This window comes from Oncorhynchus mykiss, chromosome 9, assembly GCF_013265735.2.
Source record: "Oncorhynchus mykiss isolate Arlee chromosome 9, USDA_OmykA_1.1, whole genome shotgun sequence".
Lineage (NCBI taxonomy): Eukaryota > Metazoa > Chordata > Actinopteri > Salmoniformes > Salmonidae > Oncorhynchus > Oncorhynchus mykiss.
In genome coordinates this window covers 28,338,918-28,483,096 of record NC_048573.1, presented here as the reverse complement: position 1 = coordinate 28,483,096, position 144,179 = coordinate 28,338,918, and the positions used below count along the sequence as shown (strand labels likewise).

General features: G+C 43.7%; 4 protein-coding genes across 15 annotated transcripts in view; 2 read left to right on the top strand and 2 right to left on the bottom strand.

The window, feature by feature from the left end:
* Window positions 1–34,835, bottom strand: part of LOC110531876 (actin-binding LIM protein 2) — a 100,115-nt gene extending 65,280 nt beyond the window's left edge. For 2 of the 9 annotated variants that reach the window (XM_036987770.1, XM_036987769.1), the window contains exon 1: window positions 1,309–1,942. In XM_036987770.1, coding sequence (XP_036843665.1) covers window positions 1,309–1,324 — 16 coding nt within the window. In that variant the 5' untranslated portion in view covers window positions 1,325–1,942. Of the gene's footprint in view, window positions 1–1,308; window positions 1,945–34,468 lie in introns of those variants that run through there. The other 7 variants (XM_036987768.1, XM_036987767.1, XM_036987766.1 and 4 more) reach the window with 7 other exon arrangements.
* A 4,640-nt stretch (window positions 34,836–39,475) lies between these two features.
* LOC110531875 (rRNA N6-adenosine-methyltransferase ZCCHC4) lies at window positions 39,476–46,556 on the top strand. Its single transcript, XM_021615352.2, has 12 exons — window positions 39,476–39,673; window positions 39,902–40,020; window positions 41,576–41,658; window positions 41,999–42,277; window positions 42,505–42,585; window positions 44,596–44,668; window positions 44,759–45,010; window positions 45,133–45,254; window positions 45,515–45,590; window positions 45,725–45,776; window positions 45,898–46,048; window positions 46,303–46,556. Exons 1-12 carry the CDS (start codon window positions 39,586–39,588, stop codon window positions 46,376–46,378), a joined length of 1,452 nt encoding a protein of 483 aa, XP_021471027.2. The 5' UTR covers window positions 39,476–39,585; the 3' UTR covers window positions 46,379–46,556.
* Window positions 46,557–51,090: 4,534 nt separating this feature from the next.
* LOC110531873 (cGMP-specific 3',5'-cyclic phosphodiesterase) lies at window positions 51,091–140,958 on the top strand. 4 transcript variants are annotated; one of them, XM_036987765.1, is made up of 23 exons: window positions 51,091–51,315; window positions 78,335–78,884; window positions 84,922–85,095; window positions 93,033–93,122; window positions 94,940–95,011; window positions 95,104–95,193; window positions 96,438–96,524; window positions 96,652–96,789; window positions 111,280–111,347; window positions 123,446–123,554; window positions 123,650–123,734; window positions 124,911–125,086; window positions 125,814–125,873; window positions 128,853–128,999; window positions 129,975–130,100; window positions 134,027–134,121; window positions 134,337–134,424; window positions 135,660–135,760; window positions 136,148–136,225; window positions 137,183–137,246; window positions 138,560–138,634; window positions 138,906–138,989; window positions 139,131–140,958. In XM_036987765.1, the coding sequence occupies exons 1-23, from the start codon at window positions 51,311–51,313 to the stop codon at window positions 139,248–139,250; spliced, it is 2,682 nt and encodes an 893-aa protein (XP_036843660.1). In that variant the 5' UTR covers window positions 51,091–51,310; the 3' UTR covers window positions 139,251–140,958. The 4 variants fall into 4 exon arrangements, with proteins under 4 accessions (XP_036843660.1, XP_036843658.1, XP_036843657.1 ...); XM_036987763.1 differs by lacking the exon at window positions 51,091–51,315 and adding an exon at window positions 74,464–74,741 and having other exon boundaries at window positions 125,814–125,864; XM_036987762.1 differs by lacking the exon at window positions 51,091–51,315 and adding an exon at window positions 74,464–74,741.
* Window positions 140,959–142,639: 1,681 nt separating this feature from the next.
* The window catches only part of LOC110531872 (mitotic spindle assembly checkpoint protein MAD2A), an 8,652-nt gene continuing 7,112 nt past the window's right edge, over window positions 142,640–144,179 (bottom strand). Inside the window, exon 5 of the mRNA XM_021615349.2 lies at window positions 142,640–143,203. Coding sequence (XP_021471024.1) covers window positions 143,031–143,203 — 173 coding nt within the window. The 3' untranslated portion in view covers window positions 142,640–143,030. The remainder of the gene's footprint in view (window positions 143,204–144,179) is intronic.

The following is a 144,179-nucleotide window of genomic DNA, read 5'->3' as shown; positions in this document are numbered from 1 at the left end:
GGCTGTGGATTGACTGCATCGTTTGAACGGGATGTTGGCATATCGGCAGTTAATTTGAACAATTTATGGAATCATTCCTCTAAAACTGTCTGGCTAGATAGCTAACAAACATACAGAGCAGATCAATTCAAAATATTTGAACACAGCACTGGCAAACCCTGGTTGACCAACTCCCTGACCTTGATGCCATCATAAGGTTCATGTCCATTCTAGTATTGTAATTCCTAATTCTATGGGGGCTACCTCCAGGGGCTGCGGGGGGGGGGGGGGGGGGGGGGGTACGCCAGTGGGTGTCGCTCTGCCTGTTGACAGCTAGCCATCCCCACAAGAACAGCTTTCAAAGCCGAGCATCATCACATTGTGATCTTACAAACTGTCCACACCTCCCCGTCCACACAGACACACTACCGCTATGGCCAACCGTCCATTCATAACCAAGACATAGCTGCCCCTCTAAAGATGGCTGCGTCTCAAACTTAACAAGGCAGCTAAGGACATGACATTGCAGTCCGGAGAAAACGCTTTGAGTCTATAGGCTGAGGCATTTGTTGGGACTCCCACTTTGTCGCTGCATATTATCAGAAAATAGGGGAAAGGGCTGTGGGATGTTCCTTCATCTGTTCCAGATCACACTGTGTAATGCTGCTATAACACATGTACACAGACACACACGTGCACGCATACACACACATGTGCACACACAGATACACACACACACACACACACCAAAAACATATCTCCTGTCATAACAAAATATCTCATTTGTTTTCCAATTTGAGCCAGATCGGCCCCTTGTCATTGGTTTCATGCCTGAACGGTCAGCCAGACAGGCATCTTGTGTCACAGTCAGGCTGGTGCCCAAAAGCACAGTGCTCCCTGCCAGGGACTTCAGGGAGTGTTGTCGCATATCATTCTGGCACATTATTAGTCATAGCCTACACTGAGAGAGAGTGTTGTTGTTTGTTTCTGGTATTAATATCTGGCTAATGTCAATTTAATTAGGATTACATAATACACAAAGGTCCTGTTTTGTTTTCATTTTATGACAATTGTCTAATCATAATAAATGATGGAATAAATCCCATTTGTCCCTTAAAGTAGTCCAAAGAGATAAGGTAGGCTATGTCTTATTGGGCAGAATACTGCATACCTTTTCTGTACAACATTGCCTTTCAAGTCGACGCACACTGCGCTGAGGGCTACGGTCTACAGTGGCCATCGAGAAGCGTCTATGTCCCATAACCGACCCGTGCTCCCGACAAAGTAAACACACGTTCGGTAGGAGAAAACGAACCTGCGCTATATTACCTTTTTCTTCTGGCATTGTCGCGCTGTCAGTGTCCCTTTTTCAACTGTCAAACCCTTTTACAAAACGAAGAGCGGTGTTTCTTATCCTAATATCCAAGTTCTTCCTGCCGTTGCGCGGTGTTGTAGTACATCCTCCAAAACGTCTTGTTTTCTAACGCGCGGGGTCCGGTGCGGCACGCTCGAAAAGGAGCGAGAAAGCTGCGGTCAACAGTCGGTTATCTTTGGGATGAGCGGCAGCAGGTCATACGATTCCCGAAAGCATCTCTCGGGTACGAGGGCTGAGTTCTTGTTGAGCTATTGCAGCTATCTAATATAAATAGAATCTTCTAGAAGTTCCAGTCCTAATAAAAAAAATGACACCGCCTCTCGGGAATCTCTCACAGGGCGTTTACCGCACCAGCCCACTGGAAGCATAGAGATGCGTGAGTGCTTATGGAATATGGATGCGCCTTCTTGTGCGGTGGACTGAGGTGTCTTCCAGTTGATCATAAAAACGGCATAAAACGTGGAGTAATTTAATTCAACTCATCTCATTTGCAATAACCTTGATAAAAACGGAAGTGTTATATCATACGTTCTCTTGAGCAAGTGCACAATGAATGTCAGACAGTGCCTCTGTAAAGGGCAGGGAGCACTTGCTAGTGGTGCTTTTTTCCCCCTCTCCAAGTGATCTCAATAATGAATGTGTCTTCAGTAGCAGTAAACTCCACACGGATCTCAGTGCACAGGAATTGGGATAAAAGGGTCAGGAGTGGAGAGGGCCACACATTTTATTAGGCTACTGGTAACCTATTTAATTATAAACACCATTATTATCATCACCATCATCTCAAGTTATGTAATGTTAGCTCATTATAGTAGCATAACTGTAACAGACAGTAGATTCCAGTACTACTATGTACTGGAATCAGACAGTAGATTCCAGACTTTCACAGACGTAGCCTGTTCATTTCTTTTGGGGAATGACGTTGCCTGGAAACCTGGATCATGGGTTGTGTTGACGGTATCCATCATCAATGCAACCTATCACTGCTCAAGCAGCATAGGCTATATATTTGCCAAGCGGACACAGTGAGAATAGCCTACTATCAAACATAACTTCTGACAGCATTGACGGTCATAAGCATTTGAATAGACTTCACCATTTGAAACTCAAGCTTCTTTGAGACTTCGGCGAGTATACAACAAGCTCTCACAGTCTCACGTCAGAAATGAGACATTCATCCATGTCTCTCAAACGTCCAGCAGAAATACAAATCATGAAACTCATGTCAATTTGGTGAACGCATATGTTCTGTGAAAATCAGGAAATCGTGTAGAAAGGTATCATAGCTATATAATAATGACAAAGTATAGATTTTGCTTAGATGTGCTAAATCTAAACATTGTACCAAATTATTGATCTCCGTTTCTCCTTCAAGTACCATGTCGCAATGTGCCGTGTCTGTAGGAAACAGAAATATTAAAGACAGGAGGAGATAGGAATTCCATTGGGCAATGAATGGAGAAACGCCCCATCCAACTAAGCTAATCGTCACGCAATCCGATTCTAGTGGAGTTTCCCACCTCCTCAAAATTATATTTGTGTGAAAGCAACGTCACTCTGCTCTCGCTCTGGGCAGAGACGCCGATTATAGCTCGGTGGCATTTGGAACTCTGTGAGATAGACTCCTAAATTAATACTGCAGTTCGTTTGGGTGATTTTACAGCTAGCTAGCTACTTCACATGCTAATATTGACGTTGGTATTATTGTGTATACTTATGTTTCGTAGCTAGCTACCTAGCTAGCCAGCCAGCAAGGCAGCTAGCCAGCCCAGGGAGAGAGAGAACATTGTATTGTGGGTTGTGTAGTAGACTTGAGCTGCAACAGATTCCCCAAAATGATTTTCACATCTTTGTTAATCCCCCAGATATATATGTTTGTACATACTGTATATATAAAATTTATATTTAAAAAAATATATATTTTCCTTTATTATTTTCCCCTTCTCCCGTAATTGGAGTAAACTAATGGAGAACAACACTTAGGCTTCTACTTCCAAAGTAGAAATCTGCAGAGCTGGGATGGTTGTATCCCCCATATATATAAATAACATTCAATTGGTTGCAAGAATTTTATAACCATGTGCCATAACCATGTGCCAATTTTATAACCATGTGCCAACTATTTTGCAATCTATATGGCACAGCTGTCAATTGTTTGGTCCTTTAATGAAGCTGGTATACTTCTTTATTTTCACAATTTTCTTTAACCAATTTTGGTCTTTAATGCAGGGTTGACAGACAAGTTCCTTACTTTCTCCCCCTTCCACTTGCCTCTTCCATTTTTGTGGTAATGCTGAAATTAGTTGGTTGTAATTTTGGGTAGAGCAGACATTTCCATATATTTTTGTTAGCTGCATCTGTGACATAACTCCACCAGTCCTATTTATGATATAATTTACAAAGATTTCTTCTCCTGTTTTTCTTTCTTTCTCTGTCTCTCTTTTTCCCTTCCTGTCATTCTCTCTCTCTCTCTCTCTCTCTCTCTCTCTCTCTCTCTCTCTCTCTCTCTCTCTCTCTCTCTCTCTCTCTCTCTCTCTCTCTCTCTCTCTCTCTCTCTCTCTCTCTCTCTCTCTCTCTCTCTCTCTCTCTCTCTCTCTCTCTCTCTCTCTCTCTCTCTCTCTCTCTCTCTCTCTCTCTCTCTCTCTCTCTCTCTCTCTCTCTCTCTCTCTCTCTCTCTCTCTCTCTCTCTCTCTCTCTCTCTCTCTCTCTCTCTCTCTCGCTCTCTCTCTCTCATGAATGATGTCAAACAGTGCTTTGTCCCTATTGAGGGATGAGCTTCCCAAGGACTGGACTGGGACAAAATGGAGGACACTACAATCTACCACCTCTGTCTTGGTATAACTTTCAACCCCCAAACCTTGCACATTCCTTTCTCCTGACATCTAACTGCATTTATTGAGTGTTTGCCTGTTAAGCATTGTAACTAGAGTTGCAGGCAGCTATTAATCAAACTGGAATTGAGATCAATAAACTTGAAGAGGATGACTAGAGCCATCTGCTATCGGAAATCCAACTACATCGCAACACTAGAGTGTAAGACGTAAACAACAACATTCACACAACACAGCTTTGCACAGGCATAAAATGTGACACATTTGGTTGTCCTCATTCCACACATGTGCCTGCAACATGTAGACAACAGGGAAGCAATTCTATAGTCATTGTGCGCATGACATACAAATACTTCACCATGGAGAGGAGATAATCAAGAGTTAACAACAACAAACAGAGGATTATTATTCATCCATCCAACCCTGTCCGTCCGTCCGTCCACCCGCCTGCCCGCGTGTACTCAAACAGGAGGGTTCACCGAATGCTAATGATGATGTTATTGGATCATATCCATCTAGCAGGCCTCTCTACAACAATGGGTACTTCCACAGCTCCATCCATGTAGCCTCATTAGGCTGGAGACCACTGATGATCATAACATATTTCCCGACTCAAGGACCTTAAAGGCCCAGGGTTTAACATTCCAGTAGCACAAAAAAACAGCAACATTGAATAATGTAAATTGTATATGTAAAGTAGTTGTGTAGGGGAAATCGTTAGTAATGTAATGAATCATATGCTATGCAGCACCATTCATCTCTCTCGTTCTCTCTCCCTCTCCCTCACTCACTGTTGCACTGAGACGGCTGTAGGAGAGCATAACAGAGTGGAGGCGGAATAGAAGGAAGAGAGGAGGGAAGCGTAGCTATGTGAGATTGAGATTCCGTCTACAAAGACATTGTGTTTCTTATATTGTACAATTCCACGGAAATGCAACAATGTTGGCTCGAAACCAACATCGTTTCTGTTTCGATTTGCAAATCTTCCAATAACCCGGGTCTTCCTTTCCTGTGGCGGTCCTCATGAGAGCCAGTTTCATCATAGCGCTTGATGGTTTTTGCGACTGCACTTGAAGAAACTTTCGAAGTTCTTGAAATGTTCCGTGTTGACTGACCTTCATGTCTTAAAGTTATGATGGACTGTTGTTTCTCTTTGCTTATATGAGCTGATCTTGCCATAATATGGACTTGGTATTTTACCAAATAGGCCTATCTTCTGTAAACCATCCCTACCTTGTCACAACACGACTGATTGGCTGAAACGCATTAAGAAGGAAAGAAATTCCACAAATGAACTTTTAACAAGGCCCACCTGTTAATTGAAATGCAAGCTGGTTGAGAGAATGCCAAGAGTGTGCAAAGCTGTCATCAAGGCAAAGGGTTGCTACTTCGAAGAATCTCAAATATAACATTTTTTAGATTTCTTTAACACTTTTTTGGTTACTACATGATTCCATGTGTGTTATTTCATAGTTTTGATGTCTTCACTATTATTCTACAATGTAGAAAATAGTAAAAATAAAGAAAAACCCTTGAATGAGTAGATGTGTCCAATCTTTTGACTGGTACTCTAAATATTAGATTGAGCAGTGTCGGCATTGACTAAAATACAGTAGAATAGAATACAGTTATATGAGATGAGTAAAGCAGTATGTCAACATTATTTTAACATTATTAAAGTGACTAGTGTTCCCTTATTAGAGTGGCCAGTGATTCCAAGTCTATGAATATAGGGCAGCAGCCTCTAAGGTGCAGGGTTAGAAGTCGGCTAGTGATGGCTTTTTAACAGTCTGATGGCCTTGAGATAGAAGCTGTTTTTCAGTCTCTCGGCCCCAGCTTTGATGCACCTGTACTGACCTCGCCTTCTGGATGATAGTGAGATGAACAGGCCGTGGCTCGGGTGGTTGATGTCCTTGATGATCTTTTTGGCCTTCCTGTGACATCGGGTGGTGTAGGTGTCCTGGAGGGCAGGTAGTTTGCCCCCGGTGATGCGTTGGGCAGACGGCACCACCCTCTGGAGAGCCCTGCGGTTGCAGGCGGTGCAGTTGCCCTACCAGCCAGTGATACAGCCCGACAGGATGCTCTCAATTGTGCATCTGTAAAAGTTTGTGAGGATTTTATGGGCAAAGCCAAATTTCTTCAGCCTCCTGAGGTTGAAGAGGCTCTGTTGCACCTTCTTCACCACACTGTCTGTGTGGGTAGACCATTTCAGATTGTCAGTGATGTGTACGCTGAGGAACTTGAGGCTTTCCACCTTCTCCACTCTGGTCCCGTCGATGTGGATGGGGGCGTGCTCTCTCTGCTGTTTCCTGAAGTCTACAATCAGCTCCTTTGTTTTGTTCACATTGAGCGAGAGGTTATTTTCCTGGCACCACTCTCCCAGGGCCCTCACTTCCTCCCTGTAGACTGTCTCGTCGTTGTTGGTAATCAGGCTTACTACTGTATTGTAGTCTGCAAACCTGATGATTGAGTTTGAGGCGTGTGTGGCCACGCTGTCAAGGGTGAACAGGGAGCACAGGAGGGGGCTGAGCACGCACCCTTGTGGGGCCACCATGTTGAGGATCAGTGAGATGGACGTGTTGTTTCCTACCTTCACCCCCTGGGAGCGGCCCGTGAGAAAGTCCAGGACCCAGTTGGGCGGGGCTCAGACTCAGGGCCCTGAGTTTAATGACGAGTTTGGATGGTACTAATGCAGGAATGCATGGAAACCACAGTGTCCAACGTGATGGACCCGACCAGTTATCATAACAAGCCCACTTCAAAAGGATCCAGGCAGTGATGTATGCCCATATAACTCATGGAGATCCTGGGATTGAGGGATACTGGGATGGGGAACGGGTTATGGATGAGTACCGAGCCCACAGGGGTGATTCAATCCACACACGTAATGTGAGCTCTAGTGCTCGAGAGAGAGAGAGTGTGTGTGTGTGTGTGTGTGTGTGTGTGTGAACCAGGGATGGGGATATGCAATGCACCACCAACCCCACTCAAATCCTAACCCCTCTCCTATGCCCTCTGGTCATACAGAACTGAACCAAATACCAGCAGGGAGAGGAGAGAGGGATGGGCAGAGGAGAGAAGAGAGGGATGAGGGGGTGAAGAGGGCACCTTGAGCTAAGAAGGACCCTGGTATTAAAGACGTTCACCTGAAACAGATGCTGGAGAGCGGGGAGGGGTGAGTGATTGGGTGAGTAGGTGAGTGGAAGAATCTGGGTCGAGAGTCTAGCATCTTACCTTGTGATAGCCAGAGGTAGGCTTCAAAAAGGATGGCCAAAGTACTACTTAACTTAAAAACTCTTCTATATCTCAGGGCGGTCTTTCAGGACTCCGTAGCCTACTCCCTCCTCAATGCACAGCTTGTGAGGAGAGAAAAGGAGAAAGGGGGCTAGTTTGTTATTGTGAGCGGGTGTGTTAAAACCGCACGCACACATGAAATGGGCAGAAAAATGAGTAACTCCCTGAGAGAAACGGGTTGCTAAGAGAAGTTGACATTGCCAGCAAGGGATTCAAAAGGACATAATAACTCCATAATTATTTCCCCGTGGCAACGGGAGTTCAGTTAAACTGTATCAGAATATCAAACTGTCTCAATTACCCACTATGGTTGTTCATAAAGGCCAATGTTATTCATGACTATTTACTAAATGATTGGAGAGAAGGAAGAGAGAGAGAGAGCAAGAAAGCGATGATGAATATAGCTGATGATGTAGCGCTTTCTTATATTCATTTATCCATTTTCTAGACTGCAAACATCTGAAAGGGCCAGTACTCTGTGCGTGGGAAAGTACAGTATAGCATACGGTTTATTACAGTTCGCACACACACACACACACACACACACACACACACACACACACACACACACACACACACACATTATAGTGTTGGGTGCTTCTGAAGCCCAGTAAGAGTGTGGAGTCCAAATCAATAAGCTGGAGAGCCAATAGGAATAATTAATATCCAAGGCCAAACTCCATTCCCACTGTGTAGAGACTCAAGCCCACACATACAAACTACAGGTCAGGTTGGTAGAGTAACATTGTGGATGCAGTAGTGGAGGAATGACCATCAACAGAAACTTGTTGTGCGTGTGTGTTTGCCCGCTTGCCTAAACTAATGCTCCACGGTGGTGGGAGAAGGAGGATAAATGAGGCTGGGGCGGGGGTTGCCATGGGTGATGGGGATGGAGGGATAGAGCGTGCCAGAGGAGGAGGAGTGCAGACAGTTCTGTACACAGTGAGCAAGAGAATGTTCTGGACTGACTCTGAGCTTTTCTCCCTCTCTATTTTTTCTCTATCCCTGTTCCTATATTTCCAAGTTGGCATTTACACTCTAGAACTATGGACCAGGGAATTTTAACAGATTCACTTTGAGACAGTTAGGGCCAACATTGTGCAGTCTTGTTCTTTAATATTTGAAAGGGGGGTTGTTAGGCAGTTGTAAGATCTAAAATACAGGTCTTACATATGACCTCAGTGTGACGCTGTGACCTGTGACGCAAAGAACACCACCTGGCGACAGGGAAATGGGCAGTACCAAAAGAGTTTCAAATGAGTCCACGTTCCACTGAGAGGTGCGAGAAGAGTCCAAACACTGACGGAGAGACACTCTCGGGCTTAGGGAGGAGAAGAAGAGGAGGAGAGGAAGAGGAGGATGAGTCAGACACTGCCTTCCCTGTACATTCAGCAGGCCATCCACCATCTTGACCCACTTTGCCACTCCGAATACGCCAGAGAGAGCGTGTGGGTGTGTGCTACTGTACAAGGGGAACATGGGGAAACCCTGCAGTGAACCTACACCATCGAAATACATAACCTAAATCTGCCATAAGGAGATACACAACAACAAAAAATGATAAAAGAGGAGACTTCACAGCCTGGAAACACATATATATATATATACACACACACACACACACACACACACACACACTCTCTCTCTCTCTCTCTCTCTCTGCTAAGTCAACCCCCCAACACGACACTGTTGCTAGCCTGATGTAAAGGATTAACTGAGCGGCAGCAGAGCTTCACCATCTAGTCATCTATTAGCCACTGCACCCCACTGCCAGCTAATGGCAACCTGATCTCCCATAGTCTCCCAGTCATAGCACAGAATCACAAAGTCATTTCAAAGCACAAGCTCTGTTGACCCACTTTTGGGCTATATTTTTTTACTTCTGTACTAATACAAGGATCCGACTGTGATTTGGATATGTTAATCCGGTTAATTTGTTCATTCAGAGGGGACTAGGAATGTTCTGGAACAAAGGGTTCAGTTTGGGTTGTTGCTGACACAGCAGATCGGTGCAATAAGCTAGCTTGGACCTAACTCATCAATAGTCAAACACTGTTGGGTGAGAGGCTGAGGCTGCCAGGCTGTGTAGAAAACAGCACCCTATTCCCTACATATTCCACAACTTTTAAGTGTGCCATTTGGGACATAGCCCCTGTTCTGCTGTAGGGGTTTGATCTCCCTCCTCAAGAGATAGAGACACGAGAAGGAACACCTCAGTCAGATGGGAGTATCTGGCTGGCTGGCTGTCGCTCTCTCTCTCTCTCTCTCTCTCTACTGAACAAAAAGATAAACGCAACATGTAAAGTGTTGGTCCCATGTTTCATGAGCTGAAATAAAAGATCCCCAACATTTTCCATACGCACAAATTTGGTGCGCAAATTTGTTTACATCCCTGTTAGTGAGCATTTCTCGATTGCCAAGATAATCTATCCACCTGACAGGTGTGGCATATCAAGAAGCCGATTTAAACAGCATGATCATTACACCGGTGCACCTTGTGCTGAGGACAATAAAAGGCCACTCTAAAATGTGATTTTTTTTCAAACAACACAATGTCACAAGTTTTGAGGGAGCGTGCAATTGGCATGCTGACTGCAGGAATGTCCACCAGAGCCATTGCCAGATCATTTAATGTTCATTTCTCTAACATAAGCCGAGAAATGGGCAGTATGTCCAACTGGCCCCTTAACCGCAGACAACGTGTAACCACGCCTGCCCAGGACCTCCACATCTGTCTACTTCACCTGCGGGATCGTCTGAGGGGAGGTGGGTCAGGGTGCTTAGGGGTATTTCTATCTGTAATAAAGCCCCTTTTGTGGGGGAAAATGCGGATGCCCTCCCAGGCCCACCCAATTGCTGCATGTTACATTTTTATCAGCATTCTAGTCTAACTCTCTACAGTAAGTTGAGATCCCGACTGAGTTCACCTATGTCGCTTATGCATGGAACCGGCCCTGGCCACACAAAACACGAACACGCACATGCACAAACACACATACACAAAAATGCATTGATGAATAATTCAGAAAACCTCATTGATTTTCAGTCTCTGTCTCTGTGGTAACCTGAGCAAGGTCTAAAGAGCAAAATTTGCTGTCCAGTCAAGTGACTATCCACACTGATGGACTTCTATCTCAAACAACATGTCCTCATTACCGCTTAACCTTTTACTGCAGTGGGCTAAATCAGAGTCAAACAAATACACATTGAAAAGTATACACCCCACACACGTGGTTATGGGCTTAAAAAAGAAGACGCCTGTACCATGTCAGATATAGTTGAAAACGTATTCGATTTTGAGTTTGCATCTTTATATATTACACTTTCCAAGATTGTGCAAAGCTGTCACCAAGGCAAAGGGTGACTACTTTGAAGAATCTAAAATCTTTTTGTTGACTACATGATTCCATATGTGTTATTTCATAGTTTTGATGTCTTTGCTATTATTCTACAATGTAGAAAATAGTTTGGTTTTTTTTAAATATGAAAAACCCTAAAATGAGTAGGTGTGTCTAAACTTTTGACTGGTACTGTACATCACAGAAGGCGGAAATATAACAAAACTGTTTGACAAAGAAACATCAGTCTCGGTGGCTTTTTTTGAAACAATGTTCTCTCTCTCTCTCTCTCTCTCTCTCTCTCTCTCTCTCTCTCAACATTAAAGACTTGAGGAAGTTGGAATAGCTTATTGCAATATCAAGACTAATGGGTTATTATTATCTCTCGGTCCGTTTCTGTTGTTGCTGTACTTGACCTTGGTAAAACCCGTAACATGTACAATTCAAATTACAGGGCCCACTAAGATCATTTAGTCAAGATTAAATTAAATAACTGACATCACTTATAATGTTCTCTTTGAAGTTAGAACACAAAGTCCTGAACACAGTATTGATGTCCCAAATGTGAATGTGTTGTCTTGGTGAAGAGACCTTCACGGTTGAAAAGCTATGTGTTTCAGTATGTGAACTGAAGGCATTAACTTCACTTTTGGGAGGAGCGATATTGGGTAGTGAGGTTTTTGTTTGGTTCTTAATAATGCCTTGGAACAGATTGTTCAAGCACCACATAACATTTTGGCTGTGTATTGCCTGTTTTTGGAGTGCACATTTCAATTTGAAGGAATTGCTTGTTGTCATGAACATAATAAAACACTTGGGAACAGTAATACTGATTTATTTTACTTTCTCCATATAATTCATGCTTTACCTAGCTGTGCTAACTTTTATATGCAGCCTACCTATTGCAGAAAAATGTATTTCCTGCCAAAGGCAAAGTGTTCATCTATGAAAGAAACTATTGAAGTCTGGAAGAAATTATAGGCTATATCACACAGGTGATGTAAGGGATTCTTTGGAAAATTGGACAGACAGCTACTGTGAAATACACACATGTAGACGCCTAGACGGCTACGCTAGACACAGGATGGAGCTGCTTTGATAAAGGCAAAAATAAAGGATCAACCTATTTCTCTGGCACGATTTGTGTCTGCCTATGTCTGGTTCATAAAACACACAGGGTGTGAGAATGGGTTAGATATATCAGGGTTGAATGAATTTTTTGGAGTTATTTATAATGCTCTCTGAAGAACCTGAGTCTCGAATGGTGTGTACGTGTTTACTCATGTGTGTGTGCATATTAGCCAATCCTAATGAAATCTGTCTGAAGATGTTCTGTTCTGAGCCGTTACCAAACCCTCTCTCCACTTCTAGACACTTACTTAATGGGTACACTTAAATTGTTGTTTTTCATTACAATAGCTTCTATCCCAGGGGTACGACCTTGAGATATAAAGAAGAAATTGCCTGTAGCACTAGGATATCAAAAGGCCATCCAGAGACCATTTTCGCCATGAAACACTGTATTGTCTTCAATTACCTGATGATTATTGCAGATATCCCCCTTGTGACACACACACAGCCTCGAATTGAAAGCTGAAAGAACATGATCAAATGCCCTCGTAAAGTTGACTTTTGTTACAGTAACTGCAGAGGTATGAGGATATATTATAGTAAGTTCCCTCTGGAGAAAGGAACGACAGAAATAGTATATTTTCTATGATTGCCCATATATCTGTGATGTGATTCAGGAAACTCGGTGTGAAATCAAAAATGACTCAGAATGAACTGTCTAGACACCCAAGACCTTGAAATGTGAAATTGGACCGGAGAGAACATTGCGCCACTACTGTGCAGTACATTGAGTACAGCACAATCACATCAGAAGGTTATCCACCACGATGGCTCTTGCTTTTCAATCAACCAATCAAATGTATTTATAAAGCTCTTTTTACATCAGATGTCACAAAGTGCTATACAGAAACCCAGCCTAGAACCCCAATCAGCAAGCAATGCAGATGTAGAAGCTTTTTTTGAAAAAGCTATTAAAACCTTCCCCAACCAGAAACTGTGGATTGATGGCAGCATTCGCGCAAAACTGAAAGCACGAACCACTGCTTTTAATCAGGGCAAGGTGACCCGAAACATGACCGAATACAAACAGTGTAGCTATTCCCTCCGCAAGGCAATCAAACGAGCTCAGCGTCAGTATAGAGACAAAGTAGAGTCGCAATTCAACGGCTCAGACACGAGAGGTATGTGGCAGGGTCTACAGTCAATCACCGACTACAAAAAGAAAACCAACCCCGTCGCGAACCACGTTGTCTTGCTCACAGACTTTCTAAACAACTTCTTTGCTCGCTTTGAGGACAATACAGCGCCACTGACACGGCCTGCAGGCTCTCCTTCACTGCAGCCAACGTGAGTAAAACATTTAAACGCTTTAACCCTTGCAAGGCCGCCGGCCCAGACGGCATCCCTAGCCACGTCCTCAGAGCATGCGCAGACCAGCTGGCTGGTGTGTTTACGGACATATTCAATCAATCCTTATCCCAGTCTGCTGTTCCCACATGCTTCAAGAGGCCCACCATTGTTCCTGTTCCCAAGAAAGCTAGAGCTCACTTCTGTCATCATGAAGTGCTTTGAGAGACTAGTCAAGGACCATGTCACCTCCACCCTACCTGACACCCTAGAGCCACTCCAATTTGCTTACCGCCCCAATAGGTCCACAGACAACGCAAACGCAATCACACTGCACACTGCCCTAACACATCTGAACTAGAGGTCGACCGATTAATCGGAATGGCCGATTAATTAGGGCAGATTTCAAGTTTTCATAACAATTGGAAATCGGTATTTTTGGGCGCCGATTTGCCGATTTAATTCATTTTAATATTTTACCTTTATTTAACTAGGCAAGTAAGTTATGAACATTCTTATTTTCAATGACGGCCTAGTTAACTGCCTTGTTCAGGGGCAGAACGACAGATTTTCACCTTGTCAGCTCGGGGCATCCAATCTTGCAACCTTATAGTTAACTAGTCCAACGCAATAACGACCTGCCTCGCTCTCATTGCACTCCACAAGGAGATTGCCTGTTACAAAAATGTAGTAAGCCAAGGTAAGTTGCTAGCTAGCATTAAACTTATCTTATAAAAAACAATCAATCATAATCACTAGTTAACTACACATGGTTGATGATATTACTAGATATTATCTAGCGTGTCCTGCGTTGCATATTATCTGACTGAGCATACAAGCATACAAGTATCTAAGTATCTGACTGAGCGGTGGTAGGCAGAAGCAGGCGCGGAAACATTAATTCAAACAGCACTTTCGAGCGTTTTGCCAGCCGCTCTTTGTTGTGTGTCAAGCATTGCGCTGTTTATGATTTCAAGCCTATCAACTCCAGAGATGAGGCTCGTGTAACCGAAGTGAAATGGCTAGCTAGTTAGCGCACGCTAATTGTCATTGTGTTGCTGGTTCGAGCCCAGGGAGGAGCGAGGAGAGGCACGGAAGCTATACTGTTACACTGGCAATACTAAATTGCCCATAAAAACATCCAATAGTCAAAGGTTAATGAAATACAAATGGTATAGAGGGAAATAGTCCTATAATTCCTATAATAACTACAACCTAAAACTTCTTACCTGGGAATATTGAAGACTCATGTTAAAAGGAACCACCAGCTTTCATATGTTCTCATGTTCTGAGCAAGGAACTGAAACGTTAGCTTTCTTACATAGCACATATTGTACTTTTACTTTCTTCTCCAACACTTTGTTTTTGCATTATTTAAACCAAATTGAACATGTTTCATTATTTACTTGAGGCTAAATTTATTTTATTGATGTATTATATTAAGTTAAAATAAGTGTTCATTCAGTATTGTTGTAATTGTAATTATTACAAATAAATAAAAATTTTACAAATCGGCGGATTAATCGGTATCTGCTTTTTTGGTCCTCCCATAATTGGTATTGGTATCGGCGTTGAAAAAATCATATTCGGTCGACCTCTAATCTGAACAAGAGGCAAACCTATGTAAGAATGCTGTTCATCGACTACAGCTCAGCATTTAACCCTGGGTCTCGACCACGCCCTGTGCAACCCTGTGCAACTGGGTCCTGGACTTCCGTGGGCCATGTGTAACGGATGTGAAACGGCTAGCTAGTTAGCGGTGGTGCGCGCTAAATAGCGTTTCAATCGGTGACGTCACTTGCTCTGAGACCTTGAAGTAGTGGTTCCCCTTGCTCTGCAAGGGCCGCGGCTTTTGTGGAGTGATGGGTAATGATGCTTCGTGGGTGACTGTTGTTGATGTGTGCAGAGGGTCCCTGGTTCGCGCCCGGGTATGGGCGAGGGGATGGTCTAAAGTTATACTGTTACACATGCACGCCTCCAACTCAATCATCAAGTTTGCAGACGACACTACAGTGTTAGGCTCGATTACCAACAACAACGAGACGGCCTACAGGGAGGAGGTGAGGGCCCTCGGAGAGTGGTGTAAGTAAAATAACCTCACACTCAATGTCAACAAAACAAAGGAGATGATCGTGGACTTCAGGAAACAGCAGAGAGAGCACCCCCCTATCCACATCAACGGGACAGTAGTGGAGAAGGTAGAAAGTTTTAAGTTCCTCTGCGTACACATCACGGACAAACTGAAATGGTCCACCCACACAGACAGCGTGGTGAAGAAGGCGCAGCAGAGCCTCTTCAACCTCAGGAGGCTGAGGAAATTCGGCTTGTCACCTAAAACACTCACAAACTTTTACAGATGGACAATTGAGAGCATCCTGTCGGGCTGTATCAACTTCTCCGCCCACAACCGTAAGGCTCTCCAGAGGGTAGTGAGGTCTGCACAACGCATCACCGGGGGCAAACTACCTTCCCTCCAGGACAACTACACCACCCGATGTCACAAGAAGGCCAAAAAGATCATCAAGGACAACAACCATCCGAGCCACTGCCTGTTCACCCTGCTGCCTGTTCACCTCGCTATCATCCAGAAGATGAGGTCAGTACAGGTGCATCAAAGCTGGGACCAAGAGACTGAAAAACAGCTTCTATCACAAGGCCATCAGACTGTTAAACAGCCACCACTAACATTGAATGACTGCTGCCAACATACTGACTCAAATCTCTAGCCACTTTAATAATTAAAAATTGGATGTAATAAATGTATCACTAGCCACTTTAAACAATGCTTTATATATGTTTACATCCCCTACATTACTTATCTCATATGTATATACTGTACTCTATATCATCTACTGCGTCTTGCCTATGCCGTTCGGCCATCGCTCATCCATATATTTTTATGTACATATTCTTATTAATTCCTTTACACTTGTGTGTATAAGGTAGCTGTTGTGAAATTGTTAGATTACTTGTTAGATATTACTGCATGGTCGGAACTAGAAGCACAAGCATTTCGCTATACTCGAATTAACATCTGCTAACCATGTGTATGTGACAAATAACATTTGATTTCATTTGATTTGTGGACAATTTATGTTGTTCTGTATTGCATAGAGCACTATTACTCAACTCAATATCATCATACACAAAGACCCATGGGTGGTCACACACACATACACAAACTCACACACGCATGCACACACACACATGCACGTACACACATCAGACATGAGTGTAACATGGTTTGGCAGGACAGCTATGGAGAGCTTTCCTCAAGGGAAAGCTGAATGAAAAGAGCTCTGTTTTGCATGTTAAGCTGAGATAACTCGGCTCATTTGGGAGGATTTGCCTTGGATGAAAAAGACAAAGACGGTGCTTAGCCAAAACAGAAACACACACACACACACACACAGACATGGTACAACTTTTTCACATGCAAAGTCTGAAGTTTAACAGAGTGCAGTGAAGCAAGATGCAGTTGTTTAGTTATAAACCTGCTAAAGGATAGGCCTCTATCAGCCTCCTGAGGGAAATCCAAGTACCTAAAGACAGGTGGTCCACAAATATCCCTGGCACAATGGGTGTGTTTGCCATGTGTGGGATTGCGCATGTGTTCATTTCTGTGCTGGAATGTTGTGCATGTGTGCTTTCATTTATGCGTGTGTGTATGTCTGTATAGTGCCAGCCGGTAGTGATGGGAGAAAAAACATCTATACAGTTACATATGACAATATTATATACACGCAAAAAAAAGTGTTTTTCATCCTACAGCTTGTTCTACATCTTCTTTTTAAATAGTGAGCCAACATGTTTTCAGCACTTTTATTTCCATGGCTGATCAAAACAAATTGTCTCATGCTCTCGTCTCTCTGCAGGAGATATACAGTGCATTCTGAAAGTATTCAGGCCCCTTGACTTTTTCCACATTTTGTTACGTTACAGCCTTATTCTAAAATGGATTACATATTTTTTTTAATCAATCCATACACAATAACCCATAATGACAAAGCAAAAACAATTTTTTAGACATTTTTGCAAATTTATAAAAAATAAAAAATTACATTTACATTTATATATTCAGACCCTTACTCAGTACTTTGTTGAAGCAGCTTTGGCAGCGATTACAACCTCAAATCTTCTTGGGTATGATGCTACAAGCTTTGCACACCTGTATTTGTGAGTTTCTCACATTCTTTTCTGCAGATCCTATCAAGCTCTGTCAGGTTGGATGGGGAGCATTGATGCACAGCTATTTTCGGGTCTCTCCAGTGATGTTCGATCAGGTTCAAGTCTGGGCTCTGGCTGGGCCACTCAAGGACATTCAGAGATGTTTTTATTTTATTTTTATTTCTCCCTTTTCTCCCCAATCTACCCCTTTTTCTCCCCAACAGTCTTGTCTCATCGCGGAGGAAAAGGTCGAGAGCCATGCATCCTCCGAAACACAGCACTGCCAAGCCACACTGCTTCTTGACACACTGCTCGCTTAACCCGGAAGCCAGTGTCACCAATGTGTAGGAGGAAACACAGTCCAGCTGGCAACCAAAGTCAGCTTGCAGGTGCCCGGCCCGCCACAAGGAGTTGCTAGAGCGCGATGGGACATGAAAATCCTGGCCGGCCAAACCCTCCCCTAACCTGAACGACACTGGGAAAATTGTGCGCCGCCTCATGTGTCTCCCTGTCACAGCCGGTGGTGACACAGCCTAGGATCAAACCCGGGTCTGTGGTGCGATGCAGTGCCCTAGATCGCTGCTCCACTCAGGGAGCGCAGACATTCAGAGGCTTGTGAAGCCACTCATCCGTTTTCTTGGCTGTGTGCTTAGGGTCGTTGTCCTGTTGGAAGGTGGACCTTCGCCCCCAGTCTGAGATTCTGAGCGCTCTGGAGCAGGTTTTCATCAAGGATCTCTCTGTACTTTGCTTCGTTCATCGTTCCCTCAATCCTGAGTAGTCTCCCAATCCCTGCCGCTGAAAAACATCCCCATTTCCTACAGACGTGACACTTGTAATTTCTCATTTAATCCATTTTCGAATAATGCTGTAACGTAACAGAATGTGGAAAAGGTCAACGGGTCTGAAGATTTGGAATATCAAATCGCAATAAAATCACAGTATCGAATCGCAATACATATAGAATTGTAAGAATCGTGAGAATTGCAATACATAACGTATCAGCACCTAAGTATGATGATAATATCGTATCGTGAGGTCCCAGGCAATTCCCAGGCCTACCAGCCAGCAGTAGGGTGACCAAATTTTAAATACCCAAATGCGGGACAACTCAAAGATTTTGTGTGACATTCGTGGGACAGTGTAGCCTACATGAACAAAACACACCCACAAATCTCCCTCCAGCTGAGTAATTGAAGCGCACATTGCCTACTACTATTTAACGAGAGACCCATGTTTGTCTGGTTGGTCTCAAAACACTTTTAAAACGTGATTGTGGGAAGAAGTAGCACCAAATGTGTTGAATGCGCAACTAATAGAGCCTCAAGTTCATCTAAATCACCTTATATATTTCAGTCTAATACGGCTATTTACATACTTTTGTTGCTCTTCCTTAGAAGCACACTTTTTGTAAGTACAGTAGTAACCACAGTTTCATACTGTACTGTCTTTGTTGTAACTGTCATCTCCAAGTTTAGCTGGAATTTAACCTGAAAGGATTTGACGAATGTGATTAGTTGATGATATGACATTGCCCCACATCTCGTCTTGCGCTGCGCAGAATATCGGCTCTCAACAAGCTATTAACATCACCAGTATAGCATTCTTTTGATATAATATCTTGCCATAAGCGGAACGTGATTGCAAAAGAGACACTGAAATATGGGACAAATTAGTGTAAATTAGTGATGTTTTAATTTGTTGATAAAATGGACATGATTGATGGATTGGTTGGTTGCTGGACAAATGGCCAAAACACGAGACTGTCGCGCACAATCCGGGACATGTGGTCACCTTAGCCAGCAGGTGGGAGAAAGTTGAATCCTGGGGGGGGGGAGGGGATCAGTGACTACGTCTACGCCTCTATGTCTAGCAGCAATGCATGTTGAGTACCCAGGTAGAGCTGCAGCATCTGGCCCAGCTTCATGAAGAAAAAACACCCGCTTAAACTGCTTTGCTAACTTAGATAAAGCAACAATGCCCTTTTACCGTTCATCACCAGCCCAGTGTAGTGCATGACTGAGGACATTTAAAGGTGAGCACGAGGTGATAGCTCGTGTCTGTTATACAGCAGTGAGGCTAGCAGTTAAATGCATGCCTGACAGTAATAAACTCAACCGGCCACCCAACCACAGCCTAAATGTCACCACTCAGCATGTTTCACTACGGAAGACTCGTTTAAAGGAAAACTCCACTCCAAAACGATATTTTGGTATTGTCATGTCAGCAGTCAAGTTTTCAAGATATTGGACTTCCAAGAAACAAATCATCACATTGCATTTTGCATCATAATGATGATGTGGTTGGTGACACTGCTTCTTGGAAGTCCAATAACTTGAAAACTTGACTGCTGACATTGGACTAACAGTGGACTAATGGATTCCTCCGTTGGTATTTTAAGATCCCCATTAGCTATTGAGAAAGCAGGGGCTACTCTTCCTGGGGTCCACACAAAACATGAAACATGACATAATAGAGCACATTAATAGACAAGAACAGCTTAAAGACAGAACTACCCTGAACAAAAATATAAACGCAACATGTAGCAATTTCAAAGATTTTATTAAGTTGCAATTTATATGACGAAATCAGTCAATTGAAATAAATTCATTAGGCCCTAATCTATGGATTTCACATGACTGGGAATACAGATATGCATCTGTTGATCACAGATACCTTTAAAAAAAAATGGGCCTCACAATCTCATCACAGTATTTCTGTGCATTCAAATTTCCACCAATACAATGCAATTGTGTTGGTTGTCCGTAGCTTATGCCTGCCCATACCATAAGCCCACCGCCACCATGGGGCACTCTGTTCACAAGGTTGACATCAGCAAACCGCTCGCCCACACAACGCCATTCACGTGGTCTGCGGTTGTGAGGCCGCTTGGACGTACTGCCAAATTCCCGAAAATTACGTTGGAGCCAGCTTACGGTAGAGAAATGAGACAATCAATTGTCTGGCGACAGCTCTGGTGGACATTCCTGCAATCAGCATGCCAATTGCACGCTCCCTCAAAACTTGAGACATCTGTGGCATTGTGTTGTGTGACAAAACTGCACATTTTAGATTGGCCTTTTATTCTCCCCAGCACAAGGTGCGCGTGTGTAATGATCATGCTTCTTGATATGCCACACCTGTCAGGTGGATGGATTATCTTGGCAAAGGAGAAATGCTCACTAACAGGGGTGTAAACAAATTTCTGATATTTCTTTGAGAAATAAGCTTTTTGTGCGTATGGAACATTTTGGGGATCTTTTATTTCAGCTCATGAAACATGGGACCAACACTTTAAATCACAACCCTGATACAGTTTGATGAGGAAAAACGGTGTCAGAAAAGGAGCTTTTAGAGATATATTTTGAAAGGTATATAATTTAGATGAATCGAATGAATTAATGTTTAATAAATCTAAATATATATTATAAAGTATTTAATGTCTTTGGCAGTACACTCACACGATGATGTTGGATTGGCTGTATTTCCATAGTGGCAATGGTAACACTAATGATCTTTCACTGAAATCAACTAAACTCCAATGGACATCAATGGTACAACAAGAAAAAATAAATGACATACAGCATATTCCATGCAAATAATATCACAAAGAAATCCATTGAAACTGCTAAAACCCCCTTTTACAAATGACAGGCCTCGCCCAGCCAATCAGCGGCAGATATTTGATGGATGGGGTCATCTAGAAGGCACATGCCATTCCGTCTATCCATTAAAGCCTCCACTAAGACAGTTGGCAGAGGAAATGTCACAGGGCCATGCCACATTGCAGGCTTAATTGCCGGTGTGTGTGAAAGCCCGGGCTCAGGCTTAACACCAGTGAGATCACTATTGATCTAGTCTCTACCAACCGCTGTAGTCTCCTGACCAGCCCAATTCTATTTGCGTGTGTGTGTGTGTGTGTGTGTGCGTGTGCTTGTGTGTGTGCGTGTGTGCGTGCGTGTGTGTGTGCGTGTACCTGCCTACGCTCATGAATGCCCATGGGAGACACATAGTCCACGCACACGTGGACACAGGCAACACACACACTGTACACAACACACATGTGTAAACACTTCATCATCACTGACAAAGAGGCACACACAGTTCTACACTGATCCCCTGCAGCACATGCTTCTAAATGCATGACACTTGCACATTTGCACTCATGTACCATGACCGTAGACACATTTTCTCTCTCTATCTACTGGCTGGCGGAGGAAGCCTGAGCCAGAGAGCCTAAGTGGAAACACAACAACCACCAATCATCCCACACTTCAGAGTCCAGGCATATTATTGTATTGTCAAGTGTCTTTATATCAATGATCATCCTGTGTTATTTTTTACTGTGTGTACACTAGTCTAAAGTGGTATTTCAAGGGTATTTTGAGTAAATCAGAGTAGCATTTAGAAGAAGAAAAAATGACTATGTCCTAGGGGCCTCTCAGGGGTGCACATTTTGGCTTTGCCCTATAGCACTACACAGCTGCTGATTTGAAGAATCAACTCAACATCAAGCTTTGATTATTTGAATCAGCTGTGTGGTGCTAGGTCAAAAAAAAACCTCAAACGTGCACCACTGAGAGGCCCCAGGACTGAGTTTTGGAAACCCTGCTCTATGTAAACATGACTAGTTACTTTGGGCCTAGATTACTACTGTATAACAAAAGATGGGCCTGACTTTTCCCCTTGACTTTGACCCTGCTGGGCCTACACAGCCCTGGCACACTGATCCATCCAGACACAGTCAGAGAGTGTGATTTGGCCACAGCCCCAGTTCACAGGGCCATGTTAGGAGGATAGGGACTCTCTAGTGACTCCAGTAGCTCCAGATTGATTCTTCAACATGGCTGCCGATGACGCAGCCCTCGTTCCAACACGATGAGTTCATACTGTCCCTGAATAACTGCTTGACTGACGTACACTAGGCTAGCATAGCATATTGTAATGAACTGATTAAGAGTCCAATAACCAACTTGGGTCTATTGTGGGGAAAATGTCATAGGATCAAAGAGGATAGAAGCCATTGACCCCTGTACAAACTGCCTAGAGCCTTAGCTTGGTAAAGGGGATATTGATCAGCTTGCCTCTTCCTCGACCAATGGCGGAAACAGATTGAATTATCCTAGCGATTCACAGGCCGTTCATCCCAGTTGGTCATTGATAATCACTCCCTGAGGACGGCGAGGCTAGCTAGCGGTCAACGCTAACTGTAAATGATCCTAAAGCATCGCCATCCGTTACAGAAGAAATTGATGTCTGCTAACCACGAGAACTCTGAAAGCCGGCAAACACAGTCAGTAAAGAGCTACTCAGCTGTTTCAATGGGTTCCTGTGTGGCTCAGGTGGTAGCGCCTGTCGCTTGCAATGCCAGAGTTGTCGGATAAAAACATCTTATCTCCAAAACAACAACAAAAAATCTGGAAATTACAAATAAACTACCATATTTTCCAATTAACGGACATACAATAACTTAATTTCAGTACATTGATGGGAATGTACTGCTTTCTATACGTGTTAAAAGTAAATAAACAAAAATTGAAAAGGGACAAAAAGTTTTGTTATGAGGTTTTCCTCTGACAGCGACGAGATACTACAGTGAAAGCTTCCCTCAACATATGATATCAACCAACGTCTATAATTCAAATACCACAGAGCAATCTGTCCCGCAGCAGATCCAGCACATCATCACGAGCAGCCAGCCAAGTAGAATGACCGAACCCATTGTGGAAGCCAGCCGTGACCACGTAGTTTGAACACTTTCCCATTTCCCACTCCAATTCAAACCGTTCCATCAACAGCCGTCTCTAACATTCACCCATCATTCCACTAACATACAGGTCCCATGAAAATGAATTGGGCAGAGAAGACAGATAGTTTGACCTGTCCAAGACGGAATATGTCACTTTGTTATTTTCTGTCCCCAGTACACCTCTCGGGGTGAGTTTACAAGACAGTGTTGATGAGAACAGAGGACCTCTACATATTCCTGCCTCATTTCACAGACAAACTCCAACCCTCTTCTCGTCAGCTGTGCAAACAGGAGAGCCCTTACTGTGCCCAGTATTGGTCTACCACATTAAAGCTGTTTGCCTGTGTTGCTTGTGTCATGCCTCTGCTCTGTCTCAGTAGTGAGAGGCAGCTCGGACAGCTTCTACGTTCTTGATTTCATCAAATCGATTATGATTTGGATCCCATAGGCCAGGGATGGGTAACTTTGATGGGGGTGGGGGCCACAAAAAAATCTAAAGTCATCATGAGGGGTCGCAGTGGCTCGGGGGTCTGCGTACCTACCAGATGAGACTGGTGGGAGGAGCTATGAAAGGCTGGAATGAGTTTTAGAGTTCATTTCTTGCAATTCTACACATTATGCCATTGGTGGAGAGAAATGTTAGCAATCCTTAATATGATTTCTGAGTGAGAGTGACTAACAAAATCAAATCGGGGCCCCCGGTCGGTAATTTCGACCATGACTGGTACAAGTTTGATAGCTGGCCGCTAGACTAACTGACCAATCGGAAAAATGTTAGTTGACATGGGCTAATCGAATGACTGTCAGTGACCAGCCTAACGTATAAGGCGTTTCTTTCTTTCTTGTCCTGACGAGAGAGAGAAAAATAAACTGTCGGGGGAGGTTATCTTCTGCACTGTTCGACTCATCCAGTAAATGTGGAGTTAAGATGGAGTGTTGCCTTCTTAAAGCATGTAACCGCAGCCCAATATAGCAGCTTGAGTATGGGTGAGTGGGTGTGTCGAAAGCCGTGGGTATATGGAAAGCGAATGAGCTAATTGGGCAGATGTGTTGCCACTCAAGACCGTTTTTCGTGGCTGATTGGGCTGCACGATGAGTCAATAAGCCGGTGACCAGTGCACCGGTGTTGTATCGACGTGCTTGTGCTGTGGGGGAGTTCTTCGTGGGCTATACTCAGCCTTGTCTCAGGATGGTAGGTTGGTGGTTGGAGATATCCCTCTAGTGGTGTGGGGGCTGTGCTTTGGCAAAGTGGGTGGGGTTATATCCTGCCTGTTTGGCCCTGTCCCGGGGTATCGTCGGACAGGGCCACAGTGTCCCCCGACCCCTCCTGTCTCAGCCTCCAGTATTTATGCTGCAGTAGTTTATGTGTCGGGGGGCTAGGGTCCGTCTGTTATATCTGGAATATTTCTCCTGTCTTCTCTTTCTTTCTTTCTTTCTTTCTCTCTTGGAGGACCTGAGCCTTAGGACCATGCCTCAGGACTATGACATGACGTTGGCCTGGGGATAGGTTTATGACAGTCATAGATACCTCTTCCCCCCCCCCCTTTTTCCTCTCTCTACACTACTGATGTTACATTTGCAAACCCCTTGGTTAACATAGAGATTCTGGGAACATCAGAAGGTGGGGGGAAATTAACTATATTCTGGTAATCCGACCAATTGAACATATGCGGTGGTACTTAATGAATATGATGTCAGTTCGGTTGTCATCTGAGACATTCTCCTCAATGATAAGATGACATAAACTCTACAGTGGAAAGTCTACACATCAGAGTTATCGGATTCGCATGGAATTGTTGTTTAATTTAAATGTTTGAAAATAAATTATTCGTGATGGGATGAAATGTGATTTTAGCTTCTAAAATGTGAGATTTGGGTTTAGGGCTCTGCTCAATCAGTGGCCCGCCCCTGTGAAGGGACATGGGTTATAAAACTTTTCAAACACACCTCTCCCTTCCTATATAAAGCCTTGACGACAATATAACCTCCTGTTCCGAGGATGTGAGGACAACTAAGAAAACATACATGTCAGAATGGTTCAGATAATAACTACAGAACGAAGCCAACATCAGCGTGAGCTTTGGTTGCGAATGGTATGAACTTTGAACTATTATTCACTACAGAAGTGATACCTCCTAGCCGTTGAGTTAGCAACAGCAGCTGCAAACGAGGGTTAGGAAGGAACAGACAGAGTATCCCGTCTATCACACAACGACATTACTACAACGTAGACATTCTTCAAAGGACAAAGGACTCGGTTTGGCAACACGACCTTCCATCTACCACCAACCTACTGAAGCGCAGCTCAGAGTAAATATTTATTGCATTTTCCTTTTCCAAATGGGCGGTAATTTAGAATGCATAAGATACTGTATTTATGATAGCACAGCTTCTATAAATAACAGCTCTATAAATATTATTTTGTGGTGCCCCGACTCTCTAGTTAATTACATTTACATGATTAGCTCAATCAGGTAATATTAATTACAGAGAAATGATTTTATAGAATAGCATGTCATATCACTTAATCCGGCATAGCCAAAGACACGACAACTACCTGGCCTAATGACTCCTTGCTGTCACCAGTCCACCTGGTCATGCTGCTGCTCCAGTTTCAACTGTTCTGCCTGCGGCTATGGAACCCTGACCTGTTCACCAGACGTGCAACCTGTCCCAGACCTGCTGTTTTCAACTCTCTAGAGACAGCAGGAGTGGTAGAGATACTCTCAATGATCGGTTATGAAAAGCCAACTGACATTTACTCCTGAGGTGCTGACCTGTTGCACCCTCTACAACCACTGTGATTATTATTATTTGACCATGCTGGTCATTTATGAACATTTGAACATCTTGGCCATGTTCTGTTATAATCTCCACCCTGGCACAGCCAGAAGAGGACTGGCCACCCCTCATAGCCTGGTTCCTCTCTAGGTTTCTTCCTAGGTTCTGGCCTTTCTAGGGAGTTTTTCCTAGTCACTGTGTTTCTACACCTGCATTGCTTGCTGTTTGGGGTTTTATCCTGGGTTTCTGTACAGCACTTTGTGACATCAGCTGATGTAAGAAGGGCTTTATAAATACATTTGATTGATTGATTGAGATGTCACCTTGATACATACAAAAATACAATCTACTGCTCAATGGGGAGGGCATGAACGGCAACAAGACAAGGACACATGGGAAGTAGCTACCTAGTAGCCAATATCAGGGTGACAGTCACAGTAAGCACATGTATACAATGCATGAAGCAAAAATACACCCATCAAAAACAAAAACCTATGACCTTCTGAGTGTGGTCAGAGAAACTGCTGATGCACAACCACATTTAGAAATTGCTATTGTGTGTGTTTTTTCGCGTTATTTGTAACTTATTTTGTACATAATGTTTCTGCCACCGTCTCTTATGACCGAAAAGAGCTTCTGGATATCAGGACAGCGATTACTCACATCTCACTGGACAAAGATGTTTTTGTTAATGAGTCGGACACGAAGGATGTACTTTAGACACCCGATAAGGTCCAAATTCCCATCATTTCCACAAGAAAGAGACAGAGATATCAGGGACGTAGGTCGGGGTGCCTTGTAAGGATCCGAGTGGGTAATCTGCCTCTACCATCAGTCCTATTAGCCAATGTACAATCATTGAATAACAAAATAGACGAGCTACGATCTCAAATATCCTACCAAATGGACATTAAAAACGGTAATATCTTGTGTTTCACAGAGTCGTGGCTGAACGACAACACGGATAACATACAGCTGGCAGGGTTTACACTGCATCGGCAAGATAGAGCAGCTGCCTCCGGTAAGACAAGGGGTGGCTGCCTATGTATATTTGTAAACAATAATAAGGAAGACTCAAGGTTTTGCTCGCCTGAGGTAGCCTAGTGGTTAGAGCGGTGGGCCAGTAACTGAAAGGTTGATAGATCGAATCCCCGAGCTGACAAGGTAAAATCTGTCATTCTGAACAAGGCAGTTAACCTTCTGTTCCTACGTGGTCATTGTAAATAAGAATTTGTTCTTAACTGACTTGCCTAGTTAAATAAAGGTACAAAAATGATAACCTATCGACCACACAATTTACCAAGAGCGTTCTGTAGCTGTCTATTTACCACCACAAACCGATGTTGGCACTAAGACCGCACTCAGTGAGCTGCATAAGGCCATAAACAAACAGGAAAACGCTCATACAGAGGCGGCGCTCCTAGTGGCTGCAAGGAAATTTAAATCTGTTTTACCTCATTTCTACCAGCATGTTAAATTTGCAACCAGAGGGAAAAAACTCTTTACTCCACACAAAGAGACACATACAAAGCCCTCCCTCGCCCTCTATTTGGCAAATCAGACCATAATTCTATCCTCCAGATTCCTGCTTACAAGCAAAAACTAAAGCAGGAAGCACCAGTGACTCAGTCAATAAAGAAGTGGTCAGCTGACGCAGATGCTAAACTACAGGACTGTTTTGCTAGCACAGACTGGAATATGTTCCAGGATTCTTCTCATGGCATTGAGGAATACACCACATTTATTTATTTTTTATTTGACCTTTATTTAAACAGGTAGGCCAGTTGAGAACAAATTCTCATTTACAACTGTGACCTGGCCAAGATAAAGCAAAGCAGTGCGATTAAAAACAACACAGAGTTACATATGGGATAAACAAACGTACAGTCAATAACACAATAGAAAAATATATGTACAGTGTGTGCAAATGTAGTAAGATTAGGGAGGTAAGGCAATAAATAGGCCATAGAGGCTAAATAATTACAATTTAGCATTAACACTGGAGTGATAGATGTGCAGAAGATGATGTGCAAGTAGAGATACTGGGGTGCAAAAGAGGAAACATTAAAAATAACAATATGGGGATGAGGTAGTTGGGTGTGATATTTACAGATGGGCTGTGTACAGGTACAGAGATCGGTGAGCTGCTCTGACAGCTTTCCAATCTTTGGGGATCTCAGATGATACGAAAGAGAGGTTGAACAGGTTGCAACAATTTCGGCTGATAATTTTAGAAAGAGAGAGTCCAGACTGTCCAGCCCAGCTGATTTGTAGGGATCCAGATTTTGCACATCAGCTGTCTGGATTTGGGTGAAGGAGAAGCGGGGGGTGGGAGGTTTGAGCAAGTTTCTGCGGGGGATGCAGAGCTGTTGGCCGGGGTAGGGGTAGCCAGGTGGAAAGCATGGCCAGCCGTAGAAAATGCTTATTGAAATTATCGAAGATTTATTGGCGGTGACAGTGTTTCCTAGCATCAGTGCAGTGGGCAGCTGAGATGAGGTGCTCTTATTCTCCATGGACTTTACAGTGTCCCAAAACTTTTGGTAATTAGTGCTACAGGATGCAAATTTCTGTTTGAAAAAGATACCACTTTTAAAGAGCAAATCAAATCAAATTTTATTTGTCACATACACGGTTGGCAGATGTTGGTACATGGTTAGCAGATGTTAATGCGAGTGTAGCGAAATGCTTGTGCTTCTAGTTCCGACAATGCAGTAATAACCAACAAGTAATCTAGCTAACAATTCCAAAACTACTACCTTATAGACAGACACAAGTGTAAGGGGATAAATAACAGGTACATAAAGATATATAAATGAGTGATGGTACAGAGCGGCATGGGCAAGATACAGTAGATGGTATTGAGTGCAGTATATACATATGAGATGAGTATGTAAACAAAGTGGCATAGTTAAAGTGGCTAGTGATACATGTATTACATAAAGATGCAGTAGATGATATAGAGTACAGTATATACATATACATATGAGATGAATAATGTAGGGTATGTAAACATTATATTAGGTAGCATTGTTTAAAGTGGCTAGTGATATATTTTACATCATTTCCCATCAATTCCCATTATTAAAGTGGCTGGAGTTGAGTCAGTGTGTTGGCAGCAGCCACTCAATGTTAGTGGTGGCTGTTTAACAGTCTGATGGCCTTGAGATAGAAGCTGTTTTTCAGTCTCTCGGTCCCAGCTTTGATGCACCTGTACTGACCTCGCCTTCTGGATGATAGCAGGATGAACAGGCAGTGGCTCAGGTGGTTGTTGTCCTTGATGATCTTTATGGCCTTCCTGTGACATTGGGTGGTGTAGGTGTCCTGGAGGGCAGGTAGTTTGCCCCCGGTGATGCGTTGTGAAGACCTCACTACCCTCTGGAGAGCCTTACGGTTGTGGGCGGAGCAGTTGCCGTACCAGGCGGTGATACAGCCCGACAGGATGCTTTCGATTGTGCATCTGTAGAAGTTTCTGAGTGCTTTTGGTGACAAGCCAAATTTCTTCAGCCTCCTGAGGTTGAAGAGGCGCCGCTGTGTGGGTGGACCAATTCAGTTTGTCTGTGATGTGTACGCCGAGGAACTTAAAACTTACTATCCTCTCCACTACTGTTCCATCGATGTGGATAGGGGGGTGTTCCCTCTGCTGTTTCCTGAAGTCCACAATCATCTCCTTAGTTTTGTTGACGTTGAGTGTGAGGTTATTTTCCTGACACCACACTCCGAGGGCCCTCAACAAGGCATCCTCTACTGACGGGATGAGGTCAAAATCCTTCCAGGACACCCGGGCCAGGTCGATAAGAAAGGCTTGCTCACTGAAGTGTTTTAGGGAGCGTTTGACAGTGATGAGGGGTGGTCGTTTGACTGCGGACCCATTACGGATGCAGACAATCAGGCAGGGATTGCTGAGATCCTAGTTGATTCACATATCAATTCACATATGTTGTCCAGGGCACAGCTGGGGCTGAGGGTGGTCTATAACAAGCGGCAATGGTGAGAGGCTTATTTCTGGAAAGGTGGATTTTTAAAAGTAGAAGCTCGAAATGTTTGAGCACGGACCTGGATAGTATGAAAGAAATCTGCAGGCTAACTCCGCCCCCAGTGACATCAGCCAGTGGCTTCATCAATAATTGAAATAAGTGTATCGATGACGTCATCCCCATAGTGACCGTACCTACATACCCCAACCAGAAGCCATGGATTAAAGGCAACATCCGCACTGAGCTAAAGAGTGGAGCTGCCGTTTTCAAGGAGAGGGACTCTAACCCGGACATTTATAAGAAATACCGCTATGCCCTCCGATGAACCATCAAACAGGCAAAGCATCAATACAGGACTAAGAATGAATCGTACTACACTGGCCTCAACGCTCGTCTTATGTGGCAGGGCTTGCAAACTGTTACAGACTACAAAAGGAAGCACAGCCGAGAGCTGCCCAGTGAAACGAGCCTACCAGACAAGCTAAATTACTTCTATGCTCGCTTCGAGGCAAGCAACACTGAAGCATGCATGAGAGCATCAGCTGTTCCGGACGACTGTGTGATCATGCTCTCTGTATCTGATGTGAGTAAGACCTTTAAACAGGTCAATATTCACAAGGCCGCAGAGCCATACGGATTACCAGGACATGTACCCGACCACCTGGCAAGTGTCTTCACTGACATTTTCAACCTGTCTGTAATGCCAACATGTTTCAAGCAGACCACCATAGTCCCTGTGCCCAAGAACACTAAGGTAACCTGCCTAAATCACTACAGACCCGTAGCACTCATATCTGTAGCCATGAAGTGCTTTGAAAGGCTGATCATGGCTCACATCAACACTATTATCCCAGAAACCCTAGATCCACTCCAAATTGCATACCGCCCCAACAGATCCACAGATAATGCAATCTCTATTACATTCCACACTGCCCTTTCCCACCTGGACAAAAGGAAAACCTACATGAGAATGCTATTCATTGACTACAGCTCAGCGTTCAACACCATAGTGCCCTCAAAGCTCATCACTAAGCTAAGGACCATGGGACTAAACACTTCCCTTTTCAACTGAATCCTGGACTATCTGATGGGCCGCCCCAGGTGGTAAGGGTAGGTAACAACACATCTGCCACGCTGAACTTCAACACGGGGGACCCGTGCTCAGTCCCCTCCTGTACTCCCTGTTCACCCATGACAGCATGGCCAGGCATGACTCCAATAACATCATTAAGTTTGGCGACGACAGTGGTAGGCCTGATCACTGACAACGATGAGACAGCCAATAGGGAGGAGGTCAGAGACCAGGCCGTGTGGTGCCAGGGTAACAACCTCTCCCTCAACGTGATCAAGGCAAAGGAGATGATTGTGGACTACAGGAAAAGGAAGACCGAGCATGCCCCTATTATCATCGATGGGGCTGTATTGGAGCAGATTGAGAGCTTCAAGTTCCTTGGTGTCCACATCACCAACAAACTATCCAAACAGACCAAGATATTAGTGAAGAGGGCATGACAAACGCCTATTCTCCATCAGGAGTCTGAAAAGATTTGTCATGTGTCCTCAGATCCTCAAAAACTTATACACCTGCACAATCAAGAGCATCCTGACTGGTGCATCACTGCCTGATATGGCAACAACTGCTCGGCCTCCAACTGCAAGGCACTACAGAGGGCAGTGCGCATGGCCCAGTACATCACTGGGGCCAAGCTTCCTGACATCCAGAACGTCTATACCAGGCGGTGTCAGTGGAAGGACCTAATAATTGTCAAAGACTCCAGCCACCATAGTCATAGACTGTTCTTTCTGCTACCACACGGCAAGCTGTACAGGAGCTCCAAGTCTAAGTCCAAAAGGCTTCTTAACAGCTTCTACCCCCAAGCCATAAGACTCCTGAACAGCTAATCAAATGGCTACCCAAACTATTTGCAATGCCCCCCCCCCCTTTTTACGCTGCTTCTGCTCTCTGCTTATCATCTAAGCATAGTCACTTTAACCCTAACTACCTGTACATATACATACTACCTCGATTATCTCGACTAACCTTGCTACTGTTATTTTACTGCTGCTCTTTAATTATTTGTTATTTTTATTTCATTTTTTACTTTTCTCTTTTTACTTAACACTTATTTTTCTTAAAACTGCATTGTTGGTTAAGGGCTTGTAAGTAAACATTTCACTGTAAGGTCCGCCTACACCTGCTGTATTTGGCGCATGTGTCACAGTCATTATAAGGACCGGACCAAGGTGCAGCGTGGTATGCGTACATTCTTATTTATGAATGTACGCTGAACAAACTAATAAAATAACAAAATGAAACGTGAAGCTATACAAACGAGTGCTGACAGGCAACTGCACATAGACAAGATCCCACACCAGAAAGTTGGAAACAGGGCCCCCCCCCAAAGGTGCAGGCTGCCGGCCGCAAACCAGAAACTATAGGGGAGGTTCCGGGTGGGCATCTACCCTCGGTGCCGGCTCTGGTTCTGGACGCAGTCCCCCCTGCTTACGCTGATCCCTCCGCTTTTGTGGCACCGGACCGTGGATCATCGCCGGAGACCCGAGATTGGGGACCGTCGCTGGAGGTTCCGGAATGTGGACCGTCGCTGGAGGTTCCGGACTGTGGACCGTTGGTGGAGGTTCCGGACTGTGGATCGTCGTTGGAGGCTCCGGACTGTGGACCGTCGTTGGAGGTTCCAGACTTGAAACTGTCGCCGGAAGCTCTGGACTGGGAACTGTTGCCGGAAGCTCTGGACTGGGAACTGTCGCAGGAAGCTCTGGACTGGGAACTGTCGCAGGAAGCTCTGGACTGGGAACTGTCGCAGGAAGCTCTGGACTGGGAACTGTCGCAGGAAGCTCTGGACTGGGAACTGTCGCAGGAAGCTCTGGACTGGGAACTGTCGCCGGAAGCTCTGGACTGGGAACTGTCGCCGGAAGCTCTGGACTGGGAACTGTCGCCGGAAGCTCTGGACTGGGAACTGTCGCCGGAACCTCTGGACTGTGGAGGCGCACTGGAGGCCTAATGCGTGGGACTGGTACTGGTGGTACCGGGCTGATGACACACACCTCAGGGTGAGTGCGGGGAGGAAGCACAGGACGTACTGGACTGTGGAGGCGCACTGGAGGTCTGATGCGTGGTGCCGGCACTGGTGGTACCGGGCTGGGGACACGCACCTCAGGGCGAGTGCGAGGAGCAGGAACAGGACATACTGGACTGTGGAGGTACACTGGAGGCCTGGTGCGTGGGACCGGTACAGGTGGCACCGGGCTGATGACACGCACCTCAGGGCGAGTGCGAGGAGAAGGCACAGGACTTACTGAACTGTGGAGACGCACTGGAGGTCTGATGCGTGGGACCGGTACAGGTGGCACCGGCTGATGACACGCACTTCTGTCACGTTCGTTATAAGGATTGGATCAAGGCGCAGCGTGGAATGCGTACATTCTTATTTATTAAAAGAATGTACGCTGAACAAACTAACAAAATAACAAAACGAAACGTGAATCTATACAAACGAGTGCTGACAGGCAACTGCACATAGACAAGATCCCACACCAGAAAGTGGGAAACAGGGCTGCCTAAATATGATCCCCAATCAGAGACAACGATAAACAGCTGTCTCTGATTGGGAACCATATAAGGCCAACATAGACATACAAAAACCCCTAGACATACAACAACCCTAGACATAAAAAACCTCAGACATACAACACTAGAGTACCCACCCTAGTCACACCCTGACCTAATCAAAATACATAGAAAACAGAGATATCTAAGGTCAGGGCGTGACAGCATGTGACAAATAAAAATGTATTTGATTTGATGTTGTATTCGACTATTATAGGCAACTTAGTTCGGAACATTTTCTTCATAAAAATAATGTCATTTTTTTTGCGGGGGGAGAGTATCCACGGGCCTACAAAAGGGGGGCACCATAGGGGGTGAACTGAATGCGGTAAGAAGACACAGTAAGTCTTCTTGACTTGATGGTGTTCATAACAATGATGTTCTTTATTCAACTGTTCAGCTACTGTACTGTGCTTTTTGTCATGCCCATAATCATTCAAATGTGGTAATGTAACATTACACAGGATGGACACATAGCAGACTTGAAACACTGATGTCCTCACGTGAGACCAACGTATCAGCCTGTAGCTCCAGACAATGTAGCTATGATGACCCTGTCGATGTGGGGAGACTGCATTGCAACATAACGCCAAGGCAATGATGCCTGGAAGTAGACGCCTAAGTGGGCGTTTCTACACCACATACTGTAAGCCATAAAAATGGTGTTTCACAGTGGGAGAGCTATAGCTCAATTAGGACCGTTGTCTTAGATTGGTATTTGCAGCGTGCTTTACATGTCAGTGTAAACATTGTCAACGGATATTATATGACTATCATTATGCATGTCTTGATTAAGTAACTGCTTTGCTGTGTAATAGCTGATAGTGCCATAGGATGATGACAATGGCAGCATTCAAACGGGTAATTGTCATAGAATTGCTATCATCAAAGCATGACTCCTATAAACTACAGTCTGGTATAGGCTAGAATAAGGCTTTACCTGTGCTCATGGTAATCGCAGGATGTTTCTTCACAATCCGATGTACAGTGGCTATTGCCTCATTCAACTACACACCTCTGGTCAGGAGTGTAGACTGCACATCGATGATGCCTCCCTGCAGAAGATGCTGAATAAGTCGAATCCCCTATGTCCCTTCAGAGATGTATCCTGTAGTACAATGTCGAAGCTATGAAATGTTCTGCCGCTGTCTATTAGCGCTGATACTGGCATATGGCAATATCGTATTATGCGGCACAGTAATTGTTTTACTCCCTTTCCGACAGCACGGGTTGGGTGTGGGCGTACGGTCGCGCTTGACGCTTGCGTCGCTGCTTCAGCAGGAGCATCACTCGAACCAGACGATCAATAGCGCCTCAACAGCTCCACTGGGCTCCCCACGAACAAGGGCGTCTGGGAAATTGCGTTTATACCAATAGAAACCAGATTTCAAGTGACTTCGATTTCCGAGTGGTACCACCGCGACGCAGTGTAAACAAAACGTGTTGGAATGCACTGTGCGATAGAGCAGAAGCACTGCAACAACGGCGGTGTATATTCTTCCCGAAGTGGATCTTTTATCAGTCGTAGAAAAAGGGAGACAAAACGGTCATTTATCAGCCAATGTTTTGGACACAATGCTGTAGCCTGGAGTGATGTCTAGTTCTTCAGAGAAAAGTACATTCTCCTAATATTATTGTTGGCCTTTCTTAGGCCTATCTATAGGCATATTATGTTAGGCCTATTATATTAGCATATAGACATTTTACAAAGGCCTACATCACTTTTCATTTCCAACATTCAAGTGATTGAAATGCACAAAATCCATGACTGATAATCAATACAATTATTCATTGAGTTATTATACACAATAATTGGAATTCATTATAACCTCATAAACAACCACTTTTCATTTGAAATCTATCTGAAATCAATACATTTTAAAACACTGTGTATAGAGTACAATACTGAACAGTACAGTAGGCCTGCAGTAGCCTAAAGTGTTATTCAAGGTCTAAGGATTTTTACTTTCCTATGCTTCTTGTATGGCCTGATGGGCAAAGAGCAGGCTTTACTGCAATGCTGCTATGTCGTTTCGTCCAGATGAAAACAAGCACAATATACAATGTTGCAACTAAGTTAACATTTTTAGATGAAACATTGGTTACATTGTTCATCATAACCTCATAAACTCTGCGGAAAAATAAACTAGTAGATAAGATAATTAGTAAAAATCCAAATAACTTCACAGATCCTCATTGTAAAGGGTTTAAACACTGTTTCCTATGCTTGTTCAATGAACCATGAAAAATGAATGAACATGCACCTGTGGAACGGTTGTTAAGACACTAACAGCTTACAGACGGTATGCAATTAAGGTCACAGTTATGAAAACTTAGGACACTAAAGAGGCCTTTCTACTGACTCTGAAAACACCAAAAGAAAGATTCCCAGGGTCCCTGCTCATCTGTGTGAATGTGCCTTAGGCATGCTGCAAGGAGGCATGAGGACTGCAGTTGTGGCCAGGGCCATAAATTGCCATGTCTGTACTGTGAGACGCCTAAGACCGTGCTACAGGGAAACAGGACAGACCACGCGTAACAACACCTGCACAGGATCGGTACGTCCAAAAATCACACCTGTGGGACAGGTACAGGATGGCAACAACAACTACCCGAGTTACACCAGGAATGCACAATCCCTCCATCAGTGCTCAGACTGTCCGCAATAGGCTGAGAGAGGACTGGACTGAGGGCTTGTAGGCCTGTTGTAAGGCAGGTCCTCACCAGACATCACAGGCAACAATGTCGCCTATGGGCACAAACCCACCGTCGCTGGACCAGACAGGACTGGCAAAAAGTGCTCTTCACTGACGAGTCGCGGTTTTGTCTCACCAGGGGTCTGATTTGTGTTTATCGTCGAAGGAATGAGCATTACACCGAGGCCTGTATTCTGGAGCGGGATCGTTTTGGAGGTGGAGGGTCCATCATGGTCTGGGGTGGTGTGTCACAGCATCATCGGACTGGGGTTGTTGTCATTGCAGGCAATCTCAACGCTGTGCGTTACAGGGAAGACATCCTCCTCCCTCATATGGTACCCTTCCTGCAGGCTCATCCTGGCATGACCCTCCAGCATGACAATGCCACCAGCCATACTGCTCTTTCTGTGCGTGAGTAACACCTCACAGCAAGAACTGACAAATCTGGTGTAGTCCACGAGGAGGAGCTGCACTGCAGTACTTAATGCAGCTGGTGGCCACACCAGATACTGACTGTTACTTTTGATTTTGACCCCCCCCCCCCCCCCCCCCCCCCTTTGTTCAGGTACACATTATTCAATTTCTGTTAGTCACATGTTCGTGGAACTTGTTCAGTTTATGTCTCAGTTGTTGAATCTTGTTGTGTTCATACAAATATTTACACATGTCAAGTTTGCTGAAAATAAACAGAATGAGAGGACATTTCTTTTTTTTGCTGAATTTATTTCTACTTTAGGGTGGCAACAATGTAACGCGATATGGAGGTGGGTGACTAGCGAAGACGGTGGACGGTGGTTGGAAGAGCGCGCTTGTTTGAAATGGAAAAGCGTTGTGGTAGCTTTCGATTAAAAAGTGCATCAAGACGAAGCAACTGCTTTATAAGTGAGAGGCACTGTCGAGCGTTACATCCAGAGGGGATCGTGCTGATTGTACGGAGATTGTGACAGACGGTTAAATGGAATCCCTTGAGAAGGCAAGAACAAGATGTATGTCAGGAGAAGTGCAGTATTATCATAAAGAGACGTATACCTGGAATACGGAGGAGGAATGGAAAAGGAGAGGCAGAGGAGGTCTAAGAGAGAGATGGAGGAAGAGGGTGAGCTTGAGTCGGTTAAAAATGGCGGGGAAAAGGAAGGTGGGTTGTTAAAGAAGAATGGTAGAAAGTGTAAGCCGAGTGAGGTGACGACAGGAGGAGAAATGGAAGCGAATGAGGTCGACGTATTTGAGGTGGTAGGCATGGTGACGTTCTCAGAGCCTGAGGCTTGCACAGAGGGTCAGGATAAAGATGAGTCTGTGACAATAGAATGATGTTTTTGGAAAAAGTGGACCCTTGCCTTTTGGCTGATCCATTTGTGGTTTCAGGGTGGGTGAAAACAGAGTGGACGCTGTGGAATCAGTTAGGGTAACCAGAAGTGGTCTCGTAATAATTGTATGTGTTTCTGCTGGTCAGAGGGAGAAGGTGCTCCGCGTTAAACGAATGGGGGGCAAGAAATGTGAATTGTTTTGCTTTCAAGAAAAGGGTGCCATTGAAAGGCGTTAGGATGACCATCCGATGTCAGAACGGTTCAGATAATAACTACAGAACTAAGCCAACCTCAGCGTGAGCTTTGGTTGCGAATGGTATGAACTTTGAACTCTTATTCACTACAGAAGTGATACCTCCTAGCCGTTGAGTTAGCAACAGCAGCTGCAATTGGGTTTTCCCAAATAAAATTTGATTTGATTTGCAAATGTGGGCTAGGAGATGACACAACGTTACTACAACGTATGCAATTTACCACCAGAAACATTATTCCGAGGACAGGAAGATCTCTGTTGGCCAACACGACCAGCATCTACGACCAACCTACCGAAGCGCAGCTCAGAGTAAATATTTATTGCATTTTCCTTTTCCAAATGGGCAGTAATTTAGAATGCATAAGATTCTGTATTTACGATAGAGTGGCTGTCTACGGCCCGATAGAAACATCGCTTCTCCCTTTGTTCTTCAGTCTTCCCGCTCTTTCACTCAAACCCAGCCCCCTTTTCTTTGGGTAACCAGCTGTCATATCTGTTCCGTCCGCTAGGGACGTTTTCCTTTATGACGTAATTTGTAATCAATGTATGGTTCATTCTGTGTATATGTAATTCTGTGTGATTAGTTAGGTATTTAGTAAATACATAATTAAACCCAATTTTGTATTGCTGATTCAAATTGTTAGCCAGGGTTCGTGAAGATAACCAAGAATTGACAACTTTCAGATGAGACTGAAATAAGGTGACGATTAATATTGACTGCTATTGATATAAAATATTACTAGGTCTTTAAGAGTTTATTCGGATGATAACAGCTCTATAAGTATTATTTCGTGGTGCCCCGACTTTCTAGTTAATTACATTTACATGATTAGCTCAATCAGATAATATTACAGAGAAATGATTTTATAGAATAGCATGTCATATCACTTAATCCGGCATAGCCAAAGACACGACACTGTACTAGCTCTTTGTGCCGAATACATTACATTGTTACAGGTGTCAAGCTTATGGGCAGCAGTGTGTAGGAGGGAGGTTCCTAGGTGTGAGAAGTGTGCAGAAGGGCATGAGACAAAATAATGTGTATCATTGGGGAAAGTAGTGGTATGTGTTAATTATAGGGGTGCCCATGGGCTGGAGATCAGAAATGTCCCGTGCGTGAGAGACAGGTTGAGGTATCCAGGGTCAGAGTAGTGCAGAAGTTGTCGTATGCTGAGGCGGTGAAGAAAGTAGAGGAAGATGGGTCAAGGGGAGGGATCCTGAGAGGAGTGGTGTGCGTAGTATATCTGTACCAGTACAGAAGGATACGCCAACAAGTGATATATGTTTCAGTAAGATTGGATTTTTAGCATTTATAGCATTGGTTATCAACTGTACTGCAGGAATGTCATGTAAATAGCAGAAAATAGAGGTTGTGGTGGCAGCTGCAGAGAGGTATTTCGGTGTGCGACACTTGACATCAGAAGAGTTACAGGGTGTGTTAAGTGGTGGTGTCCCATCCTTTCAGGTTGTTGGTCTAAGGTAAGACTAAATAGATTTAAATAGTGGAGTAGGGGGTGATTTTTTTTGTGATTGTCGTGTTAGGTAGTAGGGTATTTGTTTATTGATTTTTCAAGCGAAGTATAAGGGAGTATTACTCCAGTCTAGTAGGTGGCGGTAATGCTACATTTTTTGGATACCAACCGCCGTAAAACCTCCTCGAAGAAGAAAAAAACTACGTAACGTGGTATGGAGGGGCGTTGCCTTGAGTGACGTCGATTATTCGCGACTGACAGCATGGCAGGAGAGACATGCGTATAATATTTTGATCAAGCAAATATATTTGGTTACGCTACTTTTTACGAACATGCAACTAAAAGAATCAGATGAAGACGGCTTTGGAATAGAGATCGTCCTTCAACAGGGAGACAGAAAAGCACCATCCTGTGTGCATGGTAAGTACCCAAATGTCGGAATGATTGCAAAGTTAGCTAGCTAGCTAGCGTCTACTTAGCTAGGTTTGGGAAAAGGGCCATATGAATTTATTAAATAACGTTAGATACTATCTAGCTAACTACAGTCCAAAGCTAGCTATATAAGTTGTGTTTTACCATTGACATCTGAAAAAGGAATTATTCGGTGAAGTATGCATACTGTAATACAGATGTTCTTGCCCCATGCAGGTCCAACTTTGTTGTTTGAGAAGGTCTGCAAAGGAGAGGAGAAAGGCCGGAGGTTTTATGCCTGCTCAGCGTGCAGAGACCGAAAAGAATGCAATTTCTTTCAGTGGGAAGATGATAAGGTAACCGAGTTAACTAGCTAGCTTTTTAAAATCTTATTTACTGGCAAATATAGTTGGGTTACACATACACTGCATTCGGAAAGTATTCAGACACAAAGTTAAGTATTTTTATTTTAACAAATGTATTACATTTAAAACGGAAACCTCTCATTTACATAAGTATTCAGACCTTTTGCTATGAGACTCGAAATTGAGCTCGGGTGCATCCTATTTCCATTGATCATCCTTGATGTTTCTACAACTTGTTTGGAGTCTACCTGTGTTAAATCCAATTGATTGGATATTATTTGGAAAGAAAGCTACCGGTCTTTATAAGGTCCCACTGTTGACAGTGCATGTCAGAGCAAAAACCAAGCCATGAGGTCGTAGGGATCAGACAGGATTGTGTCGAGGCACATATCTGGGAAAAGGACAAAAAAAATGTCTGCAGCGTTGAAGGTAACCAAGAACACAGTGGCCTCCATTATTCTTAAATGGAAGAAGTTTAAAACCACCAAGAACTCTGTGCAGCAACGCGCCCCATCCAACTAACAGCTTGAGAGGATATGCAAAGAAGAATGGGAGAAACTCTCCAAAATACAGCTGTGCCAAGCTTGTAGCATCATAGCCAAGAAGACGCAAAGCTGTAATCGCTGCCAACGGTGATTAACCAAGTACTGAATAAAGGTTCTGATTACTTCTGTAAATAAAATTTTGCAAATGTGTATATATATTTGCAAAATTGTCAATCTGTTTTTGCTTTGTGACTATGAGCTATTGTGTGTTGATTGATTGGGGAGGACAATTGAATACATTTTATTATAGGGCTGTAATGTAACAAAACGTGGAAAGTCGGGGCGGTCTGAATTCTTTCCGAATGCACTGTATATGTAGTGGCTTAGCTACCTCGTCAAAAGTTCCTGGTGGCCACTCTGGCACAGGTGGGATTGGAAATGTTCAGAGACTGCAGCAAAACAAACCACTTTCCAGCATTGATCTTTAGTTCAGTCGACTCTTCTGGCCATTTTATTAGCACCAAATGTAGCAAGAATTCCATAGTCAGATGTCATTACAGTAGGTGCATGTCATAGAGTTTGACGGTGTAAATGGTAAACTGACACAGTCCTTTTTAAAAATGTAAACGTTATATTTTTTGACTATATACTCTAAACCTGTTCGGTGACCCCTGACCCAACATATGGTACAAATTTATGTAGAATATACAAAGACAGACAAACAACACTATACAATCACATATGTAGGCCAAAATGGCTCCTACAATAGCCTACAAGTGCATTTTTTTTATGGTACCTTAATTGATTCCTTTAACTTATTGGAAGTCCTCGGTTGAGTTCTTCACCGACGACATTGCAGACACATGCCAGATCTTACAAAGCCTAAAACCTGCTAACCACATGATGTGTGCCATCTGATGCCCAACTGCACAGTCGGTGGTGTGGCATGCAACCAACCATTGGTTGACCGCAATGCAATACCTGTGCTTCTGGTCGTGCAGATGGCTAGCTACACTCTCCTATTTTTCACCAAGTGTGTGACTTGAGCGTCTGTGTTGTAGGTGTCTGAGGCCAGGCTTTTGGCCAGAGAGGAGGAGAACCGGTCAAAGATGCCTCCTTTTACCCATCAGGAGTACTGCTCCAGGTAAATGGCCTACACTTGACCTGTAAGGGGACTCTATCCACGGACCCATTCCATTCCACGTTAGAATGGAACAGAATAGGTGTGTGGATAGCAGCTCCATTGTAAGTACCTATTTTTTTAAATTAAGATGCCAGAAAGATCATTGAGATCTCTTGAGATGCGTCTCGTTTTCACGTGAAATTTAAAACAAATACTTAGTAACAAGAATAAGATGGCAACTACTGTCTAATAATTACATTAACAGCATTAAAAGTTGTTGTACAACTACTAATAGATCAACAACTAATAAAAAAATACTGCTACAACTACTATTAAAATGTTTTTCTTCTTTCCAATCCAGGTTCAGAAAGTTCCTTGCCCTCCCCCTAGGAAGGAGGTTCTGCCAGGACTGTCAGCTCCTCCTCCTACCAGGGGAATGGGAAATCCACGCTTCTCACAAGATGTCGCAGGCTGATGACATCACAGAGGCCCGGCTGAGCAGGCCCAGTCTAATGCTCAAACCGCTGGAGAACAAGAAGAGTAACGCCCAGTACCTGTTTGCCGACCGCAGCTGTCACTTCCTGTTGGATACTCTGGCCAAACTGGGCTACAGGAAGGTGCTCTGTGTCGGAACACCCAGGTGAGGGGTTTGATTTAATTTAGACTGTTTGCCTGTCGCTTTGATTAAACAAGGATTGTGTAAATTCTAGTTTTTTTGCCCGTTTGGTTCACACGGTACCTCCCCGTTTCACTCCATTCCAGAGTGTTTTCTTGAACATGGCCTGTTTATTTTAGATTAGATTCAAGTGCTTTGTTATTCTCAGGGTTTTATGTATGATTGATTGTTTAATTCACTGTTTCTTCCAGACTCCATGAGCTGATCAAGCTAAGAAATCAGGAGGGCAAGAGTGACCCCATGAAGAGTCTGCTACTGGACATTGACTTCAGGTCAGTTTTATTGTATTGGATCACACAATGCATAGATACTATTTTACAGCGATGAGCATTTACGATGAGTGACCAAAACAGGCATCGAAAGAATTTAGAGCTGAGCACACACTTTAAATGGTACATGAATGCGCTTATTGCTTTTTGAGGGACGCTTATTGACGTTTATGGATTGCGATGGGAGTGTTGACGTCCCGTATCTCCATATGACTAGCCCACGCCTGTCCCTCCGGTGGCCTTAGGAAGCGGAACACAGGGTAGAGGGGCTCCGTGAACTGAGGACTGCTGAAGACTCCTGCAGCGCCTTCATCGTATCGGCGTCCTAAAATGCCAGGTTGCCCTTCTCGTAGTTGGCCCACCCTACCTGGCACAGCTCGCCCGCTGGTGGAGCACGCCACGCGGGCCTGTCATTTTGCCAGGCGGAGAGACGCTCATCCCGAAGCGCCACGCACCACGAGTTCCTGTTCCGCCCCCAGCTTGGCACCTTTGTCCCGCCCCTTTCTGTCCAGGCAGCTGTAGGCCACGCCCACAGCCCAGGTGGAGCAGCAGCGGGCGTTGGCCCGTTGTCGTGGCAGCAGAGTCGAGTGCGTAGCAGGCGTGGTCGAACTGGGGGGGGTGCTCTGGAGGGGACGGGGTGGGCCAGAGAAGCACATGCCTCGTCCCTCTCCTGTAACTGTCATTGGCTATGGCAGGTCTGCCTATGAATGGTCACAGGGGAGGAGACCGAGACGATGAGGGGATTCGATGGATCTGTCCTGGGTGCCCCGGTAGGTGTGTTTTGCACCGGGTGACAGTTAATTGCATTAGTTTTGGAACCGGGTGACCTCCCGGGCGTGAGTCATGTGCCCCAGTCAAAGCCCACGGCGAAGTCTGCTCAAAACAAAAGGGACGTCATTTAAGCATGTGGAGTAATGAGTAGGGTTCTGTTTTCACGTGCAAAAGTGATAAAGCATTTATATCTGCCCTCCCAATGAAAACTAGTTTGAGAATGTAGAAGTTAGATTTTTATGGGAAAGAGACGTGTGTTTCCGGATGGAGCACCGTGCTACCTTGTTGACAACCTAACCGAGCAGCGCAGATTACTGTTTTGATTTGAGACGGGTGCTCCTCTCTCGTCTCTTTTCCTGTAGTACTTCTTGATATTCTACAGGGGGAGCCATGGCACCACTGAGAGAGAAAAATCTGGACCAGGGGACACCACCCAGTCTCTGACCATCGGTTATTGGGTCGTTCTTTGCCGTGGCTTAGAAAAGACGTACACACTTGTCAGTTAGTGATCACATGCATTGAAGACGCGCCCGCAAAATCTATTTGCTACCGTTGTGCACCGACGATCCCCCTTCATTCAATATGTGCTTGTGTCTTAAATCCAAATAATTTCTAACAATGTGTTGGCAGTGTGATTTGTATTATGAAGGTGAACTCCTCTGGCTTTAGGAGGCTGGTATCTGCGTTCTCCAGGTTTTCATTATCATCCAAAAATACAGGTCATTCCACAAAATCGTAAAACAACTAGCAGGATGGCAGAACTGTTTTTTTGCATAATTTAGCTGCTCTTGAATGAATGCTTTCTTGGCTCGCCGTTCACAAATGAGTGGTGTCATTAATTAGTATATAGGCCTATCGTGCAGCGTTCTGTGCCCTATAATTCCGTTGGCATAATCATAATGTGCAGTATGTTTCCGAGATGCTCATTCTCTTCCTGTTTCTGATCCGTTCTGTTAGTCTGCAAGGAATGTGTCCGGTTGAACAAGGGAAAGGGCGCGTTGACAAGCTAAAGCGTGTGTGTGTGTGCTGCTGTTAAGTGCCCTTCAGTGATTATCTTGCTGAGATTGTAAAGTTATATTTACACCCATACACTTCTGTTGACTTTCTCTGACCTACAGGAGGAGGCTACCTACAGTAGTGGTCCCACCTTGAACCAATGTCACACAACCATTGACTTGCTATAGGTGTCACAATAAAACATTGTAAAGCAAATGTAACCTGTAATGTTTTTGTGTCTTCCAGATATGCCCAGTTTTATGGCACGGATGAGTTCTGCCACTACAACATGTTCAATCATCACTTTTTTGGAGGCGAGGTAAAAGTTTCAACTGTATGTTTTGTCTTAGAGCCTTTGGATAAATCCATAAAAATAAAACAAGTTTTGAAATCTGTGTTTTTTACACAGGCGGCAAGTGGGGTCCTCCGAGCCTTCCTCGGCGAGGAAGATGGGGAGAAGGTGATCATGGTGTCCGACCCTCCGTTCGGGGGCCTGGTGAAGCCTCTGGCCCACAGTTTCTCTCAGATCGCAGAGACCTGGCGGGAACTGCAGACCTCCGAGGGCGGTGTTGTGGAGATGCCCATAGTGTGGATCTTCCCTTACTTCTTTGAGCCACGCATCCTTGAGTGTTTCCCCTCTTTCACCATGCTAGACTACCAGGTAACCCACCTTTTTATTTTTTATAGACGTCAGATGCATTCACAAATGTACCTATTTGCATGACTAGAGAATACTGAGGGGTCATAACATACATTTATGTGGTGCTTTCCTCAAACTCCTAGGTGGACTATGACAACCATCCCCTCTACAAACATGGGAAAACGGGTAGAAAACAGTCCCCAGTCCGCCTGTTCACCAACCTGGCACCACGAGACGTCGTCCTCCCTAGGGAGGAGGGTTACAGGTACAGTATACACACACACACCAACCTGACCTCGCGAGACATTGTCCTCCCTAATATACAACCCACCTCTCCCTATCGCACGCGAGCCAAAAAATATTATTATTACAGTAAGATGCTATCCTAAATGGAAGATGGAAAATATTAGTTAACAGCTCATTGGTCAGATGAGAGATTTAATTGGAGTGGGAAAGTATTGGAGGAATTCTTCAGAGGCACGATTATGTTAGATTCATCCGTCTGTCTCTTCGCTTCTCTTTTAGATTCTGCAAAGTCTGTGCGAGATATGTGTGGTCTGGGAACAAGCATTGTACTAAATGCAACCTGTGCCCTTCAAAGGTATGCATTTCCCTGTCGCAGGCCGGGAAAAGTAAGGTTGCACAGTTTTAACTTGATGAAATGGTTAGCTCTCAGGTGTCACTTTTCACAACCGATCAGGCTTTTCGTCATTTTTGTCTCCTTTATTCTTCCAGGACGGGAGAGTGTGGAAGCATTGCTCAGAGTGTCAGAAGTGCGTGAAGCCATGTGAGTATCCCATAGACTGTCATTTTAACAGGCGCTCTTATCCAGAGTGACTTACAGTTGTTCATATTTTGGTTGGAGTGATGGTCTGATTGGTACCTCTGCCCTCTCATCACCTCCCCAGCCTGGCGCCACTGCCAATCCTGTGCCCGCTGTGCCCTCCCAGACCACCCCTGTGGGAATAGCCCAGGTCTGGAAGGCTGTTTCAACTGTGGCAGCCTGAAGCACAAGCGCAGAGCCTGCCCCCTCAAAGACAAACGGAGGACCGATAACAAGTGAGTTTGACTACCCGTGTCATATACCCAGACACAACCCTTAAACACACAGAGACGAGCACAGGGCTGACGCAACTTGTTTCCCAAGACACTTATCTGTAGTGCCTGTGCTACCCATATCGACACAGTGTTGATGCAGTCTAAACGACTAGTGTTCGTACGGATTGTTTGCTTGCCTGACGTGTGAGTGTCAACTCTCTCTCTCTCTCTCTCTCCCTCTCTCTCTTTCTCTGTCTCTCTCTGTCTCTGTGTAGATCCAAGGCCATGAATTCCAAGAGGACGTCTGGGGCCCAGCGCAGAGCCAACAAGTTGAAGAAGACGACAGAATAAGTCCCATGATCCCACTCTCATAATCAGACAGCAAGGGAGATGTGTGTGTGTGTGTAGCAGATGTGAAGTTGCTATTGAGAGCTAGTCGTCTTTCATGTGTGGTTTCTGTACTGTAGACAAGTCTTTTTTTTTTAAAAATTGTACGTGATGTTTTTGCATAATAAAAGCATCGACTCTAGATGGAATCGCATGTTATTTCACAGAATTCTCGATTTCCTGGTTTATGCGACTGTCTAATTCCGCCATAGTGCTCGTATGAACATGTCTATACGATGAACAAAATACGTAGTTGAATGCTCTGTGCACGTTTACTAGTCTTGAGATGATTGCTGGATGTTTCCGCAAGTAGGTATCTGCCATTGTGTCAATATAACCGATTGGATTTATGTGTGAAACTAGAACGGCGCCTTTAGGACATCTTATGTCACAAAATAGGTGACATGACCTTTTTTTAGTTCTGTGCTCCAGATGGAGGGATAAAAACGGCTCCCCCCGCTGCCCCGTGGGCAGACGATACGGACGTTAGGAAAAGGGATTCCTTTATCTGTTCCATGCGGCTCTGGACTAAGACATTTTACATTTTTAAAGATTCATGTCCTTCCAAGAAAAAGGAACGCAGGCAATAAACAGACGATGGAGGCGCTTTCAGAGCCCTCCGGAATAGTTGTGGCATCTCGGTGCATTTAGAGTGTTTGGTTACTGAAAAACAGTGTAGAAGATGAGATGTGAATGCTGCCTTGGAACAAAAGCTACTGCAGAGATTTCATTCAAGGCCAATTGGTGACGAGATGCATTGTAATTAGAAATGCACATTCGTATGAACTGGAGTGACGCATAAATAGATTTTCATTGTGTTCCTTTGTAAAGCCACATGGGGGCAGAATGACTTCCTGTAGTGGTCATGGACACCATCCACCCTGTGGATTTTCAGTTTATTTACTTCCACCACAGGAGGTTGCCGGCACCTTTAATTGGGGAGAACGGGCTCGTGTTAATCACTGGACTGGAATGGTATCATTTGTGGTTTCCATGTGTTTGATTCCATTCGCTTCGTACCGGACATTATTACGAGCCCCCCACCCCCCTCCCAGTAGCCTCTTGTGGCTTCCGCCTAACCTTATCCGAACGTCTCATTGATGTGTTTTCAGTGAATGCAGTGTGAGTAGGAGTGGACATAAAGACCTTACTCAGACCCTGATCGGAAGTGACACTGAGCATACATGCACACACACACACACACACCGGCCACTGCATGGGGACAAGGGAGCAATAGAACACACACAGCCAGATTCATACATATATTCATGGGGAAGATGGAACGAAGAGAGATTCACAGTGAGCCATAACACACAGGGAAGTGAGCGACCGCCCCAACACACACACACACACAGCCCAATGTTCTTCCTCGGTGGTAGAGAGGTCTCTTCAGGACAACCTTGCTTCAGTGAGCTGAGCAGAGATCAATTCTCAAATTGCTCTAAGTTCCTGTGCAGTGGATACAGTGTCACTTTGGGCTGCTCCATACATCCAGTTTTACTGGTCTGTGTCAATCATTTCCTGGCCAATTATCCACATCAAATGAACGAGACTGAAGTTGTGTCAGGCACACTTCCTCGGAGACCGAAAAGGGAGACCGTGACTGGAAAGAGCGAGAGAAGGAAGAAAGTGAATGGCCAGCAGACCATTTGAAGCTGAACAGGGCTGACTTGCGTTTCAAATGGTAAACAGATCTATATCTGATGTCTGCCTCTATGAGTTGGAAATGAGTCTATGGGTGAGAGAGAAAAAAAACTAATTTGATCTGTGATTAACTGTGGTTGAATAGACTGTCTCTTCTCCCAACGAATTCAATAAATCTGTTTAATCTTTTCTCTTTTTTCCCTCCCACATCAAACCACTACTGGGACCGGTTAGAGGAGGGATGAGAAGGAGGAGGAGTAGAAAGAGAAGTGGATCAGAATAGAGATGAAAGAACAGGATGCGTGGGGACACACACACACACACAGACTGCCCGGTCTGTCCCCCCGTATCTCCTCTCAGTTGTCATAATGTCCACTTAATTATCTGGTATTTCAGAAACTGTTATGGTCCCTGTGGATATGAATCGTGTTTTGGTCCAGGATCTTATTGTAACTGGACGACGTCCTTGCCAGGCCACACAAAGCCCTTGTGTGAGTCCTTTGTAACACCTCGGGCGAATTCGGTTTTAATTCAACTGATGCGACGTGTTTCTCGTTCTCTACCTGTCGTTGTGGTACTCTGCTGGCATTTCTTCCTATTTTTGATTCCAAGCACCCTTCCATTTGTTGCCTCGAGAATAAGAGTCGAGCGCGTTATTTCCCTTCACCTGTTTTGGCGCTAGCACCAGGGTGTTTCCCTCATGTGGTCTTGAACATCTCGGGGCCGTAATACTGCCCGGCAAAATGAGATGGTGGTACTTCCAAAATTACAAAAACCCATCCGTCAATTCACTTCGGTCGCAAGATGTTAGGCCCCGTTGATTGACACATGGACCACCATGTTCATGTGAAGTTCATGTAGCCATCATTTATTGAATGGCTACACACTGAGTGGAGCTAACGATCACGGCTGCGCCAACTGTGAAAATGGCAAACAACAGCTGTTGTAGAGAGAATGTTGCCCATTCGGGCTCCTAATGTTGACAGTTGCCTGCCTCTGGCCTGAAATTGACAGCAACCAATATAGCCATGTGGGCCGAAATGGTTGTGGTGATGGGGGGGGGGGGGGGTTCTGTGCTGTGACAGAATGGCAGAAGGAGTCTAGTAAGGACAAGGAGTGTGTGTGCAGCGACTGGGTACATTCCCAGAATATTTCTACATTCAAGCCTGGCTCTGTCTCAGGTGTACAAGCCTGTTATTGTGTGTTAACAGCCGTTGGGTGACTCTGTGTGTGCGTGTGTCTGCGCGTGTGTGTTTCCGCGAGTTGCATGTGCACGTGCGTGTCATGCACCTTCTTATCCCAAAGCAAACTCATCAGCAAGCCTCCAAAGTCTAAATTCATAATCTCTTATCGAAATCTACACTAACACAATCTACCTGCCTTATTTCTATAACCTGTATCAGCCTTCCTTATTGCATCGCTGGTCTCTACCACTGATATGAACAATGTTCTGAACAGACTTATGTGATAGTGGGATCCCTTGCCTCACAGACGGGTCCAGAGGTGTGTAGTGAAATGTCACGTGTGGAAAAAATTGGCCCACAGGAAATGGTGTCCCTCTCCTTTGGCCCTTAGCATGCGGGTTAAACCCTGAACTGGACACTGTACGGTCAGCTTCTGTGATTGGCCTTGAAGGCACACAGGCAGGAAGTTTATCACGAGCTCTAAGGACACCAAACAGGACGTTAGAGCGGGGGGGGGGGGGAAATAGCCGCAGGTAAAATATGATCTAAAAACCAGATAGGCCTACATCTGAGTTGTCATCCTTTTCACGACCTATAAAGACACTAAGATAATCACTAGAGAGTACAAAAATGAAGTAGAAAAAAAAGATTTGGAGGACATTACATGACGCACATCTGAAGGAACCAGATTTAAGCAAAGAAATGTAGCATTTGGCGTAGGAATAGGATGTCTCTTTGAACCCCCCCGTAACCTTTGAAGCAGAGGACCAACCACCCAGCGGGTCTGTTGGGATCTCCTTTCATCCAGTGGGAACAAAGCTTAACGCATCCTCACGCCATGGCAGGTGACACACACATCTTAGACCTTTCATGCACCGGCACTCATGCCACACACACACACACACTCCTGTGAGGTTGTACGCACACGCATACTCAGTGATGGGAATGATCAATTAGAAACAGCCAAACCCTCAGACTACATTCAACTGCTCACACATCCCATACACACACACACACACACACCGTTGCATCATGTCTCACCCCAGACACTGTGATTTCCCTGTTTTCAACTTCTGAAACTCCTTGTTACATGGGAAGTGTAGAGGAGAGGAGTGGAGAGGGAATATCTCTGTCCCAGCAGGTCAATTCCAGTAGCAACCAGGACTTAAACATGGAGTTTAGTTAGTGGGAGTGGTGGACCTGAGATTGGGCCTGTATGTTTGAAGAGCATGTGTCTTCTGAGAGTTGCTGGGAGATAGGGAGATATACAATAAAAGAAGCGATGGAGATAGGGAGATATACAATAAAATAAGCGATGGAGATAGGGAGATATACAATAAAAGGAGCGATGGAGATAGGGAGATATACAATAAAAGGAGCGATGGAGATAGGGAGATATACAATAAAAGGAGCGATGGAGATAGGGAGATATACAATAAAAGGAGCGATGGAGATAGGGAGATATACAATAAAAGGAGCGATGGAGATAGGGAGATATACAATAAAAGGAGCGATGGAGATAGGGAGATATACAATAAAAGGAGCGATGGAGATAGGGAGATATACAATAAAAGGAGCGATGGAGAAGAGAGAAGGGGAAAGAAATAGAAAGTTGGTGAGAGAGAAAGAGAGGGTTAGAGGAGATGAAAAGAGCGAGAGAAAGATAAGGGGAGAGAGAGACCACGTTACAACAAGAGGTCCCAGCTCACTATCCCTGCAGGGCTGCACAGTAGGGAGGAAGGGGGGGGTAAGGGAGGAGGATGCGAGAGGTGGAGGGGTGGAAGAAGGGGTTGTAGCGGTGGGGGCCGGCGACTTCTCCGCCTTGGCAGAGAGGGAGCAATTATGAATCCCTCTCTCCATCCCCTCGATTCCTCCATCCCCTCTAGTCCCAAAAAAGGATATAAATAAACAGCCAGTCCTCCCAGAGCCCTCGCCAGAAAGGGGAAAAGTTTTACACGAGAGGAGAGGAGGAACGGAGAAGAGAGGAAACCCCTTGTCTCTGGTGTCAGAGTGTGTGTTCGGTGGTAGCAGCCGTGGTCAGAAGAGAGAGGGAACACATTCCTCCACCATGGGGTGAGTACTGCAGCGATAGAGGGGACGCTGTGTCGTCCCGACTGTAACCACCATTTGCCTGTGAGTTTATCATCTTTCCCATCGCTGTGACTGGGAGAGTATGTGCGTGTGTGTGTTTACGAGTGCTTATCCCAGCAGCTCGGATGAGTTATGGGCGCACTTCATAGGGTTAAGGGTAACTGAGAAACTGAGAAACACACTGTGCTCTCACACACAACCAGAAATCACTTCTGGCATTTAGGTGTGTGTGTGTGTGTGTGTGTGTGTGTGTGTGTGTGTGTGTGTGTGTGTGCCAGAGGAGGCTGGTGGGAGGAGCTATAGGAGGACGGGCTCATTGTAATAGCTGGAATGGAATCAAGGGAATGGTACGAAACACATGGAAACAACTTGTTTGTCATTCCATTCATTCCTGCCATTACAATGAGCCCGTCCTCCTAGAGCTCCTCCCACCAGCCTCCTCTGGTGTGTGTGCATGCCTTCATGCGTGTGTGTGCGAGTGGATGTGTGTGTGTGCTAAGACAGCATTACTCTAAGTGCATGGCATCGGAGCAGACCTGTGACTATAATTGACTGTGCATAATGGAACAACCTCACGACGTAATTCTTTCTGAGTGAAACTTTTACACAAGAAACGGCAGGCAGACGGAAAAACAACTTAAGTGGCCCCGCTGTCTCGGAGCGGGGGCATTTACGTCCTTATGATTTATATTCACTCACAGTCCTAGACTTTTCCAACATGTAGGCTTGTTTTTCCTCAGTTCGCCTCCAGACTACATTTATTGTCCTTCGTTTAGCGTTAGCGACGGTCGTGGCGTGGGTCTTTGTAACCTTGCTGCGTATGTCTCGTCTCTTGTCTTTCGCTTTTCGACAGCTCCCAGCTCATGCTTCAATTCGCCAGAGGCGTGGGGTCTCTTTTACGCGTTGCCCTATGTGCGTCCATGGTGATGTAAATACAATTTTAATAAACACGTCACAGTAAACATCGCCAGTGGCTCCCAGGAACACAGCTGTTCGCGGAGTGAAGCCAATCTTTCGTGGGAGTCGGTGTCTGTGTCAGACCCTGGGAGGGAGAGATTCCTCTAAAAACATCTGTATTGAGCCAAAAATACAAACCGTTGTGCAGCATCACCTCTGACCTCTAACCTTTTAGAGTGGACTATCCTGATTTGTCCAAACCCTGTGATGACTGGAGTCTGTATGGAGGAAGCTTAGGGCTTCCCTGCTGGTCAGTTTCCTTGTTAAACTCTAGAGACAGCATGCTTCTCTCTCCTTCTTTCTCTCTCCCGTTCTCTCTCTCTCTCTCTCTCTCGGTCCACCAACTGTCTCTTCTCTGTTTGTCACCCATATTTACAAGGTTATTAAACACAAAAGGCATATCCTTCCCTACTAACTATGGGCCTATCCCTCTGTTCTTAACTAACCACAGTGCTTCATCAGAGGGCATCAGCACTCTGCACATGTTGTTCTAGTTCTGCCTAAGACTGGACTCGGGGGAGAATTCTTTGCATTGTTCTATTTACAGGCGAAGTATCCCTGCAGTCCTGCTGGCTTATCTGTGACGTCAGGACGGTGGATAGGAGAGGCTTCCGTCACAGTAGATTACTGTACCTGATGCCGGGGATGAGTTTGTTGTTTGCTCTGACGATAGATGGCTTCTTCTTCACAGCTTTTTGGTCCGTTCTGGTCTGTTGCTCATTCTGCCCTGAAAAGCTAACAATCTGGTTTTGTTGGTCTGGTTGTGGAAATGTCTCTGGGGCATTTCTTTTGGATTTGTGCGTCCCTTGCTGGTGGTTTTGGTGCGGGTGTCTGTCGGTATCTTGATTGGTGTGGAGTGCTCTTTTATCTTCTGAAAGGGCTGAGTATGTTGATGGACAAAGTGTGTCGATGTAACTGAGCAAGTATTATAATAATTTGGTGGGTGCTTATATTTGTCCTGTGTTTCACACGCATGTGTGATTTGGACACGTGTTGTTTTTTCCCCACCCTGAGACACTCTCGGAGAGTGGGGTCACAGCCAGGGTCTGCCATTATCAGTGGCGACCGTGCAGCAATTAGGGTTAAGTGCCTTGCTCAAGGGCACATAGGCAGATTTTTCACCTTGTCGGCTCAGGGATTCAAACTAGCAACCTTTCAGGATATTGGCCCAGCACTCTAAATGTTAGGCTACCTGTGGCCAACACTGACTGTGTGTACATGTATGTAACGCTGGAGCAGTGTCTCTTGACAGATGGGGTGTTTCTGACTAGAGAATTTTGATTGGTCAAATTGAAGAGATAATGGTCAACATTTAATAACATTCCATCAGACTGCAGTCTTTGTCTTGCACTCTGCTCTCAAGTGGTGACACACCAGAATTGCCTGTTAACGGTGTCTTTTGCAATAAGATCTCATGGTTTGACAGCGTCTGACTTGAGTATTCCCAACCTGGTCTCAGAGCATATTGTATTATTCTGTATGTAAATCCAAGATACTCCATTTAGTATGATATGTTATGTTTCGTATGGTATGTATTCATTTGTGGATGTGCATCATCCATTTAGTATGATATATTACTCATTTCAATTCGTAGGATATATTACGAATGACAATTCAGATAACATGTTACAATTTGCAATTTGTATGATATGTTACGCATTTGTTGTAGCTAACGTTGGCTAGGTGGCTAATTGTAGCTAGACTAGGGGATAAGGTTAAGGTTAGGGGTTAGGTTAAAGGGTTTAACATTGAGTTAAGTTTAGGCATTCATTTCGATTGGTAAGTTAAGTGTTAAGGTTTGGTTTTTGAAGTAGTCAACTAGGTGGGACTTCCTATGGGTTAAGGAAGGATCACGTTATTCCATCCAGGTCAGGGTTCCCCAAATGGTGGTTTAATTTGTAATCTGAGCAAACTAATTAGAAATGTCATTTTTGTTTGTATTATTTATAACTTTCATTGTTGGACATAAAAGACTGTAAAAAAAAAACACCAGGAAATCAGCTCCAAGTGATTTTTCTGTTCCCACATAATATAAAGACACGTGGTAGAAGAAGTAGTAGTCTAAGAAGAAAATTGACTACTTCAAAATGGAGACGGCCTCAATGGAGCTGCCCGTGCGCTCACAGACGCCACAGCGGGACAAATACAACGCTGCGATCTCTATACATTCCCATGCTACATTCACAGCCTCAACCCACCTTTCAAATCCAAGATACACAAACGCGCTGGTGTGTCGCCTCTGTTTTCTAAATACGGATTTGCTCAAAAGAAAAGCACTAGAAGGGTCCCATCCGTTTTATTAATTAGCGAAGTCAGCGGCTTCATTTGGATTAGGCCTGCAGGCCCTGCTTGGAAGTTATTACTTCATAATGCGATCATGTAAGCAACAGCCCATATGCTTCTCATCACAGGGGAATGGCATTCGTCCAGAGGGGAAAAGAGAAGGCAAAGTTGAAAAATGCATATCTGATCTACAGTATGTCCCTCGGGAGACTGTTACATGTCTCACACACACACACACACACATATACACGCGCACGCTCACACGCACACTCTCCCTTTCTCTCTGCTAATGGAGGGAGACCTCAGTGACGTGGTGGCGGCTGATATTTTTTTTTTGGGGGGGGGGGGGGGGGGGTTGAGGTTTCATGAGTCACTTTTTCCCTCAGGGGGTAGCAGAGCAGTGCCAAGTTCCCATTGTGTCCGTCCGTCCCAAATATCAATTTCGCGACATGAGTTAAAAATAGCCAAGAAACGAGACGAGTAGAAGTGGCATGGCCAAACAAGAGAAGAGGATGTAGATGTAGAAAAGGCCACTGCTGCTTAGTTTAGGTTGAATATGTAAGGTAGCATGGAATGGGGGCAAACGTTTCACACCCTCACACCTAAGGGGCTGGGGAGGTTTGACAGGGGGCCCCAGAAAAGAGGAAAAACATGACTCCAAGCTTTCAGGCTCTAAAAAAGTACTTCAGATTTGACTCGAGGGTAACGTGATCGAGTGCTACTGAAGTATAGCTCAAACACTTACACTGACCAGGCCATGTGTTTCCTATGAGGTTCTGAGCTACGATAGCGTGTCGCTGACGCTTGCCCTGTCAGACTGAAACTAAATCTAGGACACGTTTCCGCTCCCCCGAGGTGAGTGTCTCGCTCTCGCACGCCTCAGCATTTATGCGAGGAAATTGAATTCAATAAATCTCTCTCGAGTGTGTGAGATTAAACAAAAAGGATGAAGGAGGAAGATGGAATATTTGATACCTAAATATGGCCATATCCATCTCTAGCACTCTCCTGAGTCATGCGCTCCGTTTCGTCCCCTGTCCTGGGCTAAGACATGTGTGGGATGGAGGTTGCTGCTGGGAAGACGGGTCATTATGTGTCTGCGTCTGGTCTACGAGATCAGTGATTCCCAACTCCAGTCCTCCAGTACCCCCCAACAGTACACATTTGTATTGTATCCCCAGACAAGCACACCTGCGGGGGTACTGGAGGACCGAAGTTGGGAATCACTGTATTAAATGTATTTAATACCACTGTGTTAAATGACATGACAGGGGGGGGGGGGTCCAAAGATTTTTAGGGCAATGATGGCTTCCTAAAGTGATATTTGATTTCAACCTGAATTTAAGCCAAGCAAAATGTTATACACGGAAACTCACCTGTGGAGAAATATTATTTGATATAAACATTAGAGGGCAAAATTGGTAACATAAATGTATTGCTGCTCAACACCGTAGGTAGGCTACTATATTTTGAAAGAAACCTTGTTTAGATGAACGTGTCTCACCCTGGCCAAGAGGGGCTGTGACTAAACTCAATTCGGTACCATAGATCCGACTGCACCACTCTAAATTTACACCAAGAGCATAGGGAGCTCTAAATAGCATTTGTACCATAGGCTACACAGGTTATTTTAGTTAGGGATTGAGTGGAATAACATGGAAGGAGTGTCAGAGGCAGGTCACTCTTCGGTATGTTTGATTTCCCTCCAATTGTCAGTATCCATAAATTAACCAGTTAGCGGTGCACGAAAATGGAGGGAGGATGTAAAACAAAGCCAGTTACACAATCAAATGAGACAAACAAAAAAACGGTTTCCGTGCAGGTGGAGGGAAAGCATGACGGCTAACTAACTCCGGGCATCGTCTATCAAATCATACTTCTCTTAACAAAACCGAGGCATCCAAAAAAGAGCTCTGCCACAGCTTCAGTCAAACGTAGCGTCCCTCTACCCAGCATCTTATCCCCTGGGCGGCCGCACCTCAGACAAGGAAAACAACGGTCATAAAAACAGGGTGGCAATCACATTTCTCAATTTGTCACGGTGTTAACAAGCACTCAACTAGGAGCACATACAGTGGGGAGAACAAGTATTTGATACACTGCCGATTTTGCAGGTTTTCCTACTTACAAAGCATGTAGAGGTCTGTAATTTTTATCATAGGTACACTTCAACTGTGAGAGACGGAATCTAAAACAAACATCCAGAAAATCACATTGTATGATTTTTAAGTAATTAATTTGCATTTTATTGCATGACATATAATATTTGATCACAGACCAACCAGTAAGAATTCCCCACTGTATGTTAAAGCATGCACAGTAATCAAGGGCATTCATCACGCCTGTGACAAGTGGACGAATCCCTAAAACCAAAGCATTACAAACTGAACAATGTTTACCAGCCTCTCTCTAGAACCAAACATTAACCATGGGTTTATTAACAATGTGGCAGCATCATTAATATCTATTAGAAAGAGCCGAGCCGAACCACCCAGGGGATGCTGGTGCTCTCTCTCTTTCCTTCTCTCTCCCTCTCTGTATCACCCTGTGTCTCAATTCAATTTCAATTTAAGGGGCTTTATTGGCATGGGAAACATATGTTTACATTGCCAAGGCAAGTGAAATAAACAATTTAAAAAATGAGCAGGAAACATTACACACAAATTTCCAAAAGAATAAAGGCATTTCAAATGTCATCATGTCATTATGTCTCTCTCTCTCCCCGTCCTCTGTATATCGCTCTCTCTCACTCTCTCTGTCTCACCCCTTCTTTCTCGCTCGCTCACTCTCTCTTTCTCTCTCATCTCCCTCTTCCCTGTCTCTCTGCCTCCCTCTTTGTCTCTCTGTCTCCCTCTTTGTCTCTTCTGCACAATCTCCCTCTCTACCTTTTCTGTATGTGTTTGTGCCTGCTAGACGACTGTGCCAACCAAGCATCCTGGGCATCTGGCTATACCCAGACAGACCTCCCTGGGCGCTGATGGATGCCCAAGAGCCTGCTCATCTCCAACACTCAGCCTGGCAGGCTGGCGCCTAATGCCACACATTCATCACCCACCACTGCCAGCCCCCAGAGCAACAGAGCTCTCTAGCCCCACAGCTCCACACACAGCTCAGACACAGCAGTGGGCTAATTCATTTAGGGTGTAGCTGGATCTGCCTGCCTGCTGCTTGCTGCCACTGCACCAGACACCAAGGCCTCTCTGTTGGAATTAATGGAGTTTTCATTTAATACATTTTTTTTTATCATCTAATAGAATGTGTCAAAATGGGAGGAATGAGGTGTGGGGGAATGAGTGTGATGGGTTGTTCTGCCTCACACACTGTGCTGGGAGAATTTCAGGAAGTGGCAGTTTACCCTCACAATAGTATTGTTGGAGCCATATTGAAAATGGTCATGTTGATGAAAATAACGTTGTGGAAACACATTATTTGAAAAAAAAATTATGAACACCACTTGGTTCAAATATAAACATTTCTCCCTCTCTGTCATCACACGTGGCTGTTTCTCTTCCTACATCAAAATAAGAAACTGTTTTCCAGTTCAGCAAAGTTGACGTCAATTTGTCTTGTTGTTGCGTTACCTATCGACAGTGTTGATGTGATTTTGTCTTGTTGTTGTGCATGGAACTCCAACTAATGACAGTGTGTATCTCAGTAAAAACACCCCAGCATTAGGTCACTGATTACTTATGGAAAGCTCTGTCAAAGGTGGCTTTTACCGACTGAAGTTCAGAACCACTCGCAGGGAATTAACAGGTTATTAGTCTGTTTAGACACTTATTACCTGATAACACTGTAATCTGGCAGTGCCTTGGGATAGGGTGACAGGAGAATGGGATAGGAACATATTATTATTATTACTACCTCAGTGAACAACAGAGAGTTCTAGCAATATGTTCCCTGAACTATTGTAACTCAAAGTGGAAATTGATATTAGTTTGTGTGTTATTATTCCCCATAATCTTGAGTTACTTGAAGTATTTGAAGAATTGACATGGTTTATCGGGAGTGGTTGACTGTGGTCCTTGATGGCCGTGGCAGGTATCTACTGGTTGTAATGCAAGTCTTTAATCAGTGACTTGCTGATTAAGGCAAGTGATGGCTCTCGATGACATCAACTGGCATCAATTACCTACCAGGGAGAAAAGCTCATCAGTTGCACACTCGTTAAGCCCCACCGGATCCCCACAGTGGCATTTAGAAGAGCAATTAGGAGAGCCCCGTCCCCATAAACCACATTAAGTTAGATAATCCAAGGACTTCTATCAAAGTAGGACAGGGCATGACAAACCTGTAGCCCTGTGCTATGTTGACTAGAGAGTGACATTTACATTAGTGTAGGGAGTCGGGAGTGCATGCGTGCATACTTGCATGTTAAGGACAGGTTAGACCAAGATTAACGTTGGCCGTGCACAGTAGATCCTCTGCTGGGTGTCAACAGAGATACTGTATGTAATGATGAGATGGTCTTGTCTCCGCCTAAACAATGGGAGTCGTCAGCTTATCGGTCTGATTGTCGGTCTGCTTATTGCTGTATCCACCCGTGGACAGATTTTGACAGAGGTTGACCCTCTCGTCTACACATTGTTTGCAGGGCCTTTCCTATAACGTCATCATCCAATCCCTGTAGTATCTCCCCCAGAGGTCTGTAACTAGCAGCAGATATACCCATCCGTTGTTCGCCATCTGTGGCTCCATGCCTATATGAGAAATACACAACGATGACAAACGGGGGCATCATCGTGTTGCTGATACGCCTCCAGGAGGCTCTTCCTGAACCAACAAGGGGAAGGCAGGAAATACTCAAAACCGCCACCTCTCGCCCCCAGTTGCCAAGCAACAACGATCCTCCCACGATATCTGAAATTGTATAAGGAGCCTCGTCGTTACCAAATATGGATCATTAAAAGACCATTTAGGGTCTGATGTGTTTAGGCTTTTTTTCACATCTGGTATTCCAAAACGGAGAATATTATTACAAACAATAAGGAGTAAACATTGCGTTTGAACTTAGGATGTACTTAAAAGTTAGAGCACTCTTTTGTAAACGTGATAGAAATATTTGCAGTACCTATTGATAGGATATTCTTTTAATATGATAACGATATTATCACACGATGAATGGAGGTGTTTTGAAAATGTAAAAACAAACTTACTGCAGGTGAAATCCATTGAACCTACTCTAGTTTAGAGCCTGCCTGTTTTTCATTAACCTAAGCTGAACTGACTATCTGTGAGCTGCTGGCGTTTTAGGAATGTACACGTGTTCCTCTCGGGATAGGCGTATCTTTACTTATAGTCTTATGTCCATAAGCAATGACACCATCCCTCTCTCTCTGTGTGTGTGTGTGTACGGTGGGACTTTGGTGTACAATCCTTTCCCAAGGTTTGTAAACACCTTTCAAGAAAGTGAGGGGCGTGGGACATAATTGTTGCACACACAGCACCAGGGGTGGAAAAAGTACTCAATTGTCGTACTTGAATAAAAGTACAAAGTAAATGCTACAACATCAACTTCTTTATTAAGCAAACCAGACGGCACAATTTGTATTTCATTTGTATTTATTTACGGACAGCCCGGGACACACTCCAACACTCAGACATTATTTACAAACACAGCATTTGTGTTTAGTGAGTCCGCCAGATCAGAGGCAGTCGGGATGACGACATGTTATAATGATAGGTGTGTGAATTGGACCATATTGCTGTCCTGCCTGCACATTCGAAATGTAACAAGTACTTTAGGTTGTCGGGGGAAAATGTACGGGAGTAAAAAGTACATATTGTCTTTAGGAATATAGTGAAGTAAATGTAGAAGTTGTCAGAAATAGAAATAGTAAAGTACAGATAGTAAAGTACAAATAGTAAAGTACTCTAAAAAAAAAAAACGCCTTACAGTACCTTCAGAAAATATTCACTCTCCATGACTTTCTCCACGTTTTGTTGTGTTACAGCCTGAATTTCAAATGGATTTCCATGTACATGTTGTGTTGCAGGCCTACACACAATACCCCATCACTTCAAAGTGAAATTATGCTTTTTGAAATGTGCACAAATCAATACAAATAAATCACCTGAAATGTCTTTCGTCAATAAGCATTCGTCCACTTTGTTATGGCAAGAGCCTAAATAAGTTCAGGCGTACAAATGTCCTTAATAAGTTGGATGGACTCACTCTGTGTGCAATAATAGTGTTTAACATTGTTTTTGTAGGACTACCTCATCTCTGTACCCCACACATACAATTATCTGTAAAGTCCCTCGGTCGAGCAGTGAATTTCAAACACAGATTCAACCACAAAGACCAGGGAGGTTTTCCAATGCCTCCCAGAGGGACACCTATTGGTAAAAAAAAGCAGAGTGAATATCCCTTTGAGCATGGTGAAGTTATTGATTAGACATTGGATGGTGTATCAATACACCCAGTCACTAAAATGATACAGGCGCCCTTCCAAAACTCAGTTGCCGGAGAAGAAGGAAACGGCTCAGGGATTTCACCATGAGGTGACTTTAAAACAGTTACCAATGGCTGTGATGGGAGAAAACTGAGGATGGATAAACAACATTGTATTCCACAATACTAACCTAAATGACAGAGTGAAAAGAAGGAAGCCAAAAACAGAATAAATATATTCCAAAACGTGCATACTGTTTGCAAAAAGGCACTTAAGTAAAACTGCTGAAAATGTGGCAAAGAAAATAACTTTATGTCCTGAATACAACGCGTTATGTTTCGGGCAAATCCAACACAACATATCAAGCACGGTGGTGGCTGCATCATGTTATGGGTATGTTTCTCATCGGCAAGGACTAGGGAGTTTTTTGGGGGATAAAAATAAACAAAAATAAACAGAATAGAGCTAAGCACAGGCAAAATCCTGAAGGAAAACCTTGTTCTGTCTGCCTCCAACAGACACTGGGAGACCAATTCACCTTTCAGCGTGACAATAACCTAAAACACAAGGCCAAATATACACTGGAGTTGTTTACCAAGATGACATTGAATGTTCCTGAGTGGCCTAATTACAGTTTTGACTTAAAGTGGCTTGAAAATCTATGGCAAGACTTGCAAATGGCTGTCTAGCAATGATCAACAACCAACTTGACAGAGCTTGAATCATTTTTAAAAGAATCATGTGCAAATATTGTACAATCCAGTTGTGCAAAGCTCTTAGAGACTTACACATAAAGATATACAGCTGTAATCACTGCAAAAGGTGATTTTGACTCAGGGGTGTGAATACTTATGTAAATTAGATATTTCTCTATTTCATTTTCAATAAATTTGTAAATATTTCTAAAAACATGTTTTCACTTTGTCATTATGGGGTATTGTGTGTAGGTGGGTGAGACAAAAAAAATGTGTAATCCGTTTTGAATTCAGGCTGTAACACAAGACATGTGCAATAAGGGGTATGAATACTTTCTGGAGGCACAGTAAGTGGTACTTCAAAGTATTTATACTTAGTTGCTTTACACCACTGCACAGCACCGTGAGATGGATGGTAAACACAGAAATTCTGCCTCCGATTGTTGGGAAGAAGACCTTGGTTGTATTCATTAGTGCACCTGTTGCAAAACATTTCACAACAGAAAATAAGAAAAGTGCTTGTTTCAATCTGCTATCTTCTGTTTGATGCCTAGTGAATTTGACCCTCAATGCTAACTCACTGTTTCTTAACAGAAGAGCAACATGTGACTCGAACAAAGCTTGGTGATAAAGAGGCTTCTGAGATTAGGAAATCGTTATGCCTAACAAACCGGTCGATCTAGCCTAGCATACATCTCAAATGACCCTATTCCCTAAAATATGGTGCACTACTTTTGTCCAGAGCCAGAACCACATACTAGAAAGACATACAGTATGGCCCTACTACTTTTGGCCAGAGCGCTGTACGTCTGCCTAGTATGTGGCACTGGCCAACATTAATGAACTGTACGATTTGAGACAGGATTGATTTGCAGATAATAAGTGTGTGAATCAGGTTACTACCATAGAGCCTCAAAGAGCAATCTGGTCTCAGGGCAATTCCTAGGATTTGGTATGTAAACGCTCTTACAGTGCCTTGCGAAAGTATTCGGCCCCCTTGAACTTTGCGACCTTTTGCCACATTTCAGGCTTCAAACATAAAGATATAAAACTGTATTTTTTTGTGAAGAATCAACAACAAGTGGGACACAATCATGAAGTGGAACGACATTTATTGGATATTTCAAACTTTTTTAACAAATCAAAAACTGAAAAATTTGGCGTGCAAAATTATTCAGCCCCTTTACTTTCAGTGCAGCAAACTCTCTCCAGAAGTTCAGTGAGGATCTCTGAATGATCCAATGTTGACCTAAATGACTAATGATGATAAATACAATCCACCTGTGTGTAATCAAGTCTCCGTGTAAATGCACCTGCACTGTGATTTGGATTTGGATACAAAAAAAATTCCCAAGCTTTAAACATCCCAAGGAGCACTGTGCAAGCGATAATATTGAAATGGAAGGAGTATCAGACCACTGCAAATCTACCAAGACCTGGCCGTCCCTCTAAACTTTCAGCTCATACAAGGAGAAGACTGATCAGAGATGCAGCCAAGAGTCCCATGATCACTCTGGATGAACTGCAGAGATCTACAGCTGAGGTGGGAGACTCTGTCCATAGGACAACAATCAGTCGTATATTGCACAAATCTGGCCTTTATGGAAGAGTGGCAAGAAGAAAGCCATTTCTTAAAGATATCCATAAAAAGTGTCGTTTAAAGTTTGCCACAAGCCACCTGGGAGACACACCAAACATGTGGAAGAAGGTGCTCTGGTCAGATGAAACCAAAATTTAACTTTTTGGCAACAATGCAAAACGTTATGTTTGGCGTAAAAGCAACACAGCTGAACACACCATCCCCACTGTCAAACATGGTGGTGGCAGCATTATGGTTTGGGCCTGCTTTTCTTCAGCAGGGACAGGGAAGATGGTTAAAATTGATGGGAAGATGGATGGAGCCAAATACAGGACCATTCTGGACGAAAACCTGATGGAGTCTGCAAAAGACCTGAGACTGGGACGGAGATTTGTCTTCCAACAAGACAATGATCCAAAACATAAAGAAAAATCTACAATGGAATGGTTAAAAAATAAACATATCCAGGTGTTAGAATGGCCAAGTCAAAGTCCAGACCTGAATCCAATCGAGAATCTGTGGAAAGAACTGAAAACTGCTGTTCCCAAATGCTCTCCATCCAACCTCACTGAGCTCGAGCTGTTTTGCAAGGAGGAATGGGAAAAAATGTCAGTCTCTCGATGTGCAAAACTGATAGAGACATACCCCAAGCGACTTACAGCTGTAATCGCAGCAAAAGGTGGCGCTACAAAGTATTAACTTAAGGGGGCTGAATAATTTTGCACGCCCAATTTTTCAGTTTTTGATTTGTTAAAAAAGTTTGAAATATCCAATAAATTTCGTTCCACTTCATGATTGTGTCTCACTTGTTGATTCTTCACAAAAAAATACAGTTTTATATCTTTATGTTTGAAGCCTGAAATGTGGCAAAAGGTCGCAAAGTTCAAGGGGGCTGAATACTTTCGCAAGGCACTGTACCTCCATTTAGTATGCTATAGAAGTTAGGTTACATTATGAATGGAATAGTGGTTGTACAGTATCGAATTAAAGGAAATATAGTATTATACATATTACCCAGTTGTACAATAGCATAGGAATTGGATGGTATAACTTATCATGCCCCTTGGAGGACATATAGTATTATACGTCTTTCTCGGATACCATGTTCCTTATTGCGTTGTAAAAAAATATATTGAGAATTACGGTGAGAATTTACAAGGGTGGTTACGAGAACTAACGGAAAATGTTAGGATAGTTTACGTAAATGGTTAGGATGACTTTTAAACGACAGAGGTTGGCAGAATGTACATAGCAGGTTAGTTGAATTGGGTTAAGGTTAACATCAGGGTTAGGGGAAGTTCTCACCGACACGACTCTTTGTATTGTTAGACGGTCCACTGTACAAGTCCAATCTCCCTACTTTCGTTTCTGTCTGAAGAAACGAGTTCATTAATATGTATAATTTGTCTTGGAGGTGCTCAGTAATACATTGAGTATGGACTCACGCATAGGTTGCCCTTCTGGTGAGCAATGTGTTGTGAGGCGCTGTGTGTAATAACGTTACCCCCGGGCCATGCAAAGATAATGTTTGGTTATCTAACTCAGCGATTCTCAACTGGTTCAGACTGGAGTGGGTCGCGAGTGTCTTATAAGAAAAAAATAATACAAAAAATACATGTATTTATATATATATTTATTTATTTTCAATGAAAAACACTCCATTCTGAACTTAAACGACTAAAAGCACGTAGAAAGTGTTTAGAAATAATAAGAAACCTATATATATATATATATATGTATATATATAATTTTTAAATATATTTTTTAAATTAAGTTAACCTCGGAACTGTTTAACTTCAATTAAAGTATTTTCAAATTAGAGTTATTAGTAGCGCTATTTCGCGGATTTGTTTGATTTTGTGGTCTAAAACCAGTGAGTTTAACGTTCTTCATCAAGCACGTGGGCAAAATACAATTATTAACAAGGAGAATGTGGGACTGTTGTTCCTTGTCGTATAATTGGTAGATTTACTATCCGTATAGTTTTCCAGATTGCATTTTGGGAACAATAAAAAAAATACGATATAAATATTGGGGAACCTGATCAATTTGGGTTCCGAGGTAAAAAATAAGTTGAGAACTACTGATCCAATTTAATTAGTGAGTTTCCGATCAGATTTTTTCCACAGTGTTGCTTTCGCACCAAGCAAGCACCTTTTCCACACACATGCACACGCTCATGCTTGAACGCACTCACATGCACATGCGCACACACTGTATATGCACACACACATGCATGCAAGCGTGCGCGCGCACACACACACACACACACACACACATACATTAAATAAATGTTTAGGGGTAGGTTAACAACAGATCAGCCCATTCTGATATGTTATTCCTTTTTTCTTTCTGTCTGGGAAATTGTATAGGCTGGAGGCAGATTCATGACCATTACCATAAGATCAGTCTTTTTTTGCCTGAAAAGTTAGTTTGAAAACATTCATCATTGTATGTATGTGTATGCCTGTGTGCGTGTGTGTGTCTGTGTGTGTACGTGTGTGTGTGTGTATGTACGTGTGTGTGTGTGTGTGTGTGTGTGTGTGTGTGTGTGTGTACATGTGTGTACATGTGTGTACATGTGTGTGTTTGTGCGTGCACACATGCATGTGTGTGTGTGAGTGTGTGAGTGTAATGTGTCCAATGAGTAGTGTGAGTGATTTGGAGATCATGCATCAAGAGGCTCTGTAATCAATCAACACATTCACTAATCAACACAGACAAGGACAGAGATTACTTTCCATGACATTCACACTAAGATTAGTGGTCCCTGAGCCATATATATATATATATAGCATACAAAGCTTTGGAAGCTATCCTTCATGTTGGCACTAATTGCTCCATGACAATGACATTCTAATTTGCATTCTGTCTTGGAACATGTTGGAGCCAAGATGACATTCTAATTTGCATTCTGCCTTGGAACATGTTGGAGCCAAGATGACATTCTAATTTGCATTCTGCCTTGGAACATGTTGGAGCCAAGATGGCGCCCGTTAAATTTTTTAAGCTCCAACTGGGTTCCCTGGCTTGTCCACTATGGCTGTCTGTGAACTCTAATAGCCCATTCCTCCTCAACAGAACCTAGGTCGCAAAGACGACTGATGGGACACTCGGGTCCACTTCTTTTTCCATTATGCTTCACCGAGTCCCCACGAGTCACACAAATCCATCCATTATGTTGACACATGTCCCCATAAACCACTTTAGATTGTATTAACCAAGGAACCGTCCTATCAAAACAGGAACGGGAATAAATGTATTTCTTCTCATGGGGATCATCTAACAAAATGCAGAGTTCAGACAGAGGTAACTATGATGCTGTATTTGATGCAGTATTACAGCATGATGCAGTATTACAGCATGATGCAGTATTACAGCATGATGCAGTTTAATGCAGTATGATGTAGTATGTGCAGTTCCCATCCTGACAGACACCTAGTTAAGTTTGCTGATGACACTGCCTTGATCAGCCTGTTGCACGATGACGAGGAACACCATTGCCCGGTCCTAAATGACTTTTTAGAGGGGTGTGATGGATCACACTTGGTCCTCAATACCAACAAGACCAAAGAGATGTGCATAGGCTTTAGGAAGCAAACAACACCTACCTCTGCAACATCTATCAGAGGTCAGAACATAGAGGAATACAAATATCTGAGTGTCCTCTTGGACAATAAACTTCGGTTGAGTAAATTAACAGACCTGATCTACAAAAAGAGTCAACAGAGACTGTACTTTCTCAAAAACCTGGTATCGTTTAATGTTGACTGTACTATACAGACTCTGTTTTACAAATCTTTTATTGAGAGTATTTTAACTTTTTGTATTGTTTGTTGGTTTGGCAATGCCACTGTCAGTCAGAAAATATGCTGAGAATACAATTTCTGTATTTTTTATTATTTTTGAAACAAGTCATATTTTTTCATTTCACTTCACCAATTTGGACTATTTTGTGTATGTCTATTATATAAAATTCAAATAAAAATCTATTTAAAATACAGGTTGTAATGCAACAAAATAGGAAAAACGCCAAGGGGGATGAATACTTTTGCAAGGCACTGTATGATGCAGTATTACAGTATGCAGTATTACAGTGTGATGCAGTATATGATGCAGTGTTACAGTATGATGCAGTATATGATGCAGTATTACAGCATGATGCAGTATATGAGGCAGTATTACAGTAAGATGCAGTATTACAGTATAATGATGCAGTATATGATGCAGGTATTACAGTATGATGCAGTATATGAGGCAGTATTACAGTAAGATGCAGTATTACAGTATAATGATGCAGTATTACAGTATGATTCAGTATTACAGTATAATGCAGTATTACAGTGTGTGCAGTATTACAGTATGATGAAGTATTACAGTGTGATGCAGTATATGAGGCAGTATTACAGTAAGATGCAGTATTACAGTATAATGATGCAGTATTACAGTATGATGCAGTATTACAGTGTGATGCAGTATTACAGTAAGATGCAGGATTACAGTATAATGATGCAGTATTACAGTATGATGCAGTATATGAGGCAGTATAACAGTAAGATGCAGTATTACAGTATAATGATGCAGTATTACAGTATGATACAGTATTACAATAAGATGTAGTATTACAGTATAATGATGCAGTATTACAGTATGATGCAGTATTACAGTAAGATGCAGTATTACAGTGTGATGCAGTATATGATGCAGTATTATAGTGCGATGCAGTATGTGAGGCAGTATTACAGTGCGATGCAGTATACGAGGCAGTATTACAGTAAGGTGCAGTATTTCAGTGTGATGCAGAATGAGACGTAGATATGTGGAATTATTACTCTATCTACCAAAAGATGCAGATACTGTAGATCCCAGATGGGTAGGTCCACTGTGAGTTTAGATCTCTCCTTTAGAATGATGGAAACTTTAATATATCAGGCTGGTAATTGGGATGTCTGACAAGCACCCTTTGATGTTGAGATGGATGAACATACATGGGAAACAGAGCGCATTGAGTGCATTCCCAGACATGGTCTGTTTCAAAGCCAAATTCCTCTGGTTTACAGATAATAGGGAAAGGCAATTGTTAGTGCACATACTATATTTATGGTGGAAGGGAAGGCATAGAAATACACGTAATTGATGCAGAAATACATGTTTTATGTCATTAAAATAGCATGTGCTGTATAGGCATAGGCATATTCTCTCAGGCGAGGCTGTCAGAACTGTAGCTGGACTGGTTATTCCAACGTTACAGGATAACTAAAACTGCTCAAAATGTCACGAATGAGTAACATGATATCCCTTCATCCTGATTGAGTAGTTCATTAAATGTTTTTAAACCACCTGTTTGCTGCTGGAGTTTCTCTCACCAAACCCATTAGGGGGTATTCAAGGTAACATCAGTACTGTTGCAGCTAAAACACAGGGAACATTGGCAATGTACAGCTTATTCAAGTGATCTTGTTTCTTCAGTTTCAGTTTAATTTCCAGTTTCTTGTCAGTGACTGACTACGTGTGTTAAAAAAGCATCTGCTGCGTATGATGATGATGATGATGATGATGATGATCGCAAAAACTTGAATCAGTTTTGAGCAGCGGGTGCTACACATTAGCAGTGGATGGCTTCCCTCGTTACGGTGTAAAACGCCTGTAACCTTGCAGTACAGCTCTATACACAGTAAAGGCAATCCATTACTGCCGACTGCCTGCATCTACTACACATGTGTGATATTACTTGACGCTGGGAAAGGGTTGGGGAAGCCCTGTGCCAGATGACTCAAACATAAATGTGAAAATGTAAATGCAGTCGGTTTCACTCGTAAGCGTCAGTCATTCTGAAGCGCCGTGACAACACTGCTATGGGAGAAGTGCTACGTGCAGAGATGGGGGGGGGGGGGGGGGGGGGGGGGGAAGATACGTGAAAATGTGTCTTGTTACAATAACAAGATACTCTAAAGACCAATGTATCAAGCTAAAATGCAAGATACTAATGCAAGTGCACACCTTCACCACGACAACATTTTCAGTAACGGTAACAAAAAACATTGACTGTGATATGTGGTTGATAATCTATCGTAGTTGAATGCACTGACTATAAGTACCTCTGGATAAATGACCAAATGTAAATCCCCCCTTTCACCTCACACTGCTGTCTGATGGCACTATGGTGTGGTGAGTGTCTGCTAAATTACCCAAATGTAAATGTAAAAATGAACAATTGCAAAGCACACTGTGTCACACCCTGATCTGTTTCACCTGTCTTTGTGATTGTCTCCACCCCCCTCCAGGTGTCACCCATCTTCCCTATTACCCTCAGTGTATTTATACCTGTGTTCTCTCTTTGTCTGTTGCCAGTTCGTTTTCTTTGTCAGGTCAACCAGCGTTTTTGTGTCTCAGCTCCTGCTTTTCCCAGTCTCTCTTTTTCTCACCCTCCTGGTTTTGACCCTTGCCTGTCTTGACTTGGAGCCGCCTGCCTGACCACTCTGACTGCTCCTGAGCCTGTTTGCCGACCTGTACCTTTGCCCCACCTCTGGATATTTGACTGCCTACCCTGACCCTGAGTCTGCCTGCCATCCGGTGCCATTGCCCCACCTCTGGTTTACTGACCCCTGCCTTGACCTGTCTATTGCCTGCCCCTGTTGGAGTTAATTCGACGTTGTCTGCATCTGGGTCTTACCTTCACACCTGATACACTGGGTGTTATTATTGGCCTCGTTTCTGGGCGGAGCTCATTAGAATAATACCCAATGTGCTTTGCAAGTGTTAATTTTCATATGTACATTTTAGTCTTTTAGCAAACACTCTTATCAGTGCCATCAGTCTTATGATACCACTGCAGGGTGAAAGGGGACACACATTTTGAAAAGCTAGAAAAAATTATATTAAAAAGTATTTTGTATTTTGAAAATACAAATTACACGTCTAAGTATTTTTTTAACCAAGGACATTGGATCGTAGTTCAGGCCAGTGTAACACAAATGACAAAATACTTAAAGGTATTTCAAATGTAATTCAATACGTATTTCAAATACAAGTAGCAGAAATCTCTGGCTACATGTTATTACAGCTGCAGGTGCACTGACAAATCCAGCACATTGAGTTTTTCTGCTTAGAATCGGCATAATCTGCATAATACTCATCAAGTGTGTTTATGTGTGTGACGCTTAAAGGCCATGTATTCAAATGAATCTTGTCAAATGCCTCTCGCTCATAATTTTGCCCCCAGGGAGGTGTTGCAGCGATTATAAAATCACTCAAGAAAAACTTGCTCTGTCAGAAAGACGATGAAAGGTTCACTGGCCCCTATGGCTTCTCCCTGGTTTGTTTGTCGAAGCAGGACACACACACAGGCATGCTCACACACTTGCATGCACTCACAACCATCCACCTACTCATTCACTCACATGTAAACACACACACACACACACACACACACACACACACACACACACACACACACACACACGAATGCACACAGGCGTCAGGCTCGCAAGCACAAACACACACACACCTCAAACTGATCAGACAATAGTGGTAATAGAATGACCATAATAACTATTTTTCAATTCAAACTCTTTGGAAAATGAGGGTCAACTTCCTTCTCCCTGGTTCTTTGTGAAAAACGAGATCCATTTTAGCCCCTCTAATGTCAACAAAACGATGGTTGTTGCTACGTACGGCTATATTTCCGGTCCCCTTTTGTACATTTGAACACTAGTAGGACCAATATACCTTTATCAGGGCTCTAAAGCAATACTAGTTGTGCCCCCTCCACCCCATGGATTTAAAATGCCCCCTTTAAGCAGGTCATCCTCAAGCCGGTCCTGATGTCAAGGCTCAGGAGAGGAAGAAGAGGACAGAAACGAACCATGACTGATATTGCTCTGCAAATGGAAATGTGCTCTTTCTGAGTGAGTGGGCTTCCAGCGGCTCAGGAAATGACTTTCTTTTGTCTGGAACAACTTAGTGATCCCCCAGCCTTCCACTGTAAACACACGGTTCCATGCAATAGAGGACAGTTGTATAACATCGGGAACCGGGTTCTCTGAGAACATTGAAACAGAACAGGCCCCTAAGCTGCTTCGGACAGACAGACAGAGGTAGTAGGTCATCTCGTTCAGTTAGGAGTTCGTCCCAGAGACCAACCCTCCCCCGGGACTGTGAACTTAAACCTATTTTTCTCTCGTCCAATTTGATTTACCAGTGACCGTGTGCTCCGGGCTGACGTTCTACAGAGACGGTTCTGTGTTTTGTCAAATATGGAGAGGAAGCATGGAAAGTAGCCATTACAGCCCAGACCCATGCTTCTTCGCTACTCTGCCTGCCTGCACATATTTCAGCACACAAACTGGCCTGCTTAGAGAGAGGTGTTCTAATCTAAGCTATTCTATGGGGCATTTCGAAGCAGATACTTCTCACATTGTTCATCTTGTGTTAGTAGAGTATGTCAGAGGGGTAGACCTGATATGTACTGTACCTGCGATATCTGAAGGGCCATGAAATTGCACAGGACAAAACATCACACTTAGCTTACATTGAGTACATGATAAGTACTCCTAATATACGAAGGATAAGAATAACGGTGTGAGTGCTCTACGGCACACATTAAAGCCGTTCTCCAGACAACACAGTTAGTCTGATCATCTCTGTGTTCTTTTCCTACCATCTGTCTGTACCAATAATGACAAAGCACCAGTAACAGCAGAATAATCACCCATAATAACATCTTTATAGTGCAGTGAGTGAACACGGAGTTACATTGAGTCTCCATTTAGAACAAGAGAATATAGGCCTTCTACCCCATGGTCTTTTCCCATTATGAGCCACAGCCATAAAGTAGCGTCCCTCCATGTTTCAGAATAACTCATGTTTACTTAATGGCTCCACTGGAAAAGCCTGCAGGGCAAAGTCCACCGGAGAGGAGCTAAGAATGGGTCGAGATGAGGTAGAGAGATCCCACAGGCTCTGTGTGTGTCTGTGTGTGTGTGTTGGTGTATGTGTGTGTGTGTGCACTCGAGTGAGTGTGTGTGAGAGAGAGGGAGGGGGGAGTAGTGCATAGTGTGTGTATAAACTGTGTATGTATTAGATTATGCTGGTGCAAGCTACTGCCCACTGTGGTTAAGAAGTAGGATTGTTTCCCTATGATAGCAGTGTGTGTGTGGTGCACTGCACTCAGCATGGCTTCCATGATAGGAATGTACAGTATATGGAAAGTTTTACTGCAGCGGGGTTATCTCTCAGAGTACAACTGAAGGCCACGTTTACAATAGGGAGCTGGCTGTTTAAGCTAGAGCGGAGAATTATATGGTGGAGAGGGGAGTGTTGTTTGACTTGTGAGTGAAGGCCGAGTCATCACACCCAACCTCTCTCTGTCTGCTGAGTGACTACACCTGGACAGTGTTCCTGTGAAGGACATACACGCACTTGCGAGCGTGTACACACACACAAGCACGCACGCACGCACACACACAACCAATACACTTCCAGAATGACTCCTATGCTTTCAAGGTCCCCAGACTGGTCTCATAGACATCGTAAACGTAAATCCAGGACACTCAAATTAGTATGAAATGTTACATGAGACAAAAGGAGAGTGGTTGGACTGAGTTCCTTAAAAGCCCCACAGTTTGGGAACCACTGCCCTAGCCTAGCTAACGTTAGCGTTAGCCACCTAGCCACCCCTAGCTAACATTAGCCACAACAAATTGGAATTCGTAACATATCATACATTCTGCAAATTAGAAACATATTGTACATTTTGCAACTTCGCAACATGTTTTACGTTTTGCAAATTTGTTACATTGTATGAATTGCAATTTGTAACGTATCATACGAATTGTCATTTGTAACATGTCATATGCAATGGATGATGGGCATCCACAAATGAATACATACCATACGAAATGTAACGTATTATACTAAATGCTCTGGGACCACTTTGCAGCAGAATGACAGACAGGGAGATTTAGAGAGAGACCTGACAAGTCTAGACCAGCTCGGTTTTGAAACACACACTGCTGGAACATCTGGAAGAGAGCCTGGGGTGGCCCTGTGTGTGTGTGTGTGTGTGTGTGTGTGTGTGTGTGTGTGTGTGTGTGTGTGTGTGTGTGTGTGTGTGTGCGCGTGTGCGTATGTGTGTGTATGCATGCGTGCGCGTGTGTGTATGTACGTGTGTCCTGGGCATATATGTGTTAATTTTGGGGAAGGGTCCCACTATCAGATCCCCCTATCAGATAGACTGGATGCCTAATGTTCTGGGCTGTCCAGATTCTCTAGTAGGAGGCCAGGGAGCTCCCATATGCCTGGGGAGCGGGTCCTGTGCTCCCAGGGGTAAAAGAGATGCCATCTGCTGGGTAAGGTAACACCACAGTATCAGCATGGTCCCACTGGCTGGACACCAGAGAGACAGAGGATCTAAAGGGCCTGCGACAATGAATAGTATATATTGGAGGCCATTACTATTTGTCAATTCAGTGTAGGCCTCGGAAATGGTCTGGGGAGTTCAATGGAGCATGTTCAGCGATTGATTGTATTGAGACGGCACACTCGGTGGTTCGTATTCATAAAGCATCTTAGAGTAGGAGTGCTGATCTAGGAACAATTTGGCTTTTTAGGTAATAATGCATTGTATTATATGGATGGGAGGGGACCTGATCTTAGATCAGCATTCCCAATCTGGGATATTTATTTTATTAATAAGGGCTAGCAACTTTAAATACAGATTTTTGTTGTTGTTGAGGAGAACCAGTGGGTCATCCCTCCTTGCAAAAGGCTTCCTTGTAGTTGCTATTGATTGTTTTGCCCTTGTATCAGCATTCACCAACACCCACTCAAATATATGAGGCAAGTAAGGTCATTTGAGTGTAAGGAAGGAGCCATAGCTCATGCTGTATGTTAAATAGTTCCATGTATTCATGAGAATATGCACATGGTGAAAATGTCAATCTATTTGGTTGACAGTTAGCCTTAAAATATGTTCAGCTGACTTATCGAGGGCACATTTGAACCATCTTCCATTAATTAACTTAGTTCACTGATGTGAAAATCTCTGCCATCCTGGATATGTACACATATTATTGTAGGTTGTGCCCTTTGATGTAAACCCATATCTACTTTTCTGTCAAATAAACATACAAACAAATCACAAGATAACATCGCTTTTCCATTTTGGAATTTAGAATCCGTTATTGGAGGGAGGGGGGGGCATGTTGCTGAGGCGATGTTGCTGCGCAAAGGCAATGAGACTCTTGCAGAAGTCTACCCACAGGCGCTCACAATGTAGGAAGCGCTCGCTTGAAAACAGATTACCACCACACACACTGCTTGCCAGTGACTGATATTATTTGCTTCCATTTTCGGAGTGTTGATGGTAATCTGATTAATTTGAGGAATTTTGGCTCTGAGCATGGAGGGCTGCTATCTCCCCGAATACGAAAGGATGGAAGCGTGGCTTGACGACCACTTGGAGTTCGCTCACTCCTACTTTGTCAGGAAGGCTACAAGGTAAGCGCGGGGTGAGATTTAAGTCGTAACTGATTAATTGCATTTCCGAAACAAGGATAGCTAATTTTCTGATACATCCTCGCTGTCTATTATATTTGAATCAATCTGAGCGATAATTAATGTGTTCCTGAGTTGAAACAACCTGAGTTGTTTCAACGTAAAACGACATGCTACTAACGTTACTGACTTGTATTATTGCCCCGGACCATCGGCACTACACTCAGTAACCATTCACCAAAATAGCAAGAGAATTGAGAGCATAAGTGTAATCATTAACCTTTATTCGGGCGATTCCATTCCACGCTGTTCCAAAAAGCGCAGTGAATTAAAAGTTAAACACGTTTGGTTGTGTTACCACACAACTTCTGGCATAGATTCTATTGACATTATTAGTTGTTTTGGTTTTATTCTAACATAAAGGTGTTATGGCATGTTTTGACATATCGCAGTGGCTCGTATGCAGTTTGTGTTACTGTTTAGATAAGACATTATAGGCTGGATACATTTGCCTAGATTGCAATCAGAACCTAAAATGACAATTAGTTCATGTTTAGACATACAGTCAGTAAACAGTCATTATTTACAGTATTTTATCTCACAGCAGCACACTATAAATTCCTGGGTGAGGTGCCAGTTGTAGCAAGCCAGCAGCCTTACTGTCATTAAGGGCATATTCTGTCCATATAGTGAGGCTGGCACCTTGGCATCACAACTATCAGTCCTAGTTTCGTTTCGAGTTTCAAGTTTTATGGTCACTTGCACAAGTACAGTGAAATGCCTTCCTTGAAACCTCCAAACCCAACGGTGCAGTGATCAATATCAATGTGGCACAACAACAAAAATAATACACGGAAGAACAAAAACACAATAAATAAACATACAAAATAAGAAGAACACGAGAAAGTACGAAGCTTTATACGGTGTCAGTTCCAATACCGTACAATGCGCGGGGATACTGGAGTGGAAGAGGTAGATATGTTTAGAGGTAAGGTGACTAGGCATCAGGATATATGACAAACAGAGTAGCAGCAGCATAAATGACGATTGTATGTGAGTGTGTGTAGAGTCAGTATACATGTTTGTGCAGGTTATGTGTGTGTTGGAGTGTCAGTGTGCGTGAGTGTGTAGAGTCCAGTGAGTGTGCATAGAGACAGAGCAACAACAACAAAAAGGAGTACAAGGGTCAACTCGGATAGTTTGTGTAGTCATTCTTTTAGCTATTTAGAAGTCTTATGGTTTGGGGGATAGAGCCTATTGGCACCTGTACCACCTGCCGTGCGGAAAGCAGAGAGAACAGTCTATGGCTTGCGTGGCTGGAGTCTTCAACGGTTTTCCGGGTCTCCATTTCACACCGCCTGATAATAAGGTCCTGGAAGGCAGGGAGCTCGGCCCCAGTGATGTACTGGGCTGTCCGTACCACCTTCTGTAGAGCCATCTGATCGAGGGCGGTGCCGTTGCCATACCAAGTAGTGATGCAACCGGTCAAGATGCTCTCAATGGTGCAGCTGTAGAACTTTCTGAGGATTTGAGGGCCCATGCCAAACTTTTTCAACCTCCTCAGGGGGAAGAGGTGCTGTTGTGCCTTCTTCACAACCATGCGTGTATGAGCGGACCATTTTAAGTCCTTAGTGATTTGGACACCAAGGAACTTGAAGCTCTTGACCCACTCCACTGCAGCCCCGTTGATGTGGATAGGGGCATGCTCGCCCCCTTGTTTCCTGTAGTCCATGATCAGGTCCTTGGTCTTACTGAAGTTGAGGCAGAAGTTGTTGTCTCGGCACTACACTGCCAGGTCACTGAACTCATCCCTGTAGGCTGTCTCATCGTCGTCTGTGATCAGGCCTACCACCGGCCTGTCTTGATGATGGTGTTGGAGTCGTGCGTGGCCACGCAGTCGTGGTTGAACAGGGAGTACAGGAGGGGACTAAGCACACACCCCTGTGAGGCCGCCGTGTTGATGGTCAGCGTGGCGGAGGTGATGTTGCCTACCATCACCAAAATGGGTTGGGACTTCCACTGCACTTGTGTCAGCACATCATTTGTTGTTGATGAAGAGGCAAATCCCTCCCCCTCTCGATTTCCCTGACTCTACTGTCCTGTCCACTCGGTGACTGGAGAATCCATCGAGTTGGATAGCCCCAAGGGGTATCTTGTCCGAAAGCCATGTTTCAGAAAAGCAGAGTTATGAGAGTCCCGTTTGTAGCAAATCCACGATCAGAGGTCATCCATCTTATTATCAAGTGATTGGCCAATAGAATGGAGGGAAGAGGTGGCAGGTTTTCCCTACGGCTTAATCTCGCCAGGATTCCCCCTCTCCTGCCTCTTGGAAACCCTGAAATTTGGGTCGGAATTACATAAAGAGCCCAGGGCAGATGAGTCAAAGTTAAAATCGGAATTGGGGTAAGTAACTGCTGATCTGATGTTCAAAAGTTCTTGTTGGCTATAAGACATGATAGTGGATACCTTCCGTGCAAATAAAGTGAAGACTTCTTCAGGGATACTTATTTGCATTTGTCTATCCAGAAGAAGTGTTTGCCTGTCCAGGTTTGCATAATTTACATTTCAGTCAAATAATCCTTATCTCATTGGATACCATCCCGTTTTCCACAGGCCCATGGAAAGGTCAGACATATTTCTCTTAGAGAAGTAACGGGAGATATGCATTTTCTTGTGTGTATCCACAGTAACCGCGTTATGTGAAACATTATTTGATTGACACGTCAAAATATATCCGTTTGCACATATCATCAGATCGGATGTTTAGGTCTGAAAATCAGTTCTCTAAGAGCTCCTAAGGACACATTAGGGCTGCTCTATGGGGGATTCTCACTAGGGGGTCACACACACACACACAGACGTACACACAGGTTGCTGTCTCTTATGCTTGGCGAGATAACATTCCGCTTCCATCGGCTTGCGATTTCATAGTGCGGTTAGGGCTCAGTTTTATGTGTCTGGCAGGCAGCCTAATCTACAGGCACATTTCATGGCAAATCCGTTTTTACAGCCGCTGGGGTTTCGGAAGGTTTCAGTAGGGCTGTTCAGCCAAAGTAAGTCTTTGACAAAATAAAAAAGGTTGGGATTTGAACCTAGGACCTTGTGGTTAACAGTGTTTTTTAATGCTGGCACTGTGCATATCAGTCATGCTTTACAAATGTGCACTGCCGAACAGAATTAGTCTGTGAGTTACTGTGTGAGGGGGAACGTGTGTGTGTGTGTGCGCGTGGTGTGTGCATACGCGTGTGCCCCTGGGATTGCGGTAGAAAGTTGTTCAAATGTCTAACATTGTTGATGAATGTCTTGTAAGTCTGGTAAGGCATATCTCATGATGTGTTGTAATGCATGTCCTGTGTGTCCTGTCTATTGTCTATTAGGAGATGGAGAAATCTGGTAGAACCTCTTCGCACTACCTCCACATGTAAAGCTTGTCAAATACACACATTCCTCAGATTGTTTATATTTTCCTCTAATTCCTCACATTCCTCAGATTGTTTATATTTTCCTCTAATGTCCTATAATGTCATATTGACCTGTTGTATGGTTATTGTTTTTATAATGTCGTATAATGTCCCCTGTGTTGTGTGTTGGTACAGGGAGATGGTGAATGCCTGGTTTGCTGAGCGAGTCCACTCCATCCAGCCCTCCTCATCATCCTCCTCCTCGTCATCCTCCAAAGAAACCCTTACACCACAGAGACCCACCCAGCCCTCAGACAGTCCCTGCCTAGCCTTCTCCCTGCCGCCTTCCCTGGGCCTGAACGACGGGCGCTCTCCTTCCCCGTCCCCCAGCCCCGCTCCCAGCACCCCCACCCGCAAGATCTCTGCATCTGAGTTTGACAGGCCACTGAGGCCCATCGTGGTCAAGGACGCGGAAGGCTCACTAACCTTCCTCTGTGACGCCGAACCCGACCGAGGCGACATCCGGACGCCCATGCCCTTCAGAACCCAGCAGGGAGGGGTCGGGCTTGGCATCCCTGCAGGGATGATGGACGAGGTGGGCAGTGCCCGGGGGTTGGACCGCTGTGCCAGACTGTTGGAGTTGGTGAAGGATGTGTCGAGTCACTTGGACGTGACGGCTCTGTGCCACAAGATCTTTCTGCACATCAACGAGCTGATTGCTGCCGACCGCTACTCCCTCTTCCTGGTAGGTAGGGGCACGATGGGAAAGAAGGACTGGGCACGGGTTAGCCTATGAGAGAAAGAAGGATTGGGCACGGGTTAGCCTATGAGAGAAAGAAGGATTGGGCACGGTTAGCCTATGAGAGAAAGAAGGATTGGGGACAGGTTAGCCTATGAGAGAAAGAAGGATTGGGCACGGGTTAGCCTATGAGAGAAAGAAGGATTGGGCACGGGCTAGCCTATGAGAGAAAGAAGGATTGGGCACGGGTTAGCCTATGAGAGAAAGAAGGATTGGGCACGGGTTAGCCTATGAGAGAAAGAAGGATTGGGCACGGGTTAGTCTATGTCATGAAACAAATTTAGTATGAGATGATGAAGGATTAGTTTTTCAATTAAATGGTGCTGAATTAAACTGTTGGAATAGTTGGCTCCCAAGTGTCCTTCCTGCTCTCTCTTATTATGAAAAATGATTATTATTAGAATGCCATTTTTCATATTATAGATTCCCCCCCCCCCCCACACCAGATACAAAACATACACATACGAACAACAACTTACAAACAGCACACAAACCACGACTACATCTCCTCTGCCCAGACCCGCAGGCTCACACCTCCATCCCTAGTGCCTGCATTATTGTTTGGCACATTGTGTCAAATTGTAAAAATAAATCAATCTCGGCCGCCGGTGTTATTTCAATAATACATCATTCGATTTTTCCATTGTGTTAATGATGGCCGATTGATTGATTTCCAAGTTTTTAGTACACGTTTTTTTCAAGATGAGAAGAGGCCCATTTGGCTGGATGATTATCTCACAACAATCCGATATGCCATGTCTTGAAATGTGCAGACAGACAGATTAAAAGTAAGTTTACATTGTAATACTTTTGAACAGCCAACTTTCTAGCTCTGCCCATGGGCTGAGACTTCACAGCAGTCCCAGAAAGCATGAATTATTGAGTCCTTGTTAGTTTTTACACTTAAGACATGACTCTGTCGTTGTGCTGTAGAATTTGGGAATTTTGTCTCTTGTATGATACATTCTATACATTTGTTTATGCTGGATTAAGCATACATTTTAGAAAGCTGTCATTTCATTAGTTATGCTCCAACATTCCCTCCATCTTGTGCCAACTTCAGTTATTTTTAAGTCTTTGGTTCCAATAGTTTATATTTTTTTCTAAAAGAGTTGGAGATGCTCTCTTTAAGGTTTTGTATATCTTCCCTCTCATGTAAACATCCTTTTCTGACTCAAATAAGATTCCCTCAAGGTGGCTCTGGTTTCTAATCAAATTTCGTGATATGTAACTTTTAAGTAGCATATACTTGAAAATATTTACATCGGTCAGTCCAAAATGGCTTTTTAATTATATTTCTGGAAATACAGTGCCTTGCGAAAGTATTCGGCCCCCTTGAACTTTGCGACCTTTTGCCACATTTCAGGCTTCAAACATAAAGATATAAAACTGTATTTTTTTGTGAAGAATCAACAACAAGTGGGACACAATCATGAAGTGTAACGACATTTATTGGATATTTCAAACTTTTTTAACAAATCAAAAACTGAAAAATTGGGCGTGCAAAATTATTCAGCCCCCTTAAGTTAATACTTTGTAGCGCCACCTTTTGCTGCGATTACAGCTGTAAGTCGCTTGGGGTATGTCTCTATCAGTTTTGCACATCGAGAGACTGAATTTTTTTCCCATTCCTCCTTGCAAAACAGCTCGAACTCAGTGAGGTTGGATGGAGAGCATTTGTGAACAGCAGTTTTCAGTTATTTCCACAGATTCTCGATTGGATTCAGGTCTGGACTTTGACTTGGCCATTCTAACACCTGGATATGTTTATTTTTGAACCATTCCATTGTAGATTTTGGTAAGTAAAGAAATAAAACAACAGTAAAAAGACAGGCTATATACAGTAGCGAGGCTATAAAAGTAGCAAGGCTACATACAGGTTAGTCAGGCAGATTGAGGTAGTATGTACATGTAGATATAGTTAAAGTGACTATGCATATATGATGAACAGAGAGTAGCAGTAGCGTAAAAGAGGGGTTGGCGGGTGGTGGGAGGCGGGAGGCGGGACACAATGCAAATAGTCCGGGTAGCCATTTGATGACCTGTTCAGGACGCTTATGGCTTCGGGGTAAAAACTGTTGAGAAGCCTTTTTGTCCTAGACTTGGCACTCCGGTACCGCTTGCCATGCGATAGTAGAGAGAACAGTCAATGCCTGGGGTGGCTGGGGTCTTTGACAATTTTTAGGGCCTTCCTCTGACACCGCCTGGTGTAGAGGTCCTGGATGGCAGGCAGCTTAGCCCCAGTGATGTACTGGGCCGTACGCACTACCCTATGTAGTGCCTTGCGGTCAGAGGCCGAGCAATTGCCGTACCAAGCAGTGATGCAACCAGTATTCTCAATATTCTCGTATCATCTGTAGAATCTTTTGAGGATCTAAGGACCCATGCCAAATCTTTTTAGTTTCCTGAGGGGGAATAGGCTTTGTCGTGCTCTCTTCACTACTGTCTTGGTGTATTTGGACCATTCTAGTTTGTTGTTGATGTGGACACCAAGGAACTTGAAGCTCTCAACCTGCTCTACTACAGCCCCGTCGATGAGAATGGGGGTGTGCTCGGTCTTCCTTTTCCTGTAGTCCACAATCATCTCCTTAGTCTTGGTTACGTTGAGGGATAGGTTGTTATTATGGCACCACACGGCCAGGTCTCTGACCTCCTCCCTATAGGCTGTCTCGTCGTTGTCTGTTCTCAGGCCTACCACTGTTGTGTCATCTGCAAACTTAATGATGGTGTTGGAGTTGTGCCTGGTCATGCAGTCGTGGGTGAACAGGGAGTACAGGAGGGGACTGAGCACGCACCCCTGTGGAGCTCCAGTGTTGAGGATCAGCATGGCAGATGTGTTGCTACCTACCCTCAACACCTGGGGGCGGCCCGTCAGGAAGTCCAGGATCCAGTTGCAGAGGGAGGTGTTTAGTCCCAGGATCCTTAGCGTAGTGATGAGCTTTGAGGGTACTATGGTGTGGAACGCTGAGCTATAGTCAATTAATAGCATTCTCACATAAGTGTTCCTTTTGTCCAAGTGGGAAAGGGCAGTGTGGAGTGCAATAGAGATTGCATCATTTGTGGATCTGTTTGGGCGGTATGAAAATTGGAGTGGGTCTAGGGTTTCTGAGATAATGGTGTTGATGTGAGACATCACCAACCTTTCAAATCACTTCATGGCTACAGACGTGAGTGCTACGGGTCTGTAGTCATTTAGGCAGGTTGCCTTTGTGTCCTTGGGCACAGGCACTATGGTGGTCTGCTTGAAACATGTTGGTATTACAGACTCAATCAGGGAAATGTTGAAAATGTCAGTGAAGACATCTGCCAGTTGGTCGAGCACATGCCTGGAACACACGTCCTGGTAATCCGTCTGGCCCCGTAGACTTGTGTATGTTGACCTGTTTAAAGGTCTTACTCACGTCGGCTACGGAGAGCATGATCACACAGTCGTCCGGAACAGCTGATGCTCTCATGCATGCCTCAGTGTTGCTGGCCTCGAAGCGAGCATAGAAGTGATTTAGATCGTCTGGTAGGCTTGTGTCACTGGGCAGTTCCTGGCTGTTCTTCCCTTTGTAGTCTGTAATAGTTTGCAAGCCCTGCCACATAAGACGAGCGTCGGAGCCAGTGTAGTATAATTCAATCTTAGCCCTGTGTTGACGCTTTGCCTTTTTGATGGTTCGTCGCAGGGCATAGCAGGATTTCTTGTAAGCTTCCGGGTTAGAGTCCCGCACCTTGAAAGTGGCAGCTCAACTTCTGGTTGGGGTATGTACGTACAGTCACTGTGGGGATGACGTCCTCGATGCACTTATTGATAAAGCCAGTGACTGATGGCCCAACATCCGTGCCCGACCTCACTAATGCTCTTGTGGCTGAATGGAAGCAAGTCCCCGCAGCAAGGTTCCCACATCTAGTGGAAATCCTTCCCAGAATAGTGGAGGCTGTTATAGCAGGGGGGCCAACTTCATATGCCCATGAATTTAGAATGAGATATCAACAAGCAGGTGTCCACATACTTTGGTCATGTAGTGTATTTCCTGTTACCAAGTCATTTACGGTTTCTATGCCTTTAGTTTTCCTTGTGGATCAACTTATCTGTGAATTCTGAAACGCTATCCAAGGATTGTTCCATAGGGTTGTGTTTTTAGGGAGTGATATTGGTTCTTGTAGAATATGTTTCATTTTCTTCCATAATGTTATAGTTTTATTAACTATGAAGTTGTTAATGTTCTTAGCTTTATCCTTTGAACATAGACATGTAAAAAGATTCTGGGGATGAGCATGTGCATCTTCAATATGTACCCATTGTTCGTCTAACTATGTTGCAAGTAAAAGCCTTGGGTAGCGTGTTGCAGTTTAGGCTCCCCAGGGGAGGAAGGGGAGGACCATCCTCCTCAGTGAATTTCATAAAAATCTAAATTGTAAAACATTTAAAAGTTATAATTTTTAGATAAAACAATACTAAATCTAATCACGTGACTAAATAATTGATTAAAACACTATTTTGCAAAGAAGGTCTACAGTAGCCTCAACAGCACTCTGTAGGGCAGCACCATGGTGTAGCAGGAGGACAGCTAGTTTCCGTCCTCCTCTGGGTTCATTGACTTCAATACAAAACCCTAGGAGGCTCATGGTTCTCACCCCCTTCCATAGACACACAGTAATTAAGACAACATCGGGAGGACGTCCTCCAGCCTATCAGAGCTCTTGCAGCATGAACTGACATGTTGTCCACCCAATCAAAGGATCAAGAGAGTGAAATACAATAGTTGAACAGTTTTGAACAAGTTAATTCCTTCCAAAATGAAGGAGAAGTAAGAGAAGCAGTTTCACTTACTTAGCTAGCAAATACACCTAGGTAGTTTAGCCTACTGAAACACCCTGCTCAAACAGAGGGATGCTATGTTAACTAGCTGGATATGACTTTCCAACAAGGTATGCTTTTGGTATTACTAATTTATTGCCACCGGGGCCACGCCGGTGTAACTGCTTACTGACTATACACTGTAACAATACTACATGATTGTAGCAGGTTTACTAACACGTTTGTTTTATTAGCTATGCTGACTATGACGTTACTTTAGCTAATATGGTGACAACGATGTAGGCTGTGTGTAGCGGTTTGGCATGAAAATGTTTTTTCACCTGGTCACATACAGCTGATGTGTTGTGCATTGAAGTCCACAAGCGAAGGGAAGAGGTGAGAGGAGGAGAGATGCGAGAACGGATACAACGTGGCTGCTATGAAAGGGAACAGTGTTTACGCGTGATCAGGGGTGTATTCATTCTGCCAATTCTGTTGAAAAACGTTTCTTAAACGGAACAAAACGGGGAATTAACACACCTGAATTTGTCCAATAGAAGCTCTTGTTTGCAACTGTTGTACTAATGATTACACCCTATGTCAGCTAGATGCAGGCAAGAGTGTAAAAGGCAGTATTAAATGCCACTGTCTGTCCATGTGTCACTGTCTGTCACCTCATATTTTCCTCTCAACCTGTGTGCACCTAAGTTGTAAACTTTCATTCATACGCTAGGTTTAGGCAACCTCATGATGGGTATAGGGAACATTTTGTAGCCTAAACCTATCGCTGTTACATTGAACTGGGTGAATAGAATATGAATGACAGCCATCCAATATGCTGTAATAGAAATAAAACTCACCCTCCCTCATCTTTAACGGCACTTACCGCCACTGGCGTGTTGAAACAATTTCAAGTCGGGAAGGTTAAAACCGCCCTCAGACTTAGGAAGATGTAGCTTCCCTTTTTCCCTTTTTATTCTATGAATTTGATTTGCTGAATATCTTTGAATTCCTGTCTAATCCTTATCTAATTATACAACCGTATCAGGTAGAAATGGTAACATTTCCATGCAAATTAACAGTAAAGTATCATATCAAATCATGGATGTAGTGTAAACTGTGGAGCATTTTGCACAGTTTCTTCCTGTAGAATCTCGATAGGTATGACCTCACTTCTGTTCCTTGTTTTGTGAATCCCAGGTGGGCGAGGACAGCTCCAACAGGAAGTTCCTGGTGAGCAGGCTGTTTGATGTGGCCGAGGGCTCCACACTGGAGGAGGTGTCCAATAGCTGCATCCGCCTGGAGTGGAACAAGGGAATTGTGGGTCACGTGGCGGCCACGGGCCAGCCCCTCAACATCAAGAATGCTTACGAGGTGAGACTTTTTTTTATTTTTTTATTTAACCTTTATTTAACTAGGCAAGTCAGTTAAGAACAAATTCTTATTTTACAATGACGGCCTACCCCGGCCAAACCCTCCCCTAACCCGGACTACTCTGGGCCAATTGAGCGCCGCCCTATGGGTCTCCCGATCATGGCCAGTTGTGATACAGCCCGGGATTGAACCAGGGTCTGTAGTGACGCTTCAAGCACTGATATGCAGGAGACGGAGCCTTTCTTTCCTCGTTTTTTGGTAGTCTCAATCTCCTTTTTATTTTCCTTCTTGGGTCAGGCTTTAATTTACTGTACGATTTCAGCTGGTACTTACTAAAACATTATGCGTTTAAAAGCGGTAATTTATGGAGCCTGTTTCAATGAATCAAGAAACCCAAAGGTAGTTTTCACAGTAGGTAATTGAATGATTATTACAACATATTCCCGTGTACATTCTAAGTACTACCTAGGTAATGCAGTAGCGAACTGTAAAATAAAGGGTAATGCTCTTTTGACCTCCTTTTTTTGCAGCCTCCCTTGTTTCTCTGCTGCTTGTCAGGTAATATGGACACCCGGTGGGATCATGATGATGAATATAATGAGGATGTTGGGTGTGTGTGTTTTGAATCAGGCCACTGTTTGTGGCGGGGAGTATGTGTCTTTGCTGTCGGAGTGCAGGACCTGAGAGTGACTGGCCAAGCATAAACCACAGAGCGGGAGGGAGAGAGGGAGGGAGGGAGAGAGGGAAGAGGGAGGAGAGGGAGGGGTAGAGAGGGAGGGGGGGAGAGGGAGGGAGGGAGGGAGAGAGAATTTAAAAAGATCAAAAACGATCACGTGGGTCAAAAAGTACATCACTGGATTGAAGGACACACATTCAACCCCTCTCACACACACGCTTAAAGTGAAATACTCACAAAAATCAGTGCGAGTTGACCTTTTACGTAAGGGCCCAGACATGCCTCACTCATGACACGTCGTCCCTTGACAGTTTGAATATATCGATCCTGTTGGGTATTGTTTTACAAGACGTATCACTTTCTTGCTGCAATCAATAATCAAACCGTCTTGACCTTTCAACCTGTCATTACCAAGGCAGTCTAAGATGGTCTGTCATGAGTATATACAGTATAGTAAAGGTAGTAACGCTGTAATGATCTGTAATGATTAAAGGTCGTAGTATCAGTCTTGGCCCAGTTACAATGTCATGGCCCCTGGAGACCATGCCGGATTTTAACCTTTGACCCACATAGTGATGTCACTGCACAGGGCCTAAAACAGGGCTCAGCTTTCCTTGTTGTCTCTCAGCCATGGAAATTACACGGTTGTGCTGAGTGTGTGTATAGTGTGCGTGCGTGCATGTGTGTGTCCTTCAGCTGCAAGTGGCCACTGTTCTACTCCATTTTTACCTTGCTGTCACATATACATTAAGAGCAGGATTGTAGACATACAGTATGCGTTTGACTACATACATGGTGCGTGTATCTACTCACACCGCAGCAGGACCAGAGGTCTTCCTGACCTGATCCCCCTCTCTAGGACAGTGGTTTCCAACCTTTTTTAACCCCTTTAAGTACCCCCTGTAAATAGGCCAAGTACCCCCAGGGGTCCTAGTGCCCCTGGTTGGGAACGACTGCTCTAGGAGATGTAAACTTATCGGTGTTCTCCCAGTAGGGTCCCAGCTCTGTCAATTGGTGGAGAGGGAGATGAAAGCCAGAGTCTGTAAGGAGGACAGGATGTGTAATGTGAAGAGCTCACACACACACACACACACACACACACACACACACACACGCACACACACACACTCAGTCAGACCCCCTGTGGAGGAAGTATGTCTTTGAAAGAGAATGCAGATGTTTGAGAGAGAAGAAGAGTGTTCTTTCTTCTTTGTGTACATGTCCATGTCTACTCACATGCAATTTCATGTGACATCACTCTACCTTACCCCTGATTAGCTAGCTGCTACGCAATCATCTGGTTGCCGGCCAACAGTGTTCAGACTGACGACGATGACTTTATTGGTGATATTTATAGCACTTAATTTTGATGAAGTGGCCGGGTGTTTTCCTAAACAAGCCTACAGGGACCTAGACTGGAGGAGAGGGAGGGAGAGAGAAGAAGAGATAAATTAGAAGAGACAGAGCGAGGAAGAGACAAAGACAGCGAGAGAGAGAGAGCCCGTGGCTTCTTGTCGACGCACCTGTGTCCAATTAGTTTGTTAATCCGGCACCTGTGTCCAATTAGTTTGTTAATCCGGTATGGACAGAGGAGAGGAGGTGTGTGTGTGTGTGTGTGTGTGTGTGTGTGTGTGTGTGTGTGTGTGTGTGTGTGTGTGTGCATCCATGTTTGTGTGTGTGTGTCTGTTAGCAAAACAAGCCACCAGCTGGGTCCATAGAACCTGATACGGGACCTGCGTTATGCTTTCAGGAAGTGCATCTGCGTCACTCTGCATGGAGGTAGCTCCTACCTAGGGAATTCCTAGCTCTCTGATTGGCTCGTTAAGCCCCAGTTTGGGCAGTTGGGACGGCATTCAAATTGGTGGTGAAACCTGGGCACTCTGTGGGGAGAGTGGTTGGCAACCGCACAGGCCAGACCCATATGTGGAATTTACAGGGAGGTTTTCTTATCAATACCCCTACAGTGTTGTCTCTAGAACAGTGGTCACTTTTACACTGAAATAATATATGGTCCCATGTTTCATGAGCTGAAATAAAATATATGCATAAAAAGCTTATTTCTCTAAAATGTTGTGCCCAAATTTGTTTGCATCCCTGTTAGTGAGCATTTCTTATTTTCCAAGATAATCCATCCACCTGACTGGTGTGGTATATCAAGAAGCTGATTAAACATTATGATAATTACACAGGTGCACCTTGTGCTGGGGACAATAAAAGGCCACTCTAAAATGTGCAGATTTGTCACACAACATAATGCCACAGATGTCTCAAGTTTTGAGGGAGTGTACAATTGGCATGCTGACTGCAGGAATGTCCACCAGAGCTGTTGACAGAGAATTGAATGTTAATTTCTCACCCACAGACCATGTGTATGGCATCATGTGGGCGAGCGGTTTGCTGATGTCAACATTGGGAACAGAGTGACTCATAGTGGTGGTGGGGTTATGGTATGGGCAGGCATAAGCTACGGACAATGAACACAATTGCATTTTATCGATGGCAATTTGAATGCACAGAGATCCTGAGGCCCATTGTCGTGCCATTCACCCACCACCATCACCTCATGTTTCAACATGATAATGCTGTACACATTTCCTGGAAGCTGAAAATATCTCAATACTCACTAGACAGCTCAACCTTTGAACATATTTGGAATGCTCTGGATTGACGTGTAGGCCAGCGTGTTCCGGTTCCCGCCAATATCCAGCAACATCGCACAGCCATTGAAGAGGAGTGGGGACTACATTCCCCAGGCCATAATCAACAGCCTGATCATCACTATGAAAAGGAGATGTGTCGCGCTGCATGAGGCAAATGGTGGTCACAGACACGGACTGGTTTTCTGATCCACTCCACTGCCTTTTATTTTAGATATCTGCGACCAGTCATATGAAATCCATAGAATAGGGCCTAAGGAATGTATTTCAATTGGCTGATTTCCTTATATGAACTGTATCTCAATCAAATCTTTGAAATTGTTGCGTAATGCATTTATAGTTTTGTTCAGTATATTTCAACGATTTCTGTGACCAACGTAAGTTATACACTAATGACCGACGTAGGTAATATTGACTCCGAGATAGAACTATTCAAAAAATCATAGCCACAATCATAGCAAAAACAAAACTTTTCTCTTGTTAAAATATCATCAGTTATATAAATTACTTTAGAATTCAAATAACCAAGGCAGATTATTATTTTCAGGAAAAGTCTGCCTCCAAAGATTTGGTCTGGCTCAAGCCATTATATTCTCAATCTCTCTAATCTCATAGAGATTTTGGCCTGCAATCAAAAGGTGTCTCAGAGTACGAGTGCTGATCTAAGTTACTGTATATTATCATATTCCTTTTTATTTAAATGGCAAAAAAAATGATCCTATATCGGCACTCCTAGTTTGAGACTCTTGAAGACCTAGGTCTGAAATTCTAGTTGATTAGGAGTTCCTCTGTTTAAAGGCGTGTCCAGTGTTAGAGGAAAAGAAATGACTCATTTGGGAAAGAGAGAGCAGTTGATTTGGTCCTTGTTTATGTGGGTTGGAGGTTAGAATGGAATTTATATGGGAATTGGAAAGTGGGTGTTTTATGAAATCAGTATAATGTTCATTGTTTCGTCATAAAATGTATCAGTGCGTGTATTAGGCATCTGAGGTGTGCTCGTACATGTGCACACACCATCTAGAAAGAAAGGTCACGGTGTGGGTGGTCGCAGAGCCACAAGGAGAGGGTACTTCAGGACATCCATCCACTCTGGATGCATCCCAAATGACTCCCTATTCCTTATATGAAATCCTACTTTTGACCGTAGCCCTATGGGCCCTGTGTAAAATGAGTGCACTATATAGGGAGTAGGGTGTCATGTGGGACTCAGCCTCTGTCTCACCAAATAGGGATCCAGAACAGTGGTCTGGTCATTCTCACAGTAAAGGGAAAATGTGGTGGTTATTCCTTTAAGTCTAGTCAATTGTCTAGAATGTCCATGTGTTTCTAGGCCCATACTCACAAAGGGGAAATTCAGACCTGAGTTACGCGCGCGTAAATGGAACATTATTCAATTTTTATGCACTTTTCTCTCTATGCGTATTCTGACCTTGGGGGAAATGCCGGTGCCAGCAAGGTACACGTTTTAGAGTGGCGATCAAAGAAATGGAGGTGTGTCTACAGATACGCCATATTCTGACCTAATAATTCCACCACCTTTACACACGAGGAAACCATGAATAAGGTTGAGCAAACCTACCGGTTCCAAGTGAAAAAAAAGCATCTCATTAATTGTTTTCTGATAGACATAAGAGCATTCTCCGTGAAATTTGATTTATAAATTGATATGATAAGAGATTTTTTTTAAATTATGTTACAGCCTGAATTTAAAATGGTTTAAATTGAGATTTGTTGTCACTGGCCTACACACAATAGCTCATAATGTCAAAGTGAAATTATGTTTTTCTAAATTTTAACAAATTAATTTAAAAATAAGTTTTCAACCCCTTTGTTATGGCAAGCCTACATTAGTTCGGTAGTAAAAATGTGCTTAACAAGTCACGTAATAAGTTGCATAGACTCTGTATGAAATAATAGTGTTTAGCAGGATTTTTGAATGACTACCTCATCTCTGTAACCCACAGATATACAATTATTTGTAAACACAGATTTAACCACAAAGACCAGGAAGGTTTTACAATGCCTAGCAAAGAAGGGCACCTATTGGTAGATGGGTAAAAAAAAAGCACACATTGAATATCCCTTTGAGCATGGTGAAGTTATTCATTACACTTTGGATGGTGCATCAATACACCCAGTCACTACAAAAATACAGGCGTCCTAACTAACTCAGTTGCTGGAGAAGAAGGGAACCACTCAGAGATTTCACCATGAGGCAAATGGTGACTTTAAAACAGTTACAGAGTTTGACATATACATATATTCCAAACTATGCATTCTGTTTGCAACAAGGCCCTAAAGTAACATTGCACAAAATGTGGCAAGTGACACATTTTTTTGTCCTGAATACAAAGTGTTATGTTTGGGGCAAATCCAATACCACACATTACTGAGTACCACGCTCCATATTTTCAAACATAATGGTGGCTGCATCATGTTATGGGTATGATTGTAATCCTTAATGACTGGAGAGTTTTCAGGATAAAAAATAAAGGAATGGAGCTTAGCACAGGCAAAATCCTAGAGGAAAACCTGGGAAATGAATTCACCTTTCCGCAGGACAATAACCTAAATCACAAGGCCAATTCTACACTGGAGTTGCTTACCAAGAAGATAGTGAATGTTCCTGAGTGTCCAAGTTACAGTTTTTATATAAATCTACTTGAAAATCTATGGCAATATCTGAAAATGGTTGCTAGCAATGATCAACAACCCATTTGACTGAGCTTGAAGAATTTTGAGAAGAATAATGGGCAAATGTTGTACAATTCAGGTGTAGAAAGCTCTTAGAGACTTACCAAGAAAGACTCATGGCTGTAATCGCTTCCAAAGGTTCTACAAAGTATTGACTTAGAGTTGTGAATACTTATGTAAATGAGATATTTCTATATATAATTTTCAATAAATTAGCAAACATTTCTAAAAAAATATATGTTTTAACTTTGCCATTATGGGGTATTGTGTGTAGATGGTCTTTTTTTAAATCTGTTCTGAATTCAGGCTGTAACACAACAAAATGTGGAATAAGTCAAGAGGTATGAATACGTTCTGAAGGGACTGTAGGTATAATGTCGGCTAAATTACAATTGTTTCAGATCTATTTTACCTTATGATCGAGGAGATGAATGTGAAACCAGTCATATGGCAGGAAACGGAAACGTATATCAACATGACTGTTAGGGCTGTTTATGCCCCTTTCCCACAGTGAAGTAGTGTGCCGCTATGCCGAATTGTAATCGTATGACCTTATAACTTGAAGGGATAAAATATGGAGACACAAGCCAAATTGGATGACAAAGGCAAAGGGCCACTCCAAATGTAACCTTTGTGTTCTCTAGGATGTTTTAATCGTGTGCCCCAACTTTTCCTGTTTCTTTCAATTTGTAGGCTATAGCCTATGTTAATAAATATTGTTAGCCACTATCGATAGCAACTGTAAGTCACAACATGGTATATTTAACTGCCAATTCAGTGTTCATTCCCTTCCCTGCATTGGTATTATTCCATTCCATTGTTTGATTTAGCCGACCTTTATTTATGTCCTCTGTAAACGCTGTTACATCATTTTGGTTGTGGCTGAGGGTCAAGTAATTGTGGAGGGTGTTTAATGAAGACCAAATACAAATTGTAGTAAAAAATAAGAAGAAATTGGGACATGCAGGGTTATTAAATCATGATGGAGCTTATTATGGAGCTTATTATGGAGCTTATTATGGAGCATATTATGGAGCTTATTATGGAGCTTATTATGGAGCTTATTATGGAGCATATTATGGAGCATATTATGGAGCTTATTATGGAGCTTATTATGGAGCTCAGACCGTTACTTAGAACTTGCTATCACACAGTTCCGTGATCAGTGAGGGCCCTGAGCAAGGCAGTTAACCCACTGTTCTCCGGGCGCCGAACTGTCCCCCCTGCACCTTTCTGATTCAGAGGGGTTGGGTTAAATGCGGAAGACACATTTCAGTCGAAGGCATTCAGTTGTACAACTGACTAGGTATCCCCCCTTTCCGATTACGGTATACGTATTATATCATACTACGCTATACTATTCTCCATATTCTCATTTATATTGTAGGCTAAACTACTTCCAACGCTTACATTGATGAACTTTAATGTGGCAACTTTCAGAATGAATCAAAACACCTTTTTTTTCATTCATGCGTAGAGGCTCTCTTTTTCCATGATGTAGGATTCATGATTATTCCCCTAATCACAAAATCATGTCTACAATCAGAGGTTTAAAATCTACCCATGGGTTCTGAGACGGAGACAGATAGGCAAATGCTTTCATGGCTATCTTTCTATATTCCGAACGCATTCTCTATAGTCTACATTCAAGTCTTGTGCTGATCAAATTCAAATTAAGGGTACACCACATTTGCTTTAGAGAAATAAAACAGAAAAAAATGAGTTGAACAAAAAACCGCCCCGAAGTGTCTCAGGGCTGATCTAGGATCGGTTTGACCATTTAAATCATAATGAATAAGAGCGGGGGACCTGATCCTAGGTCAGCGCTCCTACTTACGAGATGCTTTGTGATTACATGTCTGGTCATGTTGAATGAGATTGTAATTCATACTGTTTGTATCTCATCACAGGACCCCAGGTTCAATGCAGAGGTGGATCAGATTACAGGCTACAAGACCCAGAGCATCCTGTGTCTGCCCATCAAGAACCATAGAGAAGAGGTGAGACACAATTGACTGTGAAAGTAGCCGCCCCTTTACGCTTTACTTCCGGGTCATGCCCTGTGCGGTTTTGAATGGGCTTCAAGGGAGACTATGTGAATACTTCAGAAAGTACTCACACCCCCTTGACTTATTCTACTTGTTTTTTATGTTACAGCCTGAATTTAAAACGGTTTATATTGAGATTTGTTGTCACCGGCCGACACACAATAGAGCTCATAATGTCAAGGTGAAATTGTTTTAACAAATTAATTAAAAAATTAAAACTTGAAATGTCTTGCGTCAATACGTTTTCAACCCCTTTTGTTGTGTGTGTCAAGGCTAAATTAGTTCAGGAGTGAAAATGTGCTTAACAAGTCACATAATAAGTTGCATGGACTCACGCTGTGTGCAGTAATAGTGTTTAACATTATTTTGAATGACTTTCTCATCTCTGTACCTCACATATTATCTGTAAGGTCCCTCAGTCGAGCAGTGAATTTCAAACACATTCAACCACAAAGACCAGGGAAGTTTTCCAATGACTAGCAATGAAGGACACCTATTGGTAGCTGATATTGAATATCCCTTTGAGCACAGTGAAGTTATTAAATATACTTTGGATGGTGTATAAATACACCCAGTCACTGCAAAGATACAGGCGTCCTTCCTAACTCAGTTGTGAGAGGAAGGAAACCGCTGAGGGATTTCACCATGAGGCCAATGGTGACTTTAAAACATTTAAAGAGTTTAATGGCTGTGATAGGAGAAAACTGAGGATGGATCAACAACATTTTAGTTTCTCCACAATACTAACCGAAAAAAGAAGGAAGCCCGTACAGAATAAAAATATTCCAATACATGCATCGTTTTTGCAACATGGCCCTTAAAGTAATACTGCAAAAAATGTGTCAAAGCAATTACATTTTTGTTCTGAATACCTAGTGTTATGTTTGGAGCAAATACAATCACATTACTGAGTACCACTCTCGATATTTTCAAGCATAGTGGTGGCTGCATCATGTTATGGGTATGCTTGAAATTGTTAAGGACTGGGGAGTTTTTCAGGATAAAAAATGTACTGAATGGAGCTTAGCACAGGCAAAATCCTAGAGGAAAACTGATTCAGTCTTTCCACCATACATTGGGAGATTAATTCACCATTCAGTAGGACAATAACCTATAACACACAGCCAAATCTACACTGGAGTTGCTTACCAAGAAGACAGTGAATGTTCATGAGTGGCTGAATTACAGTTGTGACTTAAGTCTATGTTAAAATGTATGGCAAGTCCTGAAAATGGTTGTCTAGCTAGCACTGATCAATGACCAATTTGACTGAGCTTGAAGAATTTTGAAATTAATAATGGGAAAGTGTTGCACAATCCAGGTGTGAAAAGCTCTTAGAGTCTTACCCAGAAAGACACACAGCTGTAATCGCTGTCAAAGGTGATTCTAACATTGACTCAGTGTTATTTTATATATATATTGTTTTACAAATGTTAGAATTTTTCTTCCACTTTGACATTGCAGAGTATGTTGTGTAAATCATTGGCAAATATTGACAATTTAATCCATTTTAATCCCACTTGTAACACAACAGAATGTGGAAAAAGTCAAGGGTTGTGAATGCTTTCTGAAGGCACTTTACATCAGAGTTTACAATTGAGCAATTGAGGTCAGATAGAAATCATTTCATTTTTTTGCTCCTGTTCATCTTTCTGTTTTCTACTCTTTGTAGTTGTGGCTCTGCGTTTTGATGGATGCTCGCTCACCTTGCGTGTGTTTGATCTACTTCTCTCCTCTCTATTCCCCCTCTCTTCTCTTTGGTCTGCCAGGTGGTAGGAGTGGCTCAGGCCATCAACAAGAAGTGTGGAGAGAACGGTACTTTCACTGAACAGGATGAAAAGGTACTGGGGAGAAAGACACTGGTGTTCAAAGCTCTCTTTCTCTGTAAATGCCATGCTCTGAATCAAGCTCATAGTCTTGATTTCCCTGACAGGACTTCTCTGCCTACCTGGCCTTCTCCGGGATCGTCCTACACAACGCCCAGCTCTACGAGACGTCCCAGCTGGAAAACCGACGCAATCAGGTATGTTGCTGTGAGTGGATTCTTATGTTCTCAAAGTGTGTGTGTGTGTGTGTGAGTGTGTTTGTGTATGTGTGTGTACGTGCGTGCATATGTAACAACCTCTCACAGTCTCACTGCAGAATAAGACATTCTCCAAACGTCAAATTTCAAAGTGTTTTTGTTGCTCCTGCTGCTCTGTATCGTTCCTTTTTGCCAAACGTCAAATTTAGAAGTTAAATGTTATGTTTAGGCACTCAATCCGAAAGGTTAAGGTAAGGTTTAAGGTTTGGGATAGGGTTAAAACATTAACTTTAGGCACTCAATCCAAAAGGATAAGGGTTAAAGTTTGGGATAGTGTAATAATAATACAAATAAAAACACTGTGCCCATGACTGGGATTGAATACGCAACTTTCTGATCCTGAGATAATACCCAACCATCGCCCCTGTTTACAACACCCTAGCAAAACCCAAGTCTACTTCATGGTAATAGTGCTCACTATTTCCGCTAGTGGAAGCTAGCAAAACCCAAGCCTAGTTCATGGTAATAGTGCTCACAATTTCCCCTAGTGGAAGCTAGCAAAACCCAAGCCTAGTTAATGGTAATAGTGCTCACTATTGCCCCTAGTGGAAGCTAGCAAAACCCAAGTCTACTTCATGGTAATAGTGCTCACTATTGCCCCTTCTGGAAGCTAGCAAAATTCAAGCCTACTTCATGGTAATAGTGTTCACTATTGCCCCTATTGGAAGCTAGCAAAACCCAAGCCTACATCATGGTAATAGTGCTCACTATTGCCCCTAGTGGAAGCTAGCAAAACCAATGTCTACTTCATGGTAATAGTGCTCCCTATTGCCCCTAGTGGAAGCTAGCAAAACCCAAGTCTACTTCATGGTAATAGTGCTCAGTATTTCCCCTAGTGAAAGCTAGCAAAACCCAAGCCTACTTCATGGTAATAGTGCTCACTATTTCCCCTAGTGGAAGCTAGCAAAACCCAAGTCTACTTCATGGTAATAGTGCTCACTATTGCCCCTATTGGAAGCTAGCAAAACCCAAGCCTACTTCATGGTAATAGTGCTCACTATTGCCCCTATTGGAAGCTAGCAAAACCCAAGCCTACTTCATGGTAATAGTGCTCACGATTGCCCCTAGTGGAAGCTAGCAAAACCCAAGCCTACTTCATGGTAATAGTGCTCTCTATTGCCCCTAGTGGAAGCTAGCAAAACCCAAGCCTACTTCATGGTAATAGTGCTCTCTATTGCCCCTAGTGGAAGGTTTTGACGGCATTTCTCAACGTCCTCAGGAGATGGATAGACATGCAATTTCTGGAACAATCTCCCTGGCATATGCGAAAGGTGTGTGTGGGTGTGTTACCATGCTTTCTTGTGAGTGTGTGTTCGTGTGTTTGTGTATAAGTATGTGGGTGAGTGTTCATGCTGTCATATGTTTGTGTGTGTTAGTGGTTTACTCTGTCTCCCCCAGGTGCTGTTGGACCTGGCCAGTCTGATCTTGGAGGAGCAGCAGTCTCTCGAGGTGTTACTGAGGAAGATAGCAGGCACCATCCTCTCCTTTATGCAGGCCCAGGGCTGCACTGTCTTCATAGCTGATGGAGACTCTATGGTGGGTTCACACGTGCACACACACACACTCACTCACACACTCACTCACTCACTCACTCACTCACTCACTCACTCACTCACTCACTCACTCACTCACTCACATACATGCTTGCCAGGGCAGTACACAGAACTTTCAGGGGGCAGGTGCGCAAAATGTAAAAAAATAATTAATATCTCGAAATTCATAACATAACTGATTGCTTCTGTAGCTAAGATTGGACCATTCTTGAGCATAGGCCTATTTATTTCTCTAACAACACTCATCCCAAATTGTAAGCAAGCTACACAGTGCCTCCTAAAGACATGATTGACATCGGGAAAAGGGGGTAGGCTGATCAATGGTGTTAAATCTGCTAGTTAATATTTAGATTGTGATTTATCTCCAATGCTCTTAAATATTAACTTAATAATATAGTATTCTTAATCTTCTAACTCATGATATATGGCTGGCTAGTTGCTTGTGTGGTTGCTTGTTTTAGTAAATGATGGTTAGTTAGAGTCTAGACTACCTGTGGTGCTGCTGCTCTGATGTGCAACTCCCGACTGAAGAAGGGATGGAGTCGGAGGGTCGTTGATTCAGCCGCTCCTCTCTATGTCTGCAAGTATCAGCCAACCAGACCCAAAATGGATTATGTAAATCAAGTGTTATCAAGTGTTAATAAAATGCTATGCTGCTGTGGCAGCACTGTGGATATTTCAACTAGGGAGCTTGCTACACACACTCGACCAGTGACCACGTCTCAATACATGTTTGGATACCGGGCGCATGCAATCTCCGTACAGGGCAGTCTCCGTACAGGGCAGTCTCCGTACAGGGCTTCCTCCGTACAGTGCTTCCTCCGTACAGGGCTTCCTCCGTACAGGGCAGTCTCCGTACAGGGCAGTCTCCGTACAGGGCAGTCTCCGTACAGGGCTTCCTCCGTACAGGGCTTCCTCCGTACAGGGCTTCCTCTGTACAGGGCAGTCTACGTACAGGGCAGTCTACGTACAGGGCTTCCTCCGTACAGGGCAGTCTACGTACAGGGCAGTCTACGTACAGGGCAGTCTACGTACAGGGAAGTCTACATACAGGGCAGTCTACATACAGGGCAGACTGGGAAAAACTTGACAATGTCACAACGACTTAAGGGCACTGGGTTCAGACTAACAATGACCCCAAAAAAGGAAGAAAACACCCAAAAGACCACTTGGCGAGTTGTAAGGCAAAGGGACAGGTGCTCGGGCACAGGTAGACCCGTATCTGTGCAGGTGCCTGATGCTTGCACGTGCACACACATTCAAAGAGACAAAAGAGAGAATGAATGGAGGTGCCACAGAATGACAGAAAGAGAGAAATAAGGAGATGAATGCCTTGATTGACACTGGGTAGGCGGAGAGGGCAGCGCAGTCCACCTTGTTCACAGTTTCATGGTGAGCGAGAGAACAATTATAAAAGAGAGAGAAAGACAGGAATGATCAAAGAGAAAATGGAAGAGATTGTATTGACAGTGAATATACATGTCTCGGGCGAGGAGAGAATAACTACAGGACTTCCACAGTATTCTATAGAGACCTATTCTGTTCTGTATTCCTCTTGTGTAGCTCCAGCCTTGAATACCTTTTGAGGTTTTCTATTCAGACAGCCCATTGACAACACAGCAATCTTCAATATCGTTGGTATGAATGATGATGCTTAATCAAGGGAGAGTTCAAAATAATTCCCATTCATTTCGGGATCAAGGTCTATGGATTTCCCCTAGGCCTACTCTATTGAATTTTCAATACAGACTGCATGGAATTTGGACTGAGCTCGGCCACTTTTGTACGAAAACATTGAACATAATTATATTTTGGGTTCAACTATCCCAGACAGCATCCATTGAGAGGCCCTCAGCATTTAGCCGAGTACTTGCGATGCAATCAGCATTAACAATTGAAGGCTGTTTTGTTCCCTTGTTAGTGGGGGAAATATGAAATGCCATTGTAATAGAGAAAATGAATGACTGCATTGAGCCCAGTCCACTAGAAGTGCTTGTTTGTGTTCTTTCTGCCTCCTATGGTTATGAGAGAAACGGAACTGAATGGGACTTGGCCTGTCTGTTCAGATCTAAACTGCAACTAGTACATAGAGTAATATGACTGCTGGTGGCTATGGAAACTAGTACATAGAGTAATATGACTGCTGGTGGCTATGGAAACTAGTACATAGAGTAATATGACTGCTGGTGGCTATGGAAACTAGTACATAGAGTAATATGACTGCTGATGGCTATGGAAACTAGTACATAGAGTAATATGACTGCTGGTGGCTATGGAAACTAGTACATAGAGTAATATGACTGCTGGTGGCTATGGAAACTAGTACACAGAGTAATATGACTGCTGATGGCTATGGAAACTAGTACATAGAGTAATATGACTGCTGGTGGCTATGGAAACTAGTACATAGAGTAATATGACTGCTGGTGGCTATGGAAACTAGTACATAGAGTAATATGACTGCTGATGGCTATGGAAACTAGTACATAGAGTAATATGACTGCTGGTGGCTATGGAAACTAGTACATAGAGTAATATGACTGCTGGTGGCTATGGAAACTAGTACATAGAGTAATATGACTGCTGGTGACTGCGGAAACTAGTACACAGAGTAATATGACTGCTGGTGGCTATGGAAACTAGTACATAGAGTAATATGACTGCTGGTGGCTATGGAAACTAGTACATAGAGTAATATGACTGCTGGTGACTATGGAAACTAGCACATATTAATATGACTGCTGGTGACTATGGACACTAGTACATAGAGTAATATGACTGCTGGTGGCTATGGAAACTAGTACATAGAGTAATATGACTGCTGATGGCTATGGAAACTAGTACATAGAGTAATATGACTGCTGGTGACTACGGAAACTAGTACACAGAGTAATATGACTGCTGGTGGCTATGGAAACTAGTACATAGAGTAATATGACTTCTGATGGCTTTGGAAACTAGTACATAGAGTAATATGACTGCTGATGGCTTTGGAAACTAGTACATAGAGTAATATGACTGCTGGTGACTATGGAAACTAGTACATAGAGTAATATGACTGCTGATGGCTATGGAAACTAGTACATAGAGTAATATGACTGCTGGTGGCTATGGAAACTAGTACATAGAGTAATATGACTGCTGGTGACTATGGAAACTAGTACATAGAGTAATATGACTGCTGGTGGCTATGGAAACTAGTACATAGAGTAATATGACTGCTGGTGGCTGTGGAAACTAGTACATAGAGTAATATGACTGCTGGTGGCTATGGAAACTAGTACATAGAGTAATATGACTGCTGGTGGCTATGGAAGCTAGTACATAGAGTAATATGACTGCTGGTGGCTATGGAAACTAGTACATAGAGTAATATGACTGCTGGTGGCTATGGAAACTAGTACATAGAGTAATATGACTGCTGGTGGCTATGGAAACTAGTACATAGAGTAATATGACTGCTGGTGGCTGTGGAAACTAGTACATAGAGTAATATGACTGCTGGTGGCTGTGGAAACTAGTACATAGAGTAATATGACTGCTGGTGACTATGGAAACTAGTACATAGAGTAATATGACTGCTGATGACTATGGAAACTAGTACATAGAGTAATATGACTTCTGATGGCTATGGAAACTAGTACATAGAGTAATATGACTGCTGGTGGCTATGGAAACTAGTACATAGAGTAATATGACTGCTGGTGGCTATGGAAACTAGTACATAGAGTAATATGACTGCTGGTGGCTATGGAAACTAGTACATAGAGTAATATGACTGCTGGTGACTATGGAAACTAGTACATAGAGTAATATGACTGCTGGTGGCTATGGAAACTAGTACACAGAGTAATATGACTGCTGGTGACTATGGAAACTAGTACATAGAGTAATATGACTTCTGATGGCTATCGAAACTAGTACATAGAGTAATATGACTGCTGATGGCTATGGAAACTAGTACACAGAGTAATATGACTGCTGGTGACTACGGAAACTAGTACATAGAGTAATATGACTGCTGGTGGCTATGGAAACTAGTACATAGAGTAATATGACTGCTGGTGACTACGGAAACTAGTACATAGAGTAATATGACTGCTGGTGGCTATGGAAACTAGTACATAGAGTAATATGACTGCTGGTGGCTATGGAAACTAGTACATAGAGTAATATGACTTCTGGTGGCTATGGAAACTAGTACACAGAGTAATATGACTGCTGGTGGCTATGGAAACTAGTACATAGAGTAATATGACTGCTGGTGGCTATGGAAACTAGCACATATTAATATGACTGCTGGTGACTATGGAAACTAGTACATAGAGTAATATGACTGCTGGTGGCTATGGAAACTAGTACATAGAGTAATATGACTGCTGGTGGCTATGGAAACTATTACATAGAATCATGTGACTGCTGGTGGCTATGGAAACTAGTACATAGAGTAATATGACTGCTGGTGGCTGTGGAAACTAGTACATAGAATCATGTGACTGCTGGTGGCTATGGAAACTAGTACATAGAGTAATATGACTGCTGGTGGCTATGGAAACTAGTACATAGAATCATGTGACTGCTGGTGGCTATGGAAAATAGTACATAGAGTAATATGACTGCTGGTGGCTATGGAAACTAGTACATAGAATCATGTGACTCCTGGTGGCTATGGAAACTGGTACATAGAGTAATTTGACTGCTGGTGGCTATGGAAACAATTACATAGATAGTATGACTGTTGGTGGCTATGGAAACTAGTACATAGAGTAATATGACTGCTGGTGACTATGGAAACTATACATAGAGTAATATGACTGCTGGTGGCTATGGAAACTAGTACATAGAGTATTATGACTGCTGGTGGCTATGGAAACTAGTACATAGAGTAATATGACTGCTGGTGGCTATGGAAACTAGTACATAGAATCATGTGACTGCTGGTGGCTATGGAAACTAGTACATATTAATATGACTGCTGGTGGCTATGGAAACTAGTACATAGAATCATGTGACTGCTGGTGGCTATGGAAACTAGTACATAGAATCATGTGACTGCTGGTGGCTATGGAAACTAGTACATATTAATATAACTGCTGGTGGCTATGGAAACTAGTACATAGAATAATGTGACTGCTGGTGGCTATGGAAACTAGTACATATAATCATGTGACTGCTGGTGGCTATGGAAACTAGTACATAGAGTAATATGACTGCTGGTGGCTATGGAAACTATTACATAGAATCGTGTGACTGCTGGTGGCTATGGAAACTAGTACATAGAATAATGTGACTGCTGGTGGCTGTGGAAACTAGTACATAGAGTAATATGACTGCTGGTGACTATGGAAACTAGTACACAGAGTAATATGACTGCTGGTGACTATGGAAACTAGTACACAGAGTATTATGACTGCTGGTGGCTATGGAAACTAGTACATAGAGTAATATGACTGCTGGTGACTATGGAAACTAGTACATAGAGTAATATGAATGCTGGTGACTATTGAAACTAGTACATAGAGTAATATGACTGCTGGTGGCTATGGAAACTAGTACATAGAATAATGTGACTGCTGGTGGCTGTGGAAACTAGTACATAGAGTAATATGACTGCTGGTGACTATGGAAACTAGTACACAGAGTAATATGACTGCTGGTGACTACGGAAACTAGTACACAGAGTATTATGACTGCTGGTGGCTATGGAAACTAGTACATAGAGTAATATGACTGCTGGTGACTATGGAAACTAGTACATAGAGTAATATGAATGCTGGTGACTATTGAAACTAGTACATAGAGTAATATGACTGCTGGTGGCTATGGAAACTAGTACATAGAATAATGTGACTGCTGGTGGCTATGGAAAGTTACTGTACCACTACCTGCCTGTCTTGTTCTATCCTACCCCCTACCCTGTTACACAAACACAAGAATGAACATACACACACGTACACACACACACACACACACACACACACACACACACACAGGGTGGGGAAAAGGACATCCATCCACCAGCACCTTGCTCTGAAGAAGCCCAGTGTTGGGTGTCTGTAGCTGGGTGGGTGAAAGGAGAGCATCTACCTGGACTTATATTGACGCTTCTGTCTTTTAGAACAGATCCACAGGTAGAGGCACAGCCTCACTCACTGAATCACCCCCTTATTTATCCCTGCCAATCAGCCAATCACAATGCTTTTTGAGAAGCACACAAGCACAAAAACGCATGCACAACAATATCACACAAGCCAACATTCGCACTCACCCATGCTTGCACAAACACGTGCACAAACACACCCACACTCCCATTTCACCTTTCTCACACACACTCCCTTTCCCTCCACTTCAACCCTACCCCCTACCCCCCCCCCCCCCCCCCCCCCCCCCCACTCACTAAATTGGAATATGGACTTTCAGCTACGACGAGGAGTGTGATTAATTGCAGTGAGCAAGGCGGAGAGGAGAACGCTAGCCCAGAGATCTCCATTCTCTCCTCTTATGATGTGTTTATATGTTTTCTGTGAGGGAGAAAGGACTGAGTTTACTGGAGGTGGCTTGAAGCTTTCCTGTCCAAGGCGGAATGTTTTTTTGTCGAAATGAGTCAACTTCACAATCAAAAGGGGAGAAAGGGGACGTGTTCAATGCCACTGAAATAGGAGTGTGTGTGTGTGTGTGTGTGTGTGTGTGTGTGTGTGTGTGTGTGTGTGTGTGTGTGTGTGTGTGTGTGTGTGTGTGTGTGTGTGTGCGCATATCACATGTTTGTCCTGTAGACATGTGTTTGGGTGCAAGTAAGACAAACAACTGCAACTGCACAGCACGCTGTGGCCAAGACGCTAACTCCATAATATTTACCCAGCAAACGAGCAGAAATCATCTGAGCCATTAATCTTCCACAGTCGTTAGAAGCAGACCTACTCTTAATTACAGTTAGAGTAACATTTCACAGGCAGCTGTCATTGTTATTGATAACTGACAAAGATATGAGTCTGTGATCAAAAACAGACACACTTCCTAAGTCCATGTCCTATATTTTGGCTATAATGCTTATGTCCATAAACAGTCAGTATTAATAGCATATACAACAAGTATCATCCTTTAGTTGTTATTTGGATATATGAGGGTTGTGAGGGTTGTCTTATCTAAACAAGCCCAGAAAGGACACTGACCCAAGCCTTCAGGGAGGATGGTACAGTAGATAAGCTTTTTGTTGGTCAAAGATTAGAGCTTGGGCCATAAAGGTTGTTTTGTCACTGTAGCTTCATTAGTACTGCAGCAACTGGCCCAAATAGGGAGCCAGCTTGTTTTTCTTTTCTCTCTCTCTCTCTCTGTCTCTCTCTCTCTCTCTCTCTCTCTCTATTGCCTCTCTCTCTCTCTCTCTCTCTCTCTATTGCATCTCTCTCTCTCTCTCCCTCTCTCTCTCTCTATTGCCTCTCTCTCTCTGTCTCTCTCTCTCTCTCTCTCTCTCTCTATTGCATCTCTCTCTCTCTCTCTCTCTCTCTCTGTCTCTCTCTCTCTCAAATTGGAAGGCAGTGGCTGCACAGTAACATGCTACATATGACATCAGAGCTCAGGGTCTCCACTTCACAGCTATGTATGGGTTTTGACTGACAGCTGTTCTGAACTTGAGCACCGCACGCGACACGAAGTTGCCCCCACCCCTCTTTCTAATTGGGCTCTACGTATTTCGAAGGATGAGACGTTGACAGCTTTGATGTCATACAAGCAAGTCAAACTCCCTCTACCTGTGGAGTCCAAATGTGCACTTCACATTTCCATATCCTAAAACTCATGTCATATACAGGGTCAACGTTTATGATCACTATCTTTGATGTACAAGTTACAAGATAGCATGGTGTCATACCCTAGGTTGTTCTGAACAGAATGATGTTTGTGTATTGTGAAGAAAATTTCACGACTCAGGATATGACCCAGATGCAGACACGCGAGGCGGATAGTACGAGTCTCAGAAGATTTATTAGAAACACGGGGCAGGCAAAGGGCAGGTCGAGGGCAGACAGAGGTTCGTGATAACTTCAGGTAACGCCCATGGCAAAATGGGCTCCAACCCAGGATAGAACCAGTAGCCCAGTCAATTGGGGGATTGTGCCTCTGGAGCCAGGAAAACCCCAAAACCACGGGTGCATGAGGAGATACGATTGGCAGGAACTGCATTTCCCGTAGCTCCACAATACAGACAGCTCTAGGTGTTACGTCTGCGTAAGCTCTCAGCAGGAGACAATCTAGCCCTGCCCAGTTGCATGGGCTCCGGAGGAGACGATTCGACAGCACTCGGTGAACTCTGAGAGACTTCGGCCGGCATCGGATCCACTCGGAAATGTGAGTTTGGGGATTTACGGGTTTCCTCTGAGGCGAGGTGTAAATCGAGGACGACCGTCGGCGACAGGGAACAGACTCCCTCTCCCTCCTACGTTTCCGTAGCCGTCCATCGATCTGGATGGTCAATGCTATGAGGGAGTCGTGGTCCAGGGGCAGCTCCAGGGCTTTGAGCTCATCTTTAATCACATCCAACAACCGGTGAAGGAACGCATCAAACAGGACTTCTGGGTTCCAGGCACTCTCACCCGCCAACGTGCGAAAACCCACCGCGTAGTCTGCCACACTACGAGGCGCCTTGCTCGCAGACAACGGAAAATCGAACACTTTCTGTACCTCCGCCACGAACTCCTCCAATCTGAGGCAAACGGTGGATTGTTGCTCCCACACCGCCATAGCCCAGGCAAGAGCCCTCCCGGACATCAGCGTTATCACGTACGCTATCCTCGAGCAATCCCAGGGAATTTAAGAGGGCTGCAGCTCAAAAATGAGAGAACACTGGGAGAGAAACGGCGTAACGCTCCAGAGGAGGTAAACGTGGTTCTTGGGAAGCCGGTGTAGATTGGCGAGACACATCGATGATAGTGGGGTAATTGACAGTCTGAAGGGTTACTGTAGTGTCGGGCTGCCTCACAGACAATCTGCAGAATTGTTCCAGCAATGTGTTGAAGGCATTTCTGGAATCATTCCATAAGACCTTGAAGTAACTGTCTTCAAGGTCACCTTGAAGTAACATGTCTTCCAATGGTGGCTCCCTGGGAGGAGACGGCATTGCGGAGCTGGTCCAAGTCTGCTGGGTCAGTCATGGCCAGTTCGTACTATCACGACTCAGAATATGACTCCAATGCAGACACAGGAGGCGGATAGTACAGTTCTCAGAAGATTTATTCAAAACAGGGCAGGCAAAGGGCAGGTTGAGGGGAGGCAGAGGTTCGTGATGAGGTCAAAGTCAGGCAGGTACAGGATGGCAGGCTCGGGGTCAGGGCAGGCAGAGGTTCATAATCAGGTCAAAGTCAGGCAAGTACAGGACGGCAGGCTGGCTTGGGGTCCATTTAGGCAGAATGGTCAAAACCCGGGAAAAATTTGGAAACAGAACTAGAGAAACAGGAAGGCGGGAAAAAACGCTGGAAAGACCTAAAAAGACAAGACGAACTGGCAAAAGACAAACAGAGACCACAGGTATAAATACACAAGGGATAATGGGAAGATGGGCGACACCTGGAGGGGGGTGGAGACCTACACAAAGACAGGTGAAACATAAACTCCTTTCTATTTGCATCAAAATTCCGATCTGTTTCTCTGAATTGCCCTGTGACAGCCGAACACTCTTAAGATCATGTTGGCAATAGAACAAGCTTTCAAATGATGCCCACCTGACTCAGATTTCGAGTTATAAAAGGCCCATTTTTGGATTGCGTAAACACAAACATGTTCAGGTTACCGAATGTATCCAGAGTATTGTTTCAGATTTCGTTATTAACAAATGAGGCGAAAAGTACAGTAAATGTAAAATGCACCTACAATGAACCGTTTATTGTAATGTTAAAATTCAGTCTTGTGTCAGGTGAACTATTATGTCCTCAAATTTGGTCTAAAAATGTTCCCATAATCTCCAAAATGTTCTCTTTCAATTGCTACCATACTTATGCATATGTTTTTCATATTTCTTCTGTAAGAAATAAATATATCCATATAGGCCATTTCCCATTAGTGTGAAGGGTTAAAGTAACACTTTAACACTCATTTATACTAACACTCATTTATACTAACAACAAAGGGATGAATTTACCAAGAATTTCCATAAATAAAATCTGGATTTTCTCACCGTAGAGACATTGCTTCTTAGAAGAGCTATACATTTTCTAGAAATATGAGTTTGGAAGCTTTTATGCTTAAGCCCATATGCTTATGTCAATGTAAAGGTTTGCACAAACTCAACAAAGACATACAATGTCCCTCTGTGTAAACTCCAGCAAATGACAAAGCTAGCCTTAAACAAGCATCCGAATCGTTTGCCAAGTCAGAGCTCCGATACCTCATTAACTAAGTTCTGTGACTTGTCGAGGGAAGTTTTAAACATCATCCACTGAGCCCCTAGAAGTGGCGACGCTGGGGTGGTTTTATGTGATATCTGATATGGTCCGACGTGCTTCACCCAACGGGAGGTCAGCATGCTCTCCTGCCTTTAAAAATCTCCTCTTAAAAAAAAGATACATCTCAGTGTTCATTTGGGTTGCACACTGACTTGAATCCAACCGAGAGCTGTATCAGATGTGGTATGTATAACCAATGTCACGCCCTGACCATAGAGAGCCCTCGGGGTTCTCTATGGTGTTTTAGGTCAGGGCGTGACTAGAGGGTTTTCTAGGTTTTATTTTCTATGTTGGTGTGAGTATGGTTCCCAATTGGAGGCAGCTGATGATTGTTGCCTCTAATCTTTTCTCCCCTGCGTTGTGGGATATTGTTTTGTTTCGTGCCTATGTGCGCTACATACTGCACGTTCGTTTATTCTTTGTTGTTTTGAAGTTTCACTTAAAATGTGGAACTCTACTCACGCTGTGCCTTGGTCCACTCATTTATATAACGAACGTGACAACCAACCAGGCCAGATCAAATCAAATCAAATATTTGTATATAGCCCTTCTTACATCAGCTGATATCTCAAAGTGCTGTACAGAAACCCAGCCTAAAACCCCAAACAGCAAGCAATGCAGGTGTAGAAGCATGGTGGCTAGGAAAAACTCCCTAGAAAGGCCAAAACCTAGGAAGAAACCTAGAGATTGGAGATTATAACAGAACATGGCCAAGATGTTCAAATGTTCATAAATGACCAGCATGGCACCTTGTGCTGTAAATGTCAGTTGGCTTTACATAGCCGATCATTAAGAGTATCTCTACCGCTCCTGCTGTCCTACCTCCTGCTCCTGCTGTCTCTAGAGAGTTGAAAACAGCAGGTCTCGGACAGGTAGCCTGTCCGGTGAACAGGTCAGGGTTCCATAGCCGCAGGCAGAACAGTTGAAACTGGAGCAGCAGCACGGCCAGGTGGACTGGGGACAGCAAGGAGTCATCATGCCAGGTAGTCCTGAGGCATGATCCTGGGGCTCAGGTCCTCCGAGAGAGAGAAAGAAAGAAAGAGAGAATTAGAGGGAGCATTCTTAAATTCACACAGGACACCGGATAAGACAGGAGAAGTACTCCAGATACAACAGACTGACCCTAGCCCCCCGACACATGACCTACTGCAGCATAAATACTGGAGGCTGAGACAGGAGGGGTCAGGAGACACTGTGGCCCCATCCGATGATACCCCCGGACAGGGCCAAACAGGCAGGATATAACCCCACCCACTTTGCCAAAGCACAGCCCCCACACCACTAGAGGGATATCTTCAACCACCAACTTACCATCCTGAGACAAGGCCAAGTATAGCCCACAAAGATCTCCACCACAGCACAACCTGGGGGGGGGCACCAACCCAGACAGGAAGATCACGTCAGTGATCAGCTCAGATAAGGCGACTGGGTTTCGTCTGCCTGACATGGACCTTTATAAACAACCTGGATTAGTTATTATGCCAAACATATTTATACTGAAAAAAAATATAAACGCTGGTCCTATGTCTCATGTTGCATGAGCTGAAATAAAAGATCCCAGTTCATTTTACATACACACAAAAAGCTTATTTCTCTCAAACTTTGTGCACAAAATTGTTTATATCTCTGTTAGTGAGCATTTTATCCTTTGTCAAGATAGTCCATCCACCTGACAGGTGTGGCATATCAAGAAGCTGATTAAACAGCATGATCATTACACAGGCGCACCTTGTGCTGGGGACAATAAAAGGCCACTCTAAAATGTGCAGTTGTGTCACACAACACAATGCCACAGATGTCTCAAGTTTTGAGGGAGCGTGCAATTGGCATGCTGACTGTAGGAATGTCCAACTGAGCTGTTGCCAGAGAATTGAATGTTTATTTCTCAACCATAAGCTGCCTCCAACGTCATTTGACAGAATTGGCTCCTCCCAGGCCCACCCATGGCTGCGCCACTGCCCAGTCATGTGAAATCCATATATTAGGGCCTAATGAATTTATTTAAATTGACTGATTTCCTTATATGAACTGTAACTCAGTAAAATCTTTGAAATTGTTGCGTGTTGCGTTTATATTTTTGTTCAGTATATTAGGATCCCCATTAGCCAACGCCAATGGCGACAGCTAGTTTTACTGGGGCAATATGATGAAATATACCTTACAGACAAAGTACTTTACAATTGACATACATTTAAAAACATTAACATGTAATGTGCATCTGTGTGCATGACATGTCTCGTTAAACGTCCCCTGTGTTGTTGCTATAAACATCGACCCGAACACTCTGCTGACATACACAACCATTCAAAAGTTTGGGGTCACTTAGAAATGTCCTTTTTTTTTAAAAGAAAAGCAATTTTTTGTGTATTAAAATAACATCAAATTACGTTGACTGACTTTGAAACACCAGTCTCAACGTCAACAGTGAAGAGGCAACTCCGGGATGCTGGCCTTCTAGGCAGAGTTACAAAGAAAAAAATATATATCTCAGACTGGCCAATAAAAATAAAAGATTAAGATGGACAAAAGAACACTGGACAGAGGAACTCTGCCTAGAAGGCCAGCATCCCGGGGTCGCCTCTTCACTGTTGATGTTGAGACTGGTGTTTTGCGGGTACTATTTAATGAAGCTGTCAGTTGAGGACTTTTAGGCATGTGTTTCTCAAACTAGACACTCTTTTGTACTTGTCCGCTTGCTCAGTTGTGCACCGGGGCCTCCCACTTCTCTTTCTATTCTGGTTAGAGCCAGTTGGCACTGTTCTGTGAAGGGAGTAGTACACAGCGTTGTACCAGATCTTCAGTTTCTTTGCAATTTCTCGCATGGAATAACCTTAATTTCTCAGAACAAGAATAGACTGACGAGTTTCAGAAGAAAGGTCTTTGTTTCTGGCCATTTTGAGCCTGTAATCAAACCCATAAATGCTGATGCTCCAGATGCTCAACTCATCTAAAGAAGGCCAGTTTTATTGCTTCTTTAATCAGAACAAGTTTTCAGCTGTGCTAACATAATTGGAAAAGGGTTTTCTAATGATCAATTAGCCTTTTAAAAATGATAAATATGGATTAGCTAACACAACGTGCCATTGGAACACAGGAGTAATGGTTGCTGATAATGGGCCTCTGTAAGCCTATGTAGATATTCCATAAAAAATTGTCCGTTTCCAGCTACAATAGTCATTTCAACATCAACAATGTCCACACTGTATTTCTGATGTTATGTTATTTTAATGGACAAAAAAATGTGTTTCTTTTAAAAACAAGGGCATTTCTAAGTGACCCCAAACTTTAGAACAGTAGTGTAGATGGATGCATATACCCCTACGTCTAAGACAAAAGCCAAGAGTTAAACCTATAGGACTTGGTGGAAACATTCCCTGACAGGATAAAAATTTAAACTAATGACACCCCCCCCCCCCCCTCGAACGAACACGACTTCTCCCCATCAATGTCATGTGAATGACTTACTCAGAATCCAAACATCCTGTCTTACCCTCCCGACTATTAAACATGGAAAATGGATCCTTTGCTAGGGGAGTGCAGGTTGAAAACAAGTCCCTATAAGGGAGTAACCGTGAGTCCTGGAATGCTGAAATAAACTCGGCTTCTGGCAAGGCCTGATGTGTAATATATCAACTTCCCTCTCTTCTTTGGGAGCGGGCAGAAAGAGGATTGTAGGGATGGCAGTGCCTCAATTATTATCGTTTGGATAGGAGCGGGGAACCTGATATGTCCTGAATGAAAACTCTCACACAGATGTCATGATATACACACACACACACATACACTCTCTCTCTGAAGTCTACATTTTTACTTGCATTTTACTTGACACACGCGTGCACGCTGCACACACACATATACACACATTCTCTTTCTCTCTCTCTCTGAGGTCTATGCTATGCTGAATTTGTGTGTACTGTCACTGGAGACTAATAGCATTAGCTGTAAGCCTGCTGGGCTGGCATGTCTCTCTCGCTCCCTCCTCTCCCTCTGTCAGTAATGGCCGCTGTAAGGTAAATAACCGCTGTGGTGGTTCTGTGTTCCAGAACTCCTTCTCCAGCGTGTTTCACATGGAATACGAGGAGCTGGGAGAGGCCATAGACGTCCCCAAAAGGTAAGGCGATAACCTCTAACTGTTAAACCTGACTAATTTGAAACGGGTTGTTCCTCCCAATACTGCCTAATATGAGAAATATGGCTGCCGTGTGTCGCACTGGTGGGTGAAATTACTCTGATGACAGAGGGCCGTGAGTTGCGCCATAAAGTGCTTTGAATGAGAGAAATACTAATTCTCAATCGTAACCTCTACCGAGTTGAGTGTGTATTTGTACAGTAAGTATTGAGTGATTGTCTTTGTAGGCCTTTGAGAGAGGGGGGGTCAGGTAAAGAAAGAATCCCAAAGATCTGGAATGGGGGTGAGCTTATCAGCTCTCTCTAATGGGGGGAGGAAAGAGAGACGGAGAGGTAGAATGAGAGGGAGGACGAGATGAGAGGTGGAGTGAGAGCTGTTAGCTGCTCGCCCTCTGCCAGGGGAAAATGAATGAGCCTTACATTGAAATGTGGAGGGAAGGTAAATCCCTTTAGCCTGATCCTTCGGGAAGATTTGTGATTTGTTCTTGTACGTCTCGGAGTCTTCCAGCCAGGCAGCAAAACGCCTACTGTTCACTTCAATCTCTATCTATCTCTGTCTCACTAACTCACATCCATTTTCAATAGGGTTGTACATGGGTGGGAGTGTGGGTAGTGAGATGTGGGTGGGGGGTGGGGCCAGGAGTTTTTCCCATGTCAGGTTAAAGGTCATATGGTCAGGAAAAGCTCCTGCCCCTAGCTATGATGTTTAGTCGAGACCTGTCTGACTTTAACAGATCTGACTCAAGGTCCTCTGAGGTCTCTTATGTTTTCAAGAAAAATCCCACATCATCCCTTTGGCAAGAGCCTTGACATCGGATCATGAGCTACTGCCCTTTCCCTGTTAGAGGAGTACTTCTGGTCTGATCTAAGAACGCTGAAAACTTTTCTAAGAACCCCCTTTAAGACTCATTGGACAGCTCCTCCGTCACAATCTGTTTAGGAGCAACCTATTACGATGAAGGGAGATTTTTCTTCCCCTTTGGAAGGCTTTCAGAGATGGGCCTACGAGCGTACGTCACGCACAGACACGGCTGTTTTGATGTCGGAAGCCAAGGGCTCAGCCGAGATCTATGCGCTAGTCATGCTGCCTGACAGGCTGTATTGGTTGCACATGTGGGTAGCTAAGGTTCATGTCTCAATAAGCAACGCTACAGAGTCCAATAGAGGGAATTCAGTGGGGGGTCTATGTGGGAGATGGCAAGTCAAGTGTTGTTTATTATAACAATCAGTGAACAACCCTTCAACGTCATGTTTTCTTTCTACGTGCTAGGTCTGGGGCTAATAACTTGGAACTCAATTGAATTCACCTCAGCTAAGGTGAATGATGATTTGTCTTCTATTAATCTAAACCGCTCTTGTTTGAAAGAATAAAATGGCAATAGTATGTTATAGCAATGTTATATCTTTAGATGATATGGTTGCAGTCTATATGGAACAGAAATTGGCAAAAAAAAAAAAAAAAAAAAATATCTGTCTGATTGGCATAGGGAGCTGTGCTGTGACCTATAGATCACAATCACCTAAAGGTCATGGGTTCGTGCTCCAAATGGGTTCATACCACACAAGCTTTTGTGTGCTCATACATCACCAACTACCAACAAAAAAATCTGGAATGGGGGGAGGGGGTAAAATTATCAGATCTCTCTAACGGGGGGGTTAGCTGCTCGTCCTCTGCCAGGGGAAAAATGATTGAGCCTTACATTGAAATGTAGTGGAGGTAAATCCCTTTAGCCTGATCCTGGGGGAGATTTGTGATTTGTTCTCGTACGTCTCGGAGCCTTCCAGCCAGGCAGCGGAGCACCTACTGTTCACTTCAATCTCTATCTCCATCTCACTAACTCTCATCTCACAGCCATTTACAATAGGATTGTATGTGGACGGGAGCGTGGGTATTAGGGTGGGAGGGGTGGTGTCGGTGTGTGTGTATGTTGTGTGTGTGTGTGTATTTCTGTCTGTCTGCCTTTCTGAAAGTGTGTGCACTTGTCCTAGAGAGAGAGACAGAAATGGAGAAAGACAGCAAGAGAGAGTATGCTCCCAGGCAAGACACAGAGAGACTTCCAGGGGGACAGAAGTGAGATGAAACAGACACGGTTGCCTTTTACAAAAGTGTGTCTCATTCTTTTACATTCTGGCTCAGCTGACCCAAACGCTTTCTATTCTGTTTACATCTTCTAATGGGCCGAATAGGATGTTCTGTGTGTACTGTAGGACCACTCCTGTCTGAAGAGGCAGTCATTTGTAGCGCTCCACCACGCGGGGACAATGCCAAATGGGATACAGCTAACAGCAGGATGTTAGCTTTGACTCAGTGGTCAACTGTCGGTGGGAGGCTTTTTAGGAACACGCACGCACGCACACACACACACACACACACACACTTGACATTAGCCCTGGGCGAAGGAGGCCGAAACTGCACAGCGTGGAGAAGAGGAATGTCACGGAGAGGGTAATTCAGTCCTGTTCTGAATCAATGCAATCCTATTCCTCATTGAAGCTGATTTTGTATAATTATCTCTAGTAGTTTTTGTTTGATTGATTCTTTGATTCATTGACCCACAAAATTCCTGGGTTATTTGTTTGATTGAAAGACTAATTGTACCTTTATATTGAACTTAAGTTTCACAGTTTCCTTTTTAGGTTCGATGTTCCTAATATAAGAGTTGCTTTGAGGCCAGCATGTGATAACACTGATAATTAGCCAAAAGACTGCGCCTAGACACACACACACGCACCACACACACGTCCAGCACCATTCCAGCCAATTCCATCACATTCTCCAGCTGCTCTGTCTCTCTCATTAGTTTCTAGTGCCATCTAATCATGGCTAATCTAGCGAAACGAGAGCTCAGATGTGATCGTTTTAAGGATGTTCAACACAGTCACAATCACTCTCACACACACCTCAAAGTAACAGTGGCGATTTTAGCATGCAAATCTTGGTGGGGCAAACAAAACAAACTGTTTCGGCCTACATAAAGCTGTCCCAACAGCAGTCCCAATACCTTACCACTGCTACTCCTGGCTATCAGTGGAGCCTTGTCTGGCAGCCAAACAGTTCAATTAGCCTCATTTACTGCCTTTAAAAAAACATAGCTGATATGGCTGACTTGCTTAAACAAATGTGGTTTATACTGACAATTGAGATGTACAAACTGTGGCATAAGGGGAGGACAAGCGGATAAGAGGTGATCTGTAATTTCGATGAAGACGTTAATGAGCAAGCTAGGACGGACGTAGTCAATATAACTATTTGTTCAGCACTTTTGAAATGTACAGCAACAGAATTCAGAACATGGTTCATTCTTATAGTGTTCTCCCTGTACACCAAGTCAGAACCATAGGATAAATATAAAGGGGGCATATAAGCAGACAATGAAAGCTGTTACTATATCCAATTACTACATGTATTTAGAACAGGTTATAGGCTACATGTGCACCACCAAGTCAGAACAGTAGGCAAAATTAAGAGGGGAAAATGGACCAAATTATTAGGGTGAGGCACATGGGCTACTAACAGCTTACTATACAGTATTACTTTCTTAGCTATAGTATACATATCTCCAAGGCATATTACATAATTTATGCAGTAGCATTCAAGACAATTTTGGACTCACCTTGTTGTGCTTTGCTCACTTGAACAGTACACTTTATCAGGTTTGAGGTAAGACCCAGATGCAGACAATGCCGAATTAACAACAGTTTATTAATCCAACAGGGGCAGGCAAAAGACAGGTTAAGGGCAGGCAGGGGTCAGTAATCCAGATAGGTGGGGCAAAGATACAGGATGGCAGGCAGGCTCAGGGTCAGGGTACGCAGAGGTCAGTAATCCAGATAGGGGGCGGCAAAGGTACAGGACGGCAGGCAGGCTCAGGATCAGGGCAGGCAGAAAAGGACAAAACAGGAAAACTAGAAAACAGGAACAATCAAGAGACAGGAACAGAGGGGAAAACGCTGGTAGGCTTGACGAAACAAATCGAACTGGCAACATACAAACAGAGAACGCAGTTATAAATACACAGGGGATAATGGGGAAGATGGGTGACACCTGGAGGTAGGTGGAGACAATCACAAAGACAAGTGAAACAAATCAAGGTGTGACAACTTTGTCATCAAAGTCTAGCATTCTCAAGATTTATGGTGCTTTCAAGACAACTGGGAACTCTGAAAAACCTCTAGGGGTGCCAACTGGCGTCCTACCTGGGCGCATACCTAGTTGACCAGGGTGTTGGAAATCCGCGATGAGGCCTAGGTCCAGAATGTCCCAAGTGGGAACCCATAACCCTCCCAGTCAACCAGGTACTGGAACCCCCTGCCCCGAGGTCGAACCTTCAGGAAACGCCTCACCCTGTATGCCGGTTGGCCAACGAGGAGACGCGGGAGATGGGTGGGCCTGGAAACAGGAGACAAAGGGCTGTGAGACATAAGTTTAACTCTGGACACATGAAATGTGGGATGTATACGAAGGATACGGGGCAACAGAAGACAAACAGCAGCAGGGCTGATAATTTTAGAGATGGGAGACGGGTTTATAAACCGGGGGGAGAGTTCGGGATTCCACCCGGAGGGGCAGATCCCGGGTGGATAGCCATAACTTCTGCCTGAGATGATACCGGGGAGTCGGGTCGGATGGCGATCCGCTTGCCGTCGATACCTGGACATGGTCTTGAGGAGGCCCAACTGGGCTCTCCTCCAGATACGACGACAGTGGCAGACAAACATCTGGGCAGAAGGTAAGCCAACCTTTTCTTCCTGCTCAGAGAAGAGCGGGGGCTGATACCCTAAGGAACACTCAAATGGCAATAGGTCCATGGCAGAGAAGGAAAGGGTGTTGCAGGCATATTCCACCCACACAAGCTGCTGGCTCCAGGTGGTGGGGTTGGCGGAGACAAGGCAGCGCAGAGTAGTCTCGAGGTCCTGGTTGACTCGCTCCGACTGGCCATTGGACTGGGGGTGGAATCGAGAGGACAGGCTGGCCGAAGACATCTAGGGGTGCCAACTGGCAGTCCATGGATCCGGAAGACGTGCTGCACCATGAGCTGGGCCGTCTCCTTGGCTGAGGGTATTTTGGGGAGAGGAATGAAGTGGGCGGCTTTGGAAAACCGGTTGACCACAGTCAGGATGGCAGTGCTGCCCTCAGACGGGGGAGACCCGTGACGAAATCCAGGGATATGTGGGACCAGGGACGGTGATGGACAGGCAGTGGTTGCAGATCACCAGCCGGAGCTTGCCGAGGAGTCTTGATGTCTTGATCTGAGCACAGACATGCAGGCAGCGACAAACGCGGCGACATCCGTAACCATAGTAGGCCACCAAAAGCGTTGTCGCACGAAGACCAGGGTCCGACGGGAGCCCGGGTGGCAGGCAAGCCTGGAGAAATGGGCCCACTCCAGGACCGTGGAGCAGACAGCATCAGGCACAATCATCCAGTTATCTGGGCCCCCCCAGGGTTAATCTGGGAACGCAGCACCTCCCAGACATGTTTCCCGATACCCAAGCTGAGTGCTGTCACCAGGCACAAGGTGGGAAAGATGGTTTCGGGCTCCGGGGTGGTAACCGTGGGGCTATAGCGGCGAGACAGGGCATCTGGCTTGACGTTCTTGGACCCCGGCCGGTAAGAGAAGGAAAAGTTGAACCGGGTAAACAGCAGGGCTCATCTCGCTTGCCTGGAGTTTAGGCGCTTGGCGGTGCGGAGATACTCCAGGTTTTTGTGGTCGGTCCACACAATGAACGGATGTTCTGCCCCTTCCAACCAGTGCCTCCATTCCTCCAAAGGCATCTTCATCGCGAGAAGCTCTCCATTCCCCACATCGTAGTTCCTCCCCGTGATGTTGAGGCAGTGGGAGAAGAAGGTGCAGGGATGCTGGAACAGTGGTGAAGTGCTGTTTGAGGTCCTGGAACTCCCAGTCAGCGGCAGAGGACCACGTGAACGGAACCTTGGTAGAGGTGAGTGCAGACAGGGGAAGCCAGGGTGTTGTAACCCCAGATAAAACGTCGATAAAAGTTGCTAGGGAGAAGGTCAATTTCGCAGTCATAGGGTCAGTGCAGTGGAAACGAAGTGGCTTGGGCCTTGCTGAACACCTCCCTGAGGTCCTGGTACTCCGCGGGGATGGTAGAAAGGTCCGGGCACCTTCCGAGCCCCCAGGAAGACGTCCCGGGGCAGGTTGCGCTGACTTCAGACAATGGGCGTGGCAGAACGGACTCCAGACCATAATGGCACCAGTTGATGAGGGGATTGTGTCACTGGAGCCAGGAGAATCCCAAAACCATAGTAATATGAGGAGACTTTGAATAGTCTCACTGTGATTCCCTGACATCTGTAGGTTGATGGGAGTGGTATTATAAGTGACCCGGCCTATAGAATGCCCATGGGAATGGAGAGAGGCTGAGTGGGGATGTTCAGCTCGGAAGCCAGTGTAGCGTCCAAAAAACTAATCGTCCCCAGAGTCAATGAGGACCCGGAGAGATTTACACTGGTTTCCCCACAGCAGAATGGCATGAAAAGGGGTGAGGGTAGGCAGAGGTCAGTAATCCAGATGGGTGGGGCAAAGGTACAGGACGGCTCTTAGGGTCAGGGCAGACAGAAAAGGTAAAAACCAGGAAAACTAGAAAACAGGAACAATCGAGAGACAGGATGTGGTGGTTAATTTCTTTACTATCAAATGAGGAGAGACAACCTTATCACACAAGTCAGAGTTATACGTTATACTTAAACTAAATCTTGAATCACTTATTAATAAGGGAGCAGGTCAATACAACACACACATATAAAGTGAATCGATTGAGTGCTGGCTGGTTGACAATTCACGATCAAATGATTCGTTGAGAGCCCCAAGACAAAAGTACAAAGGTATTTTATAGCCAAGATACACCCCCTTCGACCTACATGACGAACAACAGATATATAGAATGGGTCACAAGGTTAGGATCTGTATGAAAGATACCTATAATACATAGCAGACAGTATCTGCTGTGTCAACAGTTTTCATTGTGTCTGGCCCTCTGACTCCAAACTGGATCCATCTCTCTCTGGTACCATATAGAACAGAAACATTAACTCATGCTCTGGAATGCTCTTCAGGTTTTATCACCCAAAAGACATGGTAAATCTCCTGTCAGTGTTATCTCCCTGAGACCCATCCTCAGTAGAACACATACACAATAGTTAAGAATACTCTATTCTGTTGAATAAAACAACCATTTGATGCAATTAAAGTATTATAACAACCTTTCAATTTTGCACTCACATTCCCCCATTTTGAGAATCCTCTCAATTTATGAGAAAATTACAAGATTGAAGAACATTCATTCACATGTAGAAAATGCATACATTCTACATAAACCAAGAAGTACAAAAACAATAACTCATTGCATGGTATCCTGCACATGACCGAATGCCACAGCACTGGCTCAACCTCCTTCGAGGAAACGTATCACTGTCTCCCATTTCAACCTTCAACACATTTTCTAAGTATTATAGCAATTTGTCTGGGAAGGTTATGATACACAGTCACATGCACGGACCCATGAAGAAAAACAAAAAATGCATACAGTTTATGAGATTCAAAGCTATATATTCATAGACAGTGAAAATCACATATTTAATGCATAATCCAGTGTATGCAACAATGGAGTTTAACAAAATAAGCTTTAGTTATCCATCATACTTCAATGGGTCAGCATGGTGGAAATAACTATTTCCATCCCAGAAACTTAAAATAGCATATCCAGGTAGTGACTCCGAGCTAAGGTCAAATTTATTCCATTGGTGCCTAATGAAAATGACCCAAGACAAGCATCATGATTCCACTATTTACTATTCACTATTCACTATTCACTATTTACTATAGAGCAAATAGATTAGGATCAATTTCACTCTCCAGATCAGAGTTCACCCTCTCCATTCACCAGGGCATGCTGATAATAGTGTCGACATCTTTAGTTCATAACAACAATCAAAGCAATCAATCCATAATACATGAATTGCTTCATTCATATAGGTATTAACATACTAAACTCAAATCAACCCTTCTGTTTAAAAAATCATTCAGTTTCCAAATCATAATTAAAAATCAAATTAATTCTCTAGCCAAAATTTAGAATGGCATTACTCAGTAATTCAAAATTCACTCAAAGTAAAAAAACAACAACATTTTACACACATCAACATTGGCAGAATCTACATTATATTAACATCCAGTCAAAAACCCAATTCATTCTACTATTAACTTTTTTTTAGCATGATTATTGTTACGGATACAGGTATCCTGTGTGTGTATTTGTTTTCTCTCCTTCTGCCCTAGTCACAGGTGGCAGTAATCAGTCGCCAATCAGTCGCCACGGAAGACACACCTGCTCCTTTTCCCTTACCCTTGGTTTAAAAACTCAGTCAGTAGTTTTCCCAAACTCTCTCTCTCTCTCGCTCTCTTTTGTTTTTGTGCCTACATGTCACATTTGTCTGTTATCCTGTGAGTATGTATTGTTGTGGTGTATGACTGTTTGTTTGTTGGTGTGAAAAGGGGATTCCAAGCCAAGTCGCCCATGGGCCTACATTACCCCTAGGAAAACATTGTCTAAATACCCAAGTTAGAACTGGGCGAACCACCCACTGTATTTTATTGGTTAGTTAGCTAGCTGTGCTTGAAGCAGGTAAGACTAGCTTAGGGGTTTATGGATATTTATTATTTCTTTCCTTGGGTCCAGCTCAGCCCCTTTTTCCCACACCCCATTGCCGTGTGTTTAAAATAAACCCGAAGAGTTTTACGGTAGATTTAAGTTGTCTGTGGGTTTCTTTTAGTTCTCACTGTTCCTTTTCACTGTTATGAATTGCATGAGATATGTTACGGGTCTCGTTTCCATCCCCCCTAGTCTGCAGGGCCAAAGGGGTTCGTAACAATTATAATACAGATCAGTATCTCAATGCATTATTAATCTAAATTACTATAATTGGATGTAGTGTAGACTTCTACAATCAACCCTATACCCCAAAAGTCCAAAAACAATTTTGGGCACAGTTGACCCCCCCCGGCACTGATTCTTCTGGCGTCCTTTTCGTTGTATTCTGATAGCTTTACAGTTCAAAGTGGATGGCCATGATAATGTCCCAATTTCAATGTCTCATCTAAGCCGCCATCACCTTTACCACCCACCCATGGCTTATCCATTCGTCAACCAGTATACCAGCAACATAAGAGAAGTTTAGAACAGATCTCTCCCCATGCTCACTCCACGTGGACTCCTCTCACACTCCTGAGAAAAGACATGAGAGAAAAGCAGTTGATAGCTTAGATCGGATGCTGTACACCGGTTGCTGGCTCGGACTCGTTTCCTTCGGTAGAAGTGGTTCGGACAGGGCCTTATTCAATGCCTTTGTCACTCTTCTTCAGCCAGTTAGAGGGGGTTTTGAGGTACACACACTGTTCGGTCCAATTATCTCTTTCATGCATTAAGATGCCGTCTGATGTCACTTTTCATGATAACCTCGAGAGGACAGATCAGAACAACAGTTAGTTCAGTTCATTAACTATATGATAAATTATAACTTTGACCAATTATTCATACTACAAATGTCTAAACATATGTCAAAGAGAATAACAACACATTCTATTGAAACAATTCTTTCAAATTGGCTTATACTCCCTATCACACTGTCAACTTCATCGCAGAGCCACAGGATCAGGAAGTTAGCCCTATAACCCATCGGGAATAGAACAGAACAAACAACACAACGATACACTCATTCACATATCACTCCATACACTCCTACACATCACTCAAGGTGTGTAAACTTCAATCCAAAACCTCAGAGGACTGTACCCTCCCCCATTTTGACACATACAGTGGGGCTAAAAAATATTTAGTCAGCCACCAATTGTGCAAGTTCTCCCACTTAAAAATATGAGAGAGGCCTGTAATTTTCATCGTAGGTACACTTCAACTATGACAGACAAAATGAGAAAAGAAAATCCAGAAAATCACATTGTAGGATTTTTTATGAAAACAGTCAAACATTTCATACATGTTGTGTCCCAGGTTTCCATTACAGTCCTTTATCAAAATAATTAATGTATTTAATTAAAACTCAGAAAATAAAAACTTCTGAAAATTCCATGTGTGTGCTTGCCCCTTTAAGATACCTTGGCACTAAGACAAATGGAAAACCCACGAAACCCAAAGGAAATAGAACACACAAATCAAACATAGTATTTTAAAAACACCAACAAATAGTCATAACAAGTGTGTTGTGTGTGTGGGTATTTGCAAACCTTAACGAACTGGCAACAGGCAAACAGAGAACACAGGTATAAATACACAAAGGGAAATGGGGAAGATGGGTGACACCTGGAGGGAGGTGGAGACAATCACAAAGACAGGTGAAACAGATCAGGGTGTGACAACTTTGTCATCAAAGTCTAGTATTCTCTAGATTTATGGTGCTTTCAAGACAACTGGGAACTGAAAAAAAGGTTGAATCATGATGACGTCAGTGATCTTTGGTTGGTAGCTCTAGAAAGAGTCCCGAGTTCCTAACTAACAATTCTGAGTTGGATGACCGTTTAAAATATATTTTGCCAGTCAGAGCTCTTTTTTTCCCCAGAGTTCCCAGTTGTCTTGAACTCACTAAAGTCAGATTTCCCAGTTCCGAGTTAACAGTTGTTTTGAGCATGGCCAATGTTGAATGTTTATTTTAAGCTTGGAAAAGATACCCTTAAACGCAGAATAGGGACCACAAAACCACTCCACTGAATAGCAGTCTAGTGATTGCTTTGCAGTGCTTGCAGTTCGCCACTGATTCCTTTCATACCACTCATTATGTAATGTTCAATGGCCGATGAGCACCGATACGTTTTATCTTTATTTTATATTCATTATTTCTCTTCATATGACAAGGATTAAAAAGGATTTGCCAGTAGATTGTCGACGTGATTCATGAAGATGACTGCTAGCTAAGATAGAAAGTATGACGTTGACATGATCAGTCCGATCAAAGCTACTGTAGATATAATGTGATTTGACGTAATTTTATCCGTGGCCAATGACCTTGAGCCTTCTTGGATGGGCTCTTCTATTGTAACTCTATGGCAGCACCCAAGGGGCTTGAATTTCGAGCTCTACCCTTAGATTTGGCAGTGACGTAGTGTCCCAATGAGTGACAGAACACTGAGCCAATTATGGCGCAACTAGAAAACATTCCCAAGCCCTACGCTCCATATTTTCCGCTGGCTGCCCCACCAGCACAGTAAGCACGGAGCTAGGCTGAAACACCTGCATTTTGCAGCTACCTTGCTCAAGAAAGCAAAAAATACTATGTTTGTATGGAGGCTTTATTAACTCACTAACGTGGGGCTCCTGAATGGCGGATCGCCACTGGAAAGTGACAGTGTGCGTCTGTGAACCATATCGGAGAAGGGTAGACAAGTTTTGTTTTTTTAAACTTAAATTCACCGCAGACGATTCTTAATCCTTAACCCTCATCCTACCCTGAGTCGATCAAATAAAGACGTATCACTCGCCCCCCCCCCCCGTCCCCCCGTCCCCCGTCACGCCGGCTGATGAGGAGTGCAGTAGCAAAGGTTCTCCACTTTTGTCTGTCTTTTGGCCATCTTCTCAACCGTGCCACAGCTTTGCTGCTGAAGTTAGAGCTTGTCTTTAAAGACATATGCAGTAGTACAAATAGGATATTAGTTATTCATGTTTCTGTCTGTACTGGCATCAGTTGAGATAATAATAAACAGTCATTATGCCGTGACAGGCCTGGTCAAGCTTAATCATAGTCAGTTCCTTCTGACAATCAGCCAAGATGTTCTTAAGTCCAGGTATGGAGCCTTCAGCACTGGCTAGAGTCCAGTGTTCTGCCTCAGTCGTCATATCGGGAAGCGCACTGGCTTCTGTACATGCGTATTCACTGAGGCTTAGAAAGACAATACAATGCAATTACAGCCAATGCAGTGGCAACGTGATGAGATCCACCCAACTCAACAGAGCAGTCATACGCTAAGGATGCTTGGGGTGTTTATGTGTAAGTAATGTAGAAGTTGTCCACAGTCTAATAAAACAAGTATTACAATGTTGTGTTCCCCACAGGGACTGTGACGTGAGTCAGATAAACTACATGTATGCCCAGTACGTGAAGAACACCATGGAACCTCTGAACATCTCTGACGTCACCAAAGACCAACGCTTTCCCTGGATGGTCAGTACTGATCTGTTCCAGAATGTTCATCCTATGTCGCCCATCTTTTTTGTTGTTGTCCAGAGCCTCTAGTTGTGGTTCTTTGTTTCCTTCAGAGTGAAAACCCAGAGCACCCCAGTAACCAGATCAAGAGTTTGCTCTGTACTCCTATCAGGAACGGGAAGAAGGATAAAGTGATAGGTACCTACCTCTGTCTGTCTGTCTGTCTGTCTGTCTGTCTGTCTGTCTGTCTGTCTGTCTGTCTGTCTGTCTGTCTGTCTCTCTCTCTCTCTCTCTCTCTCGCTCTCTCTCTCTCTCTCTCTCTCTTTTTATGGTTTGTGTTTACAGATATTGCCGTATTGTATCCTCATTCATTAGTCGCAACCAAGAGTTTTCCCTCTCATTCATTAACGCATCCTTAGCATTAGCATAATTTGCATTTGCATTATAACCTAACATCATTAGCTGAGATCATTACAAGACCTAAACAGGTCTTTCTTGTAAAATAGATTTGAATTGCATGTATGAATAAAGGCACAAATAGATCAATTAATTAGCTGGGCAGTGGTGTAATCATAATGTATGTCCCCCCACTCCCCAATGATCAAACAGAACAGGTCCCTTTAGCCTCTCAACCAACTGCCTGAAGAGTTCAGGAGACACTCAGATCAAAAGACAACCTACTGCCACTAGACTTCAATATAGAATTTATTACCATACCTCTCCTTCCCCTTCTCCACTCAACTTAATTTCCTTAGAATTCATTTATTGATTCAAACGTGGACATTCTATGTTCTTAGTAGCTCTGACACTGACATTAATGAAGCAGTATACATTTTTCCCCCTAGTGTAACTCACTCCGGATAAGTCACATTGTAAAATGTGACTTATGTATTTGCATTAGTTAAGCCACCTGTAATGTCAAGCAGGATATGTAGGAGAAAGGGCAGCTGAAGGTAAAGGGGAAGGATCAGAGTGTTGGCGATGACACGTTTCCATGATGTGACTAGTAAGTAGGTCTCCAGGCTGAGGATAGGGCAGGTGTTTTATACATTATAACTTTGCTGTCAACAAACATTTATGGGACCATTAGTCATGGAGTAGATGGAGCTTTTAGTTTCAGACAAGAGGTCCCTCAGAGAAAACTATTGAATATTGAAAATGAGAAGCAAACTAAAGTTTTGTCCCCTAAGTGTCTGGAATGTGTGTCAGTTTGTGGGGGGGAAAGAAGAAACTTAAAAAGAAAAAAAAGAAGCACAAAACCTTTTTGTCCTGTGTGTCTGCAACTGTGTGTCAGTTCGATGTTTCGTCTGGTGTGTGTGTGTCATTAACGTCCTGATAAGTTTCCAACATTTACCCCTATGTCGGGTCTTGAAGGTGTGTGTCAGTTGGTGAACAAGATGGATGAGGCATCGGGGAAAGTGAAGTCCTTCAACCGAAACGATGAACAGTTCCTGGAGGCCTTCGCCATCTTCTGTGGACTGGGTATACAGAACACCCAGATGTATGAAACAGTGGAGAGAGCCATGGCCAAACAGGAGGTCACATTGGAGGTAAGAGACACAGGTCTCAGGTCAGTTTGGAGTTTTACATCCTAATGGTTCATGATAATATTGAGGGAAGGTACTGTAAGATAATGCTAGCTCAGTGCCTCTGCAGGCAACTACAATATGGAGACCTTAAACATGGGGGATCGAGAGTAACAGCGATGGTTGCCATTAGGAAAGACTGGCTAGTCTTCTCCACACTCTGCTCCGTCTTCCCCTGCGTTAAAACAGAACTAGCGTGATCACTCCAACTCTATCCTAGACCTCTTCAGCCCTCGATGACGTATGTATCCCCCTCCTCTCCTCCGGTCCTCCCCCTCTCCTGTTCTCTCCCTGACTGTTCTATTCTGGAGCTGTCACTGTCAGGGCTCCCCGGTGACGTCCCCTCTCGGCTGCAGCTGACACTCTCCCCGCCGTTACCCAGCAGCCACCACTTCAGCCCATTCTCCAGCGGCGCTGTAGCCGTCGCGAGGACTGACCTCTTCTAGCTTTCTCAGTTTTTCTCCCCCAATTATCAATGACAGGCCTCTGATATGGATGGACTTGGGGTTGAAGGATGTGTGTGTGGCAGGGCTGTCTGTCTGAGGTCAGAAACATCTCATGGGGGAGGAAATCTGTGAAAGTGTCAGCTACCAAAATGTGAAATCTGTTTTTTAGTTGTATACTCGGTCAGAGCGATCGTGTTGACTTTTAAGGAGAACAGTCGCTGTGTGTTTGTGTGTGTCATTCTCAGGTCCTCTCGTATCACGCCTCTGCTGCAGAGGAAGAGACACGGGCGCTGCAGGTAACCGCGGTAAATTACAATTTATTAACTTAACACTATATACACACACACACACACACACACACACACACACACACACACACACACACACACACACACACACACATACACTTGCGTCCATACACAATGCCAGACAGATGCCTTCCATCAGGCAGTGTAAAGATGAGTGGACTTCAGCCATCATGTAACGAGACCCAGCGCTGATTCAGCATGTAAACCCAACCAATTAGTAACACAATATGGCCGACTCTCACACTGATACATACATTAAGACCTATGGGGATAATGGACTGAGGAAAAAAAGAACACGAAAAAAGACCGCAGTAGGGTTTAAAAGTGAAAGCATGCACAATACCCATTCCAGAAAGCCTATTTAAGGCCCGAATCATTTGCTTTTAAAGATTCTCAATGATTAATTGGGGTTAAGAGAATAATCCGACTCCTGCCAGCTAATGCTAAGGTGTCAGCATATTTAATTCCTTATGAAGTAATTTAGGTGGCGAGTCTTTAGGTCTGCCGCTAGCTGCCATAATATATGGATTAGAGTGGGAGCGGCTATTTAGTTAATATGACTCATTTAACGACTTGTCCAATTATATTCTAACTGTGCACAAGAGGAGACACTACGACCACATAGGGAGAAGGGCTTTGTTTAAGGCTATGCCTCTATTAGCTTTTACTTTGTCTCTTTTTAGCTTCCTTCTTCTTTTCTTTCTTTCTCTTCCTTTCTTTTTTTCTTTTTTGTTGCATTTTCGGGATAAATCCATACGGCTTTCTATGAAACTTGGTCCCACCCCCGAACACTATTAGACGCTCATTTATACCGCGTGACCTTTTCCGAAGATCATACGGCATTTTCATATCCTGAGATGAAATGGCCTGATGACGAAATCTAATTATATATTTTCCCTGAGGCAGTGGAGGCTGTAGTATGGTGGCTGATGAGGTACAGCACAGTATCATATCTGGGCCACGGACTCCTTTTTAGGCCATGTCACCCTCCCCAGGCAGTGTTCCGTCACTGTTGCTGAGCCGTTGACTCTCTGAAGTATTGATGTTTCCCTAGTTAGAATGATTTATTATTTATTAATTGATTTTATTTAACCTTTACTTAACCAGGAAGGGCTCATTGAGATTTAAAATCTCTTTTTCAAGAGCGTCCTGGCCAAGATAGGCAGCACCAAGAATCATTACAAGAATTACAGACAAACAACGTGAAAAACTGCAAGTAATCTAGTAAAAACCATAGAATTCACAAGAGTATAACAAAATCAAAAACAGCTAATTAAAAACATTGACAGGTCAGGGAATCAGTCTCAAGATCATTCATCAGTGATTTAAAAATACCAATCGGGACAAGTTCTTCCAGTTTAAAAGTATTTTGTAAGGAGTACCAAGACGATGGCGCAGAGTACATAAAAGCCCTTTTACCAAATTGAGTTCGAACATTTGGAACAGTTAGCAGGATAAAGTCCAGCGAACGAAGAGAGTACCCACCACATTTCTGAAGAATAAAAATGCCCAAATAAAAAAGGTAGTAAACCCAAAATGGCTTTGTAAATAAAAGTATACCAGTGCCTGAGCCTATGAGTGACTAGAGAAGGCCAGCCAACCCTGGTATACAAAGTGCAGTGGTGCGTAAGGGTTTTAGCAGTTTAAAATAAAGCTCAAAGTGCCATGGTAAAGGGTGTCAATTGATCTCAAACACTGAGCGGAAGCATTCATACTTTTATGTCTGTTATATATTATGGGGATATTATTTACATGCATGCTACGGCATCCACACTTAAATCACTGGATGCTACTTATCATTGCGCACTTAGGTTTATTACAGGTGCTAGCTACAGAACTCACCACTGTGTTTTATATCAAAACGTGGGTTGGACTTCGCTGTCTAATGCAAGTTCTTGTGCTGTTAGTGGAATAACCTGTGTGTACATGTAATCTGTAATTTTTTTGTGTTATCTGTGATTGTCTTGTCTTGTGTAGTTTCTTAATCATTGTACCTAAACTGTATGTGTAAACATGTATACGCAGGGCCCAGCTGTAAAAGAGACCTTGGTCTCAGTCTGTGTTCCTTGTTGAAATAAAGGTATAACATTTCAAATAAATAACTAAAAACGTCTTCTCTGTGGCTCAGTCGGTAGAATATGATGCTTACAATGCCAAGGGTTGTGGGTTCGATTCCTGGTAACACCCATGTGTAAGGATTGTGGATAAAAGCGTATGCTAAATGGCGTACACTGTATCTATGGTGGTGGTGGTAGTAAAAGCTGTTATGCTTTCTGTCTGACAGAATAATATTACGGGATTCCCCTGCTTTCGCTCTTTTATCTCTCTCAGTCCCAACGGCTTCTCTCTGTCTCTCTCCGTCTGAGCTGGCTCTGCTGCCAGAAAGAGATAGAGATTAAAACGACCAGACAGAGAGGTCAAGAAAATGCCAGTGTGTATATGCAAGATGGAGAAAGGAGGGGGCAGAGAGAGAGATGGAGAGAGGAAGAGAGAGACTGCAGCGGATATAGACGGTGACAGGGGGACAGAAATGGAGAAGGAGAGAGAGGATTAATATACAACCACAGATAAAAGAGGAAGTGATCCGAAATAAAGTGAGAGACGGAGTGGTAGAGACAGCAGAAGAGGAGAGAGAGAGAGATCCTGTGTGCATTAGGGGGTGTCCTGTCTGCTCTGTGTAGATGTGCCGTCTGTCAGTTGTAGGGGAGGCGAGCCGAACACAGATAGATGCTCCTCCTGTGTGCCTTAGACTCTGCTGATCACAGCTCATCGATTATTAATGCCTGCTATAGATCCCTGGTGTTTAGGGAGGGTATGTGGGCGTGTGAGCATGCGTGTGTCTATGTGCGTGCGTGTGTGCATACCTACAGTATATGTGTGTGTGTACATGCGTGCATATCGTATATGAACGTGTGTGTGTGTGTGTACATCCATCTCACACACTCCTCTACCCTCTCTCTCCCTCTGTATTTGAAGGCAGCCACTGTTCCGTCAGCCCAGTCTCTGCGCCTGATGGAGTTTAGCTTCAGTGACTTTGAGCTGTCCGACGCTGAGACCACTCAGGCCACCATACGCATGTTTGTAGACCTCAACCTGGTCCAGAACTTCCAGATGAAATACAAGGTTGGTGGGTGTGTGTGTGTGTGCGCATACGTGCATACCGACGTGCGTGTGTGTTAATTGTAGTGTGTGTGTGTGTGTATACGCAACTGTGCATACAAGTGTTGACATAGATGTGTGTGTTTTTACATCCTAAAATACAGCCCCTCACCCCATTACATATTATTAAGAGGTTCTCTTACGGCACAGTTGCCCTTCGGAGTGCCCGCGGCGCGGACGGCCCATAAAGAGAGCCTTTGATTGGCTCTGAGGGCCCTACACAGAGCCCGGTTATTTTTCAGCTCTGTGAGTGAGAGCAGGCACGCTGACCACCCAAGTGTATAAACAAGAGCAGGTCAGCGCTCTAGTTCAGTGTCGGGCTGTACCTCGCTGATCACTCCACTGCACTCCTATGCGGCATGGTTGACCATCACTGGCCTCAGAACAGCCATACGATTGAGAATTGAGAGGATACAGTATGAGAGATACCGTAGTGACCTGACCTTTCAGCAGTAACAATAGATCGGACTTGAACAGCATACAATGCAAAGCATTTTGAGGTTGAGAAAAGGGCAACATAAATGCCAATCAAATTCATTTTTGATTATTGGCAAGTCAGGCGAAAAGTGTTAGCCACTACTGTGCATTGACTAATGGGGATTTGATTTGGAAGCCGATGCCGGCGAATGGATGGACATGGGAAGATTGGATAAAGATACGATCAACAGAATCTAATGATTTGACTAGCAGTGTGGTCAGGGTTTTCTCTATAGTGCCAGTCAGAATGCCAGGCTGGCCAGATTATATCAAGCCCTACCGATTGAGGATGTGCAGATACTCTCTGTCACTGTTTACCATTTGGTCTGTTTTTGCCCTCTTCTCCTCCTCCTCCCCCACGTCTTTCCCTCTTTCTCCCCACTTTTTCTTGTCTATCTCCTGCTGCGATCCCTCAACCCCCCCCCCCCCCCCCCCCCCTCCCCCTTTCCTCTCTCTCTGTAGAGTCTGTGCCAGTGGATCCTGAGCGTAAAGAAGAACTATAGGAAGAACGTGGCTTACCACAACTGGAGACACGCCTTCAACACCTCCCAGTGCATGTTCGCCCTGTTCAAATCTGGCCAGTTACAGGTGAGCTCAGCCAATCAATGGCCAGCAGGGCAAGGGTGCCGGGTCACGCCGTCCAATCAGTAGATAATCAACCCCAGCAGCACGTCTTGTGTGTGTTAGTTCGATCAATGGCTAATGAGTCACCGTGCTGTAACAGTGCCATGACTGGGTCCGTCCGACCATTGTGTTTTGTCAAGTCAGCATTGGCTTCCAGTATCCGCCATATTTAAATACCAAAACAACAAATATTCTCCACTACATCTGAATGTGTTACTCCGATATCTTGACTGAAAGTCATCAGATATTATGAAGAATATTGTTATTGCGAATAGCAAGTTGAAGACACTTGAACGGACACTTGAGCAGGCACTGTCTCAGACATAAACAGAACTCAACCTATCCCAAACACGCAGTTCCAGTTTAACCCGGTTCCCCTCGGCGCTCACACCCAGCTCTGTCCTGGTTGGCTTTGCAGAGGAAGCAGTAGGTTAAATGTTACACTCCCGTTGTTGCTAACAAATGGCTGTTGAGTTCATGTGTAAGCTGCTTTCTCAAGCAGACAGTGTTAAGAGCCTAGCACCCCTCTCTGTAATGAGTGTGCGTGCGTGTCGAGGGTTGCCGTGTGAGTTTGTTTGCCTAACCATTTGTGTCTCGTTGGTCGTATTTATGACTTGTGATAAGCACCTGTGTGTTCTTTTGTCGAGGTAGTGGAGAGGAGGGGATATATGTGTGCGTATGTGTGTGGGTGTATGTGTGAGGATGTATGTGGGTTTATGTATGTGTGTGGGTGTATGTGTGTGGGTGTATGTGTGTGGGTGTGTGGATGTATGTGGGTTTATGTATGTGTGTGGGTGTATGTGTATGTGTATGTATGTATGTATGTATGTATGTGGGTTTATGTGTGGGTGTATGTGTGTGTGTGTTGGCCACCAAAGAAAATCACATTGTACGATTTTTAATGAATTTATTTTCAAATTATGATGGAAAATAAGTATTTGGTCAATAACAAAAGTTTATCTCAATACTTTGTTATATACCCTTTGTTGGCAATGACAGAGGTCAAACGTTTTCTGTAAGTCTTGACAAGGTTTTCACACACTGTTGCTGGTATTTTGGCCCATTCCTCCATGCAGATCTCCTCTAGAGCAGAGATGTTTTGGGGCTGTTGCTGGGCAACACAGACTTTCAACTCCCTCCAAAGATTTTCTATGAGGTTGAGATCTGGAGACTGGCTAGGCCACTCCAGGACCTTGAAATGCTTCTTACGAAGCCACTCCTTCATTGCCCGGGCGGTGTGTTTGGGATCATTGTCATGCTGAAAGACCCAGCCACGTTTCATCTTCAAGGCCCTTGCTGATGGTAGGCTTTGTTACTTTGGTCCCAGCTCTCTGGTTCTGGGATTTTTGCTCACTGTTCCTGTGATCATTTTGACCCCACGGGGTGAGATCTTGCTCAGATCGAGGGAGATTATCAGTGGTCTTGTATGTCTTCCATTTCCTAATAATTGCTCCCACAGTTGATTTCTTCAAAAAAAAGCTGCTTACCTATTGCAGATTCAGTCTTCCCAGCCTGGTGCAGGTCTACAATTTTGTTTCTGGTGTCCTTTGACAGCTCTTTGGTCTTGGCCATAGTGGAGTTTGGAGTGTGACTGTTTGAGGTTGTGGACAGGTGTCTTTTATACTGATAATAAGTTCAAACAGGTGCCATTAATACGAGTGGAGGACAGAGGAGCCTCTTAAAGAATAAGTTACAGGTCTGTGAGAGCCAGAAATCTTGCTTGTTTGTAGTTGACCAAATACTTATTTTCCACCATAATTTGCAAATAAATTCATTAAAAATCACACAATGTGATTTTCTTCATTTTGTCTGTCATAGTTGAAGTGTACCTATGATGAAAATTACAGGCCTCATCTTTTTAAGTGGGAGAACTTGCACAATTGGTGGCTGACTAAATACTTTTTTGCCCCACTGTATATGGGTGTATGTGTGTAAGTGTATGTGGGTTTATGTGTGTTTGTGTTTGGGTGTATGTATGGGTGAATGTGTGTGCATGTATGTGTGTGGGTGTGGGTGTATGTGTGTGGGTGTATGTATGTATTTGAGGTTGACCGATTATGATTTTTCAACACCGATACCGATTATTGGAGGACCAAATGACAATTACAACAATACTGAAAGAACACTTTTATTTTTACTTAATATAATACATAAATAAAATCAATTTAGTCTCAAATAAATAATGAAACATGTTCAATTTGGTTTAAATAATGCCAAAACAAAGTGTTGGAGAAGAAAGTAAAAGTGCAATATGTACCATGTAAAAAAGCTAACGTTTAAGTTCCTTGCTCAGAACATGAGAACATATGAAAGCTGATGGTTCCTTTTAACATGAGTCTTCAATAATCCTAGTTAAGAAGTTTTAGGTTGTAGTTATTATAGGAATTATAGGACTATTTCTCTCTCTACCATTTGTATTTCATATACCTTTGACTATTGGATGTTCTTATAGGCACTTTAGTATAGCCAGCCTAATCTCGGGAGTTGATAGGCTTGAAGTCATAAACAGCGCAATGCTTGAAGCACAGCGAAGAGCTGCTGGCAAATGCAGGAAAGTGCTGTTTGAATGAATGCTTACGATCCTGCTGCTACCTACCACCGCTCAGACTGCTCTATCAAATATCAAATCATAGACTTAATGATAATAACACACAGAAATACGAGCCTTAGGTCATTAATATGGTCAAATCCGGAAACTATATTTTAGAAAACAAAATGTTTATTTCAGTGAAATACGGAACCGTTCCGTATTTTATCGAACGGGTGGCAACCCTAAGTCTAAATATTGCTGTTACATTGCACAACCTTCAAATTTATGTCATAATGATGTACAATTCTGGCAAATTAATTACGTTTGTTAGGAAGAAATGGTTTTCACACAGTTCGCAACGAGCCAGACGGCCCAAACTGCTGCATATACCCTGACTCTGCATGCACAGAACGCAAGAGAAGTGACACAATTTCCCTAGTTAAAAGAAATTCACGTTAGCAGGCAATATTAACTAAATATGCAGGTTTTAAAAAATGTACTTGTGTATTGATTTTAAGAAAGGCTTTGATGTTTATGGTTAGGTACACATTGGTGCAACGACAGTGCTTTTTTTTGCGAATGCGCTTGCTAAATCATCACCCGTTTGGCGAAGTAGGCTGTGATTCGATGATAACTTAACAGGCACCGCATTGATTATATGCAACGCAGGACAAGCTAGATAAACTAGTAATATCATCAACCATGTGTAGTTAACTAGTGATTATGTTAAGATTGATTGTTTTTTATAAGATAAATGTAATGCTAGCTAGCAACTTACCTTGGCTCCTTGCTGCACTCGCGTAACAGGTGGTCAGCCTGCCACGCAGTCTCCTCGTGGAGTGCAATGTAATCGGCCCTAATCGGTGTCCAAAAATGCCGATTACCGATTGTTATGAAAACTTGAAATCGGCCCTAATTAATCGGTCGACCTCTAGTATGTATGTGGGTTTATGTATTTAATTTTTTTTATTTCATCCTTATATAACCAGGTAGGCCAGTTGAGAACAAGTTTTCATTTACAACTGAGACCTGGACAAGATAAAGCATATGTATGTGTATGTGTATGTGTGTGGGTGTATGTATGCGTGCATACGGAGTACATATGTGAACCTGTGTCTATGTTTGTTTGCTGGTAGCCTCCTATGGCCTTGTGATGAAAGTTGGTGCGGGGGTGCTTGTGTCTGTGTGTGTCTGTCAGTGTGTGTCTGTCTATTTGTGTGTGTCTGTGGGCGTGTGTGTGTGTGTGTGTGTGTGTACTATGGTCTTTGTAAAGGGAAACCCCAAGGACATCTTTGTGGATGGTGTGCCTCATTCTCTTCTTCTCCCTCTCTTTCTCTCCCTCCATCTCTCTGTCTGTCAGAGTAATATGAGTGAGCTGGAGATCCTGGCTTTGATGATCGCCACCCTGAGTCACGACCTGGACCACAGAGGAGTCAACAACTCCTACATACAAAGGTAGGCTGTAATAGTGTGTGTATGTGTGTATGTGTGTGTGTGTGTGTGTGTGTGTGTGTGTGTGTGTGTGTGTGTGTGTGTGTGTGTGTGTGTGTGTGTGTATCCTTCTCTGTGTGTGTGCATATATTTCTCTGTGTGTGTGTGTATATTTCTCTGTGTGTGTGTGTGTGTGTGTGTGTGTATCTCACAGTTCTGTGTGTAACTACTTCCATCAGGAGTGACCACCCCCTGGCCCAGCTCTACTGCCACTCCACCATGGAGCACCACCACTTTGACCAGTGTCTCATGATCCTCAACAGCCCAGTAAGAACACACACACACACACACACACACACACACACACACACACACACACACACACACACACACACACACACACACTTGTTCACTCATTCCGTTATTTACTCAGGAAATTGGATCACACTTGGGAGATGCTCTGCAGATGGTCATACTATCAACAAACTATCTGTTGATCAGCGTCTGCTTGCTAGGGTTACGTTAAGGTTAGGTTTAGAATAAGGTTAAGGTTAGGTTTAGAATAAGGGTAAGGGTTAAGTTTAGGGTTAGGATAAGGGGTTAAGGTTAGGATTAGGGTTAGTAGATAGTATGTTGAAATGTTATTGTAGAGCATCTACAGATGGGCTATCCAAATGAACTGTTACCGTAACTCGTTCAGTCAGTTCTGCATTTATTCTTCAGGAACAATAAAACGGCCGGCATCATTCGCCATAATGTATTTGAGATACATAGCAGGATGCTAGTGTTTCCTCATTTCCTCTTTAGTGCCAATTCCATATGCCTTATGGCACCCTATCCCCAATATAGTGCACTGCCTCTTACCGCTCACTACCCTGTCAAAAGTCGTGCACCGTATAGGGAGTATGTAATTTGGGTTGCAGTCCACGAGCTCCAGCTGCTAGTCTCTAGGAGATAACACTCCTCTATGGTGTAATAAAGCGCCACTTCATCTTTATGGGCACAGATTCACTGGAGAGCAACACTTAGTTCATCTGGGATGTAGTAGACACACACACACACGTTGACACACACCCACACACCATTATACACACACATCGCAAAGAAAGGAGAGCAGATCCAATTGTTGAATTGATTTCGAGTGTTTTGGAATTTGTGTTGTCATGGCACCCATGCTATAGTTGAACTTGCTCAATAACTTGTACGCCCTGCCTCTCTCTCTTTCTCTCTCCATCTCCCTCTCTCTTTCTCTCTCCATCTCCCTCCCTCTCTCTCCATCTCCCTCTCTCTCTCTTTCTCTCTGCATCTCCCTCCCTATCTCTCTCTTTCTCTCTCCATCTCCCTCAATCTCTCTCTCTCCGTCTCCCTCCCTCTCTCTCTCTGTCTCACTCCCTCTCTCTCTCTTTCTCTCTCCATCTCACTCCCTCCCTCTCTCTCTTTCTCTCTCCATATCCCTCCTTCTCTCTCTTTTTCTTTCTCTCTCCATCTCCCTCCCTCTCTCTCACTTTCTCTCTCCACCTCCCTCCCTCTCTCGCTCTGTCCCTTCCCTCTCTCTCCCCCAGGGGAATCAGATTCTGAGCAGTCTGTCTCTGGATGAGTACAAGGCCACTCTGAAGATGATCGAGAGGGCTATTCTGGCAACGGACCTGGCTCTGTACATGAAGTAGGTTAAATGTCACACACAGCTGGGACGCTCACAGCGGGAGCCCATTCAAGTCAAATTTTATGCAGTTTTCATTATAACTTCAATTTAGGTTGACGGGCTGTGGAAAATGTCACGGTGGAAGTGGAAACCCATTGGCCTATTCATTAGAAGATCCTATGATGATGTTCTGAAACTGTGATTTACTATATCTCTCTCTCCCCCCCACCTCTATCACACATTTATCTTTTTTACACCCACCTCTCTCCTAATATCCCCTCCCTCTCCCTCCTTCTCACACTCCCCCCCCCCCCCCCCCCCCCTCCCTGTCTGAAGTGTGGGCGTATAACTAGACTGTAGGCGGTGGGGAGATGTGCAGTTAATTGGATATCTGTTTTATCTTTTCAGGAGGAGAGGAGAGTTCTTTGAGCTGACCAAGAACAGCCAGTTTGTCTGGGACGATGACTACCATAAAGACTTACTGAGGTTAGTGGACACCACATAGAGCATACCATCTTCACCATTCACCTGGGGACTGATTATTTGTGTCTGTCAAGGTCGGTGTCAGTTCCATTTCAATTCAGTCAATTTCGAAAGGCAATTGAAATCCCCTATCAAACATTCCCAATGAAAAAGTCCCCATAGAAAATAATATGCCGTTTTTTTTTATTTCACTTTCTAAATGGACTGGATTGAGGTGGAATTGACATGAACCCTGGTAGGGCTGGGAATTGCCAGGGACTTCACGATACGGCATTATCACAACACTTAGGTGCGGATAAAGACATGTAGGGCGATTTGATGTTCCAAACATATTGCTCACTATGTCTGCTGCAGGGAGACAAAAGAGAACATGAGAAAGTGAGTTTTGATTATTCGTGGGATTAAAGTGATGAAAATATGCTGACTCACTACTTGAAAAGAAGATGAGAACAAGCTATAGGATGAAAATACCAGAGTTTTGGTGCAGATACAGCCGACTAGCTCTAGCTAACCCTACCTAGCAAAATAAACATCATTATTTTGTACAATTCGATAGTTGGAGTCAAAGTATAAATATAATATTGTCCAAAAATTATATATGTGATGTGTAACTACACATTTTTACCCGCATCACTATATAATATACCTGAGGGTACAAAATATTAGGAACACCTTCCTACTAATGAGGGTGGTTTTTGTCATCAGAAAGGCCTTTTTGTGGGGAAAAACTCATTCTGATTGGCTGGGCCTGGCTCCCCAAGTGGGTGGTCCTATGTCCTCCATGGCCCACCCGTGGCTACACCCACTGCCCAGTCATGTGAAATCCATAGATTCAGGCCTAATGAGTTTATTTCAATTGACTGATTTCCTTATATGAACTGTAACTCAGCAACATTTTTGAAATTGTTTCATTTTGCATTTATATTCAATGTTTTTGTGTTGGTTTATTACCCCCTGAAGGTCAATGCTGATGACCGCATGTGATATTTCTGCCATTACCAAGCCTTGGCCAATACAGAAGAGGGTAAGACTGTCCAGTTAGATAACTTTCACTACACTCAAGACTCACTTTATCAACCAAACTGTCTTGTTACTGGTATCTCCTTTGAAATCCTTAGAAACATGTCTTTCTCCTTTATGAGGACCTCTGCCTTTTCTTTTCTCCCATTAGATTATGTTCTCTTTCTGTCGTTCTCTTTCTCCTTCTACCCGTCTCACTTCAACTCCCCTGTGTAAGTCTGTTTCTCCTGTTCCTCATTAGGCTCCCTAGGTGCAATGGAGGGAGAGGTTCAGACAGGCCTCTAGCCGTGTGTGTTTGTGTGTGTGTGTGTGTGTGTGATCAAAGAGCTAGATGCTCATTAGAGGACAGACACAAACTGCTGTAGCCCTGTCCTCTCCTCTCCTCACATAATACCTATAGAACTGATATGCGCTCACGCACACACACGCACACACACACACAAATGCAATTCAGTACAGTCTTAACAGAAAATCTGTGCACACACACCAGCACACACAGTCTCTTTCACATACAAACATTCCGTTGAGCTCAGTAGATATTATTAGAGTTGAAGCTATTTCAGCCAAGATGTGTACAAAAATGTATTCTCCTCCCCCTTCCTCTCCTCCCCCGCATTCTCTCCTTTCCTCAACTGAACCCCCCCCCCCAACCCTCCCCTCCCCTCCCCCCCAACCCCAACACCCCGCGGCTCTCTAGTCTTGATTACACAGCTCCAATCAGTGTTTCCGCAGATGGCTGCCACACACACACTTCCTTGATTGGGGACCCGAGGCCCTAGTCAGATCTTATTGATCCCTTGTTAAGAGTAAGAGTCCATCAATGCAGTTGCTCTGTTCAGAAGCAGCAACCCTGCTGATTCTTTCTTTCTCTATATATTTTCTCGCTATTGCATCATTCCCGTGCTAGAAATGTCAAGAAACACTTTGTAGGGCGCTGAGCGAGTGCTATTGTGGGGTATCAGATCAAATTGGCAACAGAGAATTTCCTTTTGATCCACATAACAGGAGTACGATTGCCTATCCAGCCTCCGTTCCCGCACAACCTGCCTCGTAATCACATTCATGTAAAACACCTCCGTTGAAATGCACAGATATCTGCGAAAAGCATGAATAAACTGAAAAGCCTGAGTAGGACAAACGATTGGCTGAAGCAATTGTTCAGATACAATCCTAGGGCTGCATCCTATCAAACCGGACTCTGCACGCGGTTGTCGAAAAGACTACGGGGGTTACATTTGTCCTTTAAGCCGATTGAAACATCATTCCACTTTGAGGCACTTCTAAAAGCTGCCTGTCTCTCTCCATCTTCTCTTGCAGATAGCCGAGCTAGTGGCTACAGAGTTCTTTGAGCAAGGGGACAAGGAGAGACAAGAACTCAACATTGAGCCAATAGTAAGCATTTCTTCTATGCCTTACCACCTGCACTTATTATTCTGTATTGCACTACTACATGGCTCAGTTGGGCCAATGCCATCGGAGATCAGGGTTTGTGAAATAGATTTTACAAGGCTCTGATTGTAATATCCTGGCATGTGTACACGCTGACTTTGTGCAGAGCAAGGTTTTTACTAGTTGGCACGCTAAGTCAGATATCAATTTGAGAGCAAATTAGATTTGGACTTGAAAAAAAGTTATGTTTTCTGACGTTCGTTTTCTTTCCTAGGATCTGATGAATCGGGAAAAGCGGGATAAGATTCCGAGCATGCAGGTATCGTTCATCGATGCCATCTGTACACAGTTGTATGAGGTGAGGCACACAAATTATTGATCTTTGTTTATCATGTTTAAGAAAAATGTAATTGTCCATATACCATGTATGACATAAGGAAGGTGCGCTATCATTCTCCCTGTTCCCCTCTCTCGGTCTGTCTGTCTGTCGGTCCATCAGACCCTGGCTGGTATGTCTGAGTCCTGTTCGCCACTACTCGAGGGCTGCCAGAAGAACAGGCAGAATTGGAAGATTCTGGCCGAACAGGGCGACAAAGGTTTCTTCAACGGAGTGGTGTAGAAGTGGTCAACGTCCCTCCTCCATCCCCACATTCACTCCATCCCTACACCACCCCCACCGCCGAGCAGACGACATCAACACTAAGCTATATTTATAACCATAGTCATTTTTTTTTCTTGCACAAAGTCCTCTCCCTACATGAAGGAAGTCTCACTACGGTATATCCCTGAGTCTGAGGAAGTGAAGTAGACTGAACAGGAGAGGTTTGCGTGTGCACGGCTACTATCGGGCCTACTGAGCTCCAAGGAATCAATACGACACCGTAGTACTGTAGACAGACAGACCCGGGTTCAAGCAGTATTTGCAATCTCTCAAATAACTTGAGCTATTCCATTGGTGCCACTGCACCAGGAGAGCGCCATTAAAGACTACAAATACTATTTGAACCCAGGTCTTAGTACAGATACAACTTTACTTTCTACACACCGTACAGCACCACAGTAGGAAGCTTGTTTTGTAACACCAGGGTGCAGGCACACACCACAAAGGTTTTGAGAGAACGTACATTTTTGTTTTGTAACATTGTCACTCGTTATAACTATTGCATATTTATGTTTTATATATTTATTCGTTTTCTATACTGTATCGTCAGTTTCGTTTTGAGAACACACACACACACACACGTCTTTATAAAACAGTGTGTGTTTTATTACCAAACGATCCAAATGTCTCTGCTTTGAAAAGTTCACTCGACCATCCATTCATGTGTGTATTTCTAGGGGTTGTATTATTTTAACTTTGCAAATTGTAAAGGAGCCAAAGACTAGACACGTGGTCTAGAAGATTCCACTGCCTTCCTGTGACATGATAGGTATGAGGTCCAATTTCACAAGAACCTACTTGTATGTAGACACTTGTTGGCCCTCATTATGGACCAGCCCAGCAGGTGGTCCTTTTTTAAAAACGTGTTGAATGTGAGGCTGGGGTGTCTCGTCGAAAGCAGAGCTTGACAGTCGGAAGCCCAAAATCAATTTGCAATATTGTCAGTCTACCTTGAGGTAATTTGTATTTATAGTGGAACATTTTAAAAATGGCATTATAGAATTGTTTTTATTTTTACATTTCTTCCAATACAGGGAATGACAGGACTGAATAACTACAAACTCTCTTTCAATCAGAAAATGACTCATCTTTCTCTAAACTTTCTGCCTCCAACATTTACACAATATACTATAGTACTTTTCAGGTAGAGAAATGTGAACTGCATCACTGTCATTCACAGGAGAAACTCATCCAAATGTTACTTAACCATGTCCTAACTTGCAGCACTTATCCGTATAGACGTGCGTGGTCACTCCGAGGACCACAGTTGTTATTGTGGTTGTATTTTGTACTTGAAGAAGTTTCCAGAAATAACATTGTTCCTGAATTTGTGCTTAAAAAAAATAATGTTTTTTTTTAAAAGGATAGTTGCTTTTCTTTTTTCAATTCCACACAGCTTTGGTCTCGATTGGTATTTCTAGAAAAAGATGTGTTACTTCACCAATGATAGACCTGTGTGTTGCATGTGAAGTTACAGAATTCTATAAAAAGGTGGCTATGTGCAGTCACAGGACAGCAGCCCTGTGGGTTATTAGTGGAGGCTGAGGTAATACGACGTGTATCGCGGTTCCGTGTGAAGACAAAGGGGTTTCCCCGTCCTGCTCATCGACTCTGAAGAACACTGAGACAAGTTCAATGGTACATCCCATTAAAAGGATACTGCTTATTTTCTGTGTGCCATGTCATTTGTGCAAACAAACTTTGGATGACGTCATACTTGTCTAAACAACCATTTATTTTACTTTTACAGAGAGATGATAACTAACCAGAACTAAAAAAAATAAAAAAAAACGTGTTACTTTGCCACCTTCTGGGCAATTGCAGTAGTAACACACAGATCAGACTTGAGGACGATCAAATGGACACATTTCAGGAATATTTCTTAAAAATACAACACAAACCACTAGCTACTAAAACAGAGAGGCTCAGAACTGGATAGAGGACAAGAAAAAAAATGAAGGCAAAGTGGATCAGTAACCACTTACAGGCAATATTTACATCAAAGCAGCGAGCCAGGAAGAACAAAGTATCCCAATAAAACAGAGAAAAAGACAGGACAGAATAATCAGTGTAAAAGGATTATTTATATACACACAGTGCCTTTGGAAAGTATTCAGACCCCTTGACTTTTTCCAAAATGTGTTTACGGTACAGCCTCATTCTATAATGGATTACATTTTTAAAATCCTCAATCTACACACAAATACCCCATAATGAAATATTTGCAAATGTATTACAAATAAAAAACTGAAATACCTTATTTACATAAGTATTCAGACCTTTTGCTATGAGACTCGATATTGAGCTCAGGTGCATTCTGTTTCCATTGATCATCCATGAGATGTTTCTACAACTTGTTTGGAGTCCACTTGTGGTAAATTCAATTGATTGGATATGATTTGGAAAGACACACACCTGTCTATATAAAGGTCCCACAGTTGACAGTGCATGTCAGAGCAAAAACCAAGCCATGAGGTCGAAGGAATTGTCCGTAGAGCTCTGAGACAGGCTTGTATTGAGGCACAGATCTGGGGAAGGGTACCAAAGAATGTCTGCAGCATTGAAGGTCCAAGAACACAGTGGCCGCCATCATTCTTCAATGGAAGTTTGGAACAAATAAGACTCTTCCTAAAGCTGGCCGCTCGGCAAAACTGAGCAATCGGGGGAGAAGGGCCTTGGTCCGGGAGGTGACCCAGATCACTCTGACAGAGCTCTAGAGGTCTTCTGTGGAGATTGGAGAACCTTCCTGAAGGAAAACCATCTCTGCAATCAGGCCTTTATGGTCGAGTGGCCAGACGGAAGCCACTCCTCAGTAAAAGGCACGACAGCTCACTTGGAGTTTGCCAAAAGCCGCCTAAAGACTCCCTGACAATGAGAAACAAGATTCTCTGGTTTGATGAAACCAAGATTCAACTCTTTGCCCTGAATGCCAAGCGTCACATCTGGAGGAAACCTGGCACCATCCCTACGGTGAAGAATGGTGGTGGCAGCATCATGCTGTGGGGATGTTTTTCAGCGGCAGGGACTGCGAGGGAAAGATGAACGGGGCAAAGTATAGAGAGATGAAAAACTGTGTGGGGGGGGGGGGGGTTCGCCTTCCAACAAGACAACGACCTTAAGCACTCAGCCAAGACAACGTAGTAGTGGCTTCGGGACAAGTCTCTGAATGTCCTTGAGTGGCCCAGCCAGAGCCGTTCTTAAACCCAATCGAACATCTCTGGAGAGACCTGAAAATAGCTGTGCAGCAACGCATACCCAAGACGACTCGAGTCTAATCGCTGCCAAAGGTGCTTCAAACGTGATTATTTCAGTTTGTTATAAATTAGCAAAAATGAATTTTAAAAACTATTTTGCTTTGTCATTATGGGGTATTGTGTGTACATTGATGAGGGGGAAAAAAACATTGAATACATTTTAGAATACGGCTGTAACGTAACAAAACGTGGAAAAAGTTAAGGGACCAGAATACTTTCCGAAGGCACTGTACGTAAAGAAAGATAATGAGAGACATGAGTTGCGAAGGGAGAAGAAAACATTTCTGTTTTCATACGTATTGTGTGCGTTTGAGATTGCAGTCGGCGACTCATCTACAAATCACCTGGCATCCTAAATGACGACCGAGTATGATTTGTAGATCCGTTGTAGTCAATCTCCAACATACCTATAGTACGCAGCAGGGGAGAGGAGACCATAAGAGTTAACTATGTACAGTGGGGGTCGTAGGTTAGAGGTCAGGTTCTAGGCTGAGTCGGTCCTCTTGTAGGTCACCATGCTGTTGACCTTGTGGATGGAGGTGGTGAAGGAGCGCAGGCGAACCTCCTCCGACTGGTCAATGATCTGGGGGCCTGACTCCTCCCACTTGTCCGGCACTTCCAGGTCCTTGTCGGTGTAGACGAGGAGGTCGAAGGCACCTGGGGAGAAGGATCAAGTGTTATCAAGGAACATCAGACAGTGTGGTGAAATGTCATTAACACCACATGGAAGTGGCTGCAATAAATATGCAAGGAGAAATGATAGTCTACCAAGTTAACATTGGCTCTTTGCACATCTCCCTCTGTCGATATTTACTAATTTTACCTTTATTTAACTAGGCAAGTCAGTTAAGAACAAATTCTTATTTTACAATGACGGCCTAGGAACAGTGGGTTAACTACCTTGTTCAGGGGCAGAACGACAGATTTTTACCTTGTCAGCTCTGGGATTTGATCTTGCAACCTCACGGTTACTAGTCCAACACCCTAACCACCAGGCTACCTGCCGCCCCATATGCCTTGCCGTGTCAATATTCCCGATCGATTGATTTTGCCACTTGTATGTGCCTCCAGTAGTTAAATACCTTAAACATTATAAGAACAGTGCAAATTAAGTTAACTACTTGACCAGGCATTAGAGGAACAAACATTGCTTCATCTAAATAATACTAATTGGTGGATATTCATGACACTTCCGTAATTTCTGTTGAGGGAGATTAATCTTGCAAAACATTCTAATACCGAAAAACTTCACTGAGCGACAGACATTGTGACTGAAAGAGAAAATGGACCCCCCCCCCCCCCCATGCATAGCTAAAGTGATGTATATGGGTCTTTCTATAACCTAGGGTACCAGTGAGGATTTCCTACGCTGGACAACTAGTTACAGCTGATGATAAATCATTGATAACAATCGGCAATTTTTTTTTCTTGTCATTACATTAATATATAGAGGAGGGGGATCATAGCTTTATTCAATAAAACGCACAAGTTTATTTAAAACCTGTTTAACCCTTTATCATGGTTGGTGTCTTGACATATTTGTCCAAAATCGTGACACAAAACATGACTTTTCTGTCCTTGCATTTATGTAGTAAGTTATCATATTTTAAGCATTAAGCAGTTAAATTAGACA

What these genes read in the sequence shown, in the direction of transcription:
- LOC110531875 (XM_021615352.2), top strand. Translation starts at nt 39,586, where the DNA reads ATGCAACTAAAAGAATCAGATGAAGACGGCTTTGGAATAGAGATCGTC. An exon ending in CATCAGGAGTACTGCTCCAG is followed by an intron (nt 41,659 to 41,998) that starts GTAAATGGCCTA and finishes TTTCCAATCCAG; the next exon opens with GTTCAGAAAGTTCCTTGCCC. An exon ending in TCACCATGCTAGACTACCAG is followed by an intron (nt 45,011 to 45,132) that starts GTAACCCACCTT and finishes TCAAACTCCTAG; the next exon opens with GTGGACTATGACAACCATCC.
- LOC110531873 (XM_036987762.1), top strand. Translation starts at nt 74,644, where the DNA reads ATGGAGGGCTGCTATCTCCCCGAATACGAAAGGATGGAAGCGTGGCTT. An exon ending in AACAACTCCTACATACAAAG is followed by an intron (nt 134,122 to 134,336) that starts GTAGGCTGTAAT and finishes TACTTCCATCAG; the next exon opens with GAGTGACCACCCCCTGGCCC. An exon ending in TCTGTACACAGTTGTATGAG is followed by an intron (nt 138,990 to 139,130) that starts GTGAGGCACACA and finishes TCGGTCCATCAG; the next exon opens with ACCCTGGCTGGTATGTCTGA.